General features: G+C 46.1%; 3 protein-coding genes across 5 annotated transcripts; 1 reads left to right on the top strand and 2 right to left on the bottom strand.

The window, feature by feature from the left end:
- The first annotated feature begins 5,377 nt into the window (after positions 1 to 5,377).
- DKK4 (dickkopf WNT signaling pathway inhibitor 4) lies at positions 5,378 to 9,779 on the top strand. The gene is made up of 4 exons (XM_010957855.3): positions 5,378 to 5,727; positions 6,772 to 6,922; positions 7,443 to 7,595; positions 8,480 to 9,779. Exons 1-4 carry the CDS (start codon positions 5,617 to 5,619, stop codon positions 8,728 to 8,730), a joined length of 666 nt encoding a protein of 221 aa, XP_010956157.1. The 5' UTR covers positions 5,378 to 5,616; the 3' UTR covers positions 8,731 to 9,779.
- Positions 9,780 to 9,883: 104 nt separating this feature from the next.
- On the bottom strand, positions 9,884 to 31,537 carry POLB (DNA polymerase beta). Its single transcript, XM_010957861.3, has 14 exons — positions 31,301 to 31,537; positions 30,973 to 31,030; positions 28,501 to 28,567; positions 25,041 to 25,115; positions 24,378 to 24,436; positions 22,935 to 22,984; positions 21,083 to 21,134; positions 19,496 to 19,550; positions 19,326 to 19,398; positions 18,129 to 18,199; positions 17,402 to 17,488; positions 11,733 to 11,797; positions 11,136 to 11,275; positions 9,884 to 10,128 (listed from the first exon to the last, which is right to left on the bottom strand). Exons 1-14 carry the CDS (start codon positions 31,359 to 31,361, stop codon positions 10,034 to 10,036), a joined length of 1,008 nt encoding a protein of 335 aa, XP_010956163.1. The 5' UTR covers positions 31,362 to 31,537; the 3' UTR covers positions 9,884 to 10,033.
- Positions 31,538 to 42,781: 11,244 nt separating this feature from the next.
- On the bottom strand, positions 42,782 to 89,759 carry IKBKB (inhibitor of nuclear factor kappa B kinase subunit beta). 3 transcript variants are annotated; one of them, XM_074353576.1, is made up of 22 exons: positions 89,491 to 89,759; positions 88,809 to 88,942; positions 78,720 to 78,814; positions 77,751 to 77,868; positions 75,230 to 75,299; positions 64,422 to 64,510; positions 63,367 to 63,456; positions 61,196 to 61,320; positions 57,415 to 57,522; positions 56,117 to 56,246; positions 55,639 to 55,833; positions 54,939 to 55,053; positions 54,032 to 54,155; positions 53,362 to 53,513; positions 53,142 to 53,203; positions 51,570 to 51,679; positions 50,434 to 50,483; positions 50,248 to 50,347; positions 49,928 to 50,075; positions 47,427 to 47,548; positions 45,187 to 45,277; positions 42,782 to 44,187 (listed from the first exon to the last, which is right to left on the bottom strand). In XM_074353576.1, the coding sequence occupies exons 2-22, from the start codon at positions 88,911 to 88,913 to the stop codon at positions 44,059 to 44,061; spliced, it is 2,328 nt and encodes a 775-aa protein (XP_074209677.1). In that variant the 5' UTR covers positions 88,914 to 88,942; positions 89,491 to 89,759; the 3' UTR covers positions 42,782 to 44,058. The 3 variants fall into 3 exon arrangements, with proteins under 3 accessions (XP_074209677.1, XP_010956175.1, XP_074209678.1); XM_010957873.3 differs by having other exon boundaries at positions 42,782 to 44,124; positions 89,491 to 89,755; XM_074353577.1 differs by lacking the exon at positions 89,491 to 89,759 and adding an exon at positions 89,129 to 89,255.
- Between the last annotated feature and the right edge of the window lie 27,618 nt (positions 89,760 to 117,377).

The following is a 117,377-nucleotide window of genomic DNA, read 5'->3' as shown; positions in this document are numbered from 1 at the left end:
GAACCGGAAAACTTAGGTTCAAATCTGAGGTCCGCAAGTCACTTGCTGTGTGACATTGGGCAAGTTACTTGACCTCCCTGAGCCTCAGTGTCTTCACCTTTAAAAAGCAGATCCCCAGAAGTAAACTGTTCACATGGGGCCCCCGGTGCCTTTCCTAGCCTGGTGTGGAGTCAGAACTGAGGCTGTCGCTGCGGGGAAAAAGGAGGTCCCAGCACCACATGGTTTCACAAATCCAGAGGGGGCCCGGAGTGTGTGACACCGTGGCTGGGCCCCCACCATCGCCAGCTCCTAGAAAACCGATCAGGTCGTGGTCGTGGGGAGCTGAGGATGAGAGGTACGTGGCCTGACCAAGGCGGCAGAATCAGAGATAGGCTGGACCGGTTTCCCTGGCTCCACCCAGGCCAGCTCTGGAAGCTGCCCACACTCAGGGGTGAGACATCGGACAAAGCCTGCTTCCCTGCGGTTCCGATGGCCTGCTCCACCTGCTGACCTCAGGTAACTCACTGGTAGCTCTTACACTGCCCGTGACTATGTACATCCTGCAGTCTTCATGGGCCTTCATCCCGCCCCGCTCATCCTTCATTTATTGAACATTTCCTGTGAGATTCTGCCAAAGACCTGCTTGTTTTGGTTACTTTGATTTTCTTTTATGAAGAACAAAATTTATGGAAATCCACCTGGTTTTGACCCAGGAGCCGTCACGAATAGAACTTTCCATTCCTCGGTGAATATAAATCACAGAGCTGACTCTCCCTTTGACGTGAGGTGCCGCAGCTGTCACTGGGAGGATACAGGTGTCAGCGCTCACACACCGGCCCGCACCTCTTCCCCGCTGGGGATTACCCAGAGGGTGGCATCCTCCGTCCTCAACACACAGCCGTGTTGGGGGTGAGTGGCCTCGGGGAATTTCTTCTCGGGAATTTTCACTTCCTCTGAGCTCGGTCAATACCGCGTGATTCCAGCGTACCTCTTACCCAGGCGCTCACTGAGGCACCGAGAGGATCAGCTGGAGATTTTAATTAGCCCACAATCCTTGCCAGGGGGTGCCCGACGGCAGCATCCCGGCCAAAAGTGCACGTGAGGGCTTCCTTGGTTGTGTGGCCCACGGGGCCAAGGCTCCAGGTGCTGCTCCCAGCTCTGCACGGGCTCTGCCAACTGCCGACTGCAGCTGTGAACTCCAGACCCTGACCTAAGAGCAGAGAAAATGCCTTTTAAGCAGAAACACTTCTAAAGCCTTCCTCTCCCCGCTGCTCTCCCTGTCATCCTCTTCCTGCTGCCCCATCATCCCTGATCCCCAGTCACTGAGATCAGCCTTACGGCATCCTGGCTGAGGAACACTATGATCATTAACAGGTAAGCAACCTCGGCTGATCTGAAAATACACCAAAAGTTGGGAATGAAGTTTGGTGCAGCCATTATGGAAAACAGTATGGAGATTTCTTAAAAGAACTGAAAATAGTCTTACCCTATGATCCAGCAATCCCACTCCTGGGCATGTGTCTGGAGGGAACTCTTAATTTGAAAAGACACCTGCACCCCAATGTTCACAGCAGCACTATATACAATAGCCAAGACATGGAAGCAACCTAAATGTCCATCGACAGATGACTGGATAAAGAAGTTGTGGTATATTTATACACTGGAATACTATTCAGCCACAAAAAAGAATGGAATAATGCCATCTGCAGCAACATGGATGGACATGGAGATTGTCATTCTAACTGAAGTAAGCCAGAAATAGAAAGAAAAATCCATAAGATATCACTTATATGTGGAACCTGAAAAAAAAAAAGACACAAATGAACTCATTTACAAAACAGAAACAGACTCACAGACATAGAAAACAAACTTCTGGTTACCAGGAGGGAAAGGGATAAATTGGGAGTTTGAGATTTGCAGATACTAACTACTACATATAAAATATATAAACAACAAGGATCTACTATATAGCACAGGGAACTGTATTTAATACCTTGTAATAGCCTATAAGGAAAAAGAATATGAAAAGAAGAAAACATATATATTTATGTATGTGTAAACAAGTCACTGTACACTAGAAATTGACACAACATTGTAAAATGACTATACTTCAACAAAAAGAGAAGGAAAAATAAAATACACCAAAAGTCATCTTCCAGGGAGACTTCGTGTACTTATATCCTCAAAATTGCTCTGGCTTTGGGGAGACCTAGAAATAATAGACCATTTAGGGGAGATTTTTCTTTGGTGCTTTGGATTGAACAAACTTCTTTTTTGGGGGGGCAGGCAATTGGGTTTATTTATCTATTTGTTTTTTAATGGAGGGACTGGGGATTGAACCCAGGACCTTGTGCATGCTAACCATGTGCTCTACCACTGAGCTATACCCTCCCCACCGAATAGAACAAAATTTTATTGACAGCCTCCATGGAAGGGCCATGTGTTATGCTAGGTACTGAAGTGTATGTGAGGGTGGAAAGTTCTGGCCTGGAAATGGGTGAGAGACACTTATTAATGGAGTCTTACGAGTGCAAAACACTCTACCAGGCCTTCCACACGTATTTACGCATTGAACCCTCAAAAGAGAGTCCTTATGGGGAGGTCGTGCCTGCTGTACGGTTGAGGAGATTACAGCCTAGAAAGGTGAAGTAAGTTTCTCAAGGTCACAAACTGTTACTGTGAATCCATTTATTCGTGTAGTCATGCATCACACAGAACAACTTACGGGGCATCTGTCAAGTGCCGGGCCCTGAAAACACAAGGATACAAAGATGAACAGCTCCAGCCCTGCCCTCACAGAGCTGATCACCTTGTTGTAGAGAAACAAGCAGACAATCCCAACAGAGTGTTAGCAACATCACGGTGGGCAGGTGGATGCAGTGGGGAGTGGGGGCGTCAGGGGCAACAGGGGAGGCCAGTCTGGTGGTCAAATCAAGTCGGCCCTGACTCCAAAGCGCTCTTAACAAGGCAGAGGGAAAGCCAGACAGAGACATAGAAGTCTGCTTTTAGGTCTTACTGCACTGTTGGTAGCCCCGGCATCTGGCGCCTGCATCTCCGCCTCCCCTCTGTCTGTGGGAAGCAAAATAGAGAGCATCGCTCACTCGTGGAAGACATGGGGGTTCATCTTCTGTCTCCATGTTTGATACCCAGCAAAGACCCAACGATGTGGATTGCATCTTATGCTGCTGTCATCCGGCCTCCCCTAACTGGCTTTCCATCCTGAATTCCCTGTCTTCAGTGCTCAGAATTAGAAATGGTCAGGGTTCTCTCAGCTCCTCCATCTCACTCACTTCCCACCCCTCTACATCAAGTGAAGGAGCTTCGGTGCAGAATCCTACTCTTGGCTGGTTCTCGTGGTCACCACGTCACTGCCTTACCCTGGCCCTTCTCCTCCGCATCATCATTGGCTCAGCGTCCGCTTTCATTGTCTGCAACCCCAGCTCCACACTGCCACCAGCACTGCTTTCCTATAAAGCAAATTAGATCCTGCCAAGTTCCAGCTCAGACATCCTCCAATGACTTCCCACTGAGTATAAAATAATTTCCAGTTTTCTTCCTCTGTGTATCAGGTTCTTTGCAGTCTAACTTTTCTCTCCATCACCAGTCCCACAGAATCTCTCTCTAGAGCCGAAATGCACCTTCCTGCCCCTGCACACACTTCCCTCTCTGAGCCTGGGGTGAGACCATCCCCTGCTTCTCAACCTAGGAAACTCCTACTCATCCCACAAAACCCAGCTCAAATAATACCTGCTCCATAGATGCATTCCTTCATTCCTCCAGAAGGTCTAATCATGCCCTTCTCTGTGAGCCTGCAGCCCCACATTCCACTTTTATCTCAGGGGCAAGGACTGTGTTTTATCTTTTATTCCCAACATCCAAGCACAGGTTCTACTACGTACAAAGTGCTCAATGAATGTTTGTGCCAGTCCTTTTCATCTGTGTGTTTTGCTAGAGGCCTTTGTTGTCCAGATAGTCTCTCTTCAGTTAGGTAACAGGAAGCAGAGAAATCCAGCAGAGAGTGAGCCCTGGGGTGCTCTCCTTTATCTTTGGTCATAATTGTCCAACTTCAAAATAAATTCTGGAACACTCCTAGTCACCAGGCCGATCATACTATCAAAGGGTGTTTGATGTTGTCGGTGTGTATGTGGGGGAAAAAAAAAAAATCGCAGAAGAAGTGGCTCCCGCTGCTCCATAAGATAGTAAGACAGGCAGACCTACAGACAGGAATCTACAGCCAAGTAACGGGGTCTCAGACCACCTGCGTCAGTCACTGGGTCACCAGGCAATGCTCGAGGCTGAGAGTGGACCCTTGATATAAAATGTCAGATTCCGATGGACTGGTGTCAGCTTGCTCTGGAGGAAGACCCAGCAATGCTAAGATTGCCATTGATGGCATAGAAAACATGCATTTTTAGATTTTAAATAGCATCTGTCCATGGGGGGGGAGGTGAGAGAGTATAGCTCAAAGTGGTAGAGTGCATGCTTAGCATGCATGAGGTCCTGGGTTCAATCCCCAGTACCTCTTCCAAAAAGTAAATAAATAAATAAACCTAATTACCTCCCTCCCCACCACAAAGAAATTCAAACTCAGAAAATTGAAATGCGTGAAATTCCACGTGAAATTAGCTAGAGGCTCAGAGACCTGTTCTGCTGAAGTCGATTTAACATCACGCGACACAAATTAAATCCCCTGCAGATCGAATGCAACTTACATCATAAAATGCATCTGAACCCCCTACTGAATTGTGTGAATTTGTATAAAATGAGCTTTCGGTGGTTGTCCCCTCCATCAAAAAAAAGGAGGAATTTTAATAAATCTCCTTATTTTCTTAATTAACTAATCCTAACTTCCAGCAGCTCAATTTTTATTTGAAGGAGAATTATTTTCCAATTGACGTTTAGTTCAGAACAGGTGTGGGTAGGTTCACAGCTCTGAAGCTACGGGGATTTTTCCATCTGGATGCCAGGGCTAATCCGAGGGCATTTTCTCTCTTTCCCATCTGCCTTCGCTATCTGAGCACGATTTAAAGATTCGCAGTATATTTTGTAATTCATTTGCTTTTGGCATCCTGTATCATAGCATACTGGCTAATATGATTCATTCTTTCTTGGAGCACAATTAGCTGTGAAAACAGATCTTAGAACAGACTCCCTCCACCCCTAAAGGATTACTGAAGGTAGGAAATGCAGGTGATTATCAGAGTCTGCCTTTGATACCGACATCCTGCTCTTTTGCTGGCCCTTTGAACTAACTTTGATACGCAATAATTAAGAGGGATTCAACCCCCGAAGGAGAAGCACAGTGCGCTCCCTCCATGGAGTCCTTGTTTTGAACTATTGATCAAACAGATTTGAAGGGATTTGTTGAAGCCTGTGTGGGGTAAGAAGGACGGAAATGGAGGCGGGGGGAGGGAGACGGGAGGAGGGCACACATCTATAAAGGGTTTCAGAGGGAGCCTGCTGGTCGGACTTCGCGCGTCCTATTCACACACCTGCCTGAGACAAGGACTGGCTTCTCTTTGAGCAAAAACGATCACAGGCCACTTGCTGAGTTTTCCATTTTGGCAAAAAAACTCCCTTGTGGGTTGAGCGCAGCCCAGCTTCACGGAGGACTCTGGGAGCACTCGAAGGTCGAGGATGGTGGCAGTGGTCCTGCTGGGGCTCGGCTGGCTGTGCGCTCCCCTGGGGGCTCTGGTTCTGGATTTCAACAACATCAAGAGCTCTGCGGACGCGCAGGGGGCTCGGAAGGTAACGCACAGCGAGGGAGGAGGGCTGAGCGCTCGCGGTGGGGCACTGGATTTCAGGTGTAAACCATCACTCAGATCCGTGGTGGAAAGGTCTCATCCAGACGGTGCGTTGGATTTAGGAATTGGGAAAACACCCTGGTAGAATCCAGCCGCCTTAAATTTTACTCACCAAGTAAGCAGAGCGACTTGTCAGGACACTGAGCTATAAATTGACCCATCAGTCAGCAAGTAAACTAACCTTAGAAAGCTGTACCATGGGCCAGGCCTCTTATGCACAAGATCTCATTTCCTCTTCCCCAGGCTTGAGATAGTTATCACACCTCCTAATTACAGGTGACGGAAATGGGACCCAGAGACGCTGAGGAATTTAACCAAGGCCACACAGCCAGGGAATGTGGGAGTTAGGAGTTAAATGCTGCGTGCCAAGGTGCACAGGCTTGTCGCTGTCTCATTACATTTTATGGATCCTTTCATACACATTTACACAAAGAAGCATCAACTGTAGATAAGAAAAATCAGTCCTTGGTATCTGTTTCCCTGCAAATGAGACATCACGAAAAATCAAAGGACATTTGACTGGGTTGAGACTCACCGAGGAGCTACCTGGCACATGGTGATTGATATGATTCACTAGAGTAAAAGGTCAAACAGAAAAGCCACAAACACCAACATTACATTTAATTAAACTGCAGCATGGCTTCTAGAGGTATATCAAAAATCTCACCACCTTCTGTAAGACACACATGGGAAAACATTTTCTTCCATTTTCACAAAGAGCACAAGAAAATTAAATTCTGATTTTTGAAAGTGGGACGATTTTCCAAACACGAATAACCTTTGCAGCACATAGGTCTCTGGGTTGGTGATCCGAGATCTCCCCTTTGTGGGAGAAAATTGATTACAGTGAAAAATTGAGATGCTGCCTGAGGTTTGCCTTTAAAAGTGCCACGCTGATTTGGCTTCCCCCATCTCCCGCCTGGAATATAAAAAGTCATCTTCATCGCACTGGATTCTCTAGCCCTATGACAAGAGTTTCTCCTCACAGGGTTCACAGTGCTTGTCTGACAAGGACTGCAGTACCAGGAAGTTCTGTCTCAGACCCCAAGATGAGAAGCCATTCTGTGCTACCTGTCGTGGACTGCGGAGGCGGTGCCAGCGGGATGCCATGTGTTGCCCGGGGTCGCTCTGCGTGAACGGTGAGTCAGTACAGAGCCGCGCAGGACGGCTGTGCTTCAGCGAACTGGGGACAACATCCCAATCTCATAGACTAGTATATTCCATGACAGGCACTCTCTAAAGGTTTCCTGGACTCATTCCCTTTTTTAAAGGAAATTTTTATTGAAGTGTAATTGATTTACCATGTTAGTTTCAGGTTCCTGGATTCATTCTTGAAGTGAACTTACGCAGCTGCCTTTTCTCGACGCAGCACAAAGTAGCTTCTGTCCTGGCAACAGCTCTTGCCAATAACTTGGAGATGATTTTAAAGGAAGGATTCAAGTTGGAATCTTTCAAATTCTTCCCTTTTTCACTTGGATTCCATTAATTACTTCACCGCCTTCTTTGCCACATGTGAGATGTAAATATTTAGTGCCTATGCCCAGAAATCTAGTAAGTTATATATAAACTGAAGGCAGAGGTACCGCCAAACTGTGTGCCAGTATGATAATGAGCCTGTCTGTGGTTCTGATCCTCTAACTACACCTGGTTGCCTCTCAGATGTTTGTACTGCAATGGAAGATGCCACCCTGATACTGGAAAGGCAGACTGATGACCAAGATGACTTGGATACAAAAGGAACAACTGGGCATCCCACGCGGGAAAACAAACCCAAGAGGAAGCTAAATATTAAAAATTCACAAGACAGTAAGGGTAAGAGCAGCAGTCTAAGCATGTATGTGTGTGTGTATATATATATATACACACACACGTATATTATATATTTTTTTTAAGAAAAACATTTTCTCCTCCAAGGCTGTTAAGGATAGGCTGAAACTGACTTTGTTTCTCTCCACCCCAGAAACACATAGAGAGCATGTCCTGTTTCTAATCTCTTTCCACAAACAGCTACGGGGATCACGTGGGCAGCAGTATAAGGTAGTTGGCAGACCAAGAGGACCCGGGAAGAGCCATGATAATGGACTGATTAGCAGGAAAGCCTTTAATTGTTTAATTAAGTTTTATAGACACATCTTCTCACAGCCTATAATTTAACAAATGGAAATTTCCCTTTCTAGATCTTCAGAATCCAAAAGAAAAGAGAGATGAACATAGATGCAATAACTTTTCATCCTCGGACAAATACAACCTTCTCCAAGTTGTTCTTTTTTTTTTTTTTTTACAAAATTGTAGTCTCAAATTCCAGTCTTTGATATAAAATTGCTAGAAAGTTGGAAGGTGGTGAACTGGCCATTCTTGTTTGTGTCTTCAGGTTAACTGGCCCCTGTGCAAGCAATGGTCTCTCACTGTGTCAGTACAAATCCCATTGAATAAAACACTGACGGGTGATATTTATTTCATTTCTCAAGGCTAGACAGCCCATCTTTCTTTGATCAGTGTTTTAACTTTATAAAACAATAAACTGTTAGGCAGGGCTGAAATGTGCATTTCCTGGTGGTTCTTAGCTCAGGAGGCTGGTACGCTGCTCTGCCTTTGCTCTGTGGCTTGTCCCACACCCTGTGCCTCGTCCCAGTCGCACCCCCAGGTGCCACGATGCTCCCCGCTCATCACTAAAGCCCGTGTCGATCCTGTTCCAGGACAGGAGGGAGGAAGCTGCCTCAGAACATCCGACTGCGGACCTGGGCTTTGCTGTGCTCGTCATTTTTGGACTAAAATCTGCAAGCCAGTCCTGCTGGAGGGACAGGTCTGCTCCAGGAGAGGGCACAAAGAGCCTGCCCAAGCTCCAGAAATCTTCCAGCGTTGTGACTGTGGTCCTGGACTGTCCTGTCGAAGTCCAGGGGCTGGCACCCGCCAGAGCGCACGGTTAAGAGTGTGCCAGAAAATCTAAAGAGCGGCTCGTCTTCAGCCAGGAGTCCCAGACGTTAACTTAAAACTTTTCCACACGAATATCTCTCAAAACCAAATCTTGGAGCAACTAAAACAGACTGAGCTGGAGAACTGAGGACGCTGCCTTGTCATGAATGGAAACTAGCTTTGGCTCATCGTCTATTTGAGCAGAAAAGTGCTGTGATTCTGTAATGAATTTAATTGTGATCCAGCAATTCAGTTCAAATAAATCTTTAAGTAATTTCTGGTGACATTCTGGTGCCTGACAGTACTTGGGCGGGGGGTGATAGTATCTTGTTGTTAACCTCACCAGTGAAAATTATCCCAGCAAATACTTTATTTTTCCTTAAAACCCCTATTGTTTATATTCTTTGATTTCCTGGAAGGGAAATGCCATTTCACTCCAAAATAATTTGGTTAACAAAGAAAAAAGATTCAGAGGGTAATATCTTATATAGTTTGTATAGTTCTTTGCAAGTATTAAAGCATTTTCACATATTTTGTTCTTAGTAGCTTTACTTACCATTTGACAATTTTTTATATTTTGTATTTATCTAACTTCTGTATTTGAAAGCTAGGGCTTTCAAGGAATGCTTTTACTTACACATTTTGACCATCTGAACTTAAAAGTTATGTCGGAGGAAAACCAGGGCAAAGAAGTGAAATTTTGGTTTGTTCGAAGTTTAAGAGGCCATGTTTTGTACGTATGGGTGCATGCTGGAGGCGGTTTTAATTAGGGAAGCTCTTATGGATGGACTATAATCCACTGCTACAGATCTCATTTGAGAGATAAACCACACACCTGTTCTTCTATTTAGGTCATAAGTACATATTACAAAAATGAATATGGGGCCAAGCAAAGAAAAAAAGGTAAATTTATGAAGTTCTCTAGTTTCTAAAAGATATTGAACCCTCTCCCAGAGGCCAGCCTCTGGGTCCACCTTAATTGAGTAATTTACACTCAGTGATACAGGAGGAAATGTAGTGAGGTGATGTGGTTTATAGCCTAAGGGCAGAAAAATGAGAAAATAAAACTTCCCATTTAAGATCTGCTACCATTTCATCTCTTAATTCTCTCTTACTGACCCTTAGCAAACTGTGATCACAAACAGTACATAAATTTAAACATATTTGCTAATAAAATAACAAGATCATCTGATAATAATACAAGAGGTTTTATTGACTATTAGTGCAAACTACAGCAGGAAGAAGAAACCATTATTTAAAAACACCACAGACCCTTACATAGCAAAAGATAAGAAATAAATTAAGACCCCTGTGGGGCTGTGCCTGGGAGGACGGCCTCATTCACTTCGGTCCTTGGGTTCCCGGTATTTCCACTGGATGTAGTCAAAGATGTCCTTCTCACTGTCCACCGGCAGGGGCTCCCCAGCAACTCCTGCAAGGGGACAGAAAAGCACTTTCCTCCTGAACAGGTCCAGGCTCTAGTTACAGGAGGTGCAGGTCTGAGAGCCACATAAGACTCACCTTCAGAAGAAAAGCATGAGTCACCAAGCCACTGAAACAAGACATGGGCCGCCCCCATCCTCCCCACGAGCCTGGTCCGCGCTGTGTCACACGTGGTGACCGGGGCATGAAACGAACCCGAATATGCTGACTCTGACCATCTGAAGTGCCCCCAGTGCATGGCCTTCCTCTCCACTGGACCCCCACCGTAGTCACCAGGTGTCAGAGAAAATACTGGAGTGAGTTCCTCTGCAACTCAAATGTGGTCCCTGGGCTAGCAGGGAGGCACCACCAGCCTACCAGCAATGCAGAAGCCCACGCCAAGCCCACTGAATTAGAATCTGCATCCATGGGGTCCTCACGTGGTTTGCATACACACTGACCTGGGAGAAGTCCCGCCCTCGTCTACCAGGGACGAAAGCCCTGTTTTACACTTTTACGACAAAAAGACAAAAATCTTCCTTTTCCTAGCAGAGAACAGTAAACCACACAGTATATTGTGAAATGTCAACAAGAGCTATAAAACAGAGATTAAGCAATCCTTACTCTGGAAACTTGAACAGCTTGGGGTCGAAGCTGCCACGTTTGGCCTGGCACTAAACGCAATAAAACCCAGGCTCTTCAGAAGTCTTGGAAGTACATTTAAAAACACAGAAACACTTGAGATCAGTAAGATTTTTGTTACTGACCATCAAAGGTAGAAAGAATTTAATCCATTTTTAACAGAGCTAGAAATAAATAAATCTTGTCATCATGGGCCTTCAATTGAGGGCTTGGAAGCACCTATGGATTAAAGCCTCTTTTGTTGCCTGAGGGACTAACAATACCAAAGAAACTACAATTACCTGGTACAGTTACTTAAAGGCTTTTTAGAAAAACCAATTTGCTAAACCAAAATATCCAGATGTCTGTGATTATCTCTAAGACACAAACACTCACCAGTGACGCCCAGGGGACGGATTGTGTATTCGTTGATTGTGAAGCCTTTTTCGAGGGCATGAGCTCTCATATTCTTATTGAAAATATCACTCCCAGTGAAATAGAGGACACCACAATAATATTGATCCTTGGGTATCAATCTAAAAAAAAATTAATAAACAACTGACTTATCTTTTACTAAACATTTCAAATTTAGCAAAAATAGGACTCTTAAAATTGATGAGGCACAGAACACCTAAAATAAGTCTATGTGGTCCTGAAGAGGAGACTGCCATCAGGTAGACCCTGCAAATGACCTCAACCTTGCAGTCAGCTGAGGTGGGGAGGGAGGCAGAGAGGCGTATCACTAGGACAACTGACTCTCCCCAGGCAGGGTCTGCTCTGAGCTGCGGAAGGCATCGTGCTGAGATGCAAATCCAGAGAAAGTAAAGGAGATTCTGCAGACAGTCATGTCAGGCTAGACATCGTCTACTGCAGGAACATATGGAACTTCAGAATGAAAGGGGTCCCAGACATTGATGCAAATTCCAAGATACATGGGATGGGATGGGGAGAGGGAAAAAGGGAAAAAGGTAATAGGTCAGTTTTGAGTCATACCTGATGTCAATTCTCCGGTGTGGATACGCCTTTTCATCATTTTTACCGGGAAGCTGGCAAACACCCTAAAATGGATATTTAAAATAATGTTGAAAGATTTTTTTTTTAACTTAAGGCTTAATTTGAATCAAATGTTGTTAAATGTGAGATTATTGGTGCTTTAAATGGAGGCCGTTTTAGAATTCTGAGCACTCTTAGTAGCTTTTCTATGCACTAAATATTACCATCCCCTTCCTACCGTACTTTGTGATAATTAAAGAACTGCAGGAAACAGTAGCCAAAGATTTTGGTTATGAGGATCTGGCTTTTGTGTGATTCTAAACAATAAGCTAATCAAGGAAAGCATGAAAGACAGAAACCAAAACAAACAGAAAAAAGCAACTTGGAAGAAGCAATGATTATTCAGGGAGAAGAAAAGAGACACCAAAGCTATCAGTAATGTTCTCAGATAACAAGATATTTTATTTATGAAATAAGGGCAGAATGCTGCAGAAAAAGAACACACAAGGAAATGATTTAAATCAAAATTAAAAATATGATAGAAAATTTGAAATTGCGGGGATTGCCGAGAAATTAGAAAAGACAGAGAGATGAAAATTAAGAAAAATTTAAAAGATTAAATAAATTAGGGATTAAAAAAAAGAAAATTGGGATCATTTTCTTCCCTCTCTACAGGTGACTTTTCATGATATCTCTGCAGTTTTCGAACAAAAATGATCAAGGTCTGTTTCATTATGTTTTCCTTTTCTAGAAAAACTGAGAAAGTTTCTGGACTAGGCCGCAAACCATGAGTATGTAAAACACACGAGGGACAGGCTTCTGGTACACGTGTCACTAAAAGCCATACTCTGCATGCAGCAGCACAGAAAAATTAAAATCTAAGTCTAAAGTGGGTGTTTTCTGAATTTGAAAGCAAATATGTGCATGACTGGGACATTGTGCTGTACTCCAGAAACTGACACATTGTAACTGATTATACTTCAATATAAAAAAAATAAATAAATAAAAAATAAAGTGGGTATTTCCTTCAGCTACTGCTACGGCTGACAGATTAATGAAAGCTGTTCATCTTTAAATTCTGAAACCTCCCTTCTCAGGCACTAACAAGTTCCAACTCAACCTTCAAATGGAATTACTGTGAGGCACTACCTTGCGGATATGGACGCTGGAACACCAAAAGCAGTAATCTCAGTGTCTGTCACATCAGTAATAGGATTTCATCTCATGGCTTTGTTCCTTTCCTCAAGGCTAATTTTATTTCCTGCGTTTTTTTCTGAAGTGCTGATGTTAAAGAATTTCTCTGTATTACTATAAATTCTTTATTACATTAAGTGGATTAGTTTTGTTTCCCATTTCAATTAGGTAGCTTCATGCCGAGTGTCTGAAATAAAACCCTTTCATTCCCCCAGTGTGGCCAAGGTGTCTTCTATTGTCCTGTAAATCCTTCCTGTAGATATGCTACAAAAGAGCTTCCTCCGAGGCCAAACTTGCACAAAATTGGAGTGGTACTCATCATATATAAAGCAAATAGGCAGAGGAGATTTTTTTTTCTTCCAAATGTAATTTTATTATAGTCACAGGAAGAATAGTTGAATTAACTAAACACTACGATGGGGGTAGGGTATAGCTCAGTGATAAAGTGCCTGCTTAGCATGCACAAGGTCCTGGGTTCAATCTTCAGTACCTCCATTAACAATAAATAAATCAAATTATCCACCATCAAAAAAAAGAAAAAAGAAAAAAAGAAAACAAAGCAAAACAAAAAGACCATGATGTTACAGGAAGATCTGGAGTAACCCTGGATTTCCTGAGGTTTAAGGACTATGAGTTTAAAGGAATTCATGTTTTGAAGAGAACTGAAAAAAACACACAGATGATTGCATCTTTAAAACTATTCAGTTGGTGGTTTTAGCAACAACAGATTCTGACTGAAACCAAGTGGATATGGAGTGAAAATGGTTTATCCCGCTGGATTCATTTTGCAGCCAATTTCCTTTCAGAAACCCAGGAATCTTCACTTCGTTGGTTATCTCTGCTAGTGTTCATGTACTCAGGGTCACAGCTCTGACTCCCGTCTTCCTGTCTCTTCTGAGATACCTGCTTGGCTAACTCCCTCACCGCAAGCCTTCCCCCAAGTCTCAGCTTCTCAATAAGGCCCTCCTATTTAATACTGCCTCCTGCACTCCATCCCCCATTCCCTGCTCTCTCTTTCTTTTTAAAATATAGTACTTATTATCCTAACCTAACATGCAATTTACCTGCTGAATATACTGAATGTTAATGTTACCTTGTAGTCCCTTCCCACACCCCTCAAATAAGAGTCCTACTTAAACTCACTGATCTGTCCCACGTTCCTAGAATGATGCCTGGAATTTAGTAGATGCTAAGTACGTATCTGCTGGACTGGTTTTTTGGGTTTTTTTTAAACATTTATTTATTATTTCATTTGTATTCATTTGTTTGGGGGAGAGTAATTAGGTTTATTTCTTTATTTTTAATGGAGGGACTGGGGATTGAACCCAGGACCTCGTGCATGCTAAGCACACACTCTACCACTGAGCTATACCCTCCATCCCCTGGACTGGTTGAATACACTGTCTCATCCTACGGATACTCATCCTCCCCATTTTGTTCTTTCCCAGCACCATCTTCTCTTTCTTTCCCTTCTTCCGTTCCCCAATTTAATCCTTTCCAGATTACTACCTTCCTCTAACGAATCCACTTCCAAACAGAAATATATTATTTTTGTATTATTATTATTATTATATATTATATTAGTATAACATGGCACAACTCTTTGAAGATTCAGGATCTTCAAAAGATATTTGTACAAACTCTTCAAAGTTTCCACGTATATTACTTAATTTGATCTGCAAAAGGGTTCTCAGACATAGGGCGAGAACATCATTTTATAGGTCAGAAAACTAAGGCCTTAACAGGAGTCAAGCGACTTGCCTAAGATCACACAACAAATTGGTAATGGAGGTGAAAGCTGCCGTGTCCTTTGTACCCGAACCTACTCATCTACAATGCGGTATATCTGCACCCATCCTGTCTTTGCAACACGTGCAGGTCACTTCTTACTGCCTCCAAAGTCAAATGATTTGAAACTTGACCTGGAGTGCCTCTCATCCTAACAAATACTAATTACACGTCAAGACAGCAGGCATTTTCGAAGCTTCAGCAAGTACATGAACCACACACGTAGGGGATCCCAACTTGGTACACAAACCACGCACTCGGATGGATTCCTCTGTCACAACATAAAGGCCTTAGTTTCTCATAACGTCAGGTCTAAGCTGGCTGACTCTGCAGCATCGCTGGGAGTTGCTGCCCAGAGCCAGCGACCAGGAAGGCAATTAAAAAGGCAGAAGCACTTTTTGATAATCTCTACAGTATTCTGCTGTGCTCAAAGGGCACCAGAGGAAAGACCCACAGAGGCTGTGGAAACCCAGCTAGCAAGAAGAGCAGGGAAAATTACCAGCTGGTGGGCTGGGTGTAACCTGCAAAGGAAAAGGGGTAAACATGTTCCTGGTCACTCGCTTCCCCAGGAGGGAGTCCAGTGCCCGTCACAGAGATGGCCACTGGAGAAAGGCTTAGGCCAGAATATGCTAATACCAGGACACTTTCCTACTAATGTAAAAAAAAAAAAAAAAAACCAACTTGTCTAGCACGTAGTATTTTTAGAATTCTATCTGGCTGAATGTTCTTTATTTTAATTTTTTTTTAATTGAAGTACAGTCAATTACAATGTGTCAATTTCTGGTGTACAGCACAATGTCCCAGTCTTGCATATACATATGTTCATTTTCGTATTTTTTTCCATTAAAGGTTATTACAAGATTGAATGAATGTTTTTTAAATGTTAAAATTTATGCACATTCATTTTGAGTGAATCAAAGTCAATGTAAATTTAAAGGGACGTCCATGAGGCATTTACAAACGCCATTTTAAAATAACATCTCATATGTGTACATACTTTTGGACATAGAGGAAGAACTCAAAACCGGACAGATTTGGGAGATCATAGATTTAATTCCCAAAGACTGTCTAGCATTTTTATTTTTACCTTTCCCACGGTTCTTTTGAAGACGTTGATAAAGTGTGACCAACTCAGGCAATACACTTTTATAGCCCATTAAAATCACCATGTTAATATAATGACCTGGTTTTTTTTTGCATGCATGATTAAACATACATAAAATTTATCATTTTAACTATTTTTAAGTGTGTGGTTTCTGTGGCATTAAGTACATTCACATTGTTATGTAACCATCACGCCCATCCGTCTCCAGAACTTTTTCATCTTCCCAAACTGAAACTCTGTCCCCATTAAACTCTCACTCCCCCTCCCCCAGCAAGGACCTTGCAACCACCGTTCTATCTTCTGAGCGCCCTGGTAATTTAATTATCCATCTCACCCATCCTTTTCTACTTTCAGCTAAAACTGTCAAATCTAGGCATTGAGACTCTTGCTAATTTTGGTATGTCCACTCTCCGAAAGCACAGCCTCTTTCCTTTCAGTCACGTAACTCAGGGAAAGGGGAGTACGGAGAAAACAGGGTCCACATGGTGTATTTAAGTGAGCGGCAGGTACAGGTAAGCCTTTAGCACCTTAGTCCTAGATTTCTATTTGCTGTCCTGTCAGTGTTTACACAGGGCCGTCTATTCATCTGTGTTTTTTTTTTAATTGAAGTATAGTCAGTTACAATGTGTCAATTTCTGGTGCACAGCACAATGTCCCAGTCATACACATACACACATATATTCGTTTTCATATTCTTTCCATTAAAGGTTATTACAAGATATTGAGTATGGTTCCCTGTGCTATACAGAAGAAATTTGTTTTTTATCTATTTTTATATATAGCAGTTAATATTTACAAATCACTAACTCCCAAATTTATCCCTTCCCACTCCCTTTCCCCTGCAGAACCATAAGATTGTTTTCTATGTCTGCGTATTAATCTGTTTTTACTCTGTTTGCCATTTGTCTTGAATCCTCAAATCTTACTTCGTTAGGAAGACAAAAGGATTTTGACAGTTCGTCAAGATGGGTTTCCTGTGAAAATCTCTGCAAGTCCCCCTACCCCAACTCTCCTCTTAATCATCTCATAAAATGTGTCTTCCCTCTCCCTTCCACTACATTTCCTGATTCCTTCTTTCTTTGGTGTCATGATAGATTAATACTCTCCAGACAATTCTTTTTTTTTTTTAAGGTTTATTTATTTATTTATGTTAATGGAGGGACTGGGGATTGAACCCAGGACCTGGTGCATGCTAAGCACGTGCTCTACCACTGAGCTCTACCCTCCCCTCCTCTTCAGACAATTCTAATCTCACTATTGAAAGATTCTGAGTCAAAGAATATCTGCTGTTTCAGGGAAAAACTTACTATGTGTCAAATTCCTGATGGATATTTTAAAAATAGTAGATTATGCCTAATTATTTATTCCAATGCCACAGATTGCTTACAAGTGGGGAATTTAAAACAAAACTCTTTCTGAAAATATTCTCAGGTGGGCATCCTGCTGCGTCTCCTGCCCTAAGGTCAGGATGTCCTGTTCAATGACTGAAATACCGAGCGGCCCTGAGGTCACACACTCAGAACCGTTATTGAACGGGCTCCAGTGGTGTTTTTCAGAAGTGTTAACTCAGGTGAGTACTTACCATGAACTTTGTTTCCCCTTTTGACAGTGTGTCTGTAATAAAATGGACCTTTTGTAACTGCTCCACAACACGATGTAGCAGCTTTGGCTGTAGAATCATTAATTAGGGAACAAGAAAAAAAGTGATTACTCGGTTATAGCAAGAAAGTATTTTTAACGTGAGTTTTCTTATGCTCTCTGGAGGAATGCCTAGTTTTCCTCTGTTCTGAGTATTTCTTTTTCTAACAGAAAATTTACCTTTCTCAAATGAAACCACTACTTTTCAGCAATATCACGATACCCTCAAATGAACATCATTTGTGTTTATCTATTTCATTAAAGAAAAAGTTAGCCGCTTCATCTTTCAAAGGTATGTATTACAAAATCAAAAACATTTTGCCTTCATTGGGTCTTCTAAAAGACGTAAAGTTTCTTAATTCAATTTTTTTAGTAGAAAAAAACTTCTTTAATGAAACCCTGAATTACACTGGGTATATCTATAAAATATCTATAAATCTCATCTTTTTCAAATGTTAGACTGTCCTGCCAGTTGTGTGGAAAAATTATGTGTATCCCTTCCAACAACTTAGTTTGCCTTTCCCAGAATTCAATCAGTACAAAACATTCCAACTGACTTCCAGAAAGAGTAAAACAAAAATGCATTCTGAAAATACCCAACTATCATTTAGAAAATGATTAATTCACTGCTGTGGAAGACTGATGACATCTGATGATAAATTCCAAGGTACCTGTTTGGCTGATTCAGAGGTAAAGCTTGGGTGGGTCAGCAGAACATCCATGTCGCCACTGGACTCTGCACCTGTGACAGCAGAAGATGTGCGTGGAATTCTCCGTGTGGATTTACCAATTAGGCAAACGTAGGACCACGGTGATGACATACACGGAAGAGCCTTACTTCTTAGAGCCTAACTTTCTATTTCACACTGTGCTTCATTGTCAGAATTAATTAAAAGACTTCAACTTTCTGCCCAACTATTCAGGTATATAGATGTAAACAGCAGAAATCTGGGATAATGGTAATTGGCATTAGACACACAATGCATATAACCGGTTAAATATTATTAAAAATGCATCTAAATAACTACTCAATAATGAGTAATAACAACATTTAAGTACAGCCTTAAAATACATCTAGGAGCACTAAATATCCAGAAACCTCAAATGAAGCAATACATTCTAACCCTATGAAGGTTAATCAGAAAATTCAGTTCAATTCTTAGGAATGAATTCATTTAATGAACCGTGGTAACAATTACTGTTACAAGTATCATGGATAAGAACTCTAGGTTCTTACAGCAGCTACCAGAGAATTTCTGACAGCCCACAACCACTTCCTAAGCAGAACTCCAGAGGCGGCCAGAGGTTTAGTCAGACATCTATTCTGAAGTTTTAAATAAAGTTTTTCCATTTCAACTTTTTAACTTAATATAATTTTAGTTATGCTTCCAAAATTCTGAGCCAATAAGAGACCAGGATTGTGTGGTTCTCACTTTGCCCACAGTCACATAGTGAAACCAAGATCTTCTGAAGAACCTGGTTGTTGCGAGAATCAGTTTTGAACTGGTGTTTCTGGGACATTAAACTTAAGAGTCATTAGAGAAAACAAATAAAATAAAATAAAACAAACAAACAAAAACTACCCACAGCTTCACTAGAATCTAGCCAGACAACCACTATTAGTATTTAATATATACAATTATTTTATACATTTTATTAAAACTAGTCATTAAAAAAATCATCCTATAATAAAGTCAGGATCTAATTTTTAATACATATTGCCATTTATAAACAAATGAACTTAGCTAATACTATTGGATCTTACAGTAAATCTATGAAGTAACACAAATTACATCTTTTTAATCCAGGTTTTTCGTATATACTAGGCAATTTTAACATGGATAACCTAGGATTAGGAAGTATGTTACCTCTTCTGAAACTGCCACAGACTGTAGCAATGTATTCAGAATCCACTTTTTTAACTTCATTTAGTACAATATCCTAATAGAAGAAAAATTAAGTTAGTATTCTAAAAATGGCTTTTCACCAAGTGACGTTGTTAATTCTAATCACAGAATACAATTCAGCATGCTCTTACTTGCATTTGTAACATCTCTTCGCGAGGAATTCTTTTCTCAAAGTCCTCAAAATATCTATAAAGACAAAATAAGTAGACAAAAGATTTTTGTGAAATTTAAATCTTAAAAATTAAACTGACTACCATATCAAATGTTCTTATATAAGCAGATCCTTCAAAAATCAAGACTAAAATTTATTAAGAAGACAAGAGTAAAACTGGGGGGTGGGAGAGGCTTATTCCTTAACTTGGATCAAAATCCTGAAATGTCATGCTTTGTGATATTCCAGACGTTCCATCTAGACTTACTTTAAGTAACCTTCACATTCATATACCAAGAGTAAATATATTTGTTAGTACGTCCCAAGTTAGACTGCCCCCTACTGGCAAATCAAGGGGTTACAGTTCATTGCTCTTAAGTCCTGAGAAATTGTTTTTTAAAATATTATCCTACAATATAGATAAATGAAGACAACATTAGGCAAGTAAAAGGAACCAGTTATAAAAGCCCATGTATTATATGATTTCATTTACATTAAAAATTCAGAAAAGGCAAATCTATAGAGACAGAAAGTGGATTAGTGGTTGCCAGGGACTGGGGAAGGAAAGCGCAGCTGGGGAGAAATGGAGAGTGACCAGTAACGGATCTGGGCTCTTCTGGGGATAACACAAATGTTCTAAAACTGACTACAGTGCTGGTTGTACAACTCTGTGAATTTACTAAAAACCACTGAATTGTACACTTCCAACGGGTGAATGATACAGCATATGAATTGCATTTCAATGAGGCTGTTAGAAAAATATTATCTCAGTATGAAACAACATTGAAGAATGATAAAGTGACTGTTCAAAACCAATTCTTACAACAACCACTTTCTTCAGAAGACTTACTATGTCAATGCAAAGAGAGTGAGAACCACACAATCCTGATCACTTCCTGCCAAAGTTTAGGTGGGGCAGCCTGCGTGTTATCACATTGCGGAAACCATCAACAGGGAAGTTCAGAAGGTAATCAGGACTGAGTGAGTGACAAGGCTGTAGAAGACGAGGAGGTCCATGTGTACAGAGCTTATGCCCTAGGCATTGCAAATAATCAATTAGAAAGTGATCATTGATGCTGACAGACCACATGTCTACTAGTTATTCCTATTCTGTTATTTAGGTGTCTGGGGTTTTGTCTCTTTTCCTTTTATTAAAAAAATTTGGTGTTTCATGTTCATGTCTAGTCTTCTTACGCAGACTCTAAACTTCTTAAGAGCCATGTCAAACCTGTTTATATCCTCACTTCAGACCTAGTGCGGTGCTGTCTGCAATGTAAGCGTGAAATAAACACCTGCTGACTGACTGATGCCCTCAGTTCTATGTATTTGAAGAGGAAGCTCCCAGCCAAAGTCAAAGGAATGAGGGATATACTCAAAACAAGCAAACAAACAAGAAAGCAACAACAAAACGTGTGAATTCAGAAGTCTGCAACAAACGTTAGCATTTCTGAATAGGAAAATGGTTGTGTTTAACTAAGTTTGAAGACTTATTATGGTATATGAAGAATGGCTATTAATAATTTTTACTTTTATATATCAAGTGTCAAAAGAAAATTTGCTATCTTACTTTAGCCCAATTCGTTGATGATGGTTCAATTTATCTTCATTTTTTCTGAGATCTATATAGAAGATAAAGTTGAGATGCTAATTTAAGCATTTTTAGAAAAAACTTTTAAATTCAGTGATCCTTTTTTCAAAGAACTACCTGGAAAACACACTGTAATGATTCCGAAAAGACAATGAAAAACAGGTTCAGATATTAAGAACTAGATAAAAGTGATTCTTCAAATCAATTTAATAAAACCTAACAGTTGATTTCATGATCATTTTTTATTTACTGAATCAAAATTTCAATTACAGTTACATAGGCTAGTAAATAAAACTTACCAGGATGGTACCAAATTTCACTGACTAGAGCAAAAAGGAGCCTCCTAAGAACCTATATTGCTTAGTTTATGGTAAACAGTAGCAGAAGTTCATTCATATTGTTCATTTTTTCATTTACTCCTTCATTCAATTAGTATTTATTGAGTACCAATTTGAGCAGATCCTATGCTAAAACTCCTGTTGAAAGGAGAGGTATTATCATCATTTTTTAATTTAAAAGATGTCGTATCTTAAATTGAAAGTGACTTAGTTCCATCTGGGCGTTCCTTCCGTGGCCATGAGTACAGGAGGGAGCCTTGTTAAAGGAACAGCAAGATAAGCATGCTTCAGAAGGAATTCCTCTTGTCACCTTTATATTCACAAACATGAATTTTCTCTGGAGGTATAAAGTGGAGAAAAATAAACTCTTTATGCTACATGGAGCACATAATATTTCTCATAGTTGTGTGCACACAGAAAACATTAAAGTAAATGACAGAAATATTGAGTTTATTAATATAGGAGAAATATCAATAGTTATATTACGTATCTGTAAATTGTGAAATAATGTAAAAACCATTACAGTAAATCCTTGATACTTCCAAGGGATGCAACTGAATACCTCTGAGAAACAAAGTCTTGGCCTCTTTAACCAATATTTCACTCAGATAAACTATTCATGCCACAGGCAGAAAGGCATCTCCAGCTATGTGATTCACACAAATTCTTAACTTAGTAATATTACTAATTAATCAAGCCTCTTAAGTCAGTTACTATCCTTAAGTACTTACTAGGTACCAAGCACTCTGCTAAGTCTTTTACATACATTATTGCTTTAAATCAAATGTAGGAGAAATTATAAGATTTTGTGGCTAAGAAACTGAAGCATTACAGTCATCCTTGCTAATAGAGTGGTGGAGATTGGATGCAAACCCAAGTCATTCTCTACAATCTGTCCACTTAATCATTTGGGTTGCTTACAAATAGTTGAACCTACAAATATTAATCCCACAGAAGCCACAGATGTGCTGTAATGACTCCATATGGTATACATCCTTGAAAACATGAAGAGATACACTATATTTAAAAGATGGCTATATCAGATTTAAGGGAAATGTTTTATAATTACTTGACTTCTATATTTATCACTTCTTTGAAAGCAAAAATTCCTTCCGTAGGCATTGCAAGCCTCCGACAGAACTTTTCCCAATATACATAACTTGGCTTTTAGGCTGAATGTGTAGGACTTTATGGTCTAAAATTTTATTAAAGAAACAAAAGCAATTTAAATAGTCTAAAAATCTGCAAATGAAATCACTGCCTTTAAACCAAGAAGCCACTTCTTGGTTTTCTTCTGACTTATAAACCAAAACATGTTTAAAATGGGAATATAAACTTACACTTTATATCTATTTTTTACTGTTAAAAAGGAAATCTTGTCACTCGTACCTACTAATTGAAAAAGGGTTTTTCAAGTTCCAGATTGTTAGCGCATTAATGATCCTTCAGGACTGTATCTAACCTGAAGTTCGTGACCTATTGTACATACGTACCTTCTAATGTTTTAATTCCTTCATCTACAAACTTCCTTGCAGCAGATGGACTACAAAGAAAGAAGATTATTTCAGTATCGAGTGAAACTCAGGATCCTTGTAACAAATAACTAGTTATGTCTTCGCGTCTTCGCTTGTCAAACATAAAGAGTTACTGTCGAGCTACAAAAGACCTGCTAAACTGTTGCGTGGTTACTCTGGTGACATTCAATTTCATCCAAAGAGATTTCCTGAAGCCTTAATCTAGGAAGACAATCATGAACTTAGACACGAAAAAGATGTCCGAGCAGCCAGGTGCCACGATGCCTGTGCAGTTTATTCATAGAACATACATACAGGCACTTGAAACTGTTCATCCATTCAAATGAGATCTGATGAGGGCCTACTACATGTTAGATGCTCTTCCAGGTGCTGAAAATACAGCATAAGACAGATAAGGGCCCTGCTCTTACCTACTTACATTCCCGTGGGTAGAGAGAGATAGTAAATAGATGCAAAGAAAAATATCAGGTAGATGAATTAAAATAGGGTCGTAAGGCAGAGTGGCTGGGTCTACCTTAGACTGGGTGGTGAGGGAGGGCCTCTCAGGTGATATTTAAGGTGAGATTTGAATGACAAAGAGCCTTTGTACAGAAACTGATATTCATATCAGGAAGCCAACTGGGCGTAGAAATAATAGATCTGAGTCGCAAGTCAGGAGATCTCAGTCCTATTCCTGGCTCTGCCACAGCATCTCACGTTAAAGAGAATAATGTTAGCAGATGATGTCTAAGACAAATGCTAATATTTTATCATTGTCTTGGGTCCCCAGGGAGTCATGCTCCTTTTGTATACGAGGTTTAGGAATTTAATATATTGTAAAATAGCTTTCATCAAAATGTTGCCATTCAGGAACGGTCATCATGTATCTAAAAGACCGTCTCATTCTATCAAGACAAGAGTTAGGTAAAGCATTCACTACAGCTCTGGTATTTTGGTGTTCATCTTCACTCTGCCCAGTGCCAAGGGCACCTCTGCTAGCCCAAATTTAAGATAAAGATGCTTTCATTAAGAAATACCTGAGTGTTTGGTCCAAACTCATACAAAAGCTTGAATGTTTAAGATAAATATCATGCACACTGAGGCAAAAGAGGTAGATTCTGGAGGGAGTGACAAGCTGTCCACAGAGCAAGTGCTAATGGGTTTACAGGAAGGAGAGATGGTTTTGGGCTGAGGACTCAAACTGAATCATGAAGCCGGTAATACGGGCCTTGAACAGGGCTTTAAAGTAGAGGCGGCTTGTGAAGGACCAGCCTCTGACACGTTAATTATGGAAGAGCGCGTTTCCCGGGCAAAGACACGGAGGTGGGGGGTGCCAAGGGAAACAGCAGTTACTTCAGTTTGGCTGACATACAGAAATTAAACCAACCCTCTACTGTGTCTGCTTAAAAAAATAATTCTTACCCAATGCCACTAACTCGAGTCAGGAAATTGATGGATGAACTCGTATCATCCTGCCGAATCTTTAAGAAAAAAAAAAAAGTCTAACAATGATTTAGGAATGCTTTGAGGGCTCAAATACTCTTATTGGCAACACACCAGTCAGCTAAGGGACTTGAAGAGCCATTTACAGTCTCCTGGATAACCTGTGCAGAAGCGTTTCATACATAACTCCAGTGGGTACAGGTGAGTAAGATGGATGGAGATGTCCCATCTCTAATTTATCTAACACTTTTAAAAGAGACCAGAAATGATAGAATTACTATCATCGTGGTGAAATAAAACAGTAAAAATGCTTGGGAGAGTTTAAGCATAGACATGCTAAAAGATAACCATCACTGAGTCCAAGTTTATCACCTCCCTTCTGAATTGTACTGAAAATGGGGAGGTATTTCTATTACAGATGCTGACAATCTCTTAAATGCCACGTAAAAATCAGTGAATGCTTATAGGAACAATATTCAAAGTTTAAAATATAGGACACTTACAAAGCCATAAACACTACTCCCTTCTCCTCCTGCGTCTCAGAGGGTGAGGCCATCACTCGCCCTGCAGCGGTGGTACGTGACCGCTGCCACAAAGGCAGACACTATCATCAAGCAAGCAAGCAAATAAGTGAAATGTTACCTTTTCCAGTTTACGCAATTTTCCAGTAGCTAAAAACTCATCAATCTTTTCAGCAATTTTTGTTCCTACTCCAGGCTACGTAGAAAATCAAAAATACAAAAGTTACACAAATATAATGCTAACCAAATCACTAAAAGGTAAAGTAAGAAATGAGAAATGCAAAACAAGTGATCATCACATGACCAGCTTTGAAACAAAGGACACAGAAAATTGAGCACCAGTAAAAAGACGTTCTCCCAAAGACAAAATGCTTCAATGATCCGACAAAAGAGAAGCCCCAATAAGACAATTCTAAATGACTCTTCTTTAAAATTAATTTTTCTTGTAGAAAAATTAGAAAAGATAGTTGCATAAAGAAAAATACTAAAATCACTTGTTAATTCCATCACCCTGAAAATGAAAATAACTTAACACTTAACATGTTATACACCGACTTTTTTGCTTATACACACACACACACACACACACACACACTCCTACTTTCTTTAGAATCATACTGCTTTGTTAAGTGCTTTAACTTAAAAATGCATCATGAACAAATTTCCACATCAATAAATAAATACAACTTAAAACATCTTTAACGGCTGCGTAGTGTATCATTGTACGACTGTAACATAATTTACTTTAAAAATACTTTAAAAATACAGGAGAATATTTAGATGGTTTCCAATTTTTGATAGTGTAACAATGCTGTCATGAACTTCCTCTAGAACAGATGTTCTCAAGCTGTTGCATACACCAGCATCACCTGGGGGACACGTGAAAACGCAGAATGCCAAGTCACACCCTAGAGTTTCCGACCCAATAGGCTGCATCTCTAACAAGTTCCCAGGTGATGCGGATGCTGCTGGTCTGGGTACCACTCATGGAGAACCACTGCTCTAAAACTGCACAGGCCAACATGGTAGAGACCAGCCACAGGTGGTAATTTATACTTACATTAATCAAAATTAAAAATTCAATTTCTTCATCACACTGGCCACCTTTCAAGAGCCCACAAGCCAAATGTGGCTCATGTTTACCAGCATTCCTCTAGAATACATGCTCTAAGACAGCAGAGATCCTATCTTTTTGCTGCTTTATCCCTGGCTCCTGGATGAATACCTGGCATACAGGTGCTCAACAATTATGAGCTAATGAATCCTTGTATAAATGTATCTCTGCTGGGGGGAGGGTATAGCTCAAGTGGTAGGGCGCGTGCTTAGCATACACACACAAGGTCCTGGGTTCAATCCCCAGTACCTCCTCTAAAATTAAATAAACCTAATTACCTCCCCCCACCAAAAAATAAAAATTAAAAAAAAAAAATCTCTGCTGGTTTCCTCAGGATAAATTCCTCAAAGTAGAACTGCTGGGACAAAAGATATACACATTTTGCCAACATTCTGCAACCTTATCCTTCCTTCAGAAAAGCTGTAAATAACCAACACTTTGCTCAGCAATAAATGAGTCTTTTTTCCCACATTTCTGCCCACACTGTGCATTATATTTGATAATGTGGTAGGCACTCACTATATATAGCATCTTGTTTGAATTTGCAACTCTGATTATGAGTGAAACATTCCTTCATGTTTATCGGTCCTTTTTAGTAATAAGCGTGCAACATGCATAATGTGGGCCAGTTACTTCCTACTGCCTCTTAGCCTTAAATTCACCCTTCTGTATTCTTGATTTATTTAAAGATTAATACCTGTCCCAAGACTGCTGAATGCGTATCTGAAAATAGCAATTACAAGTAGGAACAAACAAAATTTAGGAAGTAGGACAGAAAGGGGAAAGTACTGGGGTTTCTCATTTCCTCTATCACAAGATACATACTGATCTGAGGCAGCTTCCAAACCTAACATTAAAGGATAAAAGGCAAAACACTCATTTTGGAAACTGCAGATTACTAGGTTTTTGAGAAACACTCATATGCACCAGAGAGGAGGTCTGTGATTTTTAAAAATAATGGTGAAAAGGAATAATGATGACCTTTCACGAGTCCAGCCATATGCAAAAGCAATTTTGGGTGCTTCTGTGTCTTTGTCAGGGATACACCACAGGCTCAGATCTGGGATGAAATGCATCACAACACGTCAGAAGTTTGCCTCTAATAAATGAGCAGGCTATCTGCAATTAACATGAAGACGGAAATTCAATAGTGATAAAAGGGGAACAGAAGAGATGCAGAAGTGGCTCCTGAGGTTACCACTGAGTCAGCTCACCAAGACAGAAGCTCAGAATGAGAGTCTAATGTATTTATCACTTGCTTGGCTAGCCCACTGCAGGAGAATACACTGATGTGGAGAACCGTTTATGCCAAAAAGGATTTAAAACCCATACACCAGAGCATAATTTGTACTGAGTAATAAATTCAAGGTAAAGTTGTGGCACATAATTAATGCGGATAATCTGTCACTCAGTCATAAGATGTACACGATTTATGGGAATGTTATGACTGAAAGGTAAAAATATAAGGACAGTTATAGTTCACCTTCTAAAGGCTCACATGGGAAAATTAAGGACAATCAAATATTGATACCTAAATTCTAGAGGAGGTTTGTGAAACACAGATGGGGAAAGAACAGAAGGTGGTAACTGTCAGGACCTAGACTAATCAAAAGCCATGTCAGTTGGACACCTTTCACGAAAGATGAATATGACGTGGTCCTTAACCTTGAGGAACTTGGAAACTTGCAGTGAGATTTAGATGACAGAGAACCATCTACCAATAGGTAGACTTTCCGAGGATATTCTTGGTGATATTAATACAAATTAATGACCAAGAGATGCAGCTAAACCTTTAGAAGCTGTGAGACTACCAGCAGACAGGGCTTCATGGAAATTACAGAGAGCGGGGCTAAGTACCACCATACACAGAGGTGCTTAGTCATGCGCCTATTGGTAGGTAAGATCTCTTTGGGAACACAGACTCTCACTAACTCACTGAAGTTCCTATACCTGGGGATCCTGGAAACACAGCTATGGAGCAGACACACTAGTACCACTCTGATCATATTCTTTTTTAATTTTTTTTATTTTTTGGGGGGGTAATTAGGTTTGTTTATTTATTTATTTATTTAATGGAGGGACTGGGGATTGAACCCAGGACCTCGTGCACGCTAAGCACACACTCTACCACTGAGCTATATCCACCCCCTTCCCACCATACTCTTCTTGAGGATGAACACTCAAGTTGAAATTCAAGGTGAGAATGGATACATATATATATATATATATATGGCGAAACAGAGAAAGGAAAATAACCACGTATAGTTTTTAAATGTTTAAATCCATCCCCTTTGCCAAAACACTCTGAGCTTGAAAAAGTGTGCTTGAAACAGCGTTACTATTCCAAGAAAGCAGTGAAATCTGCTTGTGTGGGTCAAGGTAGCTTCAGAGGCAAATTTCGTTTTTTGGGGAACCCACCAAATTTGCATATGCATGAGCCCTTCAGTCCACCTGCTGCTAAACTTACCAGCTTCTTAGCTTCCGCTCCACTCTTTATCTTCTGTGGGTACTTTGCTATCACAGATGCTGCTTTTCTACAAGTTAAAGGAAAAAAGAGGAAAACCAATTAGAAATCGAGTGAGGTTTCAATTTTTCTTAAACTGGGATAATACGCATACGAGCAAATATGCAGCTTAAACTCACTAAGATAACTAATTGTCCACATCCGTGTAAAACTTTAAGAAGTCAATGAGCTGACAGGACTCCTGCATCTCTGACTCTTAAGAATCATGAAAATCTTCACATTTGAGAATAATACAATTTTAACTGTATATGTAAAACTAAGGAGAGTCAGGAAATCAGTAACCTTTCCTTTTTGGGATTAACTGGAAAACATCACTGAAGTTTTTTTTTTAATAGCTAATTTTTAGAAATTGTTCGTAACTCTCTTTCATAAAAAATGTGTCACCTAGTAGTATTCAAACAACTAGATACCAAACTGGCTTATCTATGGTCATTTTTAAATTCATGGTTTAAAACTGTATCCCCATGTCCTTCTGCCAGTCCTTCTTTTCATCTGTCTCTTCTCAGTTCCACATAAAGCAGTGACCTGTGACCCTTGTCCATCTCCACCCACACCCAGCTTGGTAATCTGGTGACAGACTGGGTACACCCGGGGAACTCACTGATGGTACCCTGTCTGTCATTTCAATGCTAAATGCCCTTTAGCGTTGATGCTGGTACAAAGCAACAGTACTTCTAAGTCTAAAGCATGAATATTGGATAGTCTTTGGAGAATTAGTTTTTGATTCTGTTCTAGCACATATAAGCTTGAGATTTGGATTTCAACTTCTCTATCAGCGTATTACTGATGATGCATCTGGAAAGGTAGGTTCAGGGCAGTTTGTGGAGGACATGTTTCAGCAAAGGCAAGCAGCGCCACATGACTGGCACTATGGCACATAACCCTGAAAGGGAAGAATTAGATCCTGGAAGGCCTTGCTTATGCCCCGATGCTGCGGGGTTTTATCAAGGTAAAGAGGAAAGGAGGGGTGGGTTATAGCTCAAGTGGTAGAGAGCACATGCTTAACACGCACAAGGTTTTAGGTTCAATTCCCAGTACCTCCTCTAAAAATAAATAAACCTAATCCCCCCCCCCAAAAAAAAGAGAAAAAATGGGGGGGAAAAGGTAAAGAGGAAATATTTAATTATTTAATGTGGAAGAATGACAAGATCAGCTAACTATTTTCAAAAGAATACTTTGGCCACATGAAGAGGACTGTATATGGGGGTCGGAGGTGGCGGAGGAGCACGTAGGGTTAGGGGATGTAGGGCATCACCTGCTTCTCCAGACTTGTTTCCCACTCAGACTATATCTCTTAAGCAAACTGAATTACTGACTTCCTAGAAAACCGTATACCCCTTCATGTCTCAACACCTTGGCATATTCTGTTTCCCCTCTCTAGACTGTTCTTTCTCTCCCTTATTTTCTGATGGGCCCCTTTAAGAGTAAACACCACCTCCCTGAAGCCTGCTGAGACTCAAATGGAATATAGGGTTGAATATCTCTCTGATTTCGAGATCATCAAATGTGTGGACGACAGTGGCTTTACTTTATATAGGAATCCACAGGAGGTAAGGAAAGGGAGGAGTGTAACCAGTCTGTAATTATGGTGAGTGGGAAGGGAGGAAGGGAGTTGAGTTTTGAAAGAGTAGAGATAAATGTAATAGAGGCTTGAAAATCTGAAGAAAAGCCCAGCGAGATACAGACTTGGAGTCTCCAAATGCCACTGAGCGCCTAGTAAGGTGAGATGAGATGAGTGTCTAGTAAGATGAGCATTTTCAGAGGAATGGAAGGATGGAAATTACACTGAGATAAGGAATGACTGGGGATGAGGAATTCCAGGCAAGGAACACAGGCTATTCAAAGTTCACTGTAATGGAGAAAAGAGGTAAGGTGCTAGCTAGAGGGTAGATGGAAGTTAAGAAAGTTGTTTTGGTTTTGCTTTTAAGAGCTGAGGGTCTTGGACATGTTTACAGTAAACGGAGCAGAAGTAAAGGGATGTGGCCTTAATGGCTAGGATCAGGCCCCTGGTGAAATCGACAAAGACAGGATCCCAAACGGTGAACGATCAGCCATAGATCAACCAGCTGGAACGATTTCCTTGAAATAAATCTATTTCATAGCACAGATCTCACCCGCTGTCTTTCATTATAATTTAAAACCAAACTGCATTTTCAGTAATTCAAGTTTGATGACGGGAAAAATAAGGATCAGCCTATTTTCAATCAGAATAGGCAACTAATCAGAACTGATCCTACAGAGCTCTGCCCAAACTCTCCCAGAAAAAATCGCGGTAAGGTGCCACTAGAGTCAATACCCTGAGTTCTCGCTTTTTTTCCTCCCCCTGCAGATGGTCCAAATATCCACTGGACCCTCGCCCTGTTAACTGCCACACACCTGGAACGCACGGTACCCGAGAATGCTGCACCGACCCACCTGTAGGCATTGTACTTGTGGATAGCCTGGTTCACGTTCTTCTCAAAGTTTGCGAGTTCTGTAAAGGCAACGAGATGCTCCGGTGAACAAGAACCACGAGTAAACAAATGAGGACCGAGTTTCCTGGAAAGGGACTAACAGCCTCTTACGGGACAGTGGCCCCGGCTTGTACACAGGCCAGGCCAAGGGCAGCCCAAGCGGCCACGGAAGAGTCCCCGGCAGGGCTGACAACCAGCCAGAGGCGCTGGGCTGGGGGACCCGAGGGCAGGGAGGGAAGGCAGCGAGTAGGAGGAGAGGAGAAAGCCAGCGCGCCCGGGCCGGCGCTCACCCGTGAGCATGTCGGTGATGCCCCCGTTGAGAGTCTCCTGCGGCGCCTTCCGTTTGCTCATGGTGGCCTGCACCCGAGGTCCGCAGGGCGCTCACAGCCAGGGCCTGGCCCCCTCTCCCAGCTTCAGGAGCGGCCGGGTCTTGGAGAGGGGGCAGGGGGCAGGACCGACCCAGCCGCGCCGAAGCCAGCGCGACTCGCTGAACAATGGCTGCCTCTGACAGGGGGCGCGGCGCGCGGCGCGGTGACGTCACGCGCTTGGGCGTGTCCGGGGCGAGGGGCGGGTCCAGGGGGCGGGGCCTGGACGGCGAGCGAGTGAAGGGAACCTAGAGTGCGCGGAGACTTGGACCAGGAGGTTGGGCCAGGGCTTGGAAATGGCGGTTGGAAAATGGGAGCCCGAGATTACATTTCGAGGGGGTTCCTATGAGAAGACCTGGATTTCTAACCTAAGACGTACCTATCTTCCCAGTACGTTTCTCCGGAATCCTCTCCCTAGGAGAGGAAAAATGGGAGAGGCGTTTTGACTCTGAAGTCAGAACATCAGAGGTGGGGGCATGTAAGATGCTGGGGCGGGGGATGGAATACACACCATATGTGCACAGTAATCGTTATTGAGAGCATCACATGCTTTATGTGTGATTAGACGCAACACCAGCGTCAGATCTACTGCCCAAACTTTCTGTGAGGCTGCGTTGCGGTTCACGCTGCAAAGGAGTCCTGTAAGGCTGACTGGAATGTTATTTACCCATCATAGGAAAGCCTCCTAAAATTTTTAGCAGATATGCCAACCAGTGTCAGAAGATAGTTTATTTTTTATTCCCCTCCTTCTGCAGTAGGGACCAAAGTGGAAAAACCACTAGGAAGAGAAAAGTCCTTACCCTAGATGATGAGCAATGCACCATCATTTACAACATAATGACGAAAATTCAGAGGTCTGCTTGAGAAGCAGAAGGGTGACATCAGCAACGTTTCATTTACAAGGGTAACTCCTGGGGCTCATACTCAACTGCCAATTCCAGGCAATTGTTTTGTGTGTAAATGAAATTAAAAGCTTAACAAAATGATACATGGTTGCTGTGGCAAAATCTGAAAAGTATATAAAAGGAGAAGAGAAAGTTAAAATCAGTGATTATCTCACCATCCAGCTTAACCATTATTAATATTTTGAGGCATATACTTCCAGTCTTCTAATCTAGTTCTTTAAAAATTCCCATTTTTTTCAATAATGGAACAATTATTTAGATATAATTAGTTTCTGTGATTAAGTTGTGTTTTTTTTTTTTACAATATCAGTGTACATCCTAAGTTATGCTTATTGGACATTGTATTTCTTTTGCGAATTCCTATTTATATCCTTTGTTAATTTTTCTAATGGGGTAGTTATCGGTTAGTAACATACTGATTTTTAAACTATTACTACTAAACTTTTTTGTATACTGTACCTGTAAATTTGTTGTAAATATTTGCATTATCCCCTTAGCCCTTGCCTTTTAACTTTATTTTTTAAGAAATGTTATTTTTTAGCATTTTTAATAGTTATAGTCATTTTACAATGTTGTGTCAAATTCCAGTGTAGAGCACAATTTTTCAGTTATACATATATAATATACATATATATATTCATTGTCACATTTTTTTCACTGTGAGCTACCACAAGATCTTGTATATATTTCCCTGTGCTATACAGTATAATCTTGTTTATCTATTCTATGTTTTGAAATCCCAGTCTGTCCCCTTCCCACCCCCTCCCCCTTGACAACCACAAGTTTGTATTCTATGTCTGTGAGTCTGTTTCTGTTTTGTATTTATGTGTGTGCGTGTGTGTTTTTAGATTCCACATATGAGCAATTTCATATGGTAGTATTTTTCTTTCTCTTTCTGGCTCACTTCACTTAGAATGACATTCTCCAGGAACATCCATGTTGCTGCAAATGGCATTATGTTGTCGGCTTTTATGGCTGAATAGTATTCCGTTGTATAAACATACCACTTCTTTATCCAGTTATATGTTGATGGACATTTAGGCTGTTTCCATATCTTGGCTATTGTAAATAGTGCTGTAATGAACATTTTGCTGCAGGTGTCATTTTGAAGTAGGGTTCCTTCTGGATATATGCCCAGAAGCGGGATTCCTGGGTCATATGGTAAGTCTATTCCTAGTCTTTTGAGGAATCTCCATACTGTTTTCCACAGTGGCTGCACCAAACTGCATTCCCACCAGCAGTGTAGGAGGGGTCCCTTTTCTCCACAGCCTCTCCAGCATTTGTCATTTGTAGATTTTTGAATGATGGCCATTGTGACTGGTGTGAGGTGATACCTCATTGTAGTTTTGATTTGCATTTCTCTGATAATTAGTGATATTGAGCATTTTTTCATGTGCCTATTGACCATTTGTATTTCTTCCTTGGAGAATTGCTTGTTTAGGTCTTTTGCCCATTTTTGGATGGAGTTGTTTGCTTCTTTCTTGTTGAATTGTATGAGCTGCTTATATATTCTGGAGATCAAGCCTTTGTCAGTTTCATTCGCAAAAATTCTCTCCCATTCTGGAGGTTGTCGTTTTGTTTTACTTATAGTTTCCTTTGCTGTAGGCTTTTAACTTTATGCTAAACCTTCTTAACACTTTGATTCCCATCTTCATTTAGATGTTCTCTGTTCTCCTTTTTCCCTCTGCCACCTCTATTCTGGGTTATATTCATATTATTTTGTTCTGAAGAATGATCATTTCTCATTTGGAAAAAAAAAAAAGGTTTTCTTCTCTTCTGAATAATGAAAGTAACAACTTTAGGGAATTGTGGGATCAATTTTGGTATGTTATGCCAACTTTTTAAAAAATCAGCACCAGAAAATCCCAGGAAAATGATCGACTCTCTGTCCTCAACTTCTTCGACCAACCAGTAACATTTGATTCACTTAATCACTCTCCTGTTGAAATGGTTTGTTTACACTTGGCTTCGAAATTAGCCCCACCTCTGGGTTTTCCTTCTTCCTTACCAGCCACTCCTTCTCCAATGTTTTGTTCTGTTTGTTTCTGTGTGTGTGCTGGTCCCAGCTCCTCCTCCGCACTCCAGCCTTCATGGGAAGGTGCCTTAGGCCTTGGCTCTCTAACCAGCTTTTCCACCAGGTCCAGTTCTACCTTTTTAGATGCCATTGTTGCAGAAAAATGTGTTACAGCTTGGTGTTACAGCTCAGTTGTGACAGCAACCTGGATCTGGGCGAGAGATCAAGCAACAATCGAAGAGCTGAACTCAGGTTTACTACACCAGCAGGCCCAGAGGAGTTAACACTCCAAGCTCTGGACCCCATCTGTAGGTTTACACAGGCTTTTATAGGCTGCCAGTTTACTCTTTGAAACATCATATGTAAATGAGGTATAACAAAAGTTGACTAATTAGGAACAAGCTTTGTAGAAATGGACCAATCAGGAGGGAGAGAAGTAACCAATCAGGAGTGAGGGAAATGGACCAATCAGGAGTGAGAGAAATAACCAATCAGGAGTGAGAGAAATGGACCAATCAGGAGAGAAGGAAATAACCAATCAGGAGTGAGCTCAGGGAACCAACAGAATTCTAGGGGTATGTTCCACTTTCCTAGAAGTAAGCTGTTTCAGAGGCAAAAAGTGAGACAGAGCCTCTGGGCCAGGGAACCAGATGGTGCTGGCAGGAGAGTAGTGGCCCTGCCTGGGGGTCCTGCCAGTCTTTTTTTATGGGGCTTCCCACCTCACCATGACTGAAGACTGATGACTCCTAAATTTATATTTCTAGCCCTGATCTCCCTTATCTCTGATCTCCCTTAGCTCAGGTCTCATATCAAACTGCCTAGTGGATCTCCCTCCTTGTCCATAACAGGCATTTCAAAGATAAACTGTTCTACAAACTCTTGATTCTAAGCTTCTCCTTAACTTTTCCCTGTCTCAGTTAATACCATTTAATCCACCCTGCCACAGGCCAAAACCCTAGGAGTCATTCTCAATTGCTCTTTTCACACGCCACACCCAATCTGTCAGCAAGCCTTGTGTGGTCTGTCCCCAGAATATTTATTCTGAGTTGGATTACCTCTCACCACCTGTACTGCCACCACCCTAGTCCAGTCTACCATGATCTGCCTCCCCAGTTACTGCCAGAGCCTCCTCAGGGCTCCACATTTCTGCTCTTGTCCCCTAAAGGCCATTCTCCACATAGGACAAGTGATTTAAAAAAAAAAAAAGTATCATAAAACATCACTTACAAGCTTCAGTACCCTCTCATTGCACTTAAAACAAAATCCATGCTCCTTTCCGAGGCCTAACATGACCCATCTCCTACTGTTGCCAGTAGATATAGCTCATGTCCAGGTCCTTGTCCCAGAAAGAATTCAGAGACAAGATGCAGAGGTTAAGAAAGTAAAGAGAAAGTTAACTTAGGGATGGGTACTTCGCTCTCAAGGGGAAAGCGGGCAGGCACAGGTGAGCAGCTGCCCTGAGTTTCTTTGGCGAACTGGTTACATAGGGTGAAAAAATGAACAGGTGGAATATTCATTGGGGAGGGGAGGGTTTGGGGTCGTATTCCCTGACTTTCATCCCAGCTCCACCTTCCTGAAGGGAGGAGGGATTTCTGTCCTTATTTAGTCTGGATCGGAAGTGTCACGACATCGGTGCATGATGGGTACTTCTAATCTGCAAGGCTAATTTTATTGAAATGAGGGCATAATGAACAAAAGGTTATGTTGGGACACTTGAGATTCCTGCCTTTTCCCATCTTTCTTTGTTGGCCTCCAGGCCACTTGTCACCCCAAAATGTGTGATCACTTATCAGCCCAGAGGTTCCTGCTTTTCCTTCTCTGCCCAGGGACCCCCATTGTTTACACGATGTAGGGTTTCCTGTACTTGGCCTGTGCCTCTACTTTTTGCTCAATTCCTGCCATTTGGTCTGCGTCCTCTTTCTCTGCTCATATCTAGCTCTCTGTCTGCTCCAGCACTACCAACATCCCTGCTTCACTTCTGGCCACTCTCCCCTTTGTCTAGGACACAGTGTCGTTCCTTCATACCCAGGTACCTGCTTCAGGGCTCTTCTTTCATTGTTTGGGCTTCTGCCTGGCTGCCCTCTGCTCATCATTCAAGTTTCAGCCCAGAAACTGCTTCCTTGTCACAGTCCTGATCAACCCTAGGCACTCTCCATTCCATTACTATGTTTTATATTCTTCTTAGCATTGAAACTGTTTGAAATATACCCATGTGTTACTTGTCTGTTATCTACTCTCTGTTCTACCCTTCCTCCCGCCACGGCAGATTGTGAGCTCCATGGGAGTAGGGATTTAATCTTGTTTGCCACACAGAAGAGCTCAATACTTGGATAAATATCCTAAATTGTATTCTTGCTGAAGTAAAGTGCCAAATATTTCAAACTGTACGGGATATTGACAGATTACGATGTGGGATGGCTAATCATCCAGGCTGGCAGGGACCAAAAGGTTTACTGGGATACAGAACTTTCAGGGCTAAAACCAGGAAAGTTCTGTGCAAACCAAGAGAAGTTGGTCCTCCTAAGATTTGTCACCATCTTAACAAATCGTGACACTAACAAAATCTCATTTGGAATGCAACACCGATCACTGTTTTACAGTTCCCAACTGCAGCAATTTAAAAAATAAATATTTATTGAATGTAAAATTGAGCATAGTACAATATCAGTAATTATCAGAGAAACATAACTCACCCAGCAGAATGGCCACCATTAAAAAGTCCCAAATGATAAATGCTAGAGAGAGTGTGGAGAAAAGGGAGCCCTCCTACACTGTTGTTGAGAATGTAAACTGGTGCGGCCACTACAGAGAACAATATGGAGGTTTCTTTAAAAAACTAAAATAGACTTACTATATGATCCAGCAATCCCACTCCTGGGCATATATCTGGAGGGAACTCTAATTTGAAAAGATACATGCACCCCAATGTTCATAGCAGCACTGTTTACAATAGTCAAGACAAGTGATGAGCAGGACCTCAAGGCTCCACCGGGAAAGAGTGGCTCTTGCCAAAAAAAAAACCATTCTTTACTTTAGAACCCAGAAGTCTGTGGACTCTCTTGGGGAAATGGGAGTAAGAACTGTTGCTGGGGATACTCTTTGAAATGTGAATGGAGAGAAAAAGTGCTCACTGAATCAACAAACACTGAATACCTACTAAGAGCCAGGCACTGCCCTGGGGGCTGGGTATTCAGCAATGAACTGACCAAGTCCCATCTCTTGGGAAAATGGGATGTAAGAACTTGTGCAAAGGATTCTCTTTTTGAAACGTGAACTGTCAATTTTCTCCTCCCTCTCACCCATCCCAAACAAGTAATTGCAGTTGTTTCATTTTCTCAGGGGAAAAAAGGAATACAGCAAAAAGTCTCTTATTTCAGGATTCCCAAAGCCTAAACCCTTTAAAGAGATAGTGCTCAGTACGTCTAAGGCCAAATGTGATTAAGGGAGTTTCTTGGAAATAAAAAGTGCTCATTGAATCAACACTTACTGAAAACCTACTAAGAGCCAAGCACTGTCCTGGGGGCTGGGTATTCAGCAACAAACCAACCAAATCCCATCTTGTGGAGTTTTTTTTTTTTTTTTTTAATTGTGGTTGATTTACAACATCATGTCAGTTTCAGGTGATTGGCAAAGTTATTCGGTTATATATACATATGTGTATATATATACTTAAAAATTATTTTCCATTAAAGGTTATGAAGAGATATTGAATAGTTAAGTTTCCTGTGCTATACAGTAAATTCTTCTCGTTGATCTGTTTTACAGATGGTAGTGTGTATCTGTTAATCTCATGCTTTGTGGAGCTTTTTAACTGGGGGAGGGACAAATAAATATATCAGATGCTGACAAGTGTCATAAAACAAAAGAAATCAAAATAATAGTGTTACAGGGCAGTCCCGGGGAGGGGGAGTAGGGATGGGTACCAGTACAGAGAGGATGGCTGGGAGAGGCCTCTCTGATGAGGCCACAGATGAGCAGGGATGTAAACAAAGCAGAAGGGGCTGGTGAGGACATCTGGGAAGAGAGTGATTCAGGCATTTCTCTAACGACTAATGATACTGAACATCTTTTCCATGATTGCCATCCATGCATCCTTTCTGGTGAAATGTCTCTCCATGTCTTTTGTCCATTTTCTAATCAGATTGCTAGTAAAAAATACTGAGTTTTGAGAATCCTTTATCTATTCTAGATGAATCCTTTGTGAGATGTGTAGTTTGCAAATATTTTCGCCAAGTCTATAGCTTGTCTTTGCAGTCTCTTAAGTATCTTTCACCGAGCAAAAGTTTATAATTTTGATGAAGTCTACTTTACTGATTTTTAAAATTTTATGGACCATGATTTTAATATGTCTGAAAGCGTCACGAAGCTCTACAAGCCAGAAGATTTTCTATATTTTTCCTCATAGTTTTGTAGTTTTACATATTACACTTTATGATCCATTTCGAGAAAATTTTTACATAAAGTGTGAGACTTAGGTCTTTCTTTCTTTCTTTCCTTTTTTTTTTTTTGCTAACGGATATTCAACCATTTGTTGAATTACTTTTGCACCTTTGTCAAAAATCAGTTGCTTGCACTTGTGTGGGGCTATTTCTGGGTCTTCTATTCTGTTCACTTGATCTATGTGTTTATTTCTCTAATATCACACAGTCTTGATTACTGTGTGTATAGAATGTCTTGAAATTGGGTTGAGTAATTACATCAGTTCATTCTTCTTTTACAGAATTCTTTCAGCTATTTAGCTCCTTTGTCTCTCCATATAAATTTTAGAATGATCCTGCCTATATCTACGAAAAGTATTGCTTAGATTTTGATAGAAATTCTGTTACGTGATTATCAATTAGGGGAGAATTGATACTTTAAAATGTTGAGTCATTCAATCCATGAACATGGTATTTCTCTCCGTCTATTTAGTTCTTTGGATTCTTTCATCAGCATTTTATAGTTTTCAGCATACAAGTCCTATACATGGTTTACACCTAAGAATTTTTTTTCTTTTTGCCTTTGGGTCTATTTTTACTTTATTATTTTATTTTTAGATTTCTTATTATTTTTTATTTTTATACACTTTTTAAAGGTTACACTCCATTTACAATTATTACAAAATATTGGCTCTATTCCCCATGTTGTACAAAACATCCTTGCAGTTTATTTTACACCCAATAGTTTGTACCTCCTGCTCCCCCAACCCTATATTTCCCCCTCAACCTAGTAACCAGCCACTAGTTTGTTTTCTGTATCTGTCAGTCTGTTTCATTTTTGTAATATTCACTAGTTTACAGTATTTTTTAGGTTCCACATATAAGTGATATTATACAGTATTTGTCTACCTCTGACTTATGTCACTTAGTATAATGTTTTCCAAGTCCATCCATGTTGCTGCAAATGGCAAAATTTCATTCTTTTTTATGGTTGAGTAATATTCCACTGTATGTATACAACACACCTTCTTTATCCATTCATCTGCTGATGGACACTTAGGTTGCTTCCATATCTTGAAGACTATAAATAATGCTGCTATGTCTAGTTTGGTACCATATTAAAACTGGCTTCATGAAATGAATTGAGAAGGATTTACTCCTACTCCATTTTCTGGGAGAGATCATGGAGAGTAAGTGTTAATTCGTTCAGTGTTTCATAGAACTCTCCAATGAAGCCATCTGGGCCTGGAGATCTCTTTTTTCAGGAGTTTTTAAATTACAAATTTAATTTCCTTCAGAGCTATGTGGCTATTCAAATTGTTTTCTACTTGATGAGTTGTGGTAAATTGAACTTTTCAAGGAATTGGTTCATTTCATCTAAGTTGTCATATTTATGTGTATAGAGTTGTTCATAGTATTCAGTTATTCTTTTGATATCTGTCACATCAATAATACTATCTTGTGTCATTTCTGGTATTAGTAATCTATGTCTTCTCTCTTTTCTCTTTGTTAGAGGTTTGTCCATTTTATTGATCTTATCAAAGAAGCAGCTCATTTTAATTAATTTTATTGTTTGCCTTTTTTTCAGTGCCATTGATTTGCTTTTATCTTTGTTTTGTTCCTCCTGCTTGCTTTAAAAATAAATTTTTTTTCCCTCCTGCTTGCTTTTGATTACTTTGTTCTTTTTTTTCCTAAGTCCTTGACGTCATCTGGTGTTATAAATTTCCCTCTCAGCTGCTTCAGCTGTGTCCCACAAATTTGATGTTATTTTCATTTTCATTCAGTTCAGTGTATTCTTAAAATTTCCTGTGAGACTTCCTCTTTGAGTTGTGAGTTATTTAGAAGTGTGTTTTTTTAGTTAGCGTGTTCGGGATCTTCCTGATATCTTTCTGTGACTAACCCATAGTTTGATTCCACTGTGGTCATAGAACACACTCTATATATCAATTGTTATGTTTGTTGAGGTTTGTTTTATGACCCAGGCTTTGGTCTATCTTGGTATATGTTCCATGGGTGCCTGAGAGGGAAGATGTATTCTGTTGTTCTATAACTGTAGACCTCCACGGTCACCTGGGGGCAGGAGTGCCTTGTTACTGCTGAGCATGTCCCATATGGTCTCCAATGACATCACTGGGAGAGGCCTTGTTACTGTCTAGCATCAGTAAAAATCCCAGTTCCTCACCCTGTCTTCACTGATGTCACTCGGGTGGGGCATGTAATTACAGCCTGATGTGTGTGGAAGTTCAAGCTTCCCACTTGGTCTTTGCTAGCGAGGGTGGGGCCAGTGTTTTCTGCAGTGTTTGGCTGCAATCGAGCGGTTATTGTTTCAATGTTTCTGTTTTGCCAGGCTGCCCCTGTCCTGATCCTTCAACTAATGTAGTGAGTCAAATGGTGCCCCCCTTCCCCAGGCATGCCCATGTCCTAACTCCCAGAACCTGTGAATATTTTATCTTATAAAGCAGAATATGTGATTAAGTTAAGGATTTTGAGAGGAGGCGGTTCTCCTTAGGTCATCTGAATTGGCTCTAAATCCAATGACAAGTGTCCATTAGTAGAGTTAACTAGGTTGGAAATGTGCTAGCCTTCAAGAAAAAGGAAGAATGAGTCTGAGAGCAGAGCCATGGGTGCAAAGGCAGAGGCTGGAGGAGCAGGTGCAGAAGCAGTGGGTGCAGAGGCAAAGGCCTGTGAGGCTGCCTTGGGCCCAGTGGGCAGAACTTCAAGTGACAGGAAATTATTCTCAGCATTTGCAACCTAATAGAATTTACCCTGGTAGATTTCAAACCTCCTTGGGAATGATGACTCCTTTATTCCTTCACATTTCTCCTCTTTAATGGAAATGTCTACCACAGGCCTGTCTCACCACTGTATTTTGGAAGCAAGCAAACTGTTTTCTAGTTTCACAGGTCCACAGATGGAGGGATTCTGTCCCAGGATGGATCATGTCGAGTCTCAGCCAAACCTGAGATAGATGACGAGATTCAACACTTGTGAGCTGATGATATTGAGATTTTGATCTCAGAGTTGATTCCATAGTGGGTTGAGACTTCGGGATGGCGTGAAAGTATATGCACATGGGATGCACATGAATTTTGGGGGGCCAGTTAGTGGACTGTAATGGATTCAATGGTGGCCCCCCCAAGATGAAATGTCCACATCCTAATCCCCAGAATCTTTAAATACTGCTTTATATTGCAAAACGTGATTAAATTAAGGCTCTTGAGAAGAGGGGCTTACCCTGGAATATCCAGATCAGCCCCACACTCAGTCACAAGGGTTCTTATAAGAGGCACACAGGGGCGATTTGACAGGTAGAAAAAGAGGTGGCAATATGACCACAGAGGCAGAGATGCAGCCACAAGTCAAGGAGCTCCTGGACCCACCAGAAGCTGGAAGAAGCAAGAATAGAATCTCCTCGAGAGACCTTGGGGGAACTTCATTTCAGGTTTCTGGCCCCCGGAACTGTGAAAATACATTTCTGTTCTAGTTTGTGGCAGCTTTTTTTGTTTGTGCCTGTTGGGTGGCTTCTCCAGCACCTGTCAGGGACACTGGAGTCAAGAGGAACACCCGGGAAACTCACCGCCACGTCACTGCTCAAGTCCAAGCTGGTCTGCCTCCTCCTCGCTACCTTGTGGGGTCATCTTCTATTTGTTTATCAACAACGTCCAAGGATTTGAGCTGTACTTAGCAGGAGGAATAGGAAAAGGTATATCTGCTGCACCTTTTTGAAGTGGAAGTCCTACGTCTGGAGTTTTTGCTTTTTTAGTCAATAGCATATTCTGCTTATATTCATCTTTTTAAACATTAGCTTGGGTGGTGATGTCTTCTTGCTCAAAATTCTTCAGTGACTCCCAACTGCCTATAAAATAAGCCCATGACTCTTAGCTCAACATTCACTCCCTCTCTGATCTGACCCCATCCCAGTCTGTGTTTCTGGTCTTATTTCCCACATCAGTGTTTCCAAAATCACGCTTTATCAAACCCTAGTTCTTTGGGATGTTAATAAATGTTTTGTACACACAGGAGGAAAAAAAAAAGGCTCTACCGTCAAATGAGTTTGATAAACAGTGGATTTACACAAAGTTAAGCCAGTTTATTTTTACAGAACTTTCAGATACTTTAATACACCAGTGCACAACGTGAATCTCCGAGAGGCAGTTAAAGCTGGAAGCATTTCCCGAACGTACTTGACGTGGAACCCACTGTACCGCCTTCCTGGAAGCCATTCGCTGGAAGTCTTCTAGCCCAGCTTTCTTCTCCATCCCAGCTTGCCAATCTGTTATCATCTGAACTCATCTTGCTTTCCTGCCGTAATACAAAGGCGAAGTTTCGTGAAACGTCAAAGAGGCAATGTTAGTGGTGCAGCATTGTTTGATCAGGCACGATTCGACTGCATAAAATTTTCAATTAAAGCTGGACTTCGAGTTCTTTATTTTTTTTTTTTTGGACTTTTGAGTTCTTAAGTCCTAACTGGAGGTATTACAAAAATAGACTGTGGGATTTGAGTCATGTTAAAAATAGAGAATCTATTTTTTTAAATAAATCAATTGAATAATCCCGCGGGATGACACGAGAGGCGGGGACGCCCCTGTCGCACCACCGCCACGCACACAGACAGGAGGTGGTCAGCAGGCTGACGGGTGACAGACACCCTTCTTTCCTTCTTCTCCACGGCAACTCGCCCTTGGGGGTCTTTGGGACCCAAAGGAAGGGAGGTGCTCTTCCACCCTGGCTCAGACGAGTCGTGCAGTCTGTGGCTGAAAAGACTGCAGACGGGGGAAGTGTCACGATCACCTGCAGCCTTGCCGAAGGGGGGACAGCCACCAAAGTCGTCGGTAGAAGGCAAACGTTAGCAGCAGTGAAATGAGAGGAGGAGGGGGAGGGGGCGCCAGGCCAAATCCATGATTTAAACGACTGTTTCAGAGAAGCTGCATCCAGGTGAAACCCTGGCTGTGAAGATGGGTGGATCGGGGATTCTGGAGACCAGGAGGGGTCAGGAGGGGACAGCTGGCACCAAGTGCCCTTCTTACTTTGTCCAGAAAGTCACATTAGACGTTTGTCTGCTGGTCTGTGGGGCAACCATACTTGGGGCGCTTTGCTCCAAGCAGAGGAAGCGGCGGCTGGGGCTCTGTCTCCCTCAACGCCCATGCCTGGGCCCCTTCCAGTGTGCAGCCAAGTTGCTGGCAGTGGCCACAGAGGGCCATACCCTTGGTCCACGGCGACTGTCACAACCGCTGGGGAAGCGAGACCTCCGTCTGGTGCCGAAGACCGAGGGATGTGATGACCGCGAGGCCCTGGTGGGGAAGGGGCTCAGGCCAGGCAGCCCGTCCGGGTCAGGGCCCCCCAGGGTCACGAGGCCTGCTCCAGGCCGTTCTGCTCCTCCTCCGCCGTCTGTAACCAGCTCCAGTCTAGAGACTGAAAGTCGACAGGCACGTTAACAATACAGCGGCCACTCACGCACCTCTGGCTGCTTTTTGTCTGCGGGAGGCAACCAGCACAACTTAGAAGGGAATTTCACCCCTCGCACTAACAACAGTCTTGTTTTGCAGGGTACCCTTGACCTAAAGCTACACGTTCAAAACTGTGCAGAAGCTTTTCTTCAGACGGGCTTGGAGCCCGAGATTCTGGAAAAGCAGTCTGGTATGACTGTAGCTCACAGCACTCACTTATGCTCCCAGTGGGTAGGGGGTACCCAGGGCTAATCTCAGCCCTCAGCTTCCAACCTCACCAGGTGCAATGGCCTGGCCAGACTTCCTTTTCATCTGGCGGAAGTGCGAACAGGCAGTGAAAGGATCAAAGTACACAGTGCCCGGAGGAGGAAGGGCAGCAGGAAGAGACGCCGAAAGCCCCAGAAGTGGAGAAGGACACGTCTTATTTAAGACGAGGTTACAATCAGCAGTATCCATCCCCTCTGATTCTTCCCCACACTGAGCAGTTCGGGGATGCTAGCTCGCAGTGGATTGGTAGGAAGAAGCCACTTAAAGATCCGAGTGAATGATTTAACATCCTCTCGGCAATTTCAAGCTTTGTCTTAACGTACCTCCGTGTGGACTAGTTTTTCTCTAGGTTTGCTTCCCTCTAACTAGTACTGCCAACTGCTAAGCTCCGAGTCCCTGAGAGGTGGGGTGGTGACGGGCTCTTGGTTTGTCCCCAGAGTCCAGCACAGCATCCCCTTCAACGGATGCTCCGCAGAGGTACAGAAGGTGCGGGGGGTGGGGGGAGGCCTTCTCACAATCAGGTTGTCTTCTCATCAAGATTGAGAGCAGTGAGGATTCAATGAGACAATGCACACAATGAATGAAAGTTCCCCTTCAACAGTCATCAGCACGGGGATCGTGGTGAATAATACGAATGTACTAGAAACTCCTAAGTGTATACTGAGAGCCAGGAGAGACAGCGTCGCCTTTCTATGAGCTTTTTCTCACTTGCGGGAGGAAGGAAGAGCACGGAACAGCTGGGGTTCACACAGGCCATTACCCTTAAGCTCTGGTCCTGCTCCTTCATGGTGTCTTGCAGTGCATTTTCTAGCTGGGTGCAGAGAGTGTGCGCTTCGGCCACCAGCTCCTCGCTGAAGAAAATGATTGAATTATTAGAAAATGGTCAATATTATTTTTTTCAGAGACAATACTAACCGTCTGCAAAGACGCTAGAGAGCTTTCGACAAGGTTTTTAAAATTAAATAACAATTCTTATGATGCAGTGTCTTCAAACACCATGTCGTTGCCTAAGTGATTTCATTCATCTAGTCAAGCGCTGCTCAGAAGCCCAAATCCAGCCACAAGCATTACTGTCCACGATGTGAAAAAGCAGAGATCCCTGCTTGATAAAAGAAAGTTAGAGGTAGAAGAGCTCTTTCTGACTTAACTAGACAGCTGAATAAAAATTCTCTCCAAACTGCCCAAGCGTGAAGATCTCTCCCAAATCACCTGTTTTCCAGGTTTTGAAATGGAAACAAATACGCTGGCCATGCAATTTCCCCAGCTCCTTGAGGTGTGTGAGGAGTGACTCTTGCACTGTGCTCTGTCCTCTTCTATGATGGGAAACGCATGTGTCCCACCAGGAACGGGCCACGTGAGACAGGGGAGAGCACGGCCGGCCATCGGTCCTTTTCTAAGCTCGCCTCTAGGACGGGGAGAGACCAACGGCAGCCTGCGCTCCGGGGATGAGTCTTCTAGAGCTTTGAGTATCTCCTGGATGGAGTGTGACAAATCCAGGCAGAAGGGCCCCGCGCAGGTGGGTGGAAACAGCTGAGCACACTGTTGTTCAGCCTCACCTACGGGCTACTGACGAGAGTCCAGCCTTGGTGCCGGCCCCACGGGGCCCCGTGAGCCAAGTCGGACCTGGTTACTATCCTCAACGAGCTCGTAGCAAGTTGGGGAGGGAATTCAGAACCTGAGGCCACGAGTGATTAAGTACCAAACCAGTACAGGATACAGACTCCCCGAGTACAGGAACGGGATTTTTACAAATAGCTTTATTGAGATAAATTTATCAAACCATAAAGTTCACCCACTGAAGGTGTACAATTCAGTAGCTCTAGTATATTTACAGAGTTGTGCAACCATCACGATAATCTAGTTTTAGAACATTTTCGCGCCCCAAAGAGAGATCTTAAACCTGTTGTCACTCACCTCCCGTTCCCCTCCCCACCTGCCCTCAGCAACCACTAACCTACTTTCTACGCCTAGAGATTTACCCAGAGGAACCAAGGCTACCCATCTCCAGCGCCTGGGGCCCAGCGCAGAGAAGGGGCTGAATAAATGAATGTGAGACAGATGCAGAAACAAAAAACCCCACGGGTGGTCTGGGAGGAGAGCATCCCCGTGTGTGCATGTGGTCAGGGTCTGCAGAGGGAGGCCGGCTCCAAGGGAGGGCATCGGCTGGAGCCAAGGTTCTCAAACCTCAGGGTGCGTGAGAGTTTGGCTCCTCCCCATCCCGGGCTCCTGATCCTGAATCCGCATTTCCAACAAGTACCCAGAACCCGCTGGCCCTGCTGGTCTGGACCAGACTTTAAGACCCCCCTGGGCTAGAGGAAGGAGGCTGTCTAGGAACAGGGCATCAGCCTGGAGAAGAGGCTGGGAAGGCCTGAGCAGGCTCAGGCTGGAACCTCGAGGCAGCGGGAAGCCATGACTAGGTGCTGACTAAGGAATAACTCGATCGCAATGGGGTTCTGTGAAGACTGAGTTGACCAGAGGGGGCTTGGAGGCTGGACTAGACAGGATGCAGGGAGGGAACACCTTGCCAGAAGGGCTGAGATGCTCTGTGGCAGGGATGCAGGCGAAGCCAGGGCCAGGAGGGGTGAATGGAGGTGAGGAGAGGCCACAGGAGGAACCAGGGACTTGTGACTCCAAGTGGCAGCGGGGTGGGAGGGAGGAGGCGAGGTGACACTGGCGTGGTGCATGGGGCATGCTCTGCAGGACCTGGTTCTGAAGAACATACCACGATGTGTGGACTAGCAACCAGCAGGGGACTGACCAGCACTTTCAGTATCTCAGTGAAGAGCGAGCAGCCAGCTCTCAGACAAGGACACTTAAGCCGACAAGTCACAAGAGACTCTGAGAGCAAAATGCCACATCTGTCCCCACAGTGCCCAGCATACAGAGCAAACACCAAAGAGCACGCACAGGGTCCCTGACGGGTGAAACACGCACTTCCGTCCCCACGACCTCCTGACGTGCCCTTGGCCGCTACGCCTGGCACTGCTGACAGGGACGTACCTTTTCTTGACGGCCTCGCTGTCGGGGGCAGTGCAGGGCTGTGACATCAGCTGGCCGGGGTGACTCAGGCGAGAAGCGTTCATGCTGTCTGGGCTTCCGCTGACAGGACCACGGACCTTGCTCTGGAGGATAAAACCAGAAAGTCACCACAGGTTTGGAGCAAAGCAGGGACTCAAGATCTGCACTCACTCCCAGGTACTTTCTCCTGGGACAACTGGCCACGGGACACGTGCTGTTCCTGGAGAAATCGGCCAACATCGCTATCTGACAGTTTGTGTTTCAGTTTAGAAAGTGTTTCTGGATCTGCAGGTGTACTTTTGGATAAAAGGTTCTAAATACGGGGAGACTTAAGGGCCTGGATTTGCAGGCTCTGTGTCATTAGTTTGATTGCTTAACAAAGTCTGACAAGGAAGCAAGAAGGAAAGTCTGTTTACTCTCACCAAACAGAAGACAAAGTCCTAAGTGACTTTCTGCTACTGGCACCACCTGTGCGACAGGCGAGAAGGAAATCCCGGGCTGCTGCAGCCGCTCAGCTTGGAGCCGAGGAGTCACACCAACGGCCCCTGCATCTCCTCACACCCGCAGCCAGACGCGACCTCTGTCAACCTTCTCAGCACGTCGCGCCTCCTCTCCCTCCCCCGAGCTCCAGCAAACGTCCTCTGCTGGCCCCACATACTTCTCACAGCCCCCACCCTGCCCTCACCGCCACCTGCCGCTCAGGCTTTGTCTGGGGGACCCATCATGACCCCCACTATCTCTCCCCGCTGAGAGTCAAGGTCTAACTTCACCTGGACATTCCAACACCCAGTTTCGCCCTGTTCTTTGTCCCTCTGCTGTGTCTTCCTGGCCGATTGTGGCCCATGGAGACCCAGCCACCCTCCCCCACCTCCTGCCCTGGGTCCTCGAGTGTGGCAAAGGCCCCCCCGCCACACTCCCACTGTCCTGTCCTGTGATGATGGCAGGAGGGGCCCTTCACTCCCAGTGGTGAGGGCCTCCAGCTGCCATCAGAGTAATTTTTCTAAAACCCAAATGTGATTGTGTATCACACACTCAGTATGAAAGGAAAACACCAATCCTGCCACGGTTCCTCTACACCTTTATATGTAAGTTGGCTGTGAAGCTAGCCCTCCCTACCTGCCCGACCTCACCCACAGTGAGACCCTCTCCCCACCACACACCCAACACACCACACTGCTGGGCCTCCAGGCTGAGCAATGTCTTTGTCCAGGAACACCCCATCCCCGCCCGCGCACCTGCCTAACCCCTGCTTGGGTGAACTGACACCTCCTCATGGACATCTCCAGCGGGGGGCCCTCCCCTCCGTCTCCTAGGGTTCCCTCCCCTCCAGAACCGGCGCCTGCCTTCCTGCTGTGGCTCCCGCTTACCACTCCTGCCCTAAACTGTTCTTGTTCCCCATCTTGCCCGGCATGCCTTCCCTCCTGTGTCTCCGGTTCTCAGCACCCACTGGGCAGTAAGCGCTCGAGGGTCACCTCTCCCCTTCGCTTCTCCTCCCTGCATACGGGAGGGAACGCTGCCCTCCCGACCCCCTCACACTCGGGATGCTGAGCTCCCCACTGTTCTGGGGACTGAGACTTGGCTCCCTGACGGCTCTGTGACACCGTGAACCCCCGGTACCCTGTCTCCTTCCGCTTGGCCCGCAGGTGTGCTCCCATCTCCGTCTCCTCGATCCTGAGAAGCATCATCTTGTACCCGACTTCCCCCTTAAACAACCATCTTCCCCTATTGGGGACGAACTCGCTCCATCATTAGCCCCTCTGCAGCCTTCAGGGTGGCAGCTCTGGCTTCCACCACACGTCTCCCACCCAGCTCCTCTCACTTCTCTATCCTGAGCTCTCTTTTCTGCGCTGCAACATTCCATGGGATCAGAGCTACGCTAAGGCAGTGGGCACAGAAAGCGGGGGCTGCGGCACTGACAGCAGACTCGGGGGAGGAGCCACCAGCCGCGGGCGGCGTGCACTGTGCAGGGCTGCACGGAGACCTGTCCGATTCCTAACTCCGGGGACCTGGGCATGTGACTTTAGTTGGGAAAGGGCCTTTGCAAGTGTATTTAAGGATCCTGAGATGAGATTATCCTGGACTATTTGGGTGGGGCCTAAATCCAGTGCCTTGTGTTCTGAAAAGAGCCACCCAGAAAAGAGACACAGAGGAGAGGGCCACTCGGAGACAGGGGCAGAGACTGGAGTGATGTCGCCACAAGCCAGGGAATGCCAGAAGCCCCCAGAATCTAAGAAGAGGCGAGGAAGGATTTTCCCCCAAAAGCCTCCGCTGGAGGCAGCCCAGCTCCGCTGACACTGTGACTTTGGACTTGTGGCCTCCAGAACCGTGATGATAACTCTGTGGGAATGTATTACAGCTGCCACGTGCGTGAATAAAAGCAAGGGCCCAGGCCCCACCCGGCCCCTCCCGGCCCAGGCCAAGTCGAGGAGCGGAGCAGTGGCACAGCTGAGTGGCTGGAGTCGTGGCCGCCTGGGCTCACTCACACACGCGATCTTCAGGAGGTTCCAGAGCTCCTTCTGCCGCTTCTCCTGAAGCCGAACCACCATCTTCTCGTCTTCGTTCATTAGACTAACCACCTCCTCCACCTTGGGCAGCAACTCCAGGGCCTTCTGCTTGCAAACCACCGTTTTGCTGGAAAGCACAAGCGGGACCAGCTCAGGGCATCTGGGCTGGAGAAAGCAGGACCCCACTCAGCCGCAGCGGATGGAGCATCTTCTGGGGGTTAAAGGGGTGACCAGGGCCCCCACCCCATCCTGCTGCCTCTCCTCCGCCCTCGCCCTCGGGAGGGGAGGCGGGCCGGTACCTGAGCTGCGTGTAAATCACTCGCACTTTCTTCTCAAAGCCCTGGATGGCCTGAAGGAGCAGCCGGACCATTTCCTGACTGTCACCATCAGTCCGCTGGTCTGCAAAGAGGGATGGAGCCGTGTGGTCCGCAGGTGGCCGGCCTTGGCCCGACGGATGTGGGATGCAAGGCGGGCCCCCCACTCACCTCTGGGTTTCTCCCTCAGCCTCCTGTAAAGCTCCCTCGCTTGCTCTTCTCTGAAACACACAGAGGCAGCTCCGTCAGGATCTGAGGTTGGTGAGTACCTGACCTAACTCGTGCCGCAGGGTTAGGGGTTTCTGGAAGCCAAGCTGGCAGCCCGCCCTGACTGGAGGAAGTTATTCTTCCTGGTGACATCGCAGGTGACATCTCTGATAAGGGAAGGCTCGTCCTCACTATCAAAACCCAGATACCCCAAAGGAAAGGAGTGTCCGTCTGTCTCCTGGAATTTCCCAACCGCCCAGCTTCTGCAGTTGATTCCAGGCACCATCACTGGATCTGTGCCCGGAGAACGTGCCCCCTCTTCCCCCCAAAAACTGCAGCCCAAGAGCAGACACAAACTCCTCTCGCTTGTGCCCCTAACACAGCGAGACCGGCTTACATTTTTCCGGGGTGACTTTCACTGGAAAACTAGTCGAGAATAAAGGATTAAATAATTTGAGAAAATATAGACTACAAATAATCAGATTTCTGATGTTCGGGCTTCTTGTCCCAAGAACCCCAGGAAAGCATCAGAGGAACCGCTGAGCCCAAAGGGGACGCGGCTCGCCGGCCCCCTCCATTTGCGCTCCCAGCCGTGTGTGGTTACCCGCAGGCAGGACTGCCCCACCCGGCGCCTCCCGGAGCCAAGCTGAGCTCCTGGTCAAGACTCCAGTGAAGTTTCCAGGCCCCACCTTCTGAGACTTGCCAGGCTCCTTCCCTCTTCTACCTCCCGCTCTTCTGGCCACGCCCGGTGGTGGGGCTGGATGACAGCGTGGGACCTGACACTTTGGTAAAGGCTCCTTGTTCGGCAGCCTTCAAGGGTCATGAACTCTGGGCGTGGTCTGGGTTGGTCCTCACAACTGTGGGGTCAGAAGGGTCTTCTCCCCACTCAACAGATGTGGAAACCGAGGCTCAGAGGGACGGGGATTTGCCCGTGCTCATCTCTGTAACGTGCCAGGATGACTCCCTGGGGATGAGCTCCACAGGAGAACAGCCTCTTGGGGCTCCAGAGGCCCGCACCTGACACCCCCAACACACAGACAGACGCACAGACACACAAACACACAGACACAGGGGCGGCAGGCCGGCGCACTGACACTCACAGGTCATCCAGCGTCCCGCCCTGCTTGCGGCCCATGGGGCTGCGCTGCAGGTCCACGATGTCGGTCTGCAGCGCCATCATCCGCTCCACCAGGTGCTTCACCTCATTCTCCTGGAGGAAGAGCTGGGCTGCAGTGAGCTGACCTAACGAGAGGCCCGAGTCGCGAGGTTCTTGGGGGTGGGGGGAACCCTCCAGCCTCGCTGCAGACTCACAACGGAGCAGTTTGAAAGCATACAGACTTGGAGCCACGGGTCTGGCCATGCAGGGGGGAAATAAGACAGAGCTGGGGGAGCACCCAGCACAGTCCTGGCGCAAGGGAGACACCAGCACACTCTCCTGGCCTAACGCGCCCATCCCACGCTGTCCCCAGTGGGGTGGCTGGGACACCTTGTTCTCAGGGATCTCGTCCCCGAGCACTGAGATGGGGAGGGGCACTCGCTGTCACCGCGAGGTCCTGCCGATGGACCACGCACCTTTAAGGGTGCACATCAGCACCAATGACAGAAACAGATGTTAAGACGGAGGCGAAGCTCCTTGCCCAAGTTCACAGGGAAAATGGTGAAAAGGTCCAGAAGAGCCTCCAAGCCCATAGTTTTCGATTTGCGAGAGGTTCACTGAGTCACGCTTCCTTCCTTGCCTCATGACCAACATCTTCAGGGCACCCGATTTATACTGTGCTAAGACTTTCTGTCCTGTGGGTTGAGTGCCCCGATGAGGTAGGAAAATCTTTGATGAGACGGAGTGTTGCTCCTTCATCCGTGGCCCTTTCTCATGCGAAGAGGAGCCTCAGGGTGGGAACATAAAAACTCAAAGAGGGATGGGGCAGAGTCACTAGGGGAGACAGATGTGTCACAAGTCAGTGCAGTGAGAGTCACGTGTGCTGAAGTTGGAGAGCTCAGGGGAGTGGTGCACAGGGTCACGTCTGCCAGGCAGGTGCAGGGCAGGCCTTGTCACAGGGTGGTACCCAGCCCGAGTCTTCAAAGATGTGCAGGAGCGCCCTGGGCAGACAGGGAGGCAGGTATCCCCCAGGAGACATCACACTGTGCTCCTGATCCAAATCCCTGCGGCTCCCGGGCCTGTCGCAGGCGGGCCCCCTTTCCCTGGCCACCCGCCTGCCAGCCTCTTTCCAGCAAGTCCTAGCTGAGGGCAGAGAGCTGGGCGGGGAAGACCTAATTTTCCTTTCTTTTTTTTTTTTAAGTGGCGGGGGGTGGCGGTGACATAATTAGGGTTGTTTGTTTATCTTAGTGGAGGTATTGGGGATTAAACCTAGGTGAGGAAAAGAAGCTGATTTTCTTCTTTTGGGGGCAGTGTTATCTTTTTTTTTAGTTATTTATTTACTTACTTATTTACTTATTTGTTTATTTATTTACTTACTGATTGATTGATTGTACTGGATATTGAACCCAGGACCCCATGCATGCTAAGCACGCACTCTACCGCTCAGCTATACCCTCCCCCTGAAAAGCTAATTTTCAACACGCAAGCTCGCCCTAGCGTTCAGCGAGAAAGGGGGAGGCGGCAGCGAAGAACCTCGCATCCTCAGCAGGGCTGTGGGCCCGAAGGAGCCTCCTACCCGTCCGCAGAGCTCCACGGCCTGCTCCATCTCCCTCCAGGCCAGCTGCAGTTTGTCTGACGCTAGAAACAAAAAAGAGAGAGAGAAATTAGAGACAAAACAAAAACCCCCAAAATGAAGCAAAAAGAGGCGACTCAGTTCTCAGAGGACAAGAGAAACCTCAGGAAGAGAAAAAAGAAAGGCTGGGCCTCTACAGACTTCTTGCAAAGGGCACACTCACTGATGCCGAACTCCGTCTGCTCGTTGTACTTCTCCAGGTCGATCTGGATGCTGGTCTTGAAGAAGTCCAGCTTGGCCTTGAGCTGCTGCGACATGGAGGCCATGGAGTTCTTCATCTTGGACAGGCAGCTGTTGTTCCGGAGCAGATTCATCCTGTGGGGCCACCAGACACAGACCTCGGGGCGTCTTCGGGATCCCAGCACCACTTCCCGGACAACCACAAACCTGCCGCCAACACCCAGGCCGGCCCCTGCTCTCAGCAGTGCAGTTATAGCAAGAGCAGCCACTTATAACCAATTGCCCAGCCCGAGGCCACACATGAGGTTCCGCACCAAGCCTGGAATTAAGCAAAGGACCGCATGAGGTAACCCAAAGCAGCCGGCAGCTGGGGAGAGAGGCAGGCAGGCCCGGCACGACAGGGGAGGGCGCTGACCCAAATTGCAGTGGCTTCTCCACTGGTCCAATTCCACCCAGTTCCACCCAGTCCAGCCAGCCCCACCCCGTCTCCACCTGCCTGCTGATCACATGCCCAGTTGGGTCTCATGGGGCCTCCCTTAGCCAGCCCCACCGACCGCTGCCCACCCCATCCAGACCCGGGTCTCCCTCCTGTCTCTGGGCCAGGGCCACCCCACGGTTCCAAATGAGCAAAGCCCACCCTGCCGGGCACATACATGGCGGCTCGCTGCCCCTGCTGCAGGCGGCTGCAGTCCTCCTTCAGGGCCTGGATGCTGTGCCACACCTGGCCCCACACCCTCCGCAGCTGGAAGAAGGGGAGGTTCCTCTTGGGCTCTTGGACTGGACAGAGACACAGGGCCATCAGAACGCGGTCCCCGTGATGAACCGCATCCCGCCCGCGGGGCCCGCTGGCACGTCTGCGGTGTTCAGTTAGGTTAACTGCTCTGCCGTTAGTAACTGGTCACCTGCTCACGTGTTCCTGCGCCCCACGACAGCATAGGCGTGTTACGATTTACAGACACATGGAGCAGGCAGCCCAGAAGGCAGACCCGAGAACCTGGCAGCAGGGGCAACTGGGAGACAGCGGGGAGGTTACTTGTCACTGGATATTCTTTTGTGCCTTTTGATTTTTTGGTATCATGTACATGGACTAATTATTAAACTATAAAGCTTCAAATATAAATAAAAGGGCCATGGGATTGAAGCTCAGGGGCCTATGGGCAGCATGCCCTGACCTCCATTTAAATGAGGCTGAAATTAATCAGAGACATTACTCTGTCCGGCTGCGCTACGCCTCGGTGTCCAAGGCCGAGGACCGAGCAGGTGGACTCACCTTCTCGGAACGGACCCCTCCCATGGCCCAGGGCTCTCCTGCCTCGTCCCAAGTGCCACAGGCGGTTATTTTTTTAAAGACCATGCCGAGTGGGGAGTTATAGCTCAAGTGGTAGAGTGCATGCTTAGCATGCACGAGGTCCCAGGTTCAATTCCCAGTCCCTCCTCTACAAATAAATAAATAAATAAACCTAACTACCTCTCCCCATTCCCCCCCCCAAAAGAACCCTAAAAAATACAATGAAATTCTAAAAGAAATTCAAACAAAATTAAAGACCGTGCCACTCTTACGGATGCAGCTGACGCTCTCAGGCTGGGGCCGTGGCGAGACCTGGGTCTCGTAGGTGACTCTGCTGTTGTCGAAGAGGAAGACCAGATCCATGTCCAGGGTGCGGCCCTCGTTCAGCTGCGAAGGCACAAGAGCAAAATGAGGTCTCGCGGAGGCCACCTCTCCTTGCCCAGGTAACAAAGGGGAGACTTCGGAGCCTCCCAGCAGCATCGCCCTCAGCCAGCAAGTACCTTTCCCGGGGCCTCTGGCCTCTACCGCCCTGTGCTCCTTCTGCACGTGTCCCTGGGATGCACACTTTATGTACCACCTGCTATGTTCCATCCGACTCTGATTGTCCATATGTGCCGGTCAGACCTCTGCTACCTCCTTTACTGTTCAACGACTGTTTCTCCCACATTAACCATCCAGCTCCTTTCAGGTAGGGACCCCGTCTTATGTGACCGCAGTTGTCAGCACAGTTCTGCACACCAGAGGTGTGTCAAAAATAATTTTGGTTGAGTCGGGAGAATTAAACATCACTTAGGAGGCAAAGGCAAGAGGAAGGCTCAGTGGTCTGGGAGGAACAGTCGAGTGTGGAGTGACTGGAGTCTCCCAGCGGGCCACAGGGGCTCTCACAGAACAGGCTCCCGCCCCATGTGGTTAACAGGCTGCCCGGCTCGGCAGAACTGAAACTAAATGCACGCGCGGTTCCTCGGGGCCCACCTTGCCGTCTGAGATGCACTGAGCGGCAGGCTTGTCGGGGATCAGGGCCAGCCCCGCCTCCTGCAGCAGCTCCTGGTCCTCCTCGGCGATGCCCGTGTCCTCCTGGATCCTGGCCTTCAGGCTTTGCAGACTCTCGTCCTCAGTCACAGGGTAGGTGTGAATGGTGCCTGTGACCATGTTCAAGACATGAGCCAGCTGCAACACAACCAGACGTTACTGGAAAAAAAAAACCACTTGACAGAGACGCCCACCTAGGGCCTGGGGCCTCTGCTCCTCCCCACACTTCCAGCCCCACGAGGGCCGGGCCCGAGCAGGGGGTCCGGGGCCGGTGCGCACACTCTCGTCTGGACGTTCCTGTCTGTCCACAGCGACGGCCTGACGCCATGTCAGCCAGCGGTCCCACCACCCTCCTACAGAGTTGCTCTCACAGGGGCCCGCGTGTCCCACTGCCCAGGCAGCCCCGGGCCTGCTGCCTCACCTTCAAGTTTAAGATATCATCCAGGGCCTTGAAGCAGCCGTTGGGCCCGTAGACGGGGTCGGTGCCCCTCTGCCGGGGGTGCCACGTTAGCATCAGCTGCAGCCACTTCTCTAGCCGCTGCGCCAGGATGCTGAGAAGAGGGGGGTGTGGGGGGGCCGCTCATGCCGGCTGCGGGGGCCCCCTGAGCTGGAAGCGAGTGCACCTCCCACGCCCGCCCCACCCCCAGCATGCACAGGCAAGGTGACCCCTGGGGAGGAGCTCATCTGAAAGGAGAGGCGAGTGTCCCTGACGCAGTTAAGCACTCGGGTCACCTCCGGCACCTGCCAGAACCCTCATGTCCAGGACATCTCGGCAGGTGGCTGGGCGAGGACCTCCCGGGAGCTTCCTATGCGCTTTCCTGGCACGGCCCCGCCCTGGCCACCCCACGCACAATCTAGACCCCACCCTGCAGGATTCACTCCACCAACCACCTCCCTGAAAGCATCCGGTGAGCGCACACGACAGTCTCACTCCCTCCCAGCTCTGCGGGGGCCCCCCACAGCCCCCCAGCTCCATCATCACCCTCAGCGGCCCCTTGCTGCCCCTCCATGGAAGCCCTCCCGAGGTCAACATCGCTACACGCCTCGCCCCTGCCTCGCCCCCCAATCCCATCCCCCCTGAACTTCCTGTCTCTTCATCCATCCCTGTCCTGCACACCTTTCCAGATCCTTCCAGAAAATTCCAGCCCATCCTGTCATCCTGCAGAGCTGGTCCACAGGGTACCTCTCTCCCCATCCTCCAAACACTTACAGTAGTTACCCGGGCCCCTCAGCTGTGTGCAGCTGCCTGGTAGCTTTCTCTGCACGATTACCCGATTCTGACTTGATTATCTGACTGCTCACATGCTGGCTCTAAGGCCAGACTGCAACGCTGTTCAACCTGCAAAGGTTTACTTGTTGATGGTAACAGAGCACCAGGCTGCGTGAGCAGTGCGAGAACTTTATTGAAAGCGTGATCTCCTTTCCTTAAAAGGCTCACAGTTGACCAGGAAGTAAACCCTCTGCAAACCCGAATATAACACAAGGTAGAAGCCACTGAGGGTGAAGAGAAGCCCAAAGAAGTTGTGACGTGAATTTAGAAGAGAGATTTCTGGGCGGGGGTGAGGGGTGGGAATGCATCCTAAATTTAAGACTGAGATGGATACATCGGTTCACACCACAGCACGCTACCCTGAAAACCATGCAAAAGCCACAGGATGTCAGCTCTGACACCCATTTCTCGAAAGGAAGGCAACTGGAGAGGGGCGTGCTGGGCCTTACCTGTTGAGGTTGTTGGGGTAGGGCAGAGAGCTTGAGAACTTGACCGTCCCGTTCAGGTCTTCGCTAACCACAATGTCCGTCTCGCTCTTCTGCCGGACTTTGGAGTGCCTGCGAACGGGGGATCCAGTCTGTTACATCGCTCGTAATGACCCTTACATCACTTGGTGGCCAACAGCCCCTCTACACTGGGGACAGTCCACTGTACAACCAGACGGGACACCCCCAAGGCCGCTTCTTAATCACCTGGGATGCCGGCCAGTGTGCCTGCGTCCTGCGAGGACGGCTGCCCTGAGTTTAAGGCCGTCAAGACCGCCAAGCATCACCGAACTGCGGTGCCCGGAGTTGTACAGACAGCCCTGCTGACTCTTTTTCTCTTTAAACAGTTCTTTTTTTTAATGTTTTTTTTTATGGGGGGTGGGGAGAGGTAATTCAGCTTACTTATTTATTTACTCTTAGAGGAAGTACTGGGGATTGAACCCAGGACCTCGTGCATGCTAAGCATGCGCTCTACCACTCGAGCTATACCCTCCCCTCCCCGCCCCACCTCCGCCGCTGACTCCTGACCTCACCCCGGGCCCGTCCTTACCATTCTTCTACTTTTCATTTGATCTAATACAAAACCCTCGGGTTTTGGCAGAGGATAAAATTAGGACTTGCACACCGAGATGACTGCACGCACACCACGTGCACGTGAAATCTGCAGGCAACACACACGCCACGCGCTTCCCTCTCAGTGCACGTGCCTAAGTGTTACTTCTGATGGTGAATGAACCCTCACACTTCCCAACTTTAGTGACCCCTTTGATGCATCAGAAATAGTAACTGAAGGAAAAAATGTTTAAACTGGTTTCAAATCTTCTGGGTAATGAAGGTGACGCACAAATGTGACTAATGCTTCACAGATAACCAGGCATCAGTGGTGAGCACGCCCGACTCTGCATGATGACCCCATGTGGCGGGCTCAGCGGGGAGGGAAGGAAGGCTGGGTGGTCAGCCCAAGGTCACAACCCGACAGCGGCAGAACTGGGGACTCAGACCCAAGGTCGGGCACTCTTTCTACTCTATCTGAATGTCCTCATCCTTCCTTTCCAAAGACATGTAGGAAATTCAAATAAAAAATGCTTTAGCCCTGAGGTCTCATTGGAAAGGGTGAACTGGACCACGTGGAGCACACAAGAGCCTCGATGGGCTGGGGTCTGGCTGAAACAACTATCACTACACACAGGGGGACAGTCCCCTGATGGAAACCTAGTCTGCCAATGGGAAACTGTGTAAGTAAAAGGACACAGTAAGTGAAATGCTTATTGCTCAGACTGGTCCCAAAATGTATTTCCAAGTGGCTTTGTAATAGGATAATAGAGCTCAAATTCCACTTGTCCTGAAATTACTATCCACTCGCCATCTGAGATGAGAATGCAATTTTTAAAAGTTGCCTAAGACATTACAAGACAGGCATGTCTCACAAACTAGCCCAGAAACAGCTCTGTATTGGGTTTTAGGGAAGTCCGCTGGAAAGCGGTCACCTGGCCTTCCAGAACCGTGAGGGAGGCTGGTTCCGCAGACAACGAACTTACTATGAACGTGCGGAGCCGTCTGGGAGAGTTTCAAATAGCACATCTTCCAGTGTTAATGATTTTAACTCATCTTGCTATAAATGATGAAAAGGCTCAACATTTGAACTGAGGAAATGTGGTGATTCCTTGGTTAGTTAAAAACACTACAGAGGCACAGCTGTCTAAAGCAATTGTCATGATGGTGACGTTACAAGGTGTGACTACAGATGAATGAGCTAATTCCTCAATGTCCCAGAACGCAGCTGGGGAGCACCGCTTGTCCTAAAGGAAGCCCCCACAGGAGGGCGCTCTCTGCCACCCCACCAGACTCCTTAGATGCTGGGACCGGGCCGGTTCATCTGTTCCAGGCTCTGGTGACTGAACCGGGCTGCCGTCTCACAAAACTCCTCCTCTGGGATTGATTTCAAAGGCTGCATCTTATTCTTATAAACAAACAGTCTCATGATGTAAGTACCTGTCCTTTGAAAAAGTTCATGTTTTTACTACTTCCAGAAAGACTGAAAAAGAGGACAGTAGCTCGTGTCGGCCATGGTGTGGTCCACGGGGCAACTCTGTGCATTCCTGGTGGAGATGTTTTTTATACAAGCTTTCTGCTGAGCAATTAGTGCACATCAAAAATCTTTACAATGTGCACCACCTTTGATCTGAAAATTCTAGGAATCTATCCAAGGGAAGTACCTGTGGATATACAAGGATTTCCCTACAACAATGCTATTTTTGATGTTTCTTTAAGAAGCAAAAACTATAAACCACCAAGGCTTCCAATAATGGGAAATAAGTTAAACAAACTACATTTACGGCCGCTCAGCGGACCACCATACAGACGTGACAAATAACATGGAAAAACATAAAGCATTTTCAACAGCAAGTTTGAAGAGCAGGTTTTGTGAGAGTGTGTATGGTAACCTATTTTTGTTTTTCAAACAAACACACGCACACTGAGCCTGGAGACACAGAAATGTTCACGGCGGCCGTTTCCAGGTTATGTGAAGGAAATTCTCATAGTGTAAAAATCCTCTAAGAGCACGTAGCGGGTGGTGTTCACAGGATGCTATCACTGGGGTCAAAAAAAGGGGCAAACACACAAATGAACTAGCAGATACACGCCCATCCGCTTGCACATGTACAAAACATCCTTGGAGGCACACCCAGAACCAATGGTACCGGGGACCTGTGGGGAGGGACCAGGTGGTGTGCGATGACTTTCACTCTTTAATACTTTTTGAAGTTTGAACCATGTGAACTTATCCCTGCTCCAAAAAAATAAAAACTGGAAATGAAAAAAAATTTTGCACAACAGTAACCTCGTTTAAATTAAGGTGTGGCCTCTGAAGGAATCATTTGAATGAATCTTAACTGATTTAGGGGAATGTTAATTTTAAAATTAGGCATTTTGGGGTTGGGAGTGGGTACAGCTCAGTGGTAGAGCGCGTGCTTAGCCTGTGTGAGGTCCCGGGTTCAATCCTCAGTACCTCCATCAGAAAATTTTTATTTCATTAAAAATTTTTAAATAATAATGAATAAAATTATGAATTTCAGTAATGATTAACTTACATATACATAAAATACATTATTATCATAATCAGAAAAAAGTTCAAGAATATAGAGAAACTTTTAAAACCTTAACTATATCCTTTTTTAAAAAATTTTTTTGGGGGAAATAAACTTATTAATTAGTTTTTTTTTTTTTAATGGAGGTACTGGAGATTGAACCCAGGACCTCGTGCATGCTAAGCACATGTTCTACCACTGAGCTATCCCCTCGCCTCCTCCTTTGTTTTTTTTTAATTAGAAAATCTTTTTGGTAATTTATTTAGTTCACGTTTTAAGCTACTTTCTTAGGCGTTAAAAACAAAAATTTGTATTGAAGTGTAGTAAAACTTGCCAACAACAAATTTTCACGTAAATACTTCTCATTATTTGTCATGTGAACACACCCTTTGTTCACTAGCACTGAGCGTTTTCGGTGTGAGTGCGCACTGCAAACACCGTCTGTAAAGGACTGACTTCTTGCTACTGAGCAGAGCAGACATTCATATGGTTTTAGACTTCAAGCTGTTAAGGTTCAGGGTCCACGCTGATACGTAACAATGCTCCGTCTTTCTAGGGCTCTGGAGTTCAGACGGCCCACTGGCCGGGTCCTAACACAACTTCCTCTGGGAGACCGATCCCAGGGGTCTGGGCCCCAGCCCGGGGCGCCCACTCACCACTGCACGGGCTGCCAGTTGGGCAGGAAGGGCCGGAAGCCCGTGATGCACTCGAAGGCCAGGGTGCCGAAGCTCCAGTAGTCAACGGTGACCGTGTACTTCTGCTGCTCCAGCAGCTCCGGGGCCTGCGAAGGACCATGGCGGGACACACCTGAGCCGCCCCCATCCGAGGGGCATCCAGCCTTCTGATGGTGTCTCACACTCCATCCAGTGAGGAGGTGACCACGTGTGCAGGGGGGGATCTAGGATTTCTCTGTACTCCATTCAATCCTGAGGCTGAGATAAGGGCCTGGGGTATTTTTAGGTGGGCCAGAGTGCACTGTGCCCCCTCCTTCTGAGCAATGTACAGGGAGGGGAGGATGGGACACACACATACAAGGGAAAGTGGTCCAGGCCATGCACACCCATGCACAACACACGCAGTGGACACTGGCAGAATCTCCCAGAGCAGCGCAGTCCAGGGCATGTGGTCGACCAGTGGGATGGAATATTACAATCAGGCAGGAGAAGCCGGGTGCCCGGCTGCTGCCCCAGCAGAGAGAGCTGGGGTGACCGAGGAGAGCTTCCCAGCACAGGCGGGACAGGACTCGGCTCAGGAGGAGGCTCCTCGCATGAGTGTCTGGGGGCAGACATCCCAGAAAGGACCATCTCAAGTGAAGGCATGGAGGCAGGACTGAGCCGGCCTGGCTGGAGGCACAACACACGGAAGGACCGTGGAGACCCAACCAAGAGGAAAACCGTGGGGACAGTCGAGTCGGCCTCTGTTGTGGTCTGGTTATAGGAGAAGTTTTAGCCCCGCAAGTGAATGATCTGTTCAAGCACCCTATCAGGGCCTGGGGTCCCCCACTGACCGCTGATGAGCTGACAAGGGTTCCAGGACACCTGGCAGGGCCTACAGGATCTCATTACACAGACAAAGGTGCTGAATCTCAGCCCTGAGCCCCTGCTCTGAAGCCTCTGTCCCACAGAGCAAGTGATGAATCTCAGAGCCCACCACCCACCTAGCTGGGGAGGTTAGCAGGAAGTGAGATGCACTCAAAAGACCTCAGAGAATAGATTCTTCCCTTTTTAGTTAAGAATTAGGTGGGTTATTTAAGCTCGTTGAGCCCAGTAGCTTTCCACCTTTTCTTGTTTTTCTTCTTTAAACTGCAGGCTCCTTTACTCAATCCACATTTACTGGTTACCACCAGCCAGCAGTCTATTATCAAGTCTAGCTGAGCCTCTTTTAGGAATTTCTTGACTTACTCCTTACCCGGCAGCTCAGAACTGCCTATTGCAATGTCCTCCTTACTACCTGCCCACTACCTGCAGGCCACCCTCCACACTTCACCGACAGTGGTCTTTTCTAAAGGTAAACCTGCTCCCTCTCAAGCTTGAAACCCTTCAAAGTCTCTGCAGAGGTTTTAGGGCCTAGAATCTCTAACTCAGCCAACATGAGCCCAAATGATCCATCCTCTGCCTCTCTCTTCAGCTCCAATTCAAGTTCCCCTCTTCCTTCTCCGCTGGTTCCGGCCACACTTTCTGGTCTCCCCATGTCCTATCTCTTTGCCTGGAACTTGCTCTCCCAGAGCCCATTCACCCCTCATCCTTCAGGCCCCAGACCAGGCTAGGTCCCCTTAAAATAGATTCTTATAACCCGCTGCACTTTCCCTGTGCAGTACTTACAACTGTAATTTCCTCACTTGTGTAAGTACCACGGTGATGCCTGCTTTCTTTCTAAACTCTGAGACTATACTCGGTCAATACTTCTTGGATGACTGAGTGACTCAAATAGAATCCAACTACTCAGACCAAATAACAAAATGAAAGGGTGGGGGGCGCGAGGCTCAGCCCTCTTCTCAATGGCCCCTGAGATGCTGTCTGGAAACTGAGACCCCTACAGACCAGCAGGGATCTGGTTTAAACTCTCTGTTCTCAGATAAAATACTGAAGCACAAGAGAGGGTATGGGGTTTGAGCGAGGGCACACGAGCAGAAGATGGCCACGTCCTTCCAGAGGGCCTCCGCTGACTTGAATGGATTGAGCCTGACCTCACACAATTCCTATGCCTCTGGGAAACAGCCAAAGAGCCGGCAAACTTAGACGGCAGAAGGCAAGGACGGAGGAGGAGCCCCAGGGATATGGCCATCAGAGAGTAATGGACCCACAAGTACAGGAACCCCGCTTCTTACCAGGTACTGCAGGGTCCCCACAAAGGACGTACAGAGACTGCCCTGATCCAGCTCCTTGGCGTATCCGAGGTCAATAATTTTGTGTATTAACTGAAAAAAAAAAGGGGGGGTGGGGGTGGGAGGGAGGAGAAGTCTGAGGGTTATGAGAGTACACCATCCTACAAGAATTCTGAATGTCTCTGACAGAGCAGAGGGTATTTCTGAATTCCCAGTCCTAAGATCCTAAGTTCCTAAGAACCACCGGATACACAGAAGACGGCCCTCGAATTGCTGGAAGAAGGTCAGGATGAGCAGACCACGCACCAGCCCCCAAGATCGCTGAAGCTGGACTTTATATATGAAGGACCAGGCCAGCTCCTTCTCAGTAAATCCCCAAATCTGAGATTCTCAAATCTGAGCAGTAGAGGCAGGAATGAGTGTGAGCCGGGACAAAGGTGAGGGCCACGGTGGGTGTGGGCCAGGCCTGCGATGCTGGCGGAAGCCGCACCAGCCAGGTGAGAGGGCCCATGGACTGAGCCACTCACTCCACTCAGCTGCGCCCTTGCTTGTGGCCCAGGGGAACAAACAAGGCCGTGGGGAGGGCAGCGCCAAGCCCTGTGGCGGGGGAGGGGGGTGACCCCATGCCCAAGCAGGGGGACGCCAAAGAGGGTCACTGAGAGCCCCGGGAAGACTGCAGGCTGGACCAGGTTCCCACCATCCAGCTGGATTTCGTGTTCGCTTCGAAAGCTGAGGCTCTCAGACAAATGGAAAACAAAAAGTCTGTTTTCCAAGAAGCGTGGGTCCCAAAGGCTGGGGGGTGGAGGATGGAAGCCAAACATTAGTTTTCTTATCAGATTCCTGCAACTTGGACGATGAACAATGTGGGCCATTCCATCTTGTCTCAGTCTGCGAGTGAGAACTTTCAGCTGAATTTTGAAGCACTGAATCAAAAGGCACTCCCAGGGAATCGAAGCAGACACGCGTGCAGGGAAACAGGGACAGAAACAGACACGCAAGCGCGTTCCGGCCCCACCCACCGAGCCCCTCCCTCCCCGAGGCCGCCCGGGGTCGCTCACCCTCTGCTCCCCTTGTTGCAGGACGATGTTTTCTGGCTTCAGATCCCGATGGATGATTCTGTTTTCATGAAGGTATCGAAGCGCAGAGGCTAATTGGGTGGAAAGGGGAGTGAATTTCCCCGAATCCTGGACAAGGCTTTTCATTCGGCATCACCCACCCCGGACACGTACCCTGACTCAGCTCGCGGGGCTCGCGCGGGCGGGACCGGGCTGGGCAGACGCCCCGAGGGTGCAAGGAAGGGGATCTGGTTACGTGAGCAGAACTTGCACCAGCACCAGAACCGAGCTCTTTTTTTTTACTTTTTATTTTTTTAAATTTAGTTTTTATTGGGGGGGGGGGTAATTAAGTTTTTTAAAATTAATTTGTTTACTTATTTATATGGAGGTACTGGGGATTGAACCCAGGACCTTGAGCATGCTAAGTATGTGCTGTACCACTGAGCTATACCCTTCCCCCTGGAATCAAGCTCATTCGTGCAAAGAACTCTGAGCCTTGCACCCACGAGGTCACCAACTACAGTCTCCAGCAGTGGTCCTCAAGTCGCACAGCGGAGACCAGCAGCAACCAAACTCAGTAGAAACGCAAGACCCCCGGGTCCCACCCCAGGCGGAGTGAATCAGAAACTTCAGGGGTCAGCCCACAGGCTGTGTTTCACCCAGCCCTCCAGGTGCTGCTGCTGCGGACAAAGTTTGAGAAGGGGCACTTCTCTGGCCTGAGGCTGGAAAATCTAAATTTTGCAGGGCAGGTAAGAAGAAGGGCCCTCTGGGCAGACGGCACTTGGTCACTGATGTGGGGTCCACTTGGAGCACGCGGGGAGCACTGCAGGGAGACAGCAGGCGGCCTGTCATTACACCTGACAGTTCGACATGTGTTCCCTACGTGCCCCCGTCTTCTGTGAGGTTCTGAGGGATGTGGTCCCCAACTTCAAAGGGCTCGGAACCTAGCTGGGGAGGAAGGAGCCTGCATGCTGGCTGTGAAGTCACGGGACACCACAGCTGTTGCCGGGAAGAAGGAATGTGACGACATCACACAGGAGGCCAGATACAGAGCAAGGAGGGGGTGGGTCTGCAGCTCAGACTCCAAGCAGGATGTGATTTTTTTCCCGTAAGAGAGGTTTGATAACTTTAACAGGAGTCCTAGCTAACTGTACTACAAGAGAAAAAAAATGAGTAAGTATTGGAAAGAGATAAAATTATCTTTATTTGGAAATGAGCTGACTATGTGTCTAGAGGACTCAACAGACTAAAAACTGGGAAAAATTTAGTAAGTTATCTGGAAACAAGTATATACAAATCAATAGCTTTTCTCCCTGTCACAATATCCAGTTGAAAGGAAAAAAAAAAATCCCTTTCACATTAGCAACACAAATTTTAAAATACCTAAGGATAAATTCAGCAAAAAAAAAAAAAGTAGTGTCATGTGAGGAAAGCCATATGGCATAAGGAAAAGCCACACAGAGGTTTTAAGTTTATGGCAAAGGCGGGGAGGGTATAGCTCAGTGGTAGAGCGCGTGCTTAGCATGCACAAGGTCCTGGGTTCGATCTCCACTACCTCCATTAAATAAATAAATAAATAATAATAAGTAAACCTAATTACCTTCCCCCTCCCTAAAAAGAAAAAAAGTTTATGGCAAAAGATACTATATACAAAGCAAAAGACCAAAAAAAGGGGAAAAAATACCTGCAACGTGCTGAAAAGCAAATAGCTAATAAACAAAAGCTCTTACAAATCAATGAGAAAGCAACGCAGGGGTTAGAGAAGCAAGAATACTTTTGCTTTTCCTTTTTTGAACCTGTTTTTCAATATCATAATGCTATGTTACTTCACTAGTGAAAAACAAAATTCCACAGTTTTTTCCTTTAAAGGAACATAAAAGAAAATGAAGAGGTAGGTTCGATATGTGTTCTCAGGCGTTTCAATTCAAACTGGTAAAATTAAGAATAAAAAGTCAGGATGGGGTCCAAGAGAAGATTACTGTTTTTCTTTTGCCAGGTTAAAGACATCTAAAAGTAATAAATATTTTCTACTATCAATGTAATTTAATGATTAACAACTTAATAAAGAAAAGGCAATTTTAACACACACACACACAGAGAAAGAAACCCAGTAGGAAACCGGGCAAAGAACAAGTGAAGGAGGAACTTACAGGAGCAGAAATTCAAACCACAAGAAATTACGCGATTACACAAAAAGTCACTCAAGCTCACTGGCCGTCCACAAAGTACTAATTAAAAGCACCTATGAAATGTCTTTTTGCTTCTTCATCCAGCAAGCATGTTAGATAAGAACTACAAGGCACTCCCATACACTGCTTGGAAGGAGTAATAATAATAATTTGTGTGCATTTGGAGGAAAGAAACATGGCAAAAGCTATTAAATTTTAAGACGTACAGATTGTCTGACCCATCATTTCCACCTCTGCTAATCCAGCTTGCAAAATCCAAACCATCAGTGCATACAACTGCGGGTGAGCACTGCATAGTGTGGAGTGAAATAATTAGAAATAAACTGAAAGTCACCAATCAGGGAATGATGGAACAAGTTATGGGAGACCCACATTATAACAGGCAATTATTAAAAATTACTTAGGTTTGTATCATCTGACTCAGAGGGATGCCAATGGTATAAGGTATGAGTTGGTTTTGAATAGTGGAAAAAAAAAGTAAAAAGCTGAAGCATTAAGAACACTAAGAGAGTTTACCCCGAGTCCTCCTGGGTCACCGCCCTCCCGGGTCACACAAGGAGAGAAGACGGCCCCGTGGAGACGGGGCAGGAGAGCAGCCCTCGCACACAAACCGAGTGATCAGAGATGTTGGGGAAAGATTTTCATGGTGAGTATTTCCCGGAGACACAGGAGGAGGAGAGCCAAACACCTAACTTCCCTCTTCTCAGGGAAGCTCCACCTGCACAGTAAGTCAAATTGCAAAACCGCTCATGAAATCTGCCCTTTTAAGCCCAGCCTGTGACCACAGAGTTTCAACATTTCACACTTGTTCCTTCCTTTCCTTTTCTTTTCTAACTGGACACGGGAGACTGGCTTAGGTCCGACAAACTCGTTGCTTTCAAAGGGTGCCTTTAAAAAAACCCCACCTCGATGGGGAGGGGACAGCTCAGTGGTAGAGCGCATGCTTAGCATGCACGAGGTCCTGGGTTTAATTCCCAGTTCCTCCATTAAAATAAATAAGTAAACCTAATTACCCTCCCCCATAAAAAAAACAAAACAAACAAAAAAATCCCACTCAACCTTGTTCTCAATTACGTTAACTTCAGAAAGGCTGTTTCTCCGTACCAGCACTTGCCTTTTGGTTTTATTCATTTTTACTAAAGAATCAAAGCACAGTGGAACAAAAAGCTCTAACAATGCCAGACGTAACCTCGCACACAAGGATGCTACTTCCACTGGACGTGGACTCGGGGCTGGTGGGGAGCACCGTCGTGGGTGCTCCCCACCAGCCCCGGAGCCTGTCTGCTCAGTGACTGGGCCACAGAAGGCCCGCCTGGTTGTGGGTCATGGGTGTCAGGGTGTCATACAGAAAGGTGGGGGTCAGTCTGTTCAAAGGCAGATTGTATGAAAGTGGAGACTCACTGCATTTTGAGCAGGTAGAAATGCCCAGACTAAGACAAGGATGTGAACAACTCAGTGCAAAGGACGTGGGGGCAGGGGCAGGGGAGGTGTCCCGTGAAGCCCCCCAGGGAGGGGAGAGCATTCAGATCAGGCTGTGAGCCCTGTCTCTACGCCACGCTGATAAAAGAGTTGTCACCAGGTCTTCAGTGAGGACGGAGGGCAAGGAGGTGACTCACCCTGTGTTCACTATTAATAACTGTCTATTTTTATACTTAACCAACAGTCCGTGACAAACCTCAGTCCCCGTTTCAGGGAAGTCATTTATTCACAAATACTTTTTTGTCAACTTAACAAAGCCTGGATTAAATACTGCAGGTAATAATACATATGGTTTCTTGGACAGAGTGAAACAGACAAAACTCTGATGGACAAGACTTCTTAGAGAGCTCCCTTTATGGAATCAGACTTTAAAGGGCTTAGTTCGGTCTGACGGTGCCTCATTTGACAAAATAGTACTCCAAGAGCAGTGTCGTGAAATGCATAAGAATTGTCTCAAGTCGGTGGGGGTAGAGTACAGCTCAGTGGTAGAGCGTGTGCTTAGTATGCACAAGGTCCTGGGTTCAATTCCTAGTATCTCTATTTTAAAAAAAATTTTTTAATAATATGAAGATGTTAGGAGCAACCATAGGCCAATAAATTTGACAACTTACATGAAATGATTACATTCTTAGGAAAAAAAAAAGAATTGTCACAAGCCGAGAGAAACTAATTCCATTTCAATTGGATGGAAAATGAGAATCTGAGATTAAGAAAAATAGTTTTGTGTTTGAATGTTTCTCAAAAAATCTAAACTCCTAACAGTAGAAGAGATACTACATGTGTATAAAAATGGAAAACCATGCCACAAAGCATAAAAGCCCACGAGTTAATTTCTCACGTCCTAGTTACAGAAAAGAGCTGCAAAGTACTCTGTGGATTTTTAAACCACAGAGTGGCATTTCCGAGGACAGACACTGTACAGAGAGGGTCCGAGTTATGCACCCCCCTCCTCGCAGGATCCTTGTCAGGAAGGGCACTGGGGCCTGACCCCAGCTTTCCCTGCGCTCCTGAGGCAGACACAGACACAGACTGAAGAATGTGAAATGTGACACTCGTGGGGTTCCTATGTATGAACCACAACCCCAGACCCCACTCTGGTGTGTTTTTTTCAGATCACAGACCACACGTTAGGGAACAGATGAGGACCAGCTAGACGTCCACGCAGAAAAGCAGGTGTGTGAGACTGTGTCCCTGGTCCCTACTCACCACACTATGATTTTAAAAGGATTACTAGGCTCTGCTGGGAATATTTCTGCCTGTGATAAATTCCACAGGGAAGAGATGGAAAGATAAATGGGCTGAAAAGCTGAGATTAGAAGAGAAAGAGAAGACAGTCCCAACGGGTGGCTTCCAGGGCCAATGAGTAAACAGGGCAAGAGGGTGCTCATTCACCCGATAAAAAATGGCTGCGTGCCTACTGCCTGCCAGTCACTCTGGTGTGACACTGAACTTTCCAAGCAAAACACAGTGGAAGGCCAAGTGTGGACACGCGGACCAAGATCTGGCCCAGCTAATGGTTTCTTGGCTTAAAGCACCCCTCTGACTCATCGGCAAGGTGGCAAGGCGGTCACACCAAGTGCAAAAGAAAAGTGCAGAATTGCTCTCTTGTTCATTTGACAGCACTTAGGACGTGGCTTCTATTTGCTATGTGCTATAGAAAACGTGCCATTGGACCGATGCGTTTTCTTCCCTCATGGCACAGACAGTCTGCTCAACGTGCTGCAAACCTGGAAGTCAGTCCTAACTGTCACGAGCAGGCAGAGGTCACGTGACCACAGCAGGGAAACCAAGTACCGAGTGGAGGAGACCACGGGACAGAAACCCTAGAGGGAGACCCCCTGTGCACGAACAGGTCAAGGCAGTCCCCGCAGAGGGGGGAGTGGGTGGGGAGGTCCTAGGGCAGCATCCTAAAGAGAGACACATGTGCAAAGCTAGCAGAGGCCCGAAAAGCGGGTGCTGAGAGTCATGGACATGTGAAGTAGGCTACAGTCGGTTGGGAGAAATGGGAGGTTGAGAGGTCTGGCATTGCCGGTGGGAATGTAGTTTGGTGCAGCCACTATGAAAAGTATGGAGATTCCTCAAAAAACTAAAAATAGACTTATCCTATGATCCAGCAATCCCATTCCTGGGCATATATCCAGAGGGAACTCTAATTTGAAAATATACATACACCCCAATGTTCACAGCAGCATTATTTACAGTAGCCAAGACATGGAAGCAACCTAAATGTCCATCAACAGATGGCTGGATAAAGACTGTGGTATATTTATACAATGAAATACTACTCAGTCATAAAAAAGAATAAAATAATGAATGCCATTTGCAGCAACATGGATGGACCTAGAGATTGTCATTCTAAGTGAAGCCAGAAAGAGAAAGAAAAATACCATCACTCATGTGTGGAATCTTAAAAAAAAAAGAAAAAAGAGGACAGTGATGAACTCATCTACAAAACAGAAACAGACATGCAGACATAGTAAACAATCTTATGGTTATCAGGGGAAATGGGTGGAAAGGGACAAATTTGGGAGTCTGAGATTTGTAAAAGTTAACCACTATACGTAAAAATAGATTAAAAAAAGAAGTTTCTTCTGTATAGCACAGGGAACTCTATTCAATATCTCGCAATAATCTTTAAAGAAAAAGAATATGAAAACGAATATATGTATATATACGCACAACTGGACATGATGCTGTACACCTGAAGTTGACATGTTGTAACCGACCACACTTCAATAAAAAAATAAAAAGATAAAAAATAAATACATAAAAGAGCACAAAATTTGTAAGACCTTGATCTCATGGTAGATTGGGATGAAAGCATCCTTGCAGGAGCGTGAAAGGTGGGTGAGCCCCATGGGAACTGGGGACCTGTAAGAGGTAAGCTATGACACTGAACTGGTGAAGGCAGGGGGAACAGAAGGGGGAAACGAGACAGACAACACGAAGGAAGGGTCAAGGGACTGGAGGCTGTGAACGGGAGGGTGTGGAGCTGGGAGAGGGGCAGAGCCTAAGAAGAGACGAGATTCAGAATCGGGGCTGGGGTCTGGGTGACTGGCAGACACATGGGACTAGTGACAAAGGATAGAGAAAGTCAGGAAGGGATGGGGTTAGGAAGGAAGTCCAGAACTTCCATTTGGAAGTGACTTTGGGAGTAATACTGTGCAGACGTGGACACAGAGTTGAGGATGGGGGTCAGGGTTGAACACAGAGGCTTCAAGGAAGAGATGGCAGATCAGATGCCCTGAGAACAAACAGAAAACTGGGAGCAGCGGGCGGTCACCCAGGTACACAGAGGGACACACAGGATGGGGAGGGAATAAACAGAAAGCATCGAGACAAATCTCTGGGCAGATGATGCACTAAAGGCAGAGGAGAGAGAAATGGCGGGAAACAGTCAGGCTGGGGCAGAGCAGCGGACGACAAAGACTTCCCCGGCAACCTTTCTGAGAATCAGAACCTAAATGATGAAAACTGAATATTTAGCGTCAGAAGCAACCCGAGAGATCACCTATCCAAGACCTCATTTTAAAGTTGAGGACACACAAGCCCAGAAAGTCACCATAGTTTTCCACAGAGTGGGGGCCCCGTCAGAGGAGACAGCGCTGGGAAGCGGCAAAGGCAGGCCTGAGAGCGGCCATCTTCTCTTGTATCATTGTTACAGTTGTTCATCTGGTTATTTACGTTTCTCAACGTATTTTATACACAAATCATCTGAAATTCTGAGACCAGGAAATCATCTTTCATTACCACCCATAGCGCCATCAGAATGTAAGTAATGAGCAGAACAAGCCAGGAAACCCACAGTGACAGCAACACCAGGTAGGGTGCCCAGCGTCCTGATCCCTACGGGGGAGCCGCCTTCCCCTTGGAGCCCTCTCTGCTCTGCGACATGGAAGGGCTGGATGCTGGGGAGGAGCAGCTCCAACAGGGACCGAGACGGTGACTCAGAGAGTGAAACACAGGGGACCCCTGAAGGCTCAGAGGACAGGACGGCCGGACACCACAATGCACCAGCCACCTGGGGAACCAAGATGGATTCAGATCTAAGATCCCGTGGGGCCGTGATCCCCAGTCCTGCTAGCTGGTGTGGGCATGGGCGGGTCCCAGACCCTCGGACACCAGAGACCTGACCCCAGGGTGCACAGGAGTCTGCCCCTCTGCCGGCAGAAGGAAACAACACATCGATGTTTTCCAACGGATGAGCAAGACTGTTTAAATGAAGTCCATTTAGACAGAACTTCCTTGAGCTATTTTTGGGTCCCTTTATGTGGAAGACAGATCATTTCTAGTGCCTCTGTACCTGTCCCCAGACCTCTTACTGGCCTGTCCGGGCACAGGAAATGGGGCTCACCCACGTGCTTGCCAGGCATCTGCATAGTCCCTTGGGCGTACTCTGCGAGATCTTCCTGGACAATTCAACGTTCACTGGAAAAACCCAGCCCCCATCTATAATCTTGACGCTGTTCTGAGTGAGCAAGCCAGGGAGGCCAGGAGAGGTTTAACCCGGAGCAGGCCACGAAGCCGGACCCGGCGGGCAAGGGCGTGGCTCTGCTGCTTAACCAAGCCCACGTGGCGGAGACCAGCAGGGCAGCTCCGACAAAGGGAACTCGGGGCCAACACTCGGGACAAAATGGAACAAAATACGCTCAGGAAACGTTTCAGAATACAAAACGGTTATGTTAGATGAGCTTCCAGAAAACCCTTTGACTCGGGCTCAATGACGACATCCTTGTAAAAGAAATAAATGTGATGAATCTTGGACACAAATCAGAAGTGGGAATGAAAGCACAACATGAGCTTATCAGCAGCCTCCACGCAGCCTCGAGACCAGGGGGTGTGCCTGCACCCAGGAGGCGGCCAAGGGGGACGGGGTCTGAGCCAGGTTAACCACTGCCCGGGAGGGCAGTCTCAGGAGACAGCCCCCTGCCTGGCTCACGGGGGCCCAGCATGACCCAAATCAGGGCAGCTAAGGTTTCCCAAAAGGGGTGCTAGACATCCAAACGCAGAGTGGGAAGGGCAGAACAGGACCTGCTGGGACCACGGGTTACCCCCTCATCCTCCCAACAATTCTCCTGCAGTGAGTCATGTTCCCATTTCACAGCAAATAAAACCAAGGTCACACCACCAACAGGTGGAAGGGCGGGTAGCTGACCCGGAGGGTCAATTTAATTATATCTGGACATCTGTTCTTCTTCATAAAAAACACATCCTTACTTTAATTTCCTTTGGGATCTATTTCATTCATTTGAGAAATATTTATGGAGAAGTTCCGGATGCTGGAGACACAGCAGTGACTACAGTCTTGGCCTTCAAGAGTTTAATTCCTGGGGATTAGTACTTCAAAGCCTCCTTATTTCCAAGTTGGGGCCCCAGAGAGGGAAGACGGGGAATCAGTGACTTAAAGATCTTTGATATTCATCCACTGACAGGAGAGCTGAACACACGAGCACATGGGGTCTGCCTACCTTCATTATTCTGATTTACACGTAACTTACACACTAACACACCTTGATGACATGATAGGAAAGCTACCACAGGAGGCAACGGTAACTGGATAAGATACGTGCCCACATCAAAGAACAGCAAACCAGCAGAGGCTCTGTTAATATCATTGGAGCATCACTCGAGGAAGTGAAAGGTTGCATGAGGAAGCAGACAGTTAACTGTGCTTAAGCCAATAGTTAAAGACTTCCTTAACAATGATTTCCTGAATGCACGAATCATCTAATGAGGGAAGGCACAATATTTGAGGGAACAACATCCCAAAAGATGACCTGAAGTTCTAACCAGAGGGAAACAAAATGAAAGCTGCCCGTGAAGAGCAAAAGAATATTCCCTGACTTACTAAGCTGCCTTCAAGCCAACTCACCAGAGTGAATTGATGACCTGGCCACTGCGGCAAGGGACACTAGCAGGGCAGTGTCTTAAGCACGGCCTGGATGGGCCAGCATGGGCCAGGCGTCAAGGGAACAGGTGGGATTCTTGGCCTACGGACTGGACCCTCTAGGGAGTCAGAGAGGACCCTGCCCGCACAGCGACACAGGCTGACGCCCACTCTGCTCACATAAAACTGGTGCGATGGTTTTCACGCGGCACACCTGAAACTTACACGTGTTACACGTCAGTTTTATCTCAGCTGGCACAGAACCCCCAAACCTGTACAACGTCAACTTGCCCTCGCGCTGAACTCCACCCACAGGGCAGAGGCACAGGCCAGAGGGACGGGGCCTCTTCCAGGCCTTAAGTGTGTCATCATTCAACCTCCCTCTTCGTTTCCTTCTCGCCCGGAGTGAGGAAGAGGCAGGCCCGCACCAGCGAGGCAAGCGCTGCAGGGACGGGAGGCCCACCCGCCCCTCCAGGCCGAGGGCTGGCCATGCTGATGCTTGAAACAGTATCAGTTGGTGAGCCTGGGTGAAGGGTGTGTGGGTTTCACTGTGCTACTCTCTCAGCTTTTCTATATATTTGACCTTCTTCTAAAAAGGAAGTTTGAACACAGAAAAAGGGAAAAAAATCACAGCTTCAAACAAGTTGTGGCAGAAGAGGAGTGGAAATGCTATCTTCCTCCCACATCTGGGGGCAAGTGCTTAGTCATCAACTCAGGGCAACTCCAACTCCAGATCTCAAACCATCACCGTGCACCGTCACCCTTAGAGATTTTCCAAAATAAAAAAGGGCAGGTGCCAGAGTCAGGAAGATGGCATCTGACCTCTGTGGGCTGAGGTCACGCTCCCCCTGAGGCAGGCCAGGCCTTCTCAGAGGGCGCGGCTGACACCCTCCTCAGAGGACACGGTGGCACCAAAGGACTAAACAAGAGCCGTTTTTCCTACGCCGGCAGCCAGCAAAAATTGCCAATGTGGAAGTGGAAAAATTCATTGCCAGGGGATGAAATTCACTCAAATGACAACCTACGCCGTCGCTGGCCTTTCCGGGAAAACAGGGAGTGGAGCGTTTTAATGGGAAAGGAAATCTATTATTCGATATACATCATAATTTACTTCGTGACTTAGTCTGGAAGGAAGAGAAATCTATTCAGCGCCTGCCTGACCTGGTGACAACCCCTCCGAACTCCCCCCTGCCCCCGCCGACCCCCTGGACGTCTCCCCTCTGTGCCCCGGGAGTCAGGCTGCGCCTGGGGTTTACCAATGTCACTCAGCAAGGTGAGGATGGCTCCTTCCCGCAGGCCACAGCAGTTCTCAAACTGGTTCAGGTACTGTCAGGAAGGGGAGAAGAGGCGTCAGGGTGAGTGGGTACCGACCACCAACACGTCCACAGGGGTCGTTCACCAGCCAAAGCCACCTGAGCGCTCCCCGGCCCTGGCCTTGGGGACTTGGGCTGACAGGTGGCCTGACTGGCAGGGATGGTCCACGCCAGGAAGGAGGAAGCAGTTCTGAGAACTCCTGGTACACCCAGCGTGTCTGAGCCATTCAAGGATGAGGGGTGTTCGAGTCTCACCTGTGCGGTGGTCTTGATGGAGGCAGGCCTGGTCTGAGCTCAGCCACCAGAGGCCCACTGCTCCCGGGAGCCCTGAAGGACCCACTGAACACCTCCCTCCCACCCCTTCCCCAGTGTGGCCTTGCTGGGGGGTGGGGACAACAGCAGGAACCATCAGTGGGCACCTATGACGTGCCGGCACCGGGCAGAGCTGCACGGCTGGTCAGTGAGGCTTTACCTGCACCACTTCACTGCATTCTCCCCTCCCCCCCCCACCTCTGATGTCAGCCCTGGGGGAGTTTCATTTCCCAGGAGAGAAATTGAGCCTGGGGTCCACCACCCATCTGCTCCCACAGCCTCTCCGGGGCAGAGCTGGCCAGTGACGCACGTCCACCTGAAGCCCGTGCCCAAGCCCCTGGGCCCTCCTGGCCCTGTCGGGGGCTCCCTGTGGGGCTGGAAGTTGGCCTCAAATGAAACAACTTCCCACCTGGGGCATCTGGTCATTAACTAACACCGACATCCATGCCGTCTGCGAGCAGGTCCCCCAGCCAGGCCCACGCAGCCCCTCCCTCCCCCAGCTCTGCCTTTTACATTTGCTCACGTGCTGGCCCAGCTTGTCTCTCCGGGCCCAGGAGTGTGAATTTTGAACTTTTTAGAGGAGAGAAAGGCAGGCCACCTCATCTGGGGATGCAGGACAGATCTCCAGCGCTCTGGGCAGCAGCGCCCTCCCCCAGCTCCCCTAGGTCCCCAAGGACAGCATGGACAGAGGCCCCTCAGGGTACAATTGCCTCCTGTCTCCCCCTTATCACCCTGCACCCCACGCCAGGCCAACCACGCCAAAGCGTGTATCCGCCCCCACCCCGGCTGACTGGCTCTCTGCTGCCCACGGGATGACGTCTGCCCGGCTCAGAGCCTCCGTAATCTGGTCACACCCACCTGCCTCCCCTGCCACCCTGAGAACTGTCCACCCGACTACAGTGATACGACTTTATCTCCTTAAATAACTGCAATTAGTAATCGGATGACTGTCAAAGGTTAGGAAGATAACAAAGAAAAATGAAGCACTGTCAAGTCCTCCATTTCCCGTCGGGGATCAGTCCCCGGCCTGTGGGTCGTGCCGGTGACTGTGTTCACATCCTGCTGCGACACTCCCAGGATGTGCCCAGCTCCCAGGGTGGAAGAGAGCCACCCAGGCAGATCACCCCTCGTGGGAAGTTTCCTTTTGAAACAGAGGCAGAAGAGGCCAGAAGAGCAGTGGGAAAGTCACGTGACACTGGGTCCGGGAAACTGCCTTCCAGGGATGAAGAATTACCTGGGAACCCCCCACAGCCCCCACAGCCCCCACCCAATACTGCGAACTCTCTTCTGGAGCAAGAGGTGAGGGAGATGTGGACCAACAGCCAGTTCTTCTCAATACAAAACCATCTTCTGGCTGGAGCTTCCATGCTCCTCACGCTTTGAGGCTTTAATCACATCACAGAGGGAGAGGGGCCTGCGGCTGGGGTCACATGGGCCGAGACCCAAGCTCTGCCCTGTAGCTGTGTGATGTCTGGTGCCCCGCCCAGCCTCTCTGGGCCTCGGTGCCCAAGTTTTCTGTGGAAATCCAATCGATTTTACCAATGTCATGGGGCTGCTGAAAATCCACGAGGCCACATGGGAAAGCAGGCAGGGATGCTACCCTGGGCAAGTGGACACAACTGTCCCCGAGACCTGCGGGGAGGGGCTGCCACCGCCCAGCCCGTGGTGTGCGTTCCGGTAAAGGGACAGGAGCGTGGCGGGAAGGAAGGACGTGGAGCCCAGCAGCTGAGTCAGTGGCAGGAGGCTCCGGTGCTGAGCCAGTCCCTTCCCACCCCACCAGGTGACCTGTGTGCAGCAGGTCGCCACATCTGGGAGACAGCCCTCCTAATAAGGACAGCAGCCTGGCTGACCCTGCAGGGCTGAGGGGCCCCGACAAGCCCAGGGAGGAAGGTTTGCTTTGGAAGCCGGCCAGGCCCTCCCGGTACCCGAGACCCGCTGTCTGTTGCCTCATCATTTCAGGAATGTTCGCGCAGCTCGCCGTGCAGCAAGCCCTGCCCTCCATGCAGGAGCCCTGAGTCACAGCGCACATGCCACCTGCACTGGGTGTGGTGGGGCATCTGAGAGCAGAAGTCACCCCGGGGGCCCCAGCGCTCCCAGCTTCCTGGTGACAGCTCCCCGCCTGGGCAGGGGTGCCCGCAAGCCCGGGACTCACCTTGCGCAGGTCGCCCCCCTGGCAGTACTCCATGGCCAGCAGGGGCAGGTCGTTGGGGGCCAGGCTCTGCATCCCCTCAGGGACGTCTCGGGCGGCCACCACGTTGGGGTGGTTCAGCCTAGGAGGGAAGGGGACTGGTGAGGGAGGGACCAGGCCCCGGCTCCAGCCCCCTCCGTCCTCGGCTCAGCCAAGCTCCCTGGCCTGGAGCGGCCAGGGGCCTCGATAGGGAGGGGAAGGGACGGTGGTCAGTTAGCACCCACCCTGCTCCACTTTTTCAGCTCCACAAGCTCACGGACGCGGGAGCGCATCCCACTACCTTCATTTCCCCCAGAACACCCCAGAGCCGGGCCTCTCTGTCCTGCAGACAAAGTCCAGGGGCTTCCATCTCATGCCCCGTTAAGTGGGGAGGGGTGTGTGTGTGTGTGGTGGGTGTGGTGTGTGTGTTTGTGTGTGTGTGTGTGCACATTCATATGCAAACAAGGCGAGGCCCCCCTCCTTTTCAAGAGGTCTGGGAGGGCACTCCTGCACGTGGTCCTGCAGCTGACCAGGTGCTAGTTTATCTAAGGGCCTCCCATGTGCCCAGGGCGCCGGCAGACCCTGCGCCCACCCGGGAGGCACAGATACCAGCAGTGCGTTCACAGCAGCAGAGACTCATGTCCCACCTCAGAACTGGAAATACAGGAGGGAAAAGGATTTTTGCTGACAAAGGAAAATCCACCATGATGGCTATTTTAAATTATTTAATGTAACGAGCAAAACTGACCAACAGGGTCCCGTGGTGGACAGTCATCTATCTGGACAGCCCAGCCGGCGTCGTGTTTGAGGGGCTGGGATTTAGGACTCTTTTCCACATGCAGGGTGGGGGCTGTGGTGAAGCTTGGCTGCCCCCCTTGTGGGCCTTTCACATCCCTGGCCCCCCCCGGCCCCTGCGGTGCCCCCGGCCCCTGCATGTGCGCACCAGGCCCTCACCTTCTCATGATCTGGATCTCCAGGCACCATCGCTCTCGGTTCCGGGGACTGAGCTCCTGCCGGCACTGCTTGATAGCGATCTGCTCACCTGTTTCCTGCAGAGAAGACCGCCCGAGTCAAATCCGAAACTGTCCCCCGAGGCCCAAAGCAAGGACTGTGATCACCTCCAGCCCGTTCCGCTGGGCTCCTCCAGCCCAACCTCTCAGCCTGCCCTCGCCCCTCACCCTCTCCATCCCAAGTCTGCATGGAAGCACTCAGGCCCCCCCTCCTCCACGGGACCTCTGCTGACTACTCCTGCCCGCAGGAGTCCTCACTCCTCCGCCCCGAAGCCATTGAACTCGACCATCCGAACCCCGTGAACATCACCTCCACATGCTCCAACCTAACGGCTCAGGCACAGACATCGGGGTTCATCTTCCTCCCTCCGGGAAGTTCCTCTCCCCAGACGGAACAAGCCCAGAACACGGGAGATTCAACTCCCATGCAGCCGTTCACCAGCTCTGGGACCCTGGGCAGACCCCGGCATCTGTACAGTGGGATCTGGACACCCACCTTCAAGGGCTGCCCTGGAGCTGAGCCTGGAGCCGAGTCCAGCCCTGAGCAGGCGTTCAGGAACACTCCTGTGGGCATCCCTGTGTCACACACGGACTCCTGACATTCACAATCCTCCGAGGCTGGGCTCCAACCCGCCTTCCCCCACCCTCCGTCAGACCACCGCCAGGTCCTGTGCCGTCTGGCCTCCGCGCCAGCTCTCAAAGGGGCTCAGGCACTGCCCCCCCCTCACCCGCCCTGCTGCAGGGGCTCCTGCCCTCCTCTCTAAGCAGGTGACCCTTTCATTGCACTTATTATCAAAGACTTATTTTCTGCAGGGGCACAGGGCTATTTTCTCTTTTCTCTGGTAAATTATAGGCCTGTCCAGCCTCGGGCTGAACCCCTACGCCAGTAACTGGCACGGTGCCCTCAGTGGAGGTTTCCGAACAGAAAAGAAAGTATCGATGCAACTCCTGTGGATGACGGACTGCTGGGTCCTGAGGATTAACTCTGCTCTCCCCCTGGTGTCCAGGCAGCACTCAGGACAGACTCAAAGGGGAGGGCCTTGAACCACTGGCATTGGGGGTGGAGGGACCACACTCAGCCACCACCTCGTGGGTCCATGGGTGCTGAGGGGCAGCAGGTGCCCTGAGGGCAGCAGCCTGGGTGCTGGCCCCCTTCCCTGAGCACGCCGACCTCTTCTCCGGCCCTGCGTACCCTCTGCACCTGCGGCAAGAACCCTGACAGCCCCACACCGCCACGCACTGGGATGGCCTCAGGGAGGGATGGATAATCAATCTGGCCAGGAAAGGTTTCAGAGCAGGACCAAAATTCGACTGGTACCCAAATGAAGGATAGATGTCCTAGAGGCCCTGTCAGGCCATTTTCTGAGTTTATGAAAGTGCACCCTGAAAAGAATGAGTCGAGTAAGTGCAGGAACTCATTCAGCACCGAGCAGGACTTAACACAGGCCTGTGGGGGACGCGGCAGGACCTCCAGGGCCCAACGTGCCATCCTGACGGCCACAGAACTGCATCGCGGTCACATGGCGACGAAACCGGCCACCATGCCCACGGGAGCAAGGACCCACCTGAGAAAAAGAGGAAAATGGGAGTCCCCAGACAGACAGATGGACTGACGGTGTCCAGTAAGACCGTCTGGTCAGCAGATCCATCTCTAAAACTGACGCTCAAGATGGAAAGCCTCTGAAGTAAAGTGGAGGCATCTTCCGACCCTGACAGCTCCAAGGTCAGACGCAGGTAATTCCAATGCCTCCAAAACACTCTCAGAAGCTGTTTTTATTAAATCCCAACGCCCTGGTTAAGTTCCCCGTCACACAGTTACCTCACACACCTTTTTTCTTTAACAGCTCTACTGAGATGTAATTTGTGTCCCAGACAATTCATCCATTTAAAGCGTGCACTTTAATGGTCTAGGGTGAGTGCAGAGGACTGCTACCAAGGCCACAATCAACTTTAGAACACATTCATCACCCCCCAAAGAAACCCCACACCCATAAGCCATCGCTCTGCATCTTCGCCAACACCCCGCCCCCATCTACTCTGTCCGCACACACTGAGCTGTTCTGGACATTTCACATCAAGGGACTCCAACAGTCATGCAGGGGTCTTTTGTGGTGGCCTCTCTCACCCAGCCCAGCGTCCCCAGGCTCGCCCCTGCGGTGGCCCCTACCTGCCTCTGTGACAGCACTCCTTGGTGCCACCCTGAAAGCAGGCGCCGATGGCCAGGTTCTGCCACATCATTCACTCACTTTGCTGCTAGAACCCTGATCTTGGGCCAAGATTCTGAGGCACTGCTGAAGAGCTGACCTCTTTGTGAGATCGTAAATCCTGTTGCTCTTGGGCCCATGAGTACAGTTACAGGTGTGAACTCGGGTGGAAGTACACCTCATATTTCTCGAGAATTAGGGGATGTGTCATGAGAACATCGTTTCTTCAATCAACGTACAAACGGACTGAGTTACAGCTCACAGACGTTACACCCTCCATGGCATGAACTTCCCGAATCCTCTACCCTCAAACCGGTTTGAATCTGATTTCGTTTCACTTCCTATTAGTGTTTAGACTCTTAACGTCTCCGGCAACCTCACTGATGCTGCTCTGAAGTGCGTTCCAGATGCTCATCCCTAGTCAGGTGGGGCCTCCATGGAAACCTGGACAGTGGGATGCAGGGTTCTACGAACGAGAGAAGACGGATGGCCAGGCTGTGCCCACTGAGAGCCCACTGAGCACCCACTCAGCGTGGAATGTTTTCATGGACTTCAAGCGACAGTTTGGCAGCAGATGCTGCAACTCGTGGTTTGTTAACTCAGAATGAGTCTGAGAGTTTAAATTGAGACACTTAAAAATCTGCACTATTTTAACCTCAGTCCACAGAAGAGTGTACTCCTTTCTATTGCTGCTGTGACAAACTGCCAGGAACCTACTGGCCTAAAACCACCCAAATTTATTCCCTGACAGTTCTAGAGACCAGAAGTCTGGCATGGGTCTCGCTGGACTGAAATCGAGATGCTGGCAGGGCCGTGTCCCTTTCCAGAGGCTCCAGGGAAGAACACGTTTCCTTCCAGCTCCAGCTTCGAGGGGCTGCCCGCGTCCCTTGGCTCACGGCCCCTTCCCCCATCCTCAAAGCCAGCAGTGACTAGACGAGTCTTTGCCACGTTGCATCACCCTGACACTGACTCTCCGGCCTCCGGCTTCCACTTTTAAGGAAGCTTGTGATTCTGCTGGGCCCACTCGGATCACCCAGGGTAATCTTCCCACCTAAGGTCAGCTGATTCACAACCTGAAACCCCTTTGCCGCATAACCAGACATACTCATGGGTCCAGGGAATGAGGATGTAGATATCTTTGGGAGGGGCCCTCATCTGCTGACCACAAAGAGTACGCATCCCTCATAAAGATGGCAGATAAATCAAACCCAAAAGGCAGATTTATTATGTGACTGAGAAATATTTTAGGGAATCAGTGTACACACTGGATGACTGTAGATAACTATACACAATTTTGCCCCACACAAACACTCAAGCTAACACATGGCTGTCACTTGGCCCATTCCAGAGACCAGGAATAGATTTTGATATTGAAGGTTGATATTGATCTGACATTGGCCTCAATATGCAAACTCAAACTAAAGCTTGAACTTAGTGATATAAACACAGAATACATCGTGGAGTAACTGGGCACAAACACTAAAACCGACTTTGTCCTTGTGGACAGCTCAGCCCAGCCCCACGGCTGCAGGGGAAGTCCTGACTTCCTGGGCCTGGGACTGTCCCACACAGAGACAGATATACACATTTTCTTACAAGGTTGCCCTCTAGGAAGTACTCTAACATATTCCAGTTTTTCCATGAGTCATGTTGCATTTGAAACGGAAGCTCAAATAGAATGACTTTCTGTTGCTAAAAACATACCTGCCCTGGAAAGCAAAATTCAATTCAACAGTACAGAAAAAGCAGATGATGAAGACTGGTTTGAAACCCTGAGTTCATTTCCCACCAGCAACGAGACTGAGGAGCACAGAGGACTTTCCCCACGTGGCTTGGCACCTCCTAGTCTCAGCTCAGTTCTCTGGACATGGAACCTTGGCCAGAACCATCTCAGCATCTAACTCCTAATAAATTGGGACACAATTTAAAATCGGTTTGTATTTTGACAAAACGGAGAAAGGGGCCAACCATGGTATCTACATCGAAGGCAGTTGATCGTGAAGGTCCTTCAAGTCCCTGTGATGTTTTGCCTTTTGTACATGAAAACATGAACCCTGCAATATAAACGTGAGTGCACTCTGAAGTGGGGGTGGGGACACGCATCCTCAGACTTCTGAGATCACCGAAGGCTCTAGGAGAATTGAGCTAGAAAACCCGGCCTCACACAGTCAACCTTCTTCTAAAGACTAAAGGATGCTCACAGGAAGCCAAGAAGTTCCTTCAAACCCACAGGTCACAAAGCTGACTCCTGTTACCATGGCGACCCTCCAACTGGTTCCTTCTGAGGACCTGTCCTCCAAGATGAATGGTTCCAGAAGGTGGTGCACAGCTTGACCCAGAGAGGGACCAGGGACAGAGCCCAGGGCTGAGAGTCAGAAGGCTGAGGGTCTGGCCCCAGCTTCATTCTGACTCAACAGCGGTGATCAGTCTACGCTGAGATGTTTGACTCCAACCCATTCCCTTCGGTGTAAACACCCAACAGGCACAGAGGTCTCCAAACCCACCCGCAGGGGCTCAGGGGTGAGGCAGGTCTGACTGTCATCCCTCGTCCTTCACCTGGTGAACGCGTGACCTGAGGCCCGTGATTTAAGCTCCCGGGTCTTTACCCACAAGGCGCAGGTGACTCTCCCACTTCCGGAGACATCAGTTAAACCGAGATGAGCAGCTGATACTTGAGTCAATCCTGGGAGTACCACTTCCTTTCCAAGACCCGTGCAGACGTGGCTCTACCATCTGAACTGCCTTCTCCTCTCCTGTCAGGCCATCAGCGGTCCACCTCCTTTCAAGTCCTGCTTCGGGAGCCTTCCGTCACCCCTGAGCCCGTCAAGTGCAGATAAAGCGCCCAGCACATCAGGCACGTGCCGCTCTCGATGCACAGGAGCCACGACCACTGCCACAGGATCCGGGGCAGAGTTTTACACTTACGTGGTGTGTCCCTAACTACTCGTTTCATGCCCTCGATCAGAGCACAGGCACGTAAGTCAGGGTCAGCTTTCTTTCCCTGATGGGTCCCTGATGGCGCTTAGGCTAGTGCTCAATAAATCCTTCCTGAACTACTGACGAAAGTCTAAGACTTCAAAAACACACAGACCAGGAAGGGAAGGGTATAACTCAATGGTAGAGTGCGTGCTTAGCATGCACAAGGTCCTGGGTTCAATCCCCAGTCCCTCCCTTAAAAAATAAACCAATAAAAATTTAAAAATAAATAAACCTAATTACCCTCCTCCTTCAAAAACAGTTTTAAAAAATTTTTTTAAATTTATTTAAAACACACACACACAGGCTAAAGTGAGCTCAGCGTTGTCCAGTGAGGGGACAAGGATAAGCCAGTGCCACTTCATAGGGGGTAGCTGGTGTGTCCTTGGGGCCCCGGGGCAGCACGTCCCAGCGCCTTCCCATCACAGCGCAGAGAATGCGATATTGGCAAGGCACGCTGGGACGTTTCCAGACGCTTCCAGAGAGGAGCTAGCGGCCCCACATGGAGAGCAGAGGGGACCGGTATCTCAGCATCCTTGAAACCCACATGGGATGCTGTGGCCCAAAGCCACGCAGCTGACAACACCAGAGCCAGGACTCAGGCCCAGGTCTGTGTGACTGTGGGTTTCTCCCGGTCACTCCTGCAAGGTGCTGCAGGCTGAGGTCACTCGGGTCATCCCCTTGTCTTCTGCTTCTACACTTAACAAACATCCTACTGAAAACATCAGCCTGCCTAGACGGTCCTGACTCTTGGGCTGAAGTCTTAAGGCAGCATCCACATGGCAAGGACTGTCGAGACCCATGCTTGGTAAGAGAATCAAAAAACTCAGGGACACGGTAGGGGGCTCATTTGTTACACAGCCCTTCCTTCCTGGGAAATACTCATTTTAGGGTTCTCTGTGTAGCAATGCGGGTGTATATTTTCTCCTTCTGAGAGGGGTTTCCCTGTAGTGCTTCGAAACTGTTTAAATTGATGGTGGAGCTCTGAGCCTGTCCCGGGGGTGCCCTGACCTCAGATCCCCACCATAGAGAAGCCACAGGCCAGTGGAACAAGCACGAGGCTGGGATTCAAACCCATGCAGGTTCAGAAGCTTCCAGCTCCTTTACGTGCTAGCTCTGCCGCTCTGGGTAAGTGACTTGACCTCTCTGTGCTTCAGTCATAAAACGGGAGTAAAGACTAGAGTGTTTCCCTTTAGGGTTACGGTGCAGGCTGGAGACAAAAGCCTGAGGAAGACCTAGCCCGTGCCAGCACGCAGTCCGTTCTCAATAAACGACGGGTCTGATGATCAGGCATCGCTGAGCTGACTGAGGATACCAACGCTCAGGCTCTCGCCTGTCACTTCTCCTGTGATGAAGTGAAAATGCGCTCTCTTGCAGCCGAGACAAAGTACGTGGAGTATTAGGGAAACGTACATGGTTATCGTGTTAAGTATAGTCGCTCTGTCCAGCTGGGGTTCAGGACTCACCGACCTAACCCAGTCTCTTTCGTCAAGAGGCTCTGAACAGAGGGGCGTGCACAGGGTGCACACCATGTGCGCCCTGATCCTGACCGCTGGTCACAGAGCCTCCCCTAGGCACCAGGGCGGCCCCAGAGGCCTCCCCACAGGAGGAGTGCTCCAGGCGGACCTGGAGAGCTTCCTGGACTGACTGGGGCCGTGAGCAGGCGCTCACTAAGCACCTGTAACTTGACCCCTCTCCCTTGGCCCCTCCCTTGCCTATCCCACCATTCAGTCCTGCTAATTTCACCCCTATAAGAGCTCTTTTTTAATTTAGTTTTTTTTGGGGGGGCTAATTAGGTTTATTTATTTTTAGAGGAGGTACTGGGGATTGAACCAAAGACCTCTGCATGCTAAGTATGCGCTCTACCTCTGAGCTATACCCTTCCCCTAAAATAGCTCTTAAATCTGCCCCCTTCCCTCCACCTCCACCACCACCGGCCCAGTCCCATCCTGTACTCCGGAAGCCTCAGAACTGGTCTCCCCTCAGGACAGGGCAGTGCCATTTGGGGTCCCAGTACCAGCTCCCAAGAGCTGATTGTTAGATATTTGGGATTCTGGTGAGAAAGGTCGTTCGACTGTCAGTGGTTTGAAATAAGCTACTGTTACCCTGTACAAGCCGGGGTGTTTCTCTGAGAGCTGACCTCCCAGCACAGCCCTGCCCGGGCCCTTTCCAGTGGGTTCGTGCAGCCAGCGCCGGGCTCCCTACGGCAGGGCCCGACTCCCATCTCTTCTGCCCAGCTAACTTCCACCAACCCTCAGGTCTCCCCTCCAGGGCAGCTTCCTTGCGGAGGTCTTCCTGTCCCCTGAGCAATCCTGCCCCTGGCAGAAGGTCTTACCGCACCGGGCCCCTCCCCAGGTCACAATGATCATAGTTGGGAGCTTACGTTTCTCCTAATTGACTAGTGGGACTTTCCCTTTTCTGATCAGGTCTTTATCAAAAAGTGGATGATTGTGTGCACCGAACAGAAAGGCAGTCGCTATCGGGGAAATGAATGAAAGCCAAAGCCAGACAGAGCCCAGGCTGATGGGGAACAGTCCTACAGACAAAAAGGTGGTGCGGGAGGCTTGCTGAATGAAAGGGGCCGAAGGAATTCAGGGAGAAGTAACTCCCATCCAGTAAAGGGGTCCGGGACTGGGATGTGGAAGAGGTCGCCTATAGCGGGTCCTGGAGGGACGGGCAGACTTTACAGAAAGCTGTCCAGGAGAGAGAGGCCTGTCCCAGAGGGGGCTCAGCTGACCCACCTGCTGGGAGCCCCCAGGGGAGGAGACGCTGGAAAGACAGACAGTGGAGGGGCCTCAACCGGCAGGATGAGAGCTTGGTCTTTGGCTTATTAGAAATAAAGAACAAATTAAGGTTTTTGCAGAAGGAACTTGAAAGTAGTCATTCTAGAAGATGAATACACACACACACACCCCCCCTCTCTTAGGCTCACAGCTATAAAGCCAGGAACAAACTCCACGTGATGACAGCCTTCCAAGCCCAGATGGAGGCCATTTAGGGCGAGAGCAGGTGGTACATTCTGACAGAACTCTTTCTGAAGGAAATCGAGATGTCTCTGGTTCAGCTGCAGAGGGACATCTGCCATGGTCAAGACTCTGAGAGCCACTGCCTGTCTGCGAGCAGCCCAGCCCAGGCCTGCGAGGGGCGGTGGAATGACCTGGCCCTTGCATCACAATGCCGGGCCTCTGGCTAGACTCTGACCAGAACAAATTTTAGAGCTGTCCTCTGCCCTCCAGCTCTGGCTCCCAACATTCCTCCAGGGGCCTGTTCCATCCACTCAGAGCTGACAGGCCTCAGGGCGGGTCCTAAAATGTCTTTCCACTGATAAAGGAAAGTAGGGCGGCTGTCTGAAATGGCTCTCTGCCACCCTGGCCGGTGGCCTGGAGGACCTCCCTGCTCGCTGCAGCCAGGCTCCTGGGAGGCAGTATGCAATCTGCCATCTCTCCAGTCCAAAAAGTTACTCTCGGCCCTTGATTAAAAAGTAGGTGCCTGGAGGGGAGGGTATAGCTCAGTGGTAGAGCACGTGCTTAGCATGCATGAGGTGCTGGGTTCAATCCCCAGTCCCTCCCCTAAAAATAAATAAATAAACCTAATTACCCCCCTCCACACACACACACACAAAAAGTAGGTGTCTTCCTCCTAGGACTTCAGGGTGTCTGAATTTGGGGCCAAGAAGCCAATTTTAGCTGTTTGGTGAGTGAGGGTTCCCTCGAGCAGTGATTTCCAAACTGAGCATCTGCAGGGGTTACCCAAGACTGGAATCCAAGAAATTAAAGCTTTTCTGATACTAACTGTATAGATCAGAGCATCTGTCGGGTCACATGACACTTCTGACACTCAAGGCATCGCAAGGAAAGTGGGCATGCCACAGGCGGGGGGGTGGACGGAGGCCTATTGGGACATGTGGCAGGTTTCGTGTGCCCCCACTTGAGTAGCATTATGGATGGTATTATCCAATTTTAATAAAATAACTCTTGGGGGAGGAGACAGCTCAGTAGTAGAGTGCCTGCCTAGCATGCACAAGGTCCTGGGTTCAATCCCCAGTACCTCCACTTAAAAACTAAGTAAATAAATAAACCTAGTTACCTCTTTCCCTAAAAAAAAAAAAACTTTCATAAAATGGACGAATGAGTTAAAGAGATTCCTGTGAGAACTTCAGTGCATGTTAACACCTATACAAGCAAACAAAAAATGTGGAAGAACTAACACATGTGATGTGATAAACTCATGTCAGACATGTAAGGAATAAAAACAATGAGGATCTATCAGATCTAAAAAGAAATCGGTCCAAAGAATTCAAAATTATAAAAACTTCTTCACGTACGGATGTTCATCTACCATCCTTAACGATTCTCAGTTTCGTGTGTCTGTATAATTCGAGGCCGTGAAGTACGTAGACAATACTGGGAAAGACACCATCATGGGTAAATACTTAAAACATGTTTTAAATTACTTTTTAAAACATTTAAAAATATTTTACTATTTTCACTCTTTAAATTTTTCTATTTTTGTGTTTCATAACGTGTAACATATTAGTAGGTGATAATCTAATGCTGGCATAGATACAGGATTTTAAATCTAGATACAGAAATGAGGCTGAAAGCTTACGTTTTTTTTTTTGTTTTTTTTTTTACCATTTGTTTACGAGCACAGTCAATAAAGCTGAGAGACCACTAACCTAGAGTCAGCTTCAGGGCCCTGAGGCCCCCTTCCTCACTCTCTCCCAAGAAGCTCAGGGCCAGCGGTGAGCCCCACTCACCCACGGAGCCCAGTGTTGGGTAGAGGCAGAGAGAGCAGTCTGCCTTCCCCGCCCACCTGCCGCCCCTGGCTCTTCCCAGCAGCGCGGGGCCTACCTGATTGTGCCATCGGATGACGTTCCCAAATCCCCCTGTCCCCAGACGCTCTTTCATTTCCCAGGCCCCACATGTCTGGGTCGGCAGGGAAGGCGACCAGCTCATACTGACGTCCTGCTAACTCCGTAAGCAATCTGGGTGGAGGACACAAGGGGAAGGTTAAGGGCAAAGGGAACTCAAGGAGATGGACAACAAAAGTGACAGCGTAGCCCTTCAAAGTGAAAGAAGAAAACTCGGGACTGGTTTTTATCTTGTCAGTAAACCAGGTTTTTGTTTTGGGTAGCAACTGCAGGGTTTCTCCCCTGACCCAGCAGCCCCACCTCGGCTGCTGCGTGGACGCAGCCGGGAGGACCGGACGCCACACTGCCCTGCACCCGAAAGGGGATTCCCAGCCGGGACCCTGCCCGGGCGCCCTGCCCCGGTGGCCGGGGGCGCCTCCCCTTCCGAGCTCCCGGGGCGCTGCGTCATCGCTGCGCGGACGAATCACCGCCGCGTCCCGGGCCCCCACCTCGCGGCCGCTACCTGGCACCACCCCGCCGTGCCGGGCTCCGGGGCCTCCCGGCTCCCAGCCGCACCGGAACCCCGAGTCGGGACTCGACGCGAGCGTCTCCGGGAGCCTCCGCCGGGAGCGGGTGCGAGCCCGCCGGGCAGCAGGCGTCCGGGCGCCGGCCAAGGGACTCACCTGGCGGGGGCGCGGGGCCGGGGCTCAGGCGCCCCCCCGGAAGACATTAAAGTGCGGGAATCTCAAACCTGCCAGCCCAGCGCGACTTCCTCAAACACTTCCTGCTCTCACGTCACGGAGCACGTGGGCCGAAGCCCTTAAAGGGGCCGCGCGCCCCAGGCCACGCCCCTCCCGGCCAGTGGGTGATTCCGCGGGGCTCCGGGATGCTCAGGACCCGTTGTGCCCCGGGCGATGGAAGAACAGCCCAAAAATGAGCCCGAAAACGCCGGAGTTCTCTTTAGATGGGCGACTTTGATCTGAGCGGTTTCTGGGGCAGAGGAGATGGGAATTTCCTCACCCCGACCTTCCCGGGGTCAGCCTGACTCGCTTCCTAGACTTTTAACTCGGGGAATTTCCCGGCCCCCGCTGGGATTGATCTAGGAACTGTTTACAAGAATCGCCGCGGGCCTCCTGTCCTCAGGCTGCATTCCCCTCTTCTGGAGGCTCTTTGGCTCGCACGGAGAATGATAAATCCCACCTGAGGTCCTTAGAAGTGACAGCCCCCGCCCCCCAGCCTTAGAAAATAAAGAACAGGAAAAAACCTATAGGGTAACACTAAGCAGCAGTTTCAGCCCCCAGTGACGTAGGGAAATTGTGAGAACGGCTCTTAGCCCTGGGGTTAATGGTCCATCACCTGCCTGCTTGGCATCACAGTGAGGTTTTTACTATTGAATTTCTCAGTTCATCCGCATCATACGAGCAGACAAAGGAGTTGTGTGCGTTGGTATATTTACTCAAGCAGGAAAAAAGTATTAAAGGCAACCTGAAGTTACCAGCTCACTTTTATGGAGTGCTTACTAAGTGCCAGGCACTGTAAATTCTGTACTTGGATCTCCTCCTTCAGTCTTCAAGGCAACCCTACAAATCGGACAATACTGCGTAATCATTACCCCCATTTTACGGATAAGAAAATTGAAAACTGAAGCACAGAGAGAAAAAGTCTATTTCAAAGTCACAGGCTAGTAAGTGGATGTTAATCTGATACTCAAACCCTAGCAGCTCGTTCCTGGGCCCAAGCTCTTAATTGTGGCTATAAGCAGCATACTAGGAAGTTCAGAAGGAAGCAAACTGGGTTTTGAATCCGGATACTGCTGTTGCCTGCCTCAAAGTCTTTAAGGCAAGTTACTTAACCACTCTAAGCACCCATTTATTTTCTTTAAAATGTAGGCAATATTAATGGATGCTCCTGGAAGGTATTATGCTGAGTGAAATAAGTCAGACAGAGAAAGGCAAATACTATATGGTATCACTTATATGTGGAATCTAAAAAATAAAACAAACTAGTAAATATAACAAAAAGAAACAGACTCACAGATCTAGAGAACAAACTAATGGTACCAGTGGGGCAAGGGAAGAGGGGAGGGGCAAGACAGGGGTAGGGAATTAAGAGGTACAGACTACCATGTATAAAATAAATAAGCTACAAGGATGTATTGTACAGCCCAGGGAATACAGCCAAGATTTTATAATAACTATAAATGGAGTATAATCTATACACATTTGGCATCACTATGTTGTCCACCTGAAACATGTAATATTATAAATCAACTATACCTCAATTTTTAAAAGGAGGCAACATTAGGGTGAATTGCATGAAATTGTCTTTTTTTTTTTTTTTTTTTATCAAACAGAAAGAAGTGAAACATCAGCAACAGAGGTGAGCAGTTCCATCTGGTTCGGGAACAGCAGGAGGCCAGGAGGGCACAGAAACCAGAGACAGGAGGTACCAGCAGGGCAGTTGTGAAGGTAGATGTGATAAGATGGTAAGAGCCGTGCCTGACACGGAGAACGCGCCTGCCAGATCAGAGCCCAGGGGCTGAAGTTAACTCTTAGGAACTGAAGTCAACCCAAACCGCGGGTTCAGCCCCCCAGGGCTGCGCCAGGCACTCCAGGCTGCTCCATATTTCTCCATTTCTCCATGTATCCTATTGTCTCTGCTAAATAGCACACTCAGCCTCAAAGCAGCAAGAGAAAGGAACCTGATTAAAGAGTCGTAAAACACTTAAGACTAGTGCCTACCATCTTCTCAGTATACCGTATTTCTTTGGTAAATCAATTTTTAAAATAAATGTATTTTCATAAATAAAACGTTACTGAGTTCCTTGGTCTGCTGGGACCCATGGAGAGTCTGTTTCCTGTTTGACATCACACAAAGGTTTCTTTTTAATCCTGTCCCTTCTGAAAATCACTATCCCTGAGAAACATAGTGAGACATCTACTGATATACCCAAGGTTTACTCTGAACCACTATAATTTAAGAATTTTTTCCTTTGCTCAGCTCAAAATAACTTTCAACTGAATATAAATCTCTCTGATAAGACACGTCACTGGATTTAAAAAAAAAATTAATGATGGCCCAGGAAGGAGCCTCTGGGTTTTATCAAGTCCTGAGATGTTTATCATCTTAAATCTCTTTTTCCCTCCAGATAAGACCTGTCTGCTGGCTACCATCTGGTCTTTATCCTGCTCTAGAGATGTGAGTGAGTAGATTGTTTCCAAAAAAAATATTTTCAGATGCAGCAGCAGAAGATTCCTTTTTCTTCCTGTTTTGGGGCTGGATGTGCTATTTAGCAGTGACTGACGGGTAATGCAGAAATACTGAGCACCCCGAGTGCCTGGCACAGCCCCGGGCTCCGCCGACCCAAGGGATTCAAGCAATGGAACTCTCATCAGAGGCACCTAGAATCTTCCTGGAGGCGTTAAGACTCACAGACAGCCATCAAGTAATGAGAGATGAGAACCAAGCAATACAAATTCCGGTGCTAATTTGTTCTGTGGTTGAGGCAGTTACAGTGTTGGTGATAAGGGGGTTATTTTAAAATAAAATCTTCTTCCCAGATTAAGTCAAAGATAACTATACTCTTGCTCCGACTTTGAGAAAACTGCTCTCACCTAATAATGTCCAGACAAAGAAGCACTGAGAGCCTTTGAGTGAGGAAAGGATGGTTTTCTGAGCAAATCTGGGAGCTGAGCCACAGTAAGAAAAACCAGTTTAAAAGATAGGATGGCGATAAAACAGACCACTTGGCACAGGGAGGATTTCCCCAGGCTCCCGGCCAGAGTAAGCTTTGGTTCAGTGACCTCAGCAACTCTTTCATTCTCCTTCCAAGTTTATTTTATCCCAGCCCTGCAGGGAGAGGAGAGTCAGGACTTGTTCCCCCACCCCCCACCCCACAAAAATTCTTTTGTCAGCCAAGTTGGAAGACTTGTTTAGTTGGAAGACGTGAAGAAATCCACCTTTCTTCTCGGGAAGTTGGTGGGAGGTGGGGGTGGGCTAGCCGAGATTGATGGTCAGAATGAACTTCTGTCCAGACCCTTCAGGGCTCAGCACAGAGCCGGCTGCAGAAGACGAAGAAAGTGCAGCTAACCTCTATCTCTGAATAAGACATGGGCCAGGCCGGCATCATGCCTCAAATGTTGGGTGAAACACTAAAGGCTGGGGATTTGGGGCCCTGAGTCACCCTTTTTGGAAGAAGGATAGCTTAGAGGAGGAAATCACTTTGTAAGCTTCCGTCATTTTTACATACACATGTTTTTATTCCAGTAAATTCAGAGCAAGGAGGAAGAAGTCACTAAATTACAGCTGCCCATCCCTTGGCCGCGTTGTCAGGGAAGCCAGGGACGTGGGCTGGGCGTGTGTATTCATACCACCTGGCAGCTATGTTTCTTAGCGCATCTTAGTTCTGAAATCCTACCTGTGTTCCATGGGAGCAGAGGTTTTGCTCACTGCTGCATTCCCAGTGCCTGGAATACCATACATGCTCACTAAAATAAAAATTTACTGAATGAATGAGTGAGTTGGCCAATGCAATGACTAGTGATACTGCACCCTTTAGCATCTGGGTATAAGTGGTCTCTGGAGTCTGAGAGATGTGGTTCTAATGCCGGCTCTATGTTTGCTTGGCTTTGTGAACTCAGGTGGTTTAACTGGACCTCACTGAGCCTTAGAGATGAGTTTTCTCTTCTGTAAAATGGGAGCTAATAAAACCTACTCCTCATGGATATATGGTTTAAGTGAGATAATATATATACATTATCCAGTATAGAGCTTGGTGCTTTTAAATACCTCTTTGAATAGTAGTTATTAATTCTGTTATTTTTTAGATGCAATAATCCAGAATTCTGGCGAGATCCCTGTCCTTTGTGTCCCTCACTTACAGTGAAAGGCCCCATGTGGGTTCACCTCTCACGTCTCTCCAGGAATTTGATGTAAGAGATGGTGGTATGTAATGGTGGGTGAGACAGGTCATAAGTTTCTCAGCATCCTCTGATTCTGAGCTCCCACTTTTGCTAAATTCATCACCATACTTTCTAAATCTGTCTTCCTCTCCACCACAATGAGCTATTTTGTTACCACTCTCTGTCCTAGTCCTAAAGAGCAGTTATCACTAATTGTTTTTAAAAAAGAATCAGCTTTTTATTGAACACATTACAAAAGAGGTTTAATCAAAAAGACCCAAGCCCATGTTGTAACCGAGCAGGACCCTAGTGTCATCAGTGACCATATGCTATTTGTAACTGCTTAATTGTTTAATAGTTTGAATGGCTCTTCTCATGCTCTTGCCGACCAGGGTTAGGCTGAAGAGGAGGGGGGCTTGGGTGGTCCACCCAACTCCCTCGTGGTGCTTCCTGCTCAGTGCCCTCCTCTTGCTCCCCGAGACCTCAGAAATGGCAGTTGGGTGTTTTGTGCATTTTGCTGTTCAGAGTTCACCTGGCCCTTCCCCTTGAATACATCCAAATGTTCATTCACAGAAGGACTGGTATTTACCGACTTCACCAAAGGTTTGGAGAGATGGAGGAATATGCAACCCAGCACCACAGGCAATTTGAAACAAACGCCAAACAGCATCCTTCTAGTCCCACCACCTGGCCCAGCCCCCACCCCATCTCCTGCTCCTGGACAGAGAACCAGAGCCCTGCAATGTCTCAGGTAGAGCAGCCCCCTCTCCCAAACCACAGCCCCCAGTTAGGTCCTGAGCAGAACCTGCAGCCAGGGGCCCCAAGGCGGCCCGCACAGCGTCTGACTTTGATTTGGATTCAACTGTCTTAGGCTGGGGCTCAAAGCCCGTCGTTTCCCTGACGGTCCCCCTTGTCTCCGGCTCTCCATGTGCTGCCACTCAGGCTCTTATCACCTACTCCAGACCCTCCGTCGCCCCTCGCGGACCTCCCCTTGCATGGCCAAAATCCTGAGCTAATGGGGACATCTATCTACACTGGGTCTCATTTCTTTCTCTGTCCCCGCCCAGCCACTACCCTCTAAGAAAAAGGGACCTGTAGCAATTTGGTAGGATTTCAACTAAATACTTCAATTAAAACAAAAAGTTAAAAAAAAATAGTACTGCTATTAGAACTTAGGAGATGCTTCAGAATTGTTAATAAATGTCATTTGGATGAACTGAAACAAATAAAAATTTAAAAATAAAAATAAATCTAAAATTACGTTGATAGAGATGTATCATGTACAAACTTGAAAATTGACCGATTTTAAGTGTACAATTTATTGCGTTATTTTACAGCTGCATGTAGCCTAGTAACTCTCATGAGAATCACCCCACAGAACATTTCCATCACCCCAAAGTCTCCCTCCTGCCCGCTTGCCGTTGACCCCACCCCCTCCTCTGCCAGCACCAGTGCAGTTACTTGTAGTTATGCAGTTTGGCCCCTGTTCATTTAACCTCTTAGCTACCATTTGGAGAGAACTGGTAAGGGGTGGCCAGGCTGCTGGCTTGGGCTGGGTGTCTCGGGCCAAATGAGGAGTCAGAGGCCAGGGATGACCAAGATAATGCGTCTAGGAGGGATCCAGTCAGCTGCTCCAGACCCGGCTGAGCTAGGTGAGGCAGGAAGGATGGCTCAGCACTGAGCCCCGGCCAGGAATGAGGAACAGAGAGAAGAAAAGGGACAGGCCGGGTGCTCTCCAGAGGGAGGAAGGGGGAGGCCACATGGCCACAGAGATGGGAACTTTCATTAAAAGCCTGTGCTATGTTGCAATTCAACTGTCAGACCCAAATCCATCCTGAGTCCAGGCCCTACCCCTGGCCAGGGGTGTCTGGCCCACCTGCATGCTTGTCTGCCAGCCCCGACTTGTCCTTCCTACAGGAGGCTGCCACCAGATCTCCAAACAGGTCAAGTGGGACTGAGCCTCCAGCTTGCCTCTGGGCTGGGGCTTCTTTCTGTCTGAACACACCACACCCAGCTTCCCTGATCCTCCATCTCCAGTTCCTGCCCTTTCCCGTGAGTGGGACCACTCACAGGGGCATTTGAATGTTAATTGGAAAAAGCAGAGGAGGTAAATTCACATCTTGACCTATTACCAGAGGGAAGAAGCAATCCAAACAGGAAGAAAGAAACAAAATGGAAAGTAAAAACAAAATTCTCTCTCCAGGTCTGACTTCCTCGTCTGTCCTGCCAAGAGCCAACATCTCTTGTGCATCCTTTGTAGGGGGAACAGGGGATGTTGTCTTAAAGCAGAACAACCCATGCACGTCTCTGGGTCTTTCCTTTGTCACTGTATATGCCATCCTGGAGTCTTTCAATGTCAGTATATACACTAAGTTTGATATAATTTCAAACTTGTGGAAAACCTGCAAAACAGTAAAAGGAACTCTTGTATATCCGTAAGCCAGATTCACCAATTTATTTTATCTATCTCTCCATCTGCATACCTACATAGCCGTTTCAGAGCACATTAGAGACAGGGTACACTTTCCCCCTAATTACTCAGTGGGTATTTGCCAGGAATAGGACCTTCTTTTACATAACCTTTGCTCAGTGATTAAAATCAGGAGTTTCAACCTTGATACAGAACTGTTTCCCGGTTCACAGTCCGAACTTACATTCCTCAGGTGTTCCTGTCACATCCTTTACGGCTGTTTCCCCAGTCAGCATCACAGGTTGCATTTCATTGTCCTCTATCTTTAGTCTCCTCCAACCTGGAAAAATTCCCCAGCGTTTCATTCTCTTCCTGGACCGTCATGTTTTTAAAGAGCACACTCCAGTTGTTCTGCAGAATGTACCTCCGCAAGGGTTTGCCTGGTGCAGTACTGTGTCTTTCTCAGTGTATCATCTCAGGGGGTACCTGACACAGCTTTAGCCCAGGGATTACTGGCGCTGTTAACCTCTATCACTTGGGTAAGGTGATGTCTACCAGATGTCCGCACTTGTAAAGTTAGTATTTTTCCTTTGTGATTATGGTGATTTGTGTAAATATCCAACTCGTTGCACTGTCATCCATTCGTTTTGTATCCTTTGATGATTTTCTAACTCCATCATTCTTACAGTTGGTAGTCTACTATAAAGAAGAACCTTCCCAGGGGAAGGCGTAGCTCAGTGTTGGAGTGTGTGCTTAGCGTGCACAAGGTCCTGAGTTCAATCCCCAGTCCCTCCATTAAAAAAAATAAATAAACCTAATTACCTCCCCAACTCCATGAATAGAACATTAAAAAAAAAAAAGTCTTCCTTTCTCCACCATTTATTTTTGTTTTTATTTATATTAGTATAAACCCTGAGATTTTAAATGAGTTGTAATGCAATGCTATTATTTTCATAATTAATCATTAAAATTAATTAACATTAATTTTAATTAATTAATTTACTAAATCAATTAATTTATTAAATTATATATTATATATTTTTATAAATTATAAATTTATTAATTTAATTAATTAACATTAATTTTAATGCTCCACGTGTCTCAGATGGCCAGTGAAACCCCTTCAGGTTGGCAGGCACTTGTGTCCTTTTGATGTGTCCCCATCACTCTTTGAGCCCTTCCTTACATTCTGGAACATTCTGGCAACAAGATGTTCCAGGATCTTCTTAGACTTTCTATGCTGCAGTCCTGGAATCATCCTTTTCTCCAGTGAGTCCTGGTTCCTTTCAGTAGAGAGCGGTATTTGGAAACCAAGCTCAGGGGGCTGACGGCACACACACCTTCGCCCAACTGATGGATTGGGGGTACTATTGTACATATGTAATATGACTTATAACCACTCACCTATTATAAGCATTTGCAGTATTATCAGTTTTTAGCTATTACAGAAGTTTGCTACTGTGAATAGTCTTACACATACATCTCAGCTTCCATTTGGGAACACAACTGTACAGCGAATTCCTAGCAATGAAATGCTGGCTCACGTTTATGCATTCAAAAATACGCTAGGTGTTTTCAATTATTCCCTGGAAAAGATTAGAAAAAAACGTGCTCACTCACATATATACTCATCAAGATTCTGGTTAACGTGTATGGGAGCATCTATTAACTAGAAGCTTGCTAATTCTAAGTGTTACCTACAATTGAAAATTTCGTCAATTCGATGATGGTTTTAAATGGATTTCTTGCGTTACATGTGATACTGAATAGCTCTCATTGGTTTATTGGCCATTTATATTTCACACTGCCTGGTGGAATCCTTTTCTCATAAATAAACATATTCTTATTAATATATACCTGCCTTGTAAATGAAAGCACCAGCCTTTTGACAAATTTTCCCCAATTTATATTCTGATGCTGCTTCCTGTGATATAAAAAAAAAAACCACTTCTGATAGCCAGTTAATTGATATTTTGTGGCTCTGAGGCTTTATAGTCTGATTAGACAGGCTTTCCCTACTACAAAATTATCAATAAACTCCACTCAGATTTTTCCTTGTACTTTTGTGGTTTCTTTTCTTTGGTTTACCGATCCATTTAGAGTTTCCTTTTGTGTGAGGAGTGAGGTAGGGATTCAGCACTATTTTCCCCTCAAGAGGCTAACTTATTGTTCCAGCCATTTACTGAAACATCCATCTTATTTCTCACTGCTTTGAAGTACACCTTTATCAGAAACTTCATCCTCACTTGTTTTGAATCTGTTTCTGAGCTCTATTTTGTTTAATTCAGCGCTCTTTTATTCTCCAGGGTTGGGGGGGTGGCTATTTTAATTATTGTAGCTTCCTGCTGTGTCTTCAAAGCTGGAAAATGATACATGATCTCATTTAAATATCAAAATCAACTCAGCGAGAAAAATGTCTCTCTAATCATTGCTCTTGAGGAAATGGAAAAGAGGAGACAGCTTGCTCCAGGCTGCAGAGAAGTTTGTAGAATTCCAGGACCCATACCACCTTCTCCATTGCTCTCTGGGGCGATCGTGAAAGTGTGCCTCACAGCAGGGCAGGGTTTAGTAGGTTCTGATGTCCTACCAGAAGGCGGAAGAGTCCTTGGGTTTTCCCCGGGACAATCAAAGGTCTTACAGTCAATCTTAGTTCCAGTTAACAGCCATATTCCTTGCTGGATGTAATAGATGTTTCTGAAAGGCTGTCTATACCAATTTCTATAAAGTAATCCTTTTTCAGTTGAAGTAGAGAGGGTCTCTGTTGAAAGAACTCTTCAGAGATCTAGCAAAACAGAGTCCTCTTACGACTGTAAAATTTTCTCCTTCGCTGATTTCTTTTGTGATTCAAATTTGGAGCAGATACCTGGACCTCGGAGAGAGAGAACTACCCACCCTGTTAGAGTCCACCTGCATGTGGCCAGTGTGCATGAACCAGAGGGAATGGTGAAAGGAGAGAAGGTTGGACTCCGAGGTGAAGATCAGAGCTTCCTGGAGAACATCCTTCTTCTTTACCAGCATCTAAAATTCACTCAACAGTTGTCTGGGAGAAATGACCTGCAAGACGAAAGATGCTATCAATGGTCTCAGAAGCCAGTTCATCTTCCTTAGGCAGGAAGTGAAAGTATAGTACAGAAAGTGAAACTCTCACAAGAGAAACTTTCACAGAGAGAAACTCTTCTGCAATTTGTTTCCACTTCATACTTTGTCTTGAAAGTCTGTGTCGGTTCTTATTCTTTTTAACAGCAGTTTCATATTCCATTGGATGGATGTGGCACTTTTTAACCATTTCCCCGCTGATGGTTGTTCCAAGTATTGGCCACCATGATGGTGCTGCAATAAACATCCTTGTACGTGTATCTATGCACATATGTCAAGAATATCATAGAAATCCCTAGAAGTGGAATCAGAAAGTCTGCAGATGTAAATATTGGGATAGTCTTTGCCAAACTGCTCTCCAAAATGTTTATGTTTTATAGGCATTTTCCAAATGAAGGCTCTGTGTCTGGTGAACCGAGAGCTGCCTTTCCCCTCTGAGTCAGAGAGTCCTTGATTGTGGTCACAATAAGATGAAACTACCGGCTCCTGGAGGCAAGGGCTGACTCTCCCTTTATCTTGCTGTCACATGCGGGCTGAGTGGTGTCCAGATGAACCATCACTGCTTTCCGCCTGCCCATGTGATGCTCAACCAGCAAAAGGCTTCTCCGGCCAGAGCTGGGGACACCTTTGAGCTCAGCTGACAGATGGCCGGTGACCTGTCGCTAAGCCTTTGTGTGTATAATCCGTCTGCTGTACTGAGGGGATGAAGTGTCCTGACCTGTTCTATTGCTTCCCTCTGATCAGAAGTTGCAGACCCATGATGTCATCCACTCCCAAAACTCCCACGGCTTTGGGGGTCCTGATGGGAAAGGGAGAGGTACCCCTAATATGTACAGAAGTTGTCAAAGTGTGGTTTCTAAACAAAGGACCTGAAAACCCCTTTAGTTCAGAGCTATCCAGATGTCCTGTGATCTCGCCCTTCACTGCAAATGTGCCCTCTGTCTGGGGAGGGACACACAGACCTTGGCACAGCTGACTGAGGAGCAACAGACAAACCATGGCCTCTGAATCCCACTGACTTCCACTCAGAAGGAGAGTGCACTTGCTGGAGATTTTCTTTGGAATCGCACATCTATCTCTGAGCTAGTCAGTGAGGGAATCAGTATCTGAACCCAAGTCTTCCTGATTCAAAAGCCTGTCTAGGGAAAGGACGGTCTTTTCTTTTTAAAAAATATTTATTTATTTATTTTTTCCTTAGTGGAGGTACTGGGGATTGAACCCAGAACTTCATGCATGCCAAGCACGAGTTATACCCCCCACCTCCCGGGACAGTCTTCTCAACAGTTGGTGTTGGGAAAATTGGATAGCTACGTGAGGAGGAAGGAACACGGACCTTTACTTTATACCACGTTACAAAAATTAACTAACAAAGGATTATACACAACTCAACAGTAAAAAATAAACAAAACAAACCCCCAAGGAATCCAATTTAAAAATGAGCAAAGGACTTGAATAGACATTTTTCCAAAGAAGATACACCAATGGCCAATGAGCACATGAAAAATATGCTCAACATCACTAATCATTAAGGAAACCCAAATCAAAAGAACAAGGAGATACCAGCTCACATCCATTAGGATAGCCATTATTAAAAAACAACAAAAATAACCAAAACCCAGAAATAACCAGTGTTGGCGAGGATGTGGGGAAACTGGAACCCTTGTACATTGTTGGTGAGAATGTACAATGTTGGAGCCACTGTGGAAAACAGTATGATGGATCCTCAAAAAATTAAAAATAGAACTACCATATGATCTAGAAATCCCACTTCTGGGTACAAACACAAAATAATTGAAATGAAGGACTTGAAGGGGTATTTGGAATATTATTCATCCTTAAAATGGAAGAAAATTCTGGCACATGCTACAACATAGATGAACTTTGAGAACATTACGCCAAGCAAAACAAGCCAGGCACAAAAGAATACATATTGTTTAAGTCCATTTATATGAGGTACTTGGAAGAGTTAAACTCATAGAGACAGAAGGTAGGTTAGAGGTTACCAGGGACTGGGGGAGAGGTGAGTGTCTAAGAATTGTTTAACGATACTTATATTGTTTAGTGGGTACAGAGTTTGAGTTCTGCAAGATGACAGGAGTCCTGGAGACATATGGTGATGATTACACAGCAGTGTGAATATACTTAAAGTGACTGAACTGTACATTTAAAAATGGTTAAGATGGTAAATTTCAATATATGTGGATTTTACCACAATTAAACTTTTTTTTTACAAGTGCATTCTAGTTCTCCTCCAATGTTGGATCTACATTGTTGCTCAAAAGAGTGCCTTCTGGGCCATCAGTTTCTTAAAAGTTTGGACTCCTGGACCTCACCCCCAACCTATGGAATCAATCAGACTCCAGGACAAAGAACCCAGGGATCGGCCCTTGGATGAGTTCAGATGGTACCTAAGCCCACCAGTTTGAGAACCACTTCCTTACAACCAAGTGGCCAACTAGGACATAGCTGCTTTCTCACGCACAACTCTCTGCCCAGAGAAAGTGAGGGCTCAGACTTGGAAAACAGAATGACACATGACATCACCTTGCTTTTGATGCAGGGGCATGGTCTGTGAGTAGCCAGCTCCTCATCTGCACCAGCGTCCCTGGAGGCTCAGGATATGGCCTTACAGCTGGGGCCCCCTACACAGCTGTGTCAGGCCTGGTTCTGACATAATTGGTAAAGTGGGGCACTGTAACTGCCTCATTAGGCTGGTGTGAGGATGAAATGAGAAACACATACAAACTCTGCTCTAAAGTCATATGTCAATATAAGTTACCATTATCTTGGCATTTTGAAAGTAAATCATTTTGGCAACAACACATTCTCAGGTTAGCCTCCTGAATGCATCAGAAGATCTTCCCCCATATGATATAAAATAGATCACAGGAGTATAACTGACGTCAGTCCATCCTGGTACAGTTTAGAAAACAGTCCACCCTGCAGTTCCTCAGTCTGGTTACTGCCTTCCAATCCTGGTCCAATTACAGGAGCAATCCAGGGTCACTGGATAGTCCATTGATAGCTGACAATTTATCTTATAAAATTAAGTATAAATTACTTCTCGAATCATTGTTATTCCAACACAGAGGACAGTCAAGAAGATTAAAAGAAGCAAAAGGAACTTGGCACAATAAAATCTGGTCTATTTGCTCAAAATATAATCTGTAGCATCGCGTGTGTTCAAGACCCTGCTTGTTCAGTTACGTGTCTAGTAGCCACAGCCCAGGGACAGCCAAGGACACGTTCCCCCTTATTTTCTAAACAGGAAACAGAGTGGATTCTGTTTTACTTGCTTCTTCCCCTAAACAGAGTAATTAACCACCTGGTGCCAAGAGCAGGTCAGACTAGAAAACTGTGACGGTTTTTGTTAATTAATCCATTCAATAAAGGACCCATTTAGTTAATTAGTTAGGTTAGTTAATTAATCCATTCTTGACAGGACCCATGCATTGATCTGGATCTCCACATTTTGGTTGGAAGACCTCAAAGCATGGCAAAGTCCCAAATAAAATAATGAATACATTTTACGAAAGTGTTCAGAAGTAGTTACCCACCCCACCAAAATAGGACCCTTGTTTTGGAGTTTATATAGACAAGGGGTATCCAGCCTTGAAGTCAGATCCCCTCGTGGGGTAACTGATAAGAAAGTCAGAAGCACTCAGTGATTAAAGTCTTGCGTCTGAGTTCAACCAAGTTTCTGTCTATATTCTGATTTTTCAAGTATGAATAAAATTCTAGACCACCTGCAATTCTAAAAGCTCAAGGATTATGTGTCCAAATACAGATGCTCTTAAAATTATTAACCAAAAGACCAGGACTGTTCACTCTTATTTTAATGTTCTGAACACCAGTCCATCACTGAGCTCACCTGAAATTGTGAACCTGGGGTTCCTCTCAGTATCGTCTGCTGCACTGGAACTCAGTCCTGTGACCTCAATCAACCTTGAACCTCAAGGCCTTAGGCAGGTCTGTGAGCAGCAGCACAAACAATTTTATATGCTATGCTGGACAGAGTGTGGAGAAAAGGAACCCTCCTACACTGTTGGTGGGAATGTAGTTTGGTGCAGCCATCATGGAAAACAGTATGGAGATTCCTTTAAAAACTACAAATAGACTTACCCTATGATCCAGCAATCCCACTCCTGGGCATATATCCAAAGGAAACTCTAATTCGAAAAGATACATGCACCCCAATGTTCATAGTAGCACTATTTACAATAGCCAAGTCATGGAAGCAATGTAAATGTCCATCAACAGGTGATTGGATAAAGTCATAATATATTTAGAGAATGGAATACTACTCAGCCATAAAAAAGAATAAAATAATGCCATTTGCAGCAACATGAATGGACCTGGAGATTGTCATACTAAGTGAAATAAGCCAGAAAGAGAAAGAAAAATATCATATGATATTGTTTATATGTGGAATGTAAAACAATGACACAAATGAACTTAATTACAAAAATAGAAACAGACTCACAGACATAGAAAACAAACATGGTTACTATGAGGAAAGAGGGGGTGGAGGGATAAATTGGGAGTTTGGGATTCGCAGATACTAACTGCTATATACAAAATAGATTAAACAACAAGGTCCTACTGTACAGCACAGGGACCTATATTCAATACCTTGTAATGGCCTATAATGAAAAAGAATATGAAAAGGAATAGATGGATATGTATAACTGAACCACTATGCTATCTACCAGAAATTAACACAACATCGTAAAGTGACTATACTTCAATTAAAATTTTTTAAAATAAATTTAATTAAAAAAAGCGTTTCACACACTAGCTGTCATTCTGCTGTCGATCACGTTAATCGATCGTTGTTATTATTATTCATCGTGACCACAACTCAGGGCCGTGGTGGGCCAGAAGACCCCAGGGATGCTTGGGGCTCTGAGAATACAGAAGCCCTGTGCCCATGTCCAGAGTGGCCAGCCTGTTACCTGCAAGCCTGGTTCCCCAGCAGTCACGTGGAAATGGGGACTAGGTGTGTCCAGACCTCGTGTCTCTCAGCCCTCCCGGAGGGCACCAGGAGTGACTAGTGCTCGGCAGGGATGCGGGGACACCATTCCCAGATGGGGCACTGGCTTTATAAGCCAGAGGCTACGGAAGGACCGCGGGCAGCAGCAGCAGATTCTGCAAAGAGGGAGGACAATGACCAACGACCAGGCAGAATGGCTTGACGTCTTTGTGGAGGGTGACAGAAAGCAGCACAGGACCAGCGTGCTCCCCAAGCCCCTACAGAACTCAGCCATAATTCACGGACCAACCCCAACCAGAGAGTTTTCATTACACCTTTATTATTTCTTATCGGGGTCCTGCCTCCTTTATCCATCACCTTGACAATATCTACCCTAAGTTCTCTAAGTCTTCTACTATTTTCAGTGAACAGAGATGCTGTGAAATGAGGCTTGCTAGTAACAGCATCTAACATCTGCAATACTGGTTCTATTCAAAATCCTAGCTGTTTTTCAATGCTGGAAAATTTTATCCCAACGACAGGGCTGATGCTCTAAACCATCCCTGCTTTAAAAGGATGCTCTCTGTTTTACCATATTAATGAGGTTCTGTACTGCGATATAAGGAAATCATCTGATCTGAGCTCGAATTCCACACACTTCCACCAATTCCACCGGGGCCCTTTCTCTCCTCTTACAGTATTAACAGCTTGGCTTTTACCACTACTACTTATAAGCACGCAAGCTTAAATTTCCATATTAATTCTACAAACGGCAATGGCGTTCTATTTCTTTTTTCATTTGTTTCAAGGGTGTTGGCAGTCACTCACTGAAGCATTTTTATGACAGCTGCTTTAAAATCGTCATCAGATAATTCTGACATCTCTGCTCAGTCTGGGCATCGATTTAAAATTTTTTTTTGTTTTTTTGGAGGGGAGGTAATTAGGTTTATTTATTTACTTAAATAGGGGTATTGGGGATTGAACTCAGGACCTCATGCATGCTGAGCACGCATCCTACCACTGAGCTATACCCTCCCCGCTAGTCTTGGCATCTATTGGTTGTCTTTTTTTACTTGGTTTGAGTTCTTCCTGGTTCTTAGTAATGATGAGTGATTTTGGGTTGAAATCTGAACATTTGGGGTATCATATTACGAGGCTCGGGAACTTTTCCTAAGCCTTGTGTTTTAGTATACTGCCTCTGACACCATTCTGGCAGGGAAGATGGGGAGGAGGTGTTGCCTCATTAGAGCCAGGAGGGGAAGAAGCCAGTGTTGATCCCCAAGGGTGGGGTCATTACTGTTGGGTTGGGTGGGCATTCCGGTTCCCTATGACACCCATGTTGGGGAGGGGGTGACCTTGTTACCACTGGGTGGTAGAGAAAGTCCTTGTTCTCCCCAGTGCTCCTCTGACAGCCCCCAGGAGGGAGACGGGAGCACCTCGTTGCAGCCAGAAGAGGGTGGAGGTCCAGGCTCCCCCTCAGCCTTTGCTGATGTAGGTGGCTGTGGGTTCAGTTTTCTGCGATGTTTGGCTTAGGGTAGAGGTGTTGGCTACAAGTTTTTGTCTTACTAGGCTGCCCCTTCCCTGCTCCTTTGGTAGAAAGAACAGGCTTTTCTGGAGGGATTTTTTTTTTTTTTTTTTTTTTTTGCACCCACTGGTGTTCCCAGGTGGCTCTCTTCCAACCCCAAGTCTGGGAAATAGGTGAGGCAAGAAGAAAACCCAGAGAGCTCACCTCCGTGTCTTTCCCTGGGTCTCGCGATCCCTGGACAGATCCCTGCCTTCTCTCCACCTTCCGGTCTTCTTAAGTTTGTTTTATAAGCGATGTCCTGGGTTGTACTCAGCAGGAGGAATAAGGAAAAGCACATTTACTCCATCTTCCCAGAAGCAGAGACTCTATCCACTTTTAATATTGCCTGCCTGGGATATATTTATAAAAAGACTTAAAAAAAATCACAGGTTGATGTCAGGGATGGCATAGCTCAGTGGTAGAGCACATGCTTAGCATGCATGAGGTACTGGGTTCAATCTCTAATCCCTCCACCAAAAATAAGTAAACCTAATTACCCACCCCTGCCAAAATAAAATAATTAAAGAATACAATAATAAAAAAATAAAATAAAATATTTTTTAAAAACCACAAGTGGCTTCTGCATCCGTAAGTAGTAGCAGCAACACTAATTCAAGCATTGAAGGTTTCAGGGGCCGAATCTCTTATACTCACTCATGATTTAACATCTATATTATTCATTTGGTAATTTAAATTATAAGGAGATTTATAGCAGTGCTATTTACTTGTGTGAGGATTATAAACATTACTGTCAGCTGACATTAATAAGCTTTTTCTTCCTATTCATCTAATTGGGACAAACTTGTAACTAATACTTTTTTCTTTTAATTGAGCATTACTCCTTTATTAACAGGTTCAGATTTAGTAATTACAGCCCTTTCTAATTATACAGTCATCATAAAAGAATGTAGCATGTGTATATACCATTTTAATCACACTAAACCATCTTTTGTACACAAACATGCCCACATGAATTTATATGTAATCTATCTTCTACTATAACTTAATCCTAAAGTTATTCTTTGGTTCAAGTCCTGTAAATACAATTTAAATCAAACTTTGGACTGTGATTCTGGGAAGAGAAGCTCATTACTTCCTACTTACTAAGAAAAATTTTAAGAATTTCTAATTCTGGTTACCTTGTGTAACAGTGTTTTTCTTAGATTTTAAATAATGGTTTTTGATTTTTGGTTTCAGGAGCCAAAAACTGGGTAATACTCCAAATTTAAAAGTATTAATAAATTTAATCCTTCAATTAGGAACCTGTTGATCACTTTTCCTACATTATCCACATACTTGCATAAATTATAGCAATATTCACATTATCAGATTATATTCAAATAGCTTGCCACATGCCTTCATAACTGGTCTTCTCCCTGGTCCTACATTTATTTATTTTTTAAACTATTTTTTTATCTTTTAATATATTTTTATTGAAGTCTAGTCAGTTTACAATGTTGTGTCAATATCTGGTGTACAGCACCATACTTCAGTCATATAGGAACATACATATATTTGTCTTCATATTCTTTTTAACCATAAGTTACTACAAGATATTGAACATAGTTCCCTGTGCTGTACAGTATAAACTTATTGTTATCTATTTTATATATATAGTAGTTAGTATCTGCAAATCTCAAACTCCCAATTTATCCCTTCCCACCCCCTTCCCCTGGTCCCCCATTTATTAATGCAGGTCAGGTGAGTACCGCCGCAAACCTGCATTGACCAACAGTGCAAATATTTAGGCTAATCAAAAATGTTAAATTTGATTTTGTTTGAGAAACTTTATTCCTACTGCCTTTTAAGTACATGGTCAGTTCTGAAATTTTCAAAAATGAGTAGATATTTACTCAAATATTAATCAATTACTCCAAAAGTTCACCCTCATTTATGATCACTATAACAATTACCCCTAATAATATTTTCAAACTTTTTATTGGGTAAGAAGCATGGAAGTCATGTCTGTCATTAACTGGTTAACAATGTGGTCAAACAGTAGCAAACACAGTGTCCTCTCCAGTTCTCTGTCATTGTATTGAAAGTTCAGCTTTGAATCAGGTTCTGAAATATTTATAATTGACTCTACTTAATAAGCTTTTAAGTAATTTTTATAGTCAGCTCTACTTGGCTACCCATTTTAGGCTTCCTGAGAAATCACCCCGGTTTGGCTTCTGGTCATGACTGTCTCCTACAGCAGAAGTCTCCCACCACTAACAGCTCATTCCAAGACAAGTTGGGAACAGGACTGGTTTACAGGAATCTGAGTCTAACATTTCCTAGAGAAAATAAAACAAAATGAAACAAAACAAAGCAGTCTGTTTATAAGCCCCGATGGCAATCCAAGCTCCATGAAAAAATTATATTTTAAAATGATTGCTTTTCCAATCTACTCCTGGGCATATATCTGGAGAAAACTCCAATTTGAAAAGATACATGCACCCCAATGTTCATAGCAGCACTATTTACAATAGCCAAGACATGGAAACAACCTAAATGTCCATTGACTGATGAATGAATAAAGAAGATGTAGTGTATATACACAATGGAATACTACTCAGCCACAAAAAAAGAATAAAATAATGCCATTTGCAGCAACATGGATGGACCTGGAGATTGTCATTCTAAGTGAAGTAAGTCAGACAGAGAAAGAAAAATACCATATGATATCACATATATGTGGAATGTAAAAAAAAAGACACAAATGAGCTTATTTACAAAACAGAAACAGACTCACATAGAAAACACACTCATGGTTACCACGAGAAGAGGGTGGGAAGAGATAAATTGGGAGTTCAAGATTTGCAGATACTGGGGGAGAGTATAGCTCAGTGGTAGAGCACATGCCTAGCATGCATGAGATCTTAGTACCTCCATTAAAATAAATAAAAACCTAATCACCTCCCCTCACCAAAAAAAAAAAAAATTTTGTATATAAAATATATAAACAACAAGGACCTACTGTATAGCACAGAGAACTATATTCAATATCTTTTAATAACCTATAATGGAAAGGAGTATGAAAAGGAATCTATGTATGTGCATGCATGACTGAAACAGGATGCTGTACACCAGAAACTGACATGACATTGTAAATCGACTATACTTTAATAACAAATAAAAATAAAATGGTTGCTTTTCAATCTTTGACTTACTAAGAGTGATAATAACACCAGTTGAAATTAATCAAACCTACTTAAAAAGAAGCAACAATGGGCAACAATGATGATGGGCCCATGTAGGTTCATCAACTGAACCAAATGGACCACTCTTGGGGGGATGTTGACTGGGGGCAGGGAGGCTGTGCTACTGTGGGGACTTGCAGTATATGGGAACTTACCATATCTTCCACTCAGTTTTGCTCTGAACCTAAAAGTGCTCTAAAAATAAAGTCTGTTTTTAAACATTTTAAAAACTCTTGCTTTTTCAATGTTCTGCCTATTAGGAGTAATAACATGCCAACTGGAATTAAGCCAATATACTTAAAAATCCTTTACCACTAAATGTGCGCTTTGTTCAAAGCAGTTTTATTCATGGCTTTATGAATTCCAGCTTTAAGGATGAACAGTCTGTTCTCAGCTTTCCTTTTTACAGCTGGTATCTTTAGCAGCTGTTAGCCTCACTTTAGTTGAATGCTTGTTCTTATATTTTTTAAAAAATATAAATTGTGAAATATTTCAACCTTCAGGAAAGCCAAGAATGCGACAACCACACATCTACCATTAATTTAAACATAGATGTTAACATTTTACCATGCTCGCTTTATTAACCTTTTTAAAAGACAAAGTGCCATATCACCTGCCATATCACATACTGTTTGTAACCTTTTCACCATACACATTATCACCCCCATTCTTTCCTTGATCAGCAAACTTATGAGAAACCAGCAACCCTGTCCGCGAAGATCCTTCCTGGCCCTGGACCATTGCTCAAAGCAGTTTCTAAGCTGAACCATGGCCAGATGGTATCTGGTCCTTCCTTCGAGATCTTGGAACCTAAAACTGCCCTTGATCCCTCTTAATTAAAACATCATGACAGTGAACTCATGACTCACTGGTCCACAGTCACGCAGAACTGTGGTTTCATCAGCTGGATGGCTTTTGTTTTATTTTGTTTTCACGTAACCTTAACATCCATGCAGAGAAGTACATAAATTGTGAGGCTGCAGCTTGACATCACTCAGATCATGTGGGATCTTATTGAAGGAGATGCTGTAATCCAGATGTGGCTATAAAAACCTAAGTATAGGCTAAGAACTTGCAGCATGTGATCTACAAATGCTATTTTCTTACTGTTTCTGAGACATAAAATAAATCTTCATTTTATCAAAAGCAATGGCTAATAAAGATATGTACATGGCCGCAAATGTACATGAGTTAATTAAGCATAAACAGGAAATAAACATAAAATTAAGTTAATTAGGGGGGAAGGTACAGCTCAAGTGGTAGAGTGCATGCTTAGCATACATGAGGTCCCGGGTCCAATCCTTTAGAGTACCTCCTCTAAAAATAAATAAATGAACAAACCTAATTACCTCCTGCTCATAAAAAACAAACAAAACAAGCAAAAAAAAATTAGGTTAGTTGGCTGCAAACCCTCCTGAAACACTCTCCTTGAATTTCCTAGCCCTATTACTTTAAATATCTTGCTATACCTCTAAAGTAATCTTATTATATACAACAGCAAAAGCTATTACCCTATATTAAAAGACTACATTTTAGGTATAAATAATATTAAAATTACTAATGTATCCTTTAGAATCTTTACCTTGGTTTTACATATACGTAAAACTACGTAATATAATTTTTTACATTAAATTAGGGATGGCCTGTCCTCCTGTCATAATGTCTGCAACTGACTTTCAAATGATGGAGCAAAACAGAAACATAAATCGTACAACTGCACATCTATTGATCATTGACTGAGCTATCCCTATATAATTTTACATTAAATTAAAATGACTGATTTTTATGCTTTGAAGAGACAACAGCACACAAAATCTCCCTGAGTTGGCCTTGCTTAATAGAATCCTGGCAATGGAAATGCCCACACAGGCTTTTACAGACCCACAAACCTAAAGGCCAGGCTTGGCTTTGTTGTCAGTTGTCAGCAGAATCGTGTGTTCAAGCATCAGCCCACCAAGAAGAAGGGGTTCTGACACACGAAATCTGAAAGTCCCCAGCGCCGAGGACACCATAAGGCAGCTCGCCGCATCTTGTTTGACCACGTTCCCATGGAATCAAATTTATCCACAAATAATTAAAAATGATCAAACAATACATGACGGTTTGACCAAGCTGCCCTTAGAATGGTAAATTTCATCCAGCAACTGGGTTCATAGAGTCAACCCCAACCAACCAGCCTTCCCCACTGTAAAGAATTAAAAAGTCTAAGAATAAAAAGTGAAGTTAAAATTTAGCTGAATTGTGGCTAGCTCCAGCTGAAATAAACATGAAGATACTTCAGTTTTTTTCCCTTTTTTTTTGCAGGGGGTGGGTAGAGTAGATTTCAAACACACAGAAACAGTGAAAGAATGGTACAGTGAAAATCCTTATACCTGCCACTCAGATTAAACAACTGTTAACATTTCAGCATATTTGTGCACTCTCTCCCTCCCTCAATCTCTCTTGTTTCTCTAGAAGGATAGACAGACAGATGGGTGGATCAGTCGATGGATCAATAGATGTATGTACAGTTGTATAAGTTCTGTTTCTGTTTTGCTTTGTCATTAGAAAGTCACTTGCAGACATTATGACAGGAGAGCAAGTCATCCCTAAATAATCCAGCATGAGTCTTCTAAGAACAAGGACAACCTCCTGTGTAACTACAGTACTGTTTTGTTTTTTTTTTAATTTTTATTGAAGTATAGTCGGTTACAACATGTCAATTTCTGGTGTACAGCACCATGTCCCAGTCACACATAAACATACATATATTCATTTTCATATTCTCACAGTACTGTTATCACACCTGAAAAGATGAACAATCACTCCTTAAGAGCCTCTATACACTCTCCATCTTCAAATTTCCTTATAATTGTGCCCAGAATGTATTTATGGCTTTTATTGCCTTGTCATTGCTCTTTACATATGCTTCAGTCTTTTCCAGACCAGCAGTCTCCTCACCCCCTTTTTTTGCCTGAATGACCTTGACTTCTTGATGAGTCCAGGACACTTGTCTTGTGGAAAGTTCCACAGTGTGATCTGCCTAGATTTGTCTAACTGGTCTCTTACTGTCATTTAACTTGTTCCCCCTTCTCCCCCGTGCTTCCCGTGAACAGGAAGTTAGATTTACAGCCTTGGTAGACTCAGGTCATACATTTTGTTTGTTTGTTTGTTTTTTCTGGAGGGAGAAGGTCATTAGGTTTATTTACTTATTTAATGGAGGTACCGGGGATTGAACCTGGGACCTTGTGCATGCTAACCCGGTGCTCTGCCACTGAGCTCTACCATCCCCCAGGTCAGCCATTTTGGACAAGACTTCATGGGGGCCGTCATATGCTTTTCCCATCCCATTAAGAGGCTCATACAGTCAGGTTGTCCAACTATTTGTGACTAGTTAATTTTCATCATCTGATTAAAGTGGGGACCATCAGATCTCTCCATTATAAAGATAAATTTTCTCTTTGCAATTCATAATTAATTTGTGGATGGTGTCACGAACATATGTTGTTCACTCACAATCTTTGGCCTAATGGTTTTAGTATCTACCGACAGAATAAATTATAACCTCTGGGCTTGCAAATTGGTGATTTATGAAATTGATTTTTAGAGACTAAGTCAAGACCCTGATGAGAATTAGACTTCACAATGCTTCACTCTAGACTAACACAGACAAAGCATTTTTTAGTAATGGCTTAAAACTCAAAGAATGTGCGGTTGTTGACTCTCTCTGAGAATCTGTCCTATAATTGATTGTCCGATAAACCTTAGCTTAGTTACCTTTATATCAGCAAAGTCTTGGCTGAGTACAAAAGTAAGTACAAGATTAATCATAAAACTGTCAGGAAAAGGTGCAGCGTTTGAGTTAAGAACAAAGGAGCTACATTCTCTCATTCAGCGTATGTGGTTTATGAATGTCTCCATGGTTAAATAGTTCAAAGGAGGATTTGATATTTAATAAAAACAATCTATTACCAAAAAGCAATCTATAAAGCACTCATACACAACCTCAATGAAAAACCCACCATCTAGAATCTGATGTATTTTATCGGAACTATTACAGGAGGTGGGTCAGAACACAGGAACAGACTGTAAGACTGTAAGTTGCATGAATAAATTGTAACTCAGTCCAAGCCCCCAAGTGACTTGGGGGTGGTTTGGGGGACACCTGATTACCCTGAACTCACCCTAGTCCTTTCCTACGTCTAATTAAACTATGCTAACATTTCCTCAAACATTCATGTTCACTTAAAGAAGTGAAAAAATACTGGGGATTTTAAGAATGTGTTTTAAGAAAATGGCAAACAATCAAAGTAACTGTAAAAGTTAGCAAAGATTGAAACTTACATCTTTTGGCATCAGAAATTAACCAGAATGAGACGACTAAATCTTATCAGTTTAAAATTCTGTAACTAGACCAACAATTCCACGAACAATTAAAAGAATGAAGTCATCTATGTTGCAATATCGTGAGAAGATCTGTTAGTAAGGGAGAGAGGCCAACTCCACCTGGACAGTCAGTTAAGGGAAATCAAATTTAGATTAAACTATAAATACACTTTTAGCAATAATAACCTCAAGGTTATTTTAATAGAAAAAGGAAGTATAGATTTTTTGAAATAGGAAATACTCTTTGTTAATAGATAAAAATAACAAAAATTCAGTCAGCATCAGAGAAGGCATCAATTTAAGTGGCTTAATTCCTTTAATCAACTAGCACTCTTAACAAATCATTGAACTACTCTACATATGTTAGAAGAAATAATACTCATATAAGTTAGAAATGAGAAAATCAGATTTCTTAGCACACCTTCACTTAAAGGATACTTAGGACACAAGACTGGAAAGGCGAGGTGAGGACTAGACAGGAGAGGCCCTTTCTAAAGAGTCTGCACTTTCGTCCATCGGTAGTAGGGAGCCAATGAAGGTTCTTGAGCAAGGCGACAATAGAATGGCAACTCATGGTCTGCAGAGTGAATATTGCCCCGGTTTTACAAACAAGGAACAGGCTCAGAGAGTGTGTATCTCACCCAAGACCACACTGCTGGCGAATTATGGAACTAAGATTCAAAACAAGCACATTGACTGAAGCTGGTCTGCTTTCCTCCACTCCAGGCAGCAGCCATGCAGAAGGTGCCACTGCCAGCAAGGCAGAAGCTTGCCTTCTGTGCGAGAGAGAGCGCTGGCTGGGCCCAGGGCCCAGGGCTCAGGGGAGTGGGGTTTCTGCTGTCTTTCCAGGGACAGTGCTACCACCAGGGGACCCTTGTCCCATCCCTCACCACTTGATTAGTCGTGTGGCCTTGGAAGAGTAACCTTACCCTTGCTCTAAACCTCTAATGGCAAAAGAATGGAGAAGTAGGACACACGATATACATACTGTACGTAAGATGGGAAATCAGGGCTGAGGCATTTGGCTCTGACTCTCAAACGTGTCACTTTACAATTTTTCTGCTCTCACTTCCTTCTTACCCACCCAACCACTATCACTGTTCGAAGTCCACCCACCCAACCACCAGGGCCCCTAGAAGCAGGTGCGGGGCAGGTACTTGCAGGGAAAAGAACAAGGAAGCGGGAGAGGTAGGGGTGGGGCAGATAATGTTTTCAAGAATCAGAATAAAGCTGGATTCATAACATATAAAGAACAGCGCTTTAGAGGTGACTTAAGAATTGAAATGGAATTAGCGACCATTTCTGGGTACGGTTGCAAAATCATATTCCCAGTGTTTCTTAAACCTAAAAGGGCGTATGAATCACCTAGAGATCTTATTAGAATTAAGATTCTGATTTAGCAGGTCTTGGGAGGAGCTGGAAACTCTCCTGTTGCTAAGTCCACGCCTGGAGCAGCCAGGAGCCAGATCTCTGTAAAGGGCAAATCTCTGTAGGTCTTGGTGTGGAGCCAATGTGAAGAACCAAATAAAAGGCATTTGTATAAATGATACACTTTGATGTTCATTATTAAATGCGACCACGGGTGAGTGCCCACCAAATGCCATTCGCTCTCGCTTTCACAGCGTGGACACAGAGAACCCAAATGTTCGCCAACAAAGCAACCATGGAAATGAGGCCCAAGGAGGAGCTGGGCGGGGGGGATGACTTCACGCAGGAACCCCTGGAATTCCTCTCACTTCAGACCCCAGGACCTGCGGGCTCGGAAGGGCACAGGGACACGCCCTCCCCGCAGGGTACCAGGCTCCCAGCCAGCTGTGTAGGATTCCCCTGCCTGACCAGTCAGCGCCCCTTCCCACCCACCCCCAACCAGCCATGGTTTAACTTTCTTCCAACTCAGAAATCCCGGCATTCTTTAACCCTTTCCTGCTGGCAGGGGAGGCCAAGGCGTGAGACAAGGGAAGGAGGGGTCTTCAGGGCTCAGGTCCCATGACAGGCAGCGGAGAGCGGGCCAGGGGCCTGGCACCAAACACGTCTGCCGCTTAAGGGAAGCGGTGACTTTTGAGCAAGTGTTTGCACCACCAAATGGGATTAATAACGCCAACCTCACGTATTTTGTGAGAATTAAAGTGAGATTGCCTATGTTAACAATCTGAAATAGTGCTGAATGCAGACACCTTGTGCCTGTCTGCTCCTCTTCCCTTCTGCCCTGAGGACCAAGATCAAGTCTTTGGTGGGGCTCTGAGCCTCCCTGAGGGCTCGCCCCTTCCCTAGCCTCCTATCTGGCTCCCATTTCCCCCCGGTCTAGTCACACCACTGGGTTGTGGCTCCTGAAGGTCCCATGCGGTACTGACCACAGGGCCTTTGCTCCACCACGTGCCTTCCTTTCCAGCCATGCTGCCCCCAGCCCAGCCCACACAGCACATTCAGACTCCTTGATCAGCTCAGCACAGCGAGGCCTCCCCCACGAGGCCTATTCCATCCTAAGTGCCGGACCCCAAACTGCAGCTTATGGGCCAAACCCACCTCGTCACCCTACTCAGTGAATCAGGCTGAATCAGAACATGGCCCCACTCCCCAGCTGACACGCACAGCTGTCCTCACGCTGCAGTGACAGTGTTGTGTCATCACGACCGAGACCCCACTGGCCCTGTACCATTTGCATTGCACAGAGAATCTGCCAGCATCTTCTCTTGGACACTCTTGTCTCCCTTCTCTGGACTGTCAGCTGCCTGAGAGCGGAGGTCATCTGCCTCAATGTCCCCAGCAGGTCCCACCCTGCTGGGCACAAAGCAGGAATCCAGCCAACATTCGAGAGGCGAAAGAGTAAACCCATAAATAAAGGAGGCACATTTCGTCAGTCTTCCTATCCCTGCGTGGAGGGGGGGCCCGTTGTGTGGCTTGAATGTAGAGGTATGGGGTTTGTTTGATTGAGACAAGGTCTCCTGGATCCCAGAAGCACATCAGAATGAAATGGTGACAGAAAGTAGCTTCTCTGGATGATGAAAAGCTTTGGTCTCTGCCAGGTGCTTCTAAGGATGCCCCCAGGATGCCCCGGGACCGCAAAACAGAGTCCACAGATCAGAGGGCATCAGGGAAGCTGTGTGCACCTGCTTCCGTCCCAGGAAGGGTACACAGATTTTGTAAAGAAAGAAAACCAGAGATCAAATTGGTGTGTCATGAAGTGGTGATGGCTTCGAGCACAAAATTGCCCAGGACTTTCTAGATCTATTTTCGTGGAGGGTCATGGCTGAGCCTGTCTTCAGACAGGCAGCATCCTTACCCTGTGGCCATATTTATCTTCATCTCAGTCATTTCTTTGGAGAGATAAGGTTTATTTCATGGTGTTCTAGAGAGAGCCCTGTCCAAGGCTGCTTCAAGGTCCACTTGCTGGGGCCAATAGTGGCCACTGACACCCGTGCCCCAGCAAGTCGTAGGACCCCAGGGGCCATGTTCCTCCCCATGTCATGGGTCAGGGTGGGATGCCCACAGATTGATGCAGAAGCACAGAACTGTGTCTCTGTGAACCAGCTCACGTGGCCGGAAGTAAAAATGCAGGTTTCCGAGCTGCTGAGATGTGCTGGCCAGTGGGGTGTACTGCTGTGTGCTGATGGGGGTCACGGTCCTCTGCTGTCTGTTGCAAATGAGGAAGTTTAGACTCTTGATTGAAATCCCTCCTCGATTCGGCATCCACAAGGGTGTTTAGCTTTTTGTTCATCCCCCAGCTGGACTGGACCACTTCAGATATGTTTTTGTTTATTGCTTTACCTTGAATCATTTCTAGGATTTGGTACTTGGGCACGTTTCCTGTTTAGGACAGGCAGGGTGCTTAAGAGAAATGATGTGGTCAATCTTTCCAGCCCCCCTGCTCCCTGAACCGTCCATTCCCCAGAGAGTCAGCCCCCATCCTGCACAGCTGGATGGTCCCAGGGTCGCCTGAGCAAAACCCCAGAAGCAGGGTTGCCAGATGGAGCGTGCAGAGGTAACTCACTGCCTTCCCTGCCTGCTCTGTCCCCACCCTACCCTCGATGAAGGTTCTCCATAGGGAGTCATAACTTAACTGATTCTTGCTTAGCAATG

The sequence above is a fragment of the Camelus bactrianus genome, chromosome 26 (genome assembly GCF_048773025.1).
Source record: "Camelus bactrianus isolate YW-2024 breed Bactrian camel chromosome 26, ASM4877302v1, whole genome shotgun sequence".
Lineage (NCBI taxonomy): Eukaryota > Metazoa > Chordata > Mammalia > Artiodactyla > Camelidae > Camelus > Camelus bactrianus.
The sequence above is the reverse complement of the archived record's forward strand: the minus strand, read 5'-3'. Positions and strand labels throughout refer to the sequence as shown.

Coding starts and splice junctions, on each gene's coding strand:
- IKBKB (XM_074353576.1), bottom strand. CDS start 88,913: ATGAGCTGGTCGCCTTCCCTGCCGACCCAGACATGTGGGGCCTGGGAA. Junction 75,300..77,750: donor AGGGGGGCGACCTGCGCAAG/GTGAGTCCCGGG, acceptor CCTTCCTGACAG/TACCTGAACCAGTTTGAGAA. Junction 55,054..55,638: donor AGTGCATCTCAGACGGCAAG/GTGGGCCCCGAG, acceptor GTGCCTTCGCAG/CTGAACGAGGGCCGCACCCT.
- DKK4 (XM_010957855.3), top strand. CDS start 5,617: ATGGTGGCAGTGGTCCTGCTGGGGCTCGGCTGGCTGTGCGCTCCCCTG. Junction 5,728..6,771: donor ACGCGCAGGGGGCTCGGAAG/GTAACGCACAGC, acceptor TTCTCCTCACAG/GGTTCACAGTGCTTGTCTGA. Junction 6,923..7,442: donor GGGGTCGCTCTGCGTGAACG/GTGAGTCAGTAC, acceptor GTTGCCTCTCAG/ATGTTTGTACTGCAATGGAA.
- POLB (XM_010957861.3), bottom strand. CDS start 31,361: ATGAGCAAACGGAAGGCGCCGCAGGAGACTCTCAACGGGGGCATCACC. Junction 31,031..31,300: donor CATCACCGACATGCTCACGG/GTGAGCGCCGGC, acceptor TTGCCTTTACAG/AACTCGCAAACTTTGAGAAG. Junction 19,399..19,495: donor AAGAGATGTTACAAATGCAA/GTAAGAGCATGC, acceptor TTCTTCTATTAG/GATATTGTACTAAATGAAGT.